This window comes from Rhamphochromis longiceps, linkage group LG10 (genome assembly GCF_057381845.1).
Source record: "Rhamphochromis longiceps isolate RC_006_pf linkage group LG10, R_longiceps_female_GT1.1, whole genome shotgun sequence".
Lineage (NCBI taxonomy): Eukaryota > Metazoa > Chordata > Actinopteri > Cichliformes > Cichlidae > Rhamphochromis > Rhamphochromis longiceps.
The window spans coordinates 16869895-17003929 of record NC_140566.1 but is presented as its reverse complement, the minus strand read 5'-3'; the positions used below and the strand labels follow the sequence as shown (position 1 = coordinate 17003929).

General features: G+C 40.5%; 14 protein-coding genes and 2 pseudogenes across 30 annotated transcripts in view; 10 read left to right on the top strand and 6 right to left on the bottom strand.

Moving 5' to 3' along the window:
- The window catches only part of LOC146660622 (uncharacterized), an 11351-nt pseudogene extending 9328 nt beyond the window's left edge, over positions 1-2023 (top strand). Inside the window, exons 16-21 of the transcript XR_014913544.1 lie at positions 80-384; positions 482-590; positions 759-897; positions 1000-1165; positions 1317-1396; positions 1629-2023. The product of XR_014913544.1 is annotated as an uncharacterized LOC146660622 (transcript). The remainder of the gene's footprint in view (positions 1-79; positions 385-481; positions 591-758; positions 898-999; positions 1166-1316; positions 1397-1628) is intronic.
- Positions 2024-2208: 185 nt separating this feature from the next.
- On the top strand, positions 2209-4325 carry LOC146660621 (U11/U12 small nuclear ribonucleoprotein 35 kDa protein-like). Its single transcript, XM_085421650.1, has 3 exons — positions 2209-2269; positions 2769-3323; positions 3367-4325. Exons 1-2 carry the CDS (start codon positions 2209-2211, stop codon positions 3302-3304), a joined length of 597 nt encoding a protein of 198 aa, XP_085277776.1. The 3' UTR covers positions 3305-3323; positions 3367-4325.
- An 8096-nt stretch (positions 4326-12421) lies between these two features.
- Positions 12422-16261, bottom strand: LOC146660620 (U11/U12 small nuclear ribonucleoprotein 35 kDa protein-like). Its single transcript, XM_085420586.1, has 2 exons — positions 15770-16261; positions 12422-13594 (listed from the first exon to the last, which is right to left on the bottom strand). Exons 1-2 carry the CDS (start codon positions 16098-16100, stop codon positions 13206-13208), a joined length of 720 nt encoding a protein of 239 aa, XP_085276712.1. The 5' UTR covers positions 16101-16261; the 3' UTR covers positions 12422-13205.
- Positions 16262-17198: 937 nt separating this feature from the next.
- LOC146660619 (rho GTPase-activating protein 42-like) lies at positions 17199-27806 on the bottom strand. Of its 3 annotated transcripts, XM_085420582.1 has the most exons (8): positions 27211-27806; positions 24522-24617; positions 24366-24427; positions 20100-20171; positions 18350-18463; positions 18066-18247; positions 17833-17914; positions 17199-17600 (listed from the first exon to the last, which is right to left on the bottom strand). In XM_085420582.1, the coding sequence occupies exons 1-5, from the start codon at positions 27362-27364 to the stop codon at positions 18401-18403; spliced, it is 447 nt and encodes a 148-aa protein (XP_085276708.1). In that variant the 5' UTR covers positions 27365-27806; the 3' UTR covers positions 17199-17600; positions 17833-17914; positions 18066-18247; positions 18350-18400. The 3 variants fall into 3 exon arrangements, with proteins under 3 accessions (XP_085276708.1, XP_085276707.1, XP_085276709.1); XM_085420581.1 differs by having other exon boundaries at positions 18066-18463; XM_085420583.1 differs by lacking the exon at positions 18350-18463.
- Positions 27807-29559: 1753 nt separating this feature from the next.
- LOC146660618 (uncharacterized) lies at positions 29560-42550 on the top strand. 3 transcript variants are annotated; one of them, XM_085420566.1, is made up of 21 exons: positions 29560-30802; positions 31193-31227; positions 32001-32226; positions 32812-33018; positions 33121-33231; positions 33466-33565; positions 34546-34613; positions 34713-34783; positions 34875-34957; positions 35444-35555; positions 35672-35812; positions 36027-36127; positions 36311-36476; positions 38911-38995; positions 39086-40231; positions 40428-40732; positions 40831-40939; positions 41108-41246; positions 41349-41514; positions 41666-41745; positions 41977-42550. In XM_085420566.1, exons 3-21 carry the CDS (start codon positions 32010-32012, stop codon positions 42098-42100), a joined length of 3531 nt encoding a protein of 1176 aa, XP_085276692.1. In that variant the 5' UTR covers positions 29560-30802; positions 31193-31227; positions 32001-32009; the 3' UTR covers positions 42101-42550. The 3 variants fall into 3 exon arrangements, with proteins under 3 accessions (XP_085276692.1, XP_085276693.1, XP_085276691.1); XM_085420565.1 differs by lacking the exon at positions 29560-30802 and having other exon boundaries at positions 31197-32226; XM_085420567.1 differs by lacking the exon at positions 29560-30802 and having other exon boundaries at positions 31195-32226; positions 41349-41745; positions 41977-42045.
- A 761-nt stretch (positions 42551-43311) lies between these two features.
- LOC146660617 (U11/U12 small nuclear ribonucleoprotein 35 kDa protein-like) lies at positions 43312-44941 on the top strand. Its single transcript, XM_085420573.1, has one exon. It carries the CDS (start codon positions 43468-43470, stop codon positions 44155-44157), a length of 690 nt encoding a protein of 229 aa, XP_085276699.1. The 5' UTR covers positions 43312-43467; the 3' UTR covers positions 44158-44941.
- Positions 44942-47659: 2718 nt separating this feature from the next.
- Positions 47660-64232, bottom strand: LOC146660615 (uncharacterized). Of its 4 annotated transcripts, none has more exons than XM_085420572.1 (19): positions 63838-64232; positions 63046-63252; positions 62833-62943; positions 62499-62598; positions 61451-61518; positions 61281-61351; positions 61107-61189; positions 60537-60648; positions 60280-60420; positions 59965-60065; positions 59616-59781; positions 57106-57190; positions 55987-57015; positions 55486-55790; positions 55283-55391; positions 54976-55114; positions 54477-54558; positions 54203-54244; positions 47660-47675 (listed from the first exon to the last, which is right to left on the bottom strand). In XM_085420572.1, the coding sequence occupies exons 1-17, from the start codon at positions 64001-64003 to the stop codon at positions 54543-54545; spliced, it is 3009 nt and encodes a 1002-aa protein (XP_085276698.1). In that variant the 5' UTR covers positions 64004-64232; the 3' UTR covers positions 47660-47675; positions 54203-54244; positions 54477-54542. The 4 variants fall into 4 exon arrangements, with proteins under 4 accessions (XP_085276698.1, XP_085276694.1, XP_085276697.1 ...); XM_085420568.1 differs by lacking the exon at positions 47660-47675 and adding an exon at positions 54708-54873 and having other exon boundaries at positions 53564-54244; positions 54477-54556; positions 63838-64231; XM_085420571.1 differs by lacking the exon at positions 47660-47675 and having other exon boundaries at positions 54107-54244.
- Positions 51356-53662, bottom strand: LOC146660616 (U11/U12 small nuclear ribonucleoprotein 35 kDa protein-like). Its single transcript, XM_085421649.1, has 3 exons — positions 53597-53662; positions 52535-53102; positions 51356-52491 (listed from the first exon to the last, which is right to left on the bottom strand). Exons 1-2 carry the CDS (start codon positions 53660-53662, stop codon positions 52554-52556), a joined length of 615 nt encoding a protein of 204 aa, XP_085277775.1. The 3' UTR covers positions 51356-52491; positions 52535-52553.
- A 3986-nt stretch (positions 64233-68218) lies between the features above and the next one.
- LOC146660614 (rho GTPase-activating protein 42-like) lies at positions 68219-78795 on the top strand. 3 transcript variants are annotated; one of them, XM_085420579.1, is made up of 8 exons: positions 68219-68786; positions 71378-71473; positions 71568-71629; positions 75823-75894; positions 77531-77644; positions 77747-77928; positions 78080-78161; positions 78394-78795. In XM_085420579.1, the coding sequence occupies exons 1-5, from the start codon at positions 68633-68635 to the stop codon at positions 77591-77593; spliced, it is 447 nt and encodes a 148-aa protein (XP_085276705.1). In that variant the 5' UTR covers positions 68219-68632; the 3' UTR covers positions 77594-77644; positions 77747-77928; positions 78080-78161; positions 78394-78795. The 3 variants fall into 3 exon arrangements, with proteins under 3 accessions (XP_085276705.1, XP_085276706.1, XP_085276704.1); XM_085420580.1 differs by lacking the exon at positions 77531-77644; XM_085420578.1 differs by having other exon boundaries at positions 77531-77928.
- Positions 78796-79732: 937 nt separating this feature from the next.
- LOC146660613 (U11/U12 small nuclear ribonucleoprotein 35 kDa protein-like) lies at positions 79733-83564 on the top strand. Its single transcript, XM_085420585.1, has 2 exons — positions 79733-80220; positions 82396-83564. Exons 1-2 carry the CDS (start codon positions 79890-79892, stop codon positions 82782-82784), a joined length of 720 nt encoding a protein of 239 aa, XP_085276711.1. The 5' UTR covers positions 79733-79889; the 3' UTR covers positions 82785-83564.
- A 3411-nt stretch (positions 83565-86975) lies between these two features.
- On the top strand, positions 86976-97129 carry LOC146660612 (uncharacterized). The gene is made up of 18 exons (XM_085420564.1): positions 86976-87406; positions 87992-88198; positions 88301-88411; positions 88646-88745; positions 89726-89793; positions 89893-89963; positions 90055-90137; positions 90620-90731; positions 90848-90988; positions 91203-91303; positions 91487-91652; positions 94078-94162; positions 94253-95320; positions 95517-95821; positions 95914-96022; positions 96191-96329; positions 96432-96828; positions 97061-97129. The coding sequence occupies exons 1-17, from the start codon at positions 87190-87192 to the stop codon at positions 96601-96603; spliced, it is 3255 nt and encodes a 1084-aa protein (XP_085276690.1). The 5' UTR covers positions 86976-87189; the 3' UTR covers positions 96604-96828; positions 97061-97129.
- A 511-nt stretch (positions 97130-97640) lies between these two features.
- On the top strand, positions 97641-99082 carry LOC146660611 (U11/U12 small nuclear ribonucleoprotein 35 kDa protein-like). The gene is made up of 3 exons (XM_085421648.1): positions 97641-97706; positions 98201-98771; positions 98815-99082. The coding sequence occupies exons 1-2, from the start codon at positions 97641-97643 to the stop codon at positions 98750-98752; spliced, it is 618 nt and encodes a 205-aa protein (XP_085277774.1). The 3' UTR covers positions 98753-98771; positions 98815-99082.
- Positions 99083-101238: 2156 nt separating this feature from the next.
- On the bottom strand, positions 101239-107643 carry LOC146660610 (uncharacterized). Of its 4 annotated transcripts, none has more exons than XM_085420562.1 (5): positions 107029-107643; positions 102893-103015; positions 101985-102195; positions 101837-101896; positions 101239-101363 (listed from the first exon to the last, which is right to left on the bottom strand). In XM_085420562.1, exons 1-5 carry the CDS (start codon positions 107180-107182, stop codon positions 101339-101341), a joined length of 573 nt encoding a protein of 190 aa, XP_085276688.1. In that variant the 5' UTR covers positions 107183-107643; the 3' UTR covers positions 101239-101338. The 4 variants fall into 4 exon arrangements, with proteins under 4 accessions (XP_085276688.1, XP_085276686.1, XP_085276687.1 ...); XM_085420560.1 differs by having other exon boundaries at positions 101279-101418; XM_085420561.1 differs by having other exon boundaries at positions 101279-101418; positions 102920-103015; positions 107029-107642.
- Positions 107644-111511: 3868 nt separating this feature from the next.
- LOC146660609 (uncharacterized) lies at positions 111512-124256 on the top strand. The gene is made up of 20 exons (XM_085420559.1): positions 111512-112405; positions 112776-112810; positions 113579-113804; positions 114390-114596; positions 114699-114809; positions 115044-115143; positions 116124-116191; positions 116291-116361; positions 116453-116535; positions 116621-116732; positions 116849-116989; positions 117204-117304; positions 117488-117653; positions 121201-121285; positions 121376-122443; positions 122640-122944; positions 123041-123149; positions 123318-123456; positions 123559-123955; positions 124188-124256. Exons 3-19 carry the CDS (start codon positions 113588-113590, stop codon positions 123728-123730), a joined length of 3255 nt encoding a protein of 1084 aa, XP_085276685.1. The 5' UTR covers positions 111512-112405; positions 112776-112810; positions 113579-113587; the 3' UTR covers positions 123731-123955; positions 124188-124256.
- Positions 124257-124767: 511 nt separating this feature from the next.
- Positions 124768-126177, top strand: LOC146660608 (U11/U12 small nuclear ribonucleoprotein 35 kDa protein-like; annotated as a pseudogene).
- Positions 126178-128311: 2134 nt separating this feature from the next.
- The window catches only part of LOC146660607 (uncharacterized), a 6475-nt gene continuing 751 nt past the window's right edge, over positions 128312-134035 (bottom strand). The window contains exons 2-5 of one of the 4 annotated variants that reach the window (XM_085420554.1): positions 129976-130098; positions 129068-129278; positions 128920-128979; positions 128312-128446 (exon numbers count right to left, since the gene is read on the bottom strand). In XM_085420554.1, coding sequence (XP_085276680.1) covers positions 128422-128446; positions 128920-128979; positions 129068-129278; positions 129976-130098 — 419 coding nt within the window. In that variant the 3' untranslated portion in view covers positions 128312-128421. Of the gene's footprint in view, positions 128502-128919; positions 128980-129067; positions 129279-129975; positions 130099-134035 lie in introns of all 4 variants that reach the window. The other 3 variants (XM_085420551.1, XM_085420552.1, XM_085420555.1) reach the window with 3 other exon arrangements.

The following is a 134035-nucleotide window of genomic DNA, read 5'->3' as shown; positions in this document are numbered from 1 at the left end:
GATCTAATAATAAATCTTTAATTTTTGTTCAAAAGGCATTACAAAATGAAAATTAACAAATTAACTGTGTCTTTGTCAGATTCAGCCTCCAACAAAAGCAAGCTCAGCTCATCCTTGTTAAGTAAAAAACGCTCACCGGATCCTCATCGGTCAGCGGTGGCTAAGAAGGGTCAGAATAGACATGATTCAGACTCGGATCCGTCTCCCCCGAGGAAAAGGCCCCTGAAGGGAAACGCCTCAGACTCCGACCAATCTCCCCCAAGGAGGCCCTCAAAAACTAAACGGGGCTCAGACTCTGACCAGTCTCCACCCAGGGGGCAGCCACCGAGTGGAAGGGACTCGGATGGAGATTTGTCACCACCTCGTAGGCCAGGCCAGTCACAGGTAAGCAGACTGTGTTGGAACAAAGATTAATGTCAAATCTGATTTCACTCAAATGTTATATTTTTCAATTGTCTTTTTTTTTTTTTTTTATAACCAGGGCCAAAGGATGCTATCTGGTGGAAAGGCAGGCCTGGTTTCTGTGGACATTCTAAGGAAAGAGCAAAAGGAGAACAGACGCAGAGAAAAACACAATCAGCCACTTGAAGGTTTCATCAACTTTTCTCTCTTAAGATTTTTTTACACCCATTGATTGAAGAGCTTCATACAGCTTTGCATCTCATTTCAGCTTATCATCTATATTGTCGTATTTTATTTAGTCCTAAAATTAAATAATGAAGTTTCTACATACTTACCCATTCATCCCCTTTGACCAGATGAATCGCGTAACGCTCAGACGATTTTCAGAGACAAAAGTGGCAAAAGCAGGGATCTGGATTCAGAGAGAAATGAACAGAAAAAGAAAGCTGGTGAAAAAGCGGCAACAGACAAGAAATACGCTCAGTGGGGAAAAAGGTAAATGTGCATGATCATTTCAAATATCACAGTTTATGTGATTATATCCACATAAAAAATTATAAAAGTGGTTCAATGGTTTATGTTAAAATGTATGTATAGGTTGGCACAGATCCAGATGCATCACCAGAAACTTAAGGAAGCGCTGCGCGAAGCCCTTAAGCCACTTGAGGATCTTGACCGCATGTTGAGAGAACAGGAAAGAGAAGGCGATCCTATGGCTGCAATGCTCAGGCGTAAAAAGGACCGTGGCACAAAAACACAAGATGTTTAACATTACATATGTTTTATTTTATTTATGACTTTATTTTATTTCACCAGGTCAATCCTTGTAAGAAGCTTTTAAATAGCAGCAGTTTTGTTTTTGCTACTGTTTGTATTTTTATTTATTTGTATGTTTGTTTTGATTTTTTGTAGAGAAACCTCGATATAAAGGCCCTGCTCCACCTCCAAACCGGTTCAATATTCCACCGGGGTACCGCTGGGACGGAGTTGACAGGTAGAGTTTGTGCATCGGTGACAGAGGAAAACTGTTGAGGACAGAACTGTAGTTTAATATTGAATGTTTTTAATACACACATCAGTTTGTCATTTTGCACATTAATGGTAAAGAAATTGTGATCATTTTTTTCCACGTCTATATTAAATTTGCGCCTAATTGAATGGATTGTCTTTGGCCTTTTAGCTTGTCGTATCATAATTAATAGGGTTATTTTATTTGTGTCTTGCAGGTCAAATGGTTTTGAACAGAAACGCTACCAGAGGATAAAAAGGCTGTGCAGGAAGCGGCCTATAAATGGAGTGTGGCGGATATGTAAAGGCTTTCAGAAAATGATGAATCTGGAGCAGAGCTAAAGAGCACACCTGCTCAACCTTTATGTATAATTTTTATGCTGTTAGAACAACAAGACTAGATGCATCTACGCAGCAAAAGTTCTTTTTTAAATAAACTACATAGAAGAATTTGTTTCACCTTTCCAAACCCTTTTGATACTGTACCATGTGTATCAGATGGAACTGTACAGAAAAATGAAGTGAAGCATGTTCACAATTTTTGTAAGAAGTTATTCACCGTGGAGCAGAAGCTGTTGTGGTTTCAGTGTTTTATTAAAGAATGTTTTTGTAATGCATTGTCCCAAGAGTGTTCAGGCACCTGTAACTTGGATAGCATTTGACATTCAGTCTTTTTAGATAATTTTATACACTTACCACCCATTTTATTAGGCAACAGTAACTCAAATAACCGCTTGTTACAACCAACATATTTTGGTCCTGGACATAGAAATAGAGACATGTCCCTCATGACTCCAAATGAAACGTAGTGCACAGCAACCAAATGCTGAAAGAGAGTGTCCACAGCTGACTGTCGATGGTATGGTATAGCTGTGAGGGTTTTGTGTACAAGATAAATGCACATTTGAGAGTTCTGTGGTGTAGCTAAAAAGACTGGCCTACAGAGATGTGAAAAAAGCGGCATTCAAATAAGTCATTCCTTGCCATATTAATCAGGGAGTGCATACACTGACAGGATGCTGTGACTCTCACAGTGAGGGAATCAGGTTGGGCTCTAATATTTTTTCTAGCAATGTCCGATTCAGTCTAACATCTGTAAAAGTTTTAAGGCACTTTCCACCAGCACTGTCAAAAAGAATTATGGAAGAATGATTTGTAGAATCAAGGAATCGGTGTCCTGGTTGCACATGCTAGACCAATGGCTTAATAACACAACAATGCTATTGCCTTTAATCTGTCACTATCTATGCTATTGATTATGGTGTAATTATATAAAATTATTATTTTTTTTTAAAAAGTGACAGTATTGTGCAATGAATAAAAAGTTTTATTTATAAACTTTTTATTTTTATAAAAAGTATTATTTATTATTATAATAAACCTTACTTCATATAAACTACACAAAGTGTTCTCTAAGTACGGAGACATCCAGCGGCTCCGGCTGGTCCGGGACATTGTCACGGGTTTCTCCAAAAGATATGCCTTCATTGAGTACAAAGAGGAGCGATCTGTGGTCGGGACAGCTAACAAGCTGGTGGTCGACCAGCATGAAGTGTTCGTGGATTTTGAGCAAGAGAGGACTCTTAAAGGATGGGTGCCGCGGCGGCTCGGCGGCGGGCTTGGAGGGAAAAAGGAATCCGGACAGCTGCGGTTCGGCGGCAGGGACAGGCCTTTCCGTAAACCCATCAATCTCGGGGTAGACCCGGTGCAGGAACGAGGTGGTGGTGGTGGAGGGAGGGAGTGGGACAGACCAAGCGGGAGAGCCAGAGAGGATCGGGACCGACACAGAACAGAAGAGTGGGGCAACAGAGGAAGGAGAGATGACCGGGACAGAGGCCGAGAGTGGGATGACCGCAGGCACGGAGACAGGAGCAGGCACCGGGACCGGAGATGAAGCATGTGGCTGCACTTCAGCGGTACTGCAAGACTGACGGATGGTTCAAAGCACAGCTGAAGGCTTTCAAAGGAGGACAGTGAATGAGTGTGTGACTTGGATAACTGTTTGTGTGAAAGGTTACTTTTTTGTATGCTGATATTCTTCAGATTGTACTGTATGGTAATCAGGACTCTGCCTGTGGCTGTCATATTCAGTTCTTCTCAGGGAAGTCTCAGGAATGACAAAGTAGGGTTGTTGTGTTTTGTTGGGGTTTTTTTTTTTTTACAACTCTTTATTCTAGCGAAAAAATTACAATACGGGTGGTGTCCAGCCAAATGAGACTTACATCCATCATGTCAAACATGAGCGCCAGCAGCCAGAATCACTGCTTAAGAGTCCAATTGGATTGCTTTGGGAAATCGGAACTGTATTTTTATACAGTTATCATAAATATTATTACCCCACATATACAATTCAAATTTTATTTCTTGCAATTTAAGTCCCAACAGACTTTTTTCCCCATTTACTACAGAATGTTGTTTATCATGTAGATAAACTGAGACAAACAAAACTGCATTTCTTTTTCTGATATTAAGATATTCCAGGGATTAAATGTGTAGTTAAACTTCTTTTCACTGACAGAAAGGGAAGTTTCGCTGGTCCGGCCCACTCAATGTCAAAGGCTATATGTGACTCACAATGTAAAATGAGTTTGCAGTTTTGTTTTGTTTTTAAAAAAGCATAAGTTTAAGAGCACATTGTCAGTCCCATTTCTTTTTAAAAAATGTAAATCAGATTATATCATAAACAATAAAATTCGTCATTGTTTTGAAATCTAAGGTGTTACTGTTTGTCAAAGTGTTGCAACATGTTTAAGATTTCCCAAGTTGGGTAGTTTTCCAGTGTAGCCTCATGTGACCCCTGTTTTCAGAGTTGGTAATGATGTGTTGTGCAAGATTTATACTTGAGGGAAGAAAACTCAGTATTCAAACACATTTACTCCTTTTTCCATATACATGCAACTCAGGAATTTGAATCAAATGCTTACTCAAATCAAATCAAAATCAAATCAAATCACTTTTCTTGTCACATCACATGTGCAGGCACACTGGCACAGCACATGCGAGTGAAATTCTTGTGTGCGAGCCCCACAAGCAACAGAGATGTGCAAACACAACAACACAAACGAGCAAAATACAAGAATGGCCAACCTGAAACTAATAAATATATGTACAATATATAATAGTGTATGCATTTCTGGATGTGTATACTAAATATTTTCCTACGTGTGTGTGTGTGTGTGTGTGTGTGTGTGTGTGTGTGTGTGTGTGTGTGTGTGTATACACATTTTTACAAATTAAATAGTAAAAAAAAAAAAAAAAAAAAAAAAAAAAATAATAATAATAATAAAATATATAAAATATACAGAGTTGAATATGTGCAAAACAAGTGGCATTTATATACAGTGTGGAGTGCATAATGTTGAAGTTCCAGTAGTGAAGCTGAGGTGTCTATGACGTGTTCAGCAGTCTGATGGCCTGGTGGAAGAAGCTGTCTCTCAGTCTGCTGGTACGGGACCGGATGCTGCAGAACCTCCTTCCTGATGGAAGCAGTCTGAACAGTTTATGGCTGGGGTGACTGGAGTCCTTGATGATCCTCCCCGCTTTCCTCAGGCAGCGCTTCCTGTAGATGTCTTGGAGGGAGGGAAGCTCACCTCCAATTATCCGTTCAGAGCACTGCACTACTCGCTGGAGAGCTTTGCAGTTGTAGGCGGTGCTGTTGCCATACCAGGTGGTGATGCATCCAGTGAGGATGCTCTCAATGGCACAGTGATAGAAGGTCCTGAGGATGCGGGGGCTCATGCCGAATCTTTTCAGTCTCCTGAGAAAGAAGAGGCGCTGCTGCGCCTTCTTCACTGTTTTGTTTGTGTGTACTGACCACGTAAGATCCTCAGCCAGGTGTACTCCAAGGAACCAGAAGCTGCTCACTCTCTCCACAGCAGCGCCGTTGATGGTGATGGGGGTGTGTACTTCTCTGCACCTCCGGAAGTCCACTATCAACTCCTTTGTCTTTGCGACGTTGAGGGTGAGATGGTTGTCTTGACACCAGTGGGTCAGGGCGCTGACCTCCTCCCTGTAAGCCGTCTCATCACCGTTGGTGATAAGACCCACCACTGTAGTGTCGTCCGCAAACTTCACAATGATGTTGGAGCTGTTAGTGGCTGTGCAGTCGTAGGTGTAGAGTGAGTACAGGAGAGGGCTCAGTACACACCCCTGTGGAGCACCAGTGTTCAGTGTGATGGGGGATGAGGTGATGCTGCCCAGTCTGACCACCTGGCGTCTGTCAGACAGGAAGCTAAGGATCCAGCTGCAGAGGGAGCTGCTCAGTCCTAGATCCTGCAGTTTCCTGTCCAGCTTCGAGGGAACGATGGTATTGAATGCTGAGCTGTAATCTACAAACAGCATCCTCACATACGTGTCTCTCTTCTCCAGGTGTGACAGGGCAGTGTGTAGTGTCAGGGCTATGGCATCATCAGTGGACCTGTTGTGGCGGTATGCAAACTGTAGAGGGTCCAGTGAGTCGGGTAGTGCAGAGCAGATGAAGTCCCTGACCAGCTACTCAGCTCTTACTCAGCCATCTGATCCTCGGTCCTGCCCAGTGAGGTCAATCAGCTTTCGGTTATGGGTCACTGGGTGGATTCTTAAACTGTGCACAAGTATTTCTGAAGTCATCAATATGAAAGATGACGGGAAATGAATCTCTTATTTCATTAAAAGGTAATTCTCTAATGTACCAGAAAAAAACGAGAGGTAGAACCAACTTTTATTTCCAAGTATGTTCTGAGTAGTAAGCTGTCAATTGTAGTGTTATTTATACGAAGAGACAATGAAGTTAGTGCAAACACATATACGTCAAACACACTGAAAACTGAGGCTTTTTTCCACTGGTTTGTGTTTATTACTGTATGATTATTGGGAATACATGCTGGGACAAGACAAATTTCAAGCATTTGTTAAATATGACTTTGACATTTAATATTAATCATGCATGTATGCAAACATGCAAGATGATTTCCACTGCCACTTAGAAGTCATGCTTAGCTGGTCTTTGCCTTCCACCGTACCCGACATTCACGATGGGCCAGCCTGGGTAAGTCTCTCTTTGGACCGTGCTGAAGTTGATCCTGTGAATCAGAAGAATCAGAGCACGCAGACACAGAGTAGCTGCTCCCTACATGAAGGACACTGTGATGATGATAAACCTGCTCTCACCTGAACGCAGGGTTAATGCCAATGTTGTCAGGCTGCGGGAAAGCAGGTGTCCGCCTCCTGTGGCAGGAGGATGGGGGAGGGAAGTCTTTCTGATACTGAGACTGCATCTGGGCTGTTTCCTGTTCGTTTTTTGCTGCTGCTGACATGTGATCACGGTTGCCTTCTTGCTCATTCCCTCTCACTTCTCTGTCCTCGCGTCTGTTTCCTCTTCCTGTTTATCATGAGGATGCAGGAGGAGAATGGTGAGATTCCTGTTGTGTGTTACAGCCTGCTGAAGGGTAATCAGAACTTTGCTAAAGGCAGAATTTCATCAACAGTAATCACACTTTCCATAAATAAACTTTCTTACTTTCTTGATCATACTACATGTATTACACTATTTGCTTTTTTCATTTTAATCTTGAGAGAATAATACTTTATACATAAATGAGATGAAATGTTCTTATGAATATAAATCATTTGCTTTGGATGTCGCAGAGCTGTGTGAAGGACACGGGAACACATACACAAATAATTACTGCTGAGGGCAATCCAATCCTGTGTCTGTGAGTAAGAGTGGCAGGAATTTCACTGCACAGCAGAGAAAACAATATCACTCCTCCAGATGCTCTGTGTCTATAACAGCATTTTCACATTTAACCTTATATGGTCTTTCTTATGTTCTATTTGAGGTATTAAATACTTTATTACAGTGTTTTTCAGTTTAATGGCAGTGTAGGGTTTTTTTTTAATCTAAGCTTTAATCACAAAATCACCTTTATAATCTCTACCATCTCTGCCTTCTCACTCATAGCACACTGCCCAAACCATTTCCAAGACACACACATGCACTGAACAGAAAGCCACAGCCTTGCGTGCCATCATAAATGAGTCTTATCTTTATACAGACATGATGAGTTTACTCTCTAGGGTGAGCCAAGTCTGTTGACCTTTGCCTGGATCTTGGTCTGGGATAGGCCTGAAGCAGAAAGCCTCACGTGATGTGGTCTCCATCTTAGCAGGTGTGTCCGGGTAGAGGAGGAATCCTAAAAAGGGTGAAACGTAGACTGTTGACTCTTGTTCCCCTTTTTTAACCCACTACTTTGGAGTGATTCCAGTTAAATCAAATCAAATCAAATCACTTTTATTGTCACATCACATGTGCAGGTACATTGGTACAGCACATGTGAGTGAAATTCTTGTGTGCGAGCTTCACAAGCAACAGAGTTGTGCAAAATACAATAATGTAAACAAGCAAAACACAAGAATGGCTACATCTGAAACTAATAAATATATGTACAATATATAATAGTATATGCATTTCTGGATGTGTATACTAAATATTTTCCTACGTGTGTGTGTGTGTGTGTGTGTGTGTGTACACATATTTTACAAGTTTCACAGTTTCTGAAATCTTTCCAGTTAGGTCTCTTTTTCACAGCTTGTTTACTTTGCATATAAATTCTATAAAATATGCTTAATGACAGTGACAATTAATCATTCACACAGACCTGATTTTTGTGACAACAAAACAAAGTTTTATTTCTGTCTGTTTATTTAGTGATGTGCACCGAGATTAAAGCGAGATCAGAAATAATGACGGTAATTTTGAATCCTTTTGTTATTTCTTGACTAGGACATTGTTTCTATTTCTGTTTTACTCTTTTCAGTGTTTGAACTTTCTTTCTTTTTTTCCTTTGCCACTGAGCTTTTTTTACAAACACTAATTTAGATGATTAAAGCTGACAGTGGAGGATTTGAGAGCATAAGTAACTTTATCTGTTGCTGGTATGAAGGAGCAGCAGGACTTTACCTGCCACTGTTGGTGGTTCGCCCCTGTAGGGTCTACTGCGCAGAAAGAATTCGTGGTGGCGACGTGGTTGCTGCAGGCTGGCATTTTCAAAGAACATTTTGTCTGCTGGTTCCTGGATCACTGGCATCACCCGATGTTCTAAATCTTTGGTGTCTGCTCCTAAAAAAGTTTTAGAAAAGATGCATTAAAAAGTAAGACAAAAAAACTATCAGAATTTAATTTTAAAAAAAAAACTACCAAATCCAAGAATAATAACTATGAAATTTAAAATGGAGGGCATTGTGACTGTAATGCTTACCTTCCTTTAAAAAAACACATAAGCTTTCTGCCGTGTTACCCTCTACTTCCTATATTTCTCTGCACTGTGAGTGTTTGTGTGCCCGCTTATACAAAGAGCTTCTTAAAGCTTGTTTACTGCAGTAGTCATGGTGTTCTGTTGTTCACCGGTGGCTGGCAGATAGAGCAGTAACCAGCTGGGACAATAAAGCAGATGAAGTACCAGAATGCTGAAACTTTGGTCCGTGAGTTCAGTCAGACAGGTTTAAAAGGGAATATGCTCCAAAATGAGAATTTTTATAAGTAATATTATTAAAATAAAGGCTGGATGACCATTTTTTAAAAACTGATTCAACTAGGTAATAAGTAAACTAGAAAGTTGGCCAGAGACTCCATTCTCCACTAAAGCCAACGATCTGTTTTTGAATTTAAAATAAAAGTGATCTGGATTCGCTTCACCTGTCCACCAAGCTTGACTTGGTAGTTTGTCTTGCTGACAGACAGGCATAAAATATCACCACCCGTAAGCTAGAAGTGCCGAGCTAAGCCTTGTTTCCAAAGTTAATGCGTTTAAATGTCTTGCAAGGGTGGCTGCACAGTACCAAGTGTGATGATGGCAAAATAAATTTGACCACAGCAGTGTTAAGTGACACACCAAGCCAAGAAAGGAATGGGAAAAAAGAAGGGGGGAAGAGAAAATGACAAGTTTCCCATTCAGTAGTTACCCTGGGGCATTTGGCTAGAACTCAGCAATGTTCCCTGCGTCTTTGACATGAATCCAGCATTACTTTTTTCACATTAGAGGGCTTGTTTGAGCCTGCACTTTTCAGCAGGTAGTCTTATATTTATGGAAAAACTCTTAAGTGATGCAATCCTTTTTAAGGTATTTTTTTGTTTATTGTAAATTCCTCACAAGCTTGCAAATCACTTACTATAATATATGACAACAATAATCTGAGGTGTTGGCGGAAGATGTCATTTTAAACCCTATTTGTCTGAGACTTTTACCACTATGTTGTGCATTTTCAGTATGTGAGTGTTATTTTTTTTATCCTTTTTATCCAATTTCCCCCAATTTTTATCCGTTGTTCTCCTAACCCACATACTGAGTATGTCTCGGTACAAGGTCTACCGAACCTCTGAATCTCGTGGTGCTTCTTTTTGTTTTTCGAATGTTTTTTTTTTTTTTAAAGGGAGAGAGCGGCATGACAAAACTAATTTCTAAAAACAAAAACCCTCTGCATCTGGTGAAGAAAGTTAAAATTACAGAGTGAATCTTAGGCTTCACAAATGGGAACGAAGATGAAAATGAAAGCTGGGAAATGTTCTCAAGTCTTTCCAGGGTTAACATGGAGGTATCAGTCAGCAAAGCTCTGTTCCCACCACTGCACTCATCACCCCCCACACCACCCTCCCTCCCTCCCCTTGCACAAATAACTCCATTAGTTTCACGGCTCCCAGTGGGATCAAAGAAAGAAATACAGTAAAACATTGCATCGTTTTTTTCAAAAATGAAAGAAAGTTCAAACACTGAAAAGAGTAAAACAGAAATAGAAACAATGTCCTAGTCAAGAAATAACAAAAGGATTCAAAATTACCGTCATTATTTCTGATCTCGCTTTAATCTCGGTGCACATCACTAAATAAACAGACAGAAATAAAACTTTGTTTTGTTGTCACAAAAATCAGGTCTGTGTGAATGATTAATTGTCACTGCCATTACGCATATTTTATAGAATTTATATGCAAAGTAAACAAGCTGTGAAAAAGAGACCTAACTGGAAAGATTTCAGAAACTGTGAACAGCGTTGGGCTACATGTTCTGTGCTAACTGGAATCACTCCAAAGTAGTGGGTTTAAAAAAGGGGAACAAGAGTCAACAGTCTACATTTCACCCTTTTTAGGATTCCTCCTCTACCCGGACACACCTGCTAAGATGGAGACCACATCACGTGAGGCTTTCTGCTTCAGGCCTATCCCAGACCAAGATCCAGGCAAAGGTCAACAGACTTGGCTCACCCTAGAGAGTAAACTCATCATGTCTGTATAAAGATAAGACTCATTTATGATGGCACGCAAGGCTGTGGCTTTCTGTTCAGTGCATGTGTGTGTCTTGGAAATGGTTTGGGCAGTGTGCTATGAGTGAGAAGGCAGAGATGGTAGAGATTATAAAGGTGATTTTGTGATTAAAGCTTAGATTAAAAAAAACCCTACACTGCCATTAAACTGAAAAACACTGTAATAAAGTATTTAATACCTCAAATAGAACATAAGAAAGACCATATAAGGTTAAATGTGAAAATGCTGTTATAGACACAGAGCATCTGGAGGAGTGATATTGTTTTCTCTGCTGTGCAGTGAAATTCCTGCCACTCTTACTCACAGACACAGGATTGGATTGCCCTCAGCAGTAATTATTTGTGTATGTGTTCCCGTGTCCTTCACACAGCTCTGCGACATCCAAAGCAAATGATTTATATTCATAAGAACATTTCATCTCATTTATGTATAAAGTATTATTCTCTCAAGATTAAAATGAAAAAAGCAAATAGTGTAATACATGTAGTATGATCAAGAAAGTAAGAAAGTTTATTTATGGAAAGTGTGATTACTGTTGATGAAATTCTGCCTTTAGCAAAGTTCTGATTACCCTTCAGCAGGCTGTAACACACAACAGGAATCTCACCATTCTCCTCCTGCATCCTCATGATAAACAGGAAGAGGAAACAGACGCGAGGACAGAGAAGTGAGAGGGAATGAGCAAGAAGGCAACCGTGATCACATGTCAGCAGCAGCAAAAAACGAACAGGAAACAGCCCAGATGCAGTCTCAGTATCAGAAAGACTTCCCTCCCCCATCCTCCTGCCACAGGAGGCGGACACCTGCTTTCCCGCAGCCTGACAACATTGGCATTAACCCTGCGTTCAGGTGAGAGCAGGTTTATCATCATCACAGTGTCCTTCATGTAGGGAGCAGCTACTCTGTGTCTGCGTGCTCTGATTCTTCTGATTCACAGGATCAACTTCAGCACGGTCCAAAGAGAGACTTACCCAGGCTGGCCCATCGTGAATGTCGGGTACGGTGGAAGGCAAAGACCAGCTAAGCATGACTTCTAAGCGGCAGTGGAAATCATCTTGCATGTTTGCATACATGCATGATTAATATTAAATGTCAAAGTCATATTTAACAAATGCTTGAAATTTGTCTTGTCCCAGCATGTATTCCCAATAATCATACAGTAATAAACACAAACCAGTGGAAAAAAGCCTCAGTTTTCAGTGTGTTTGACGTATATGTGTTTGCACTAACTTCATTGTCTCTTCGTATAAATAACACTACAATTGACAGCTTACTACTCAGAACATACTTGGAAATAAAAGTCAGTTCTACCTCTTGTTTTTTTCTGGTACATTAGAGAATTACCTTTTAATGAAATAAGAGATTCATTTCCCGTCATCTTTCATATTGATGACTTCAGAAATACTTGTGCACAGTTTAAGAATCCACCCAGTGACCCATAACCGAAAGCTGATTGACCTCACTGGGCAGGACCGAGGATCAGATGGCTGAGTAAGAGCTGAGTAAGCATTTGATTCAAATTCCTGAGTTGCATGTATATGGAAAAAGGAGTAAATGTGTTTGAATACTGAGTTTTCTTCCCTCAAGTATAAATCTTGCACAACACATCATTACCAACTCTGAAAACAGGGGTCACATGAGGCTACACTGGAAAACTACCCAACTTGGGAAATCTTAAACATGTTGCAACACTTTGACAAACAGTAACACCTTAGATTTCAAAACAATGACGAATTTTATTGTTTATGATATAATCTGATTTACATTTTTTAAAAAGAAATGGGGCTGACAATGTGCTCTTAAACTTATGCTTTTTTAAAAACAAAACAAAACTGCAAACTCATTTTACATTGCGAGTCACATATAGCCTTTGACATTGAGTGGGCCGGACCAGCGAAACTTCCCTTTCTGTCAGTGAAAAGAAGTTTAACTATGCATTTAATCCCTGGAATATCTTAATATCAGAAAAAGAAATGCAGTTTTGTTTGTCTCAGTTTATCTACATGATAAACAACATTCTGTAGTAAATGGGGAAAAAAGTCTGTTGGGACTTAAATTGCAAGAAATAAAATTTGAATTGTATATGTGGGGTAATAATATTTATGATAACTGTATAAAAATACAGTTCCGATTTCCCAAAGCAATCCAATTGGACTCTTAAGCAGTGATTCTGGCTGCTGGCGCTCATGTTTGACATGATGGATGTAAGTCTCATTTGGCTGGACACCACCCGTATTGTAATTTTTTCGCTAGAATAAAGAGTTGTAAAAAAAAAAAAAAACCCCCAACAAAACACAACAACCCTACTTTGTCATTCCTGAGACTTCCCTGAGAAGAACTGAATATGACAGCCACAGGCAGAGTCCTGATTACCATACAGTACAATCTGAAGAATATCAGCATACAAAAAAGTAACCTTTCACACAAACAGTTATCCAAGTCACACACTCATTCACTGTCCTCCTTTGAAAGCTGAAGTGCTGAAGTGCAGCCACATGCTTCATCTCCGGTCCCGGTGCCTGCTCCTGTCTCCGTGCCTGCGGTCATCCCACTCTCGGCCTCTGTCCCGGTCATCTCTCCTTCCTCTGTTGCCCCACTCTGCTGTTCTGTGTCGGTCCCGATCGTCTCTGGCTCTCCCGCTTGGTCTGTCCCACTCCCTCCCTCCACCACCACCACCTCGTTCCTGCACCGGGTCTACCCCGAGATTGATGGGTTTACGGAAAGGCCTGTCCCTGCCGCCGAACCGCAGCTGTCCGGATTCCTTTTTCCCTCCAAGCCCGCCGCCGAGCCGCCGCGGCACCCATCCTTTAAGAGTCCTCTCTTGCTCAAAATCCACGAACACTTCATGCTGGTCGACCACCAGCTTGTTGGCGTCCCGGTGTTCCAGATCTACTGGCGTTTAGATCAACTGGCGTTGGTCGAACAGATGTGTGGCAGTCTTGCGTTTCAGTAGCTCCTACCGACAAACCAGCAAAAAAAGCCAAATGTGTCATCTGTGACACTTGTGAGGTTATCTCAAACACACTCCGTCAGTCTTGATGCTGTTGAACAACAAAATGTTTAAAAATGTGGCGAGTTTACCTGGTGATATCCTCGTGCGCGACGCGATCGCGAAAACAGCAAACAAGTAACACCACGCCGTTGTTGTTCACGGGACAGCAAGAGTAAACGATCGGGAGACTCTTGTCGTCGTTATCGTCCCCCTCGCACGGTTTATTTCTCCGAATTCAGCGTTTTTGCTTCACAACTACAGCGTGCAGTTTACTTTGTGCACTAACATGGACTCGAGTCAACCAGCGCCACCTCTGGCCAAGTGCCACAGCCTACAGCCAGATCAACCTGTGACACACATCTGCACCACGTTTGAATTCGTGTCATGCACATTTGTACCTTTCAATTGTGTCTGTTTGTGCGTCATGCAAATAAACCTTTGGAAAGAATGAAATGATATCATATATTCCTTATTGGCCTACATTTGTACAAAATTCCAAATTATATACACAAAGTCATAGAAATCACTGCTCCAATTGGTCATCATGATTTTAATATTCTCTTTTTCCATAACAATGAAATACACCTTGGACAAATATGACACATCAATATTTCATTAGTGTTGTCACATCACATCCTGTAAGCATCGTCTGTCTGTGTCTTTTCCCTGAAAATGAATATTTCCAGCCAATATAGGCAATTCATCAACATGGCTGGAGTTATATACAGTCTGTATAAGTGTGGTTAATCTAATGAAGATTTGTAAGGAGATGGCAGTTACTGTGAATTCACAGCAGTTACACAGTGATTAGTAATAAACAGCCAGTGAGAGTGAGTGGATATGACTGTTCCCACCACTAACACATGACCATAGGCCACTACTAGATAAACTTGTGACACATCTGCACCTGCTGCTATGATCACATTGAGTAGAGGCTGAGTGGCTGCACTTACCCCTGGTACATCCAAATCTACCCACAAACATGTTGAAAGATGCAATGCCAGCAATGTGGATTGTCAACACTGAAAACAATCAGTAAGCAAAGACAACAGGGATCATTTGTTTCTGTTTATTTAGCACCCACAACATTTGTAGTCGCCTTCTGCACAGGGGAAGTCCACACACACCGTGTGGTATCACTTTCCACAGAAGGTGCAATCTGCAAGATTGAATGAGATTGTCAGGGTCATTGTCTGACTGTTTATTACTAATCACTGTGTAACTGCTGTACATTCACAGTAACTGCCATCTCCTTATAAATGTTTATTAGATTGACCACACTTATGCAGACTGTATATCACAACCAACTCTAACATGTTTGTTTGCAGAGGGAAGACACAGACAGACTACGCTAACGACATGTGATGTTACAACACTGGTGAAATATTAGTGTGTTCACGACATTTTTCGTATGGGCAAAAGTATTGATATCAGGATGGTGATTCTTATGTGTATGTCATTTGGCATTTTGTACAAATGTAGGCTGATAATAAATACATGATATCATTTCATTCATTTCAAAGGTTTATTTGCATGACGCACAAACAGACACAATTGAAAGGTACAAATGTGCATGACACGAATTCAAACGTGGTGCAGATGTGTGTCACAGGTTGATCTGGCTGTAGGCTGTGGCACTTGGCCAGAGGTGGCGCTGGTTGACTCGAGTCCATGTTAGTGCACAAAGTAAACTGCACGCTGTAGTTGTGAAGCAAAAACGCTGAATTCGGAGAAATAAACCGTGCGAGGGGAACGATAACGACGACAAGAGTCTCCCGATCGTTTACTCTTGCTGTCCTGTGAACAACAACGGCGTGGTGTTACTTGTTTGCTGTTTTCGCGATCGCGTCACGCATGAGGATATCACCAGGTAAACTCGCCACATTTTTAAACATTTTGTTGTTCAACAGCATCAAGACTGACGGAGTGTGTTTGAGATAACCTCACAAGTGTCACAGGTGACACATTTGGCGTTTTTTTGCTGGTTTGTCGGTAGCAGCTCCTGAAACGCAAGTCTGCCACACATCTGTTCGACCAACGCCAGTTGATCTAAACGCCAGTAGATCTGGAACACCGGCGGGCCCGGACCACAGATCGCTCCTCTTTGTACTCAATGAAGGCATATCCTTTGGAGAAACCCGTGACAATGTCCCGGACCAGCCGGAGCCGCTGGATGCCTCCGTACTTAGAGAACACTTTGTGTAGTTTATCTTCGGTGGTCTGTGGGTTCAAGCGGGACACAAAAAGCGTGAGCAGTGGGTCTCCAACGACGCCTTTGTTGGGCTTGTACCGGGCACCCATGGCCCTCCAGACCGCTCGATCATGGGGTTCCACGTCTGTGCCGTCGATGCTACCAGCTTTCAGCGGGTCGTACACCTTCGCTATCGGACTCCAGTCAGCCATTTTAAACTAGAACGATGGCACAGGAGACTGGCGGGCTTTACAAACAGTTTTCAGGGCTAATATTTCTCTGCATTAGTCGCCAATTACGCGTTAAACCACACCAGTACCGCTGAATCTATTCACTCTTCCAAGTGCATCAACAAAAACATTCCGTAATGAAACGGGGTCCAGTGTGTCACATTTTAAAGTCCCCCTACTCGCCCGACTAAGGATACTAGAGTTCCGCTGTGCTAAGATACTTAGACCAACTTAAAACTTAAATTAAAAATAGATAACGTAGATTAATTATAGCATCAGTCGACAAATTTGCAAGTATGAAGTAAGGTTAATTATTATTAATAATAAATAATACTTTTTATAAAAATAAAAAGTTTATAAATAAAACTTTTTATTCATTGCACAATACTGTCACTTTTTTAAAAAAAATAATAATTTTATATAATTACACCATAATCAATAGCATAGATAGTGACAGATTAAAGGCAATAGCATTGTTGTGTTATTAAGCCATTGGTCTAGCATGTGCAACCAGGACACCGATTCCTTGATTCTACAAATCATTCTTCCATAATTCTTTTTGACAGTGCTGGTGGAAAGTGCCTTAAAACTTTTACAGATGTTAGACTGAATCGGACATTGCTAGAAAAAATATTAGAGCCCAACCTGATTCCCTCACTGTGAGAGTCACAGCATCCTGTCAGTGTATGTACTCCCTGATTAATATGGCAAGGAATGGCTTATTTGAATGCCGCTTTTTTCACATCTCTGTAGGTCAGTCTTTTTTAGCTACACCACAGAACTCTCAAATGTGCATTTATCTTGTACACAAAACCCTCACAGCTATACCATACCATCGACAGTCAGCTGTGGACACTCTCTTTCAGCATTTGGTTGCTGTGCACTACGTTTCATTTTGGAGTCATGAGGGACATGTCTCTATTTCTATGTCCAGGACCAAAATATGTTGGTTGTAACAAGCGGTTATTTGAGTTACTGTTGCCTAATAAAATGGGTGGTAAGTGTATAAAATTATCTAAAAAGACTGAATGTCAAATGCTATCCAAGTTACAGGTGCCTGAACACTCTTGGGACAATGCATTACAAAAACATTCTTTAATAAAACACTGAAACCACAACAGCTTCTGCTCCACGGTGAATAACTTCTTACAAAAATTGTGAACATGCTTCACTTCATTTTTCTGTACAGTTCCATCTGATACACATGGTACAGTATCAAAAGGGTTTGGAAAGGTGAAACAAATTCTTCTATGTAGTTTATTTAAAAAAGAACTTTTGCTGCGTAGATGCATCTAGTCTTGTTGTTCTAACAGCATAAAAATTATACATAAAGGTTGAGCAGGTGTGCTCTTTAGCTCTGCTCCAGATTCATCATTTTCTGAAAGCCTTTACATATCCTCCACACTCCATTTATAGGCCGCTTCCTGCACAGCCTTTTTATCTGCCATCCTCTGGTAGCGTTTCTGTTCAAAACCATTTGACCTGCAAGACACAAATAAAATAACCCTATTAATTATGATACGACAAGCTAAAAGGCCAAAGACAATCCATTCAATTAGGCGCAAATTTAATATAGACGTGGAAAAAAATGATCACAATTTCTTTACCATTAATGTGCAAAATGACAAACTGATGTGTGTATTAAAAACATTCAATATTAAACTACAGTTCTGTCCTCAACGGTTTTCCTCTGTCACCGATGCACAAACTCTACCTGTCAACTCCATCCCAGCGGTACCCCGGTGGAATATTGAACCGGTTTGGAGGTGGAGCAGGGCCTTTATATCGAGGTTTCTCTACAAAAAATCAAAACAAACATACAAATAAATAAAAATACAAACAGTAGCAAAAACAAAACTGCTGCTATTTAAAAGCTTCTTACAAGGATTGACCTGGTGAAATAAAATAAAGTCATAAATAAAATAAAACATATATAATGTTAAATACCTTGTGTTTTTGTGCCACGGTCCTTTTTACGCCTGAGCATTGCAGCCATAGGATCGCCTTCTCTTTCCTGTTCTCTCAACATGCGGTCAAGATCCTCATCGTCATGGTGACGTGCCAGTGGCTTCTGGGCTTCGTGCAGCGCGTCCTCAAGTTTCTGCTGATGCATCTGGCTCTGTGCCAACCTATACATACATTTTAACATAAACCATTGAACCACTTTTATAATTTTTTATGTGGATATAATCACATAAACTGTGATATTTGAAATGATCATGCACATTTACCCTTTTCCCCACTGAGCGTATTTCTCGTCTCTTGCCGCTTTTTCACCAGACTTAAGTGTTGTTCAGACTTAAGTGGGTTTTATACTTTCCACATCTGCGAATCTTCTTGGGTGTCTGTGAATTTCAATTACAATGCACCAACTACATATGCGCGTAGGCAGTGCAGTTTAAAGAAGTATAACTGGAATGATTACTCAGTCGTTGGGTCTCCAGTGGTCCGTGTATAATCGAGGCTTTAAAATATCTCATCATCTACATCTCTCCATGCTACCCTGTCGCACCTGGAGCACCAGGGGAGCTACACACGCCTCCTCTTTATTGACTTTAGCTCTGCCTTTAACACCATCTTTCCTCACAGCTGGTGTGCAAGCTGTTAACCCTAGGAGTCCCATATTCCACCTGTCTATGGATTAAGGACTTTCTGACAAACCGTACACAAAGGGTTACGGTGGGCCCCCACATCTCCTTTTTTTAAAAATCAGTCTTTTGTAATTATATTTAAACTTTTTCTCTTGACACCACAGGCTAAAACTTTATCATACAAAGTAGAAGCTATATATGAACATATTCCAGAAACACCACCATCTTCTCTGGGCTAACGCTTATTTGAAATGGACTGAGGCAAAGCAGAAAACTGCTCTGTGGTCAGACTAAAGCGGAGACACACCTTTATCTGGTTTGTTATCAGTGCTCAGCTCAAAAGTTTGAATCTCCTGGGGTGCGTCAGTGCCTGTGAAATTAACAGCTTACACATCTTAAAAGGGGCCGTCAATGCTGAAGGTTTTACAGCAACTTGTGCTCCCAGATTGTCTTTTCAGTGAAGGCCTTGGATATTTCAGCAAGACAATGCCAACTACTCAACCAGTATGGCTTCACAGTAGAAAAGTCTTGCAGTCCAGACCTTTCAGCAGCTGAAAACATTTGGACATTATGAAATAAAAAAATATGGGGCTGTTGAGCAGCTTTAACTGGTTATATTTGCAAATCACTGCGTTCCATTTTTTGTTTCAATTTCTCACATCGTCCTAACTTCTTATGTAATTTGTTTTATTCTACAGATAAAAGTTAGGCAGTCACTAAAGTTTTGAGTTTATCCTGCTGGAACTGTGAGTTTCAGTAGCACATTTTTTGGAAGAGACACACTAAAAATAGTTACGATAACATCTCTTTTACAAAAACAGCTGTAGCTCTCAATGCCACACGTGTATCTCTATTCTCTGAGAAGTGACTACTGGCATTTCTCACGCAAACACCTGCAACATTTCAGGCTGAGGAGTTACTTCCAGTAATACAAAGAAGTGAGCTTTGATTTCATTTTCAGGACTAGTAATCGACCACGTGATGCTGCTATCTACATCCTTATTTTTCACTGAAAAAGAAAAGAGGAAACCAAAAAATAGATAAAACTGGATTATACAACTCGAGACAGCTGCTGAAACCAGACACCAAACTCATTTTTTGTTTACACTGTCTGTCTGAGTTCAACCATCCCTCTGTCTGTGACGTGCTCCTTTTCTTGCCCTCCCAGCGTCCGTTCCCATGACCTTGTTGCTGACACTGGACTGTGATCCATCATTTATCTCGACAAATTGGATTCTCTGATCGCTGACTAACAACCCGAGCGGGACCAGAAAGAAGCAGAGTGATCTGTCTGATCACCACCCAGAGTGCTGCATACCAAATGAAAGCAACATCCATGTTCATAATCTACTCAGCAGTGACCCTTCGACTATAAGAAGAGGAGGTATACCTTTACAGCTCCAATCTGTTCCTTCCGAAACTTCTCGAGTGGTGAGATCAAAACATCATCAGCATTTTGGATCTAAGAGATGAAAACAGAAAATGCAGTCAGCTCAGTGTGTCATATCGAGTAAATATCGAGACAAGCAACATAAATAAAGCAACAGCTCCCATGAGGGCTTTAGCGTCTCACTCAAAATAGCTTTTATCAACTGGTCAGCAGAGGCTTGCCTTTTATTATTCTGAGAGTTTTACCTTAAAACAGGAAAATTTAATTCAAAATATTTCAAATCAATATGCTAACAAGACAATCTATCGAAAACTTCACCAAATTGTTGTATAAAAGCAAATTTCTGGTTGAGATTTACTCTATTTACCTTGTCAATTGTAAACTATTTAAATGGAAATTATTGAGAACAGAGGTAGCAAGGTATGTATATTTGAGCAAAGCAAATGATCTGAATAATCAAACACCTTTTAATGCCTACACTTTACCTGCTGCTGACATAACAAAAAAAAAACAAAGCTTAAGCTTCATCACCTTGAAGAGCTGTTCAAACATCACAGTAACACCCAGCACAAACATTTAGTTATGATTTCGTCATGCTTGGCACATACAGTACTCTGCCAAAGCCTCAAGCCATCTCACATTCCTTTATATTGTGCCAAAGCCAGACTTTCTGAAGGTCTTTTAAAGCTTTTCTTTTGACATCGGCTCCTTTTTCACACATTTGCTATCCAGTCTTTGTATCTGACCATTTGCAAAATGACAATTATCCCAAACAAACTGCATACCTGGATAGAAAACACACAATGAAACACTATTAGTCATGGATTGGCCTCCCCACAATAATGTTGAACCTGGACTTCAACATCAACAACAACAGTGTGAGATTAGAATGGAACAAAAGGCAGCCAACATCCAAAGGATAAAAAGAAAAAATCTGATTGTCCTTCGAGAAGCCTGTAGAATTGTTCCTGAAGACTACTTGAAGAAAGAAAGCTTGCCAAAGAGAGTTCAGGTCTTGTTGAAGAATAAAGTTGCTCGGTGGTGATATCCAATTTTGACTATAAGGTTTGTCAGAAATGCCCTTTTTTTTTTTTTTGCTTTATACAATGTATTCCTGTTGTCCTAGAAAAAGATAAAGACATGAGGGGTGGCTCAAGACTTTTGCACATCACTCTATTTAAAAACACTAGACATAAAACTGTTTTTTTGCCAGTAGTCATTGAAATACTGCAAACCAAAGAGCTCTGATGCAAAGTATTTCACAAAATATTGGCCAACACTGGCCTGTTTCATCAGAAAAATTACAGTAAAACTGCTGTAACATTTCTGCTGGTTGAGTTGCTGCAGTATGTATGAGAAACTTGTGAGTGAGAGGCTGTGGTACAGAGGGGTTATCAGAACTGAGGACTCTGGTGTTTACATTAGGTCTCTGCCCTCTTTAGTCAGGAGTCTATATATTGCAAATGTCGGTCAAATCTTACTTTGTTCTGTCTCAGTTGATTTAAGCATCAGACTATAAATATACCCCCACTCCCACATCATGACTCCACTTTCACTTTGACTTTCGTGCTGCCCTAATACCCCAAAAGAGATCTGGTTTCTTATTACATTCAGCTGGATGAAAGTGAAATCTAAGAGACTGAAGTCCATTGTCAGGTCACAATAATGGTCTTTTCAGGTTGGACGGGTAGGTATTTCAGAGGAACTCATTTGCTGGAATTTCCCTTAAACATAATAATGATAATAATGATGTTGTTAGAAGGGTTGGAGTAGTGCCACATTAAGTGGAAAAGCATGCAATCGAAATGCGTGCACACACATACACACTCACAAAGAGAAATGGGCAGTCAAACACACACACACAGGACCCTTATATGGACTTTCCCAGGCACTGGGGCTGTGCTCACGCTCACAGGGGAATTGGCAGAATAGGTTCCACATGGTGCCTCTGTAACCAGACTGTGCTCACAACCACAAAGACACACACATGAGGTTGCATACTATGCACATACATTGCACATGCGCACAGGTTTGCCTTCACACAGACTGTGCCAGACTCGAGTCACCCTGAAACAAAGACCTCTGACTGATGGAGGTTCTCTGAGTCAAAGACATTTCCCAAATTGCCATGGTGCACAAAGTGCTGTCGGTAAAACGTATTCACTAAAAAAAAGAAGAAGGTGTGAATCAGACTTGTGGGAACTGGACTGAAGTAGGAGCTCGAGGAAGTGACAGTGGCTAAGAATGAGTTCAGCTTTTAAACAGAAATCCTGTACATAGTAACTAATAGGGCTGCTCAATTAATCGAATTTTAATCACGATTACGATCTGGGCTTTCAACGATCATTAAAAATGACTGAGCCGATTATTAGCCCCTCCCTCATTTATCCGCGACACCTTAAAGGCCGGTCCGTAAAAAGTATTGTCGGGCATAAACTGGTCCGTGGCGCAAAAAAGGTTGGAGACCGCTGATTAAGAGGACCCGAGGGAAGCTCGGAAAGCTAAGCAGAAGTTATTTGGAGAGGAGAGTGACTGCCGTTGGTTGAAAAGAGAGGTTAAAAAAAACTTCAGTGGTGTTGCACACTATTTTATATTATTTTTTAAAGTCATTGTTAACCCTTTAAATCCGGTCAGAGCAGCACGCTCCCTTTTGTGTAACGATTTTTAAATCCCTGTAGAACCTGAACCGTGTAAGCTAGCGCAATAATTTGTTTTGTATATGAAACCGGAGGAGTTGTACTTACATCTTATGCCATCAGCTTGTCCTCGGTCACGGTTTCCTTCCACATATAGCTTTGCAAAAATTGCATAAAAAGCGCTTGCAGGAACAAAAACATAATATTCCAGAAACATGCTTTGCCGATCCGATCAGCTGTTAGTAACACTTCCCACAGTGAAACAGACATCAGCGCGAACTATCGCATGTCCGCCATTTCCTGGCTGAAACTGGAAGTGACGTCATTTTCGCGGAAATGTAGTTTTTTACTTGTAGGCCTTAAAAACCTATACTGGTCATGTTTGACTTTTCTGAATAGTTTCTGAGATGCTTAGAACTCAAATTGCACTGCTGGAAATAGTTTATTTTGATGCACCTGCTGTTTTCTTTGCAAATTTGCATCATAGGATTGTTTTTTTGTTTTTTCTGCAGTGTATATAAAAATTGGTGTATCTCAAAAATAAAACTATGAAGACACTCAAAATAAATTTCCTGTTGTTGTAAACTATTTTTTGCAACTTTTTTGTATTTAAAGTTTTAAGGGATAAACCTCTTAAATTTCTCCAAGTAGAAATATATGTAAAAAACAAAACAAAAACTATTTTCAATTTTTTTGTAGTTTATTGCACTTTTTTGCAATTAATGTAGTTACTATGGACTTAATGCATACATATTATTAAAATATGGGCCATATCAGTTGTATAGCAACTTGAAATGCTCCCACAAATGGCACTACAACATGTAAAAAAATAATATAAGCTCTGGCGGACTTAGTTCTATGGTAGGTCTTAAAGGGTTAAATAAATATCGTCAAATAATCGAGATCTCAATTTCAGTGAAAATAATCGTGATTATCATTTTTGCCATAATCGAGCAGCCCTAGTAACTAATGACTTAAATCTTAATCAGTAATGGTGAATAAACATGTTTTTTTTTTGTCCACTTGGGCTGGTGAAAAAGTTGTGAACACATTTACAGTCACATATTGGGTTGATCATTAGCATTCATTTGAAATTGCTTTCTAGCCTCCTGGTGATCCTATTTTTAATATTTACTCCTTTTTTGGTCAGTGTATAGTAGTTAGTAAGGTAATGTACAGTGAGATGGTTTCAGCTCGGCCAAAATGACACTGAGAAAGAACTGAGAGGGAACCAAAACAGGCTAGTTTCAGTTCTCTCGTGATAAAGTTCTGCAGACCTGAAGGAAGCCTCAGATTCAAGTGGTATTTTTTCCCTTTCATGCTGCCACAGTATTTTCAAATTCTTACTATTAAAAAAAAAATTACAGGTGCTTAAAGATGGGATGCACTTGCTGCTTTCTGCTGCTCAACAGGAGACATAGAGTGCGAACACATTTCTGGTTGGTTTAGACTTTGGTGATAGCAGTTTGGTTAATTTTTTTAAGAGATGAGCATAGTCAGCCAGAGAAAGATGACAGGTATAAATATCTACAAGAACAAACATCCTACAGTTAGTTATCAATGTATCAAACTGCTACCAAGTCTGTATTTCTACGCACCCACACTCAAATACAATCACACATTTTCTTACCAGACGTTTTCTCTCCTCTTCCATGGTGCTTAAGAGCTGAGAGAACTCCTTTAAAGACTGGGCTGCAAAATAAATAACACATCCCACTGCTGTAACAGGCTTTGCATATCTTAAATATTGTGCAAGCTTGTGTAAAAAGTGGCATTTCTGTCTCACCTATATTGACCTCATCATCAGTCTCTGCATCTCCAATGCATTCAAACTGAAACTCCTGCAGAGACTGTGAGAATCGCTGTACAGCAAGAGAAAGACCTGAGGAAGACAGGTAGAAGTTCATTACGTCAACTAAAGCATTGTTAACAGCTGGATTACGGGTAACATCTTTAACTTAGCCTGTTTAGCTTTTTGCACAAGTTGCCATCAGCGGCCACCTGAAATGCTCCCTTTGTTCTACAGGTTGCAGGGAAAAATCACTTATTCCATCCTGTAATAAACCATTAATATATTTTCCTACAAGTCTCTTCAAGTGTGATGTAAATGAAGTGCCACACCCTGCAACAATCTCCTGTGTGTTTACGTGTCCAAACAACACTCCAATAATAGAGTTTAATACCACAGTTTATTCTCTAAGGCACACAAAATACTTGGCTGCATTCTGTCATTAACACACCCTGAGATTGTTGTGCAGGGCAGCCGCTGAGAAAACATCTTAATCATACCACTCCACTGCAAACTGGTAATAAAACCATTAAACTGTCATTTATATTTCTATCAGTGTACACCAGATTACTGCAAAAACTTTGTTCAGGTTGAATGTATGAAAACAACAAAACAACCACTTCATTCTGCACTCGATTTGGTGTCCAGGACTGTTTATGTCCTAGACTGCATTCGTGCAGAAAAATGTGCTTAATGTGCTTATTGTGATGAGGGTTTGTTTGGTGTCAAATAACTTGCTTTTGACTGGTTTTCAGGTTATTTCACATCTGTGTGGTCACAGAGCAGTCAAACACCTTGTGTGTTTAAGGTGACCCCCTCGTGTTCCCTCAATCTTACAATTCAACACTGTTAGGCACACACTTTTTCCAAAGTATGGCTTTTTACTTAGAGGCTGCACCAAAAGACATCATTTCATCAAGGTTCTCCTGAAGTTAACATGTGGAAATCACCACAATAACACAAACATTGGAGACTTTTGTGAAGTATAAACACAATAAAATATACAACTACAATAAAGACTCGAAAACCCTTAATAACTGTGTAAAACTAGTGGTAGGTGATTCTCAAGAGGTTTTTTTTTTCAGCTCAAAATGAGATGTGCCATTTCATGGATGAACTAAAACCTAGATTATTATCAGAGAAATCATCCTCTGAACAGTTAACAACAGTTTTAAAGGCTGCTGGGATTTTTTTTTTTAAGAGAGAGAGGATGCATGAGAGTAAGACATCTAATGCGAAAAAGTACACATATTTACTTAGCAAGAGATTTGGAAAACATTCAAATAAAATATATCTCTCTTTCACTGATTTACTCTCAGCATTGGTAATATGTCCCACATTGTCCCTCACAAGCATACTTCTTGTCCTATATTTACTGTTTTTGAAGTCTGGTCATGCTTCTTTTAACAGAGGTTAAAACTCCAGCAACACTTGTGGTATTATTGCTTCACCCTGGTGAAAGCTGCAAGCTGAAATGTGGTGATCAAACAATAAAATTGAAGCTTCAGCCTCTTTAGACTTCATGTTCTTCTTCATCCAGTTCGGAAGTAGGTAAGGTTTTCTGACAAACCTCTGCCTTGTTTTGACCTTGTGTGTATACAGCTGGCAGCGGCAGGTGATGACCTCAGCCAACAGGTGAGCCAAAAACCCCACCCCCCCCCACCTTAATCAAACACTACAAACAACAAGGAGGTATATGCTGTTTGAAAGCTGTCATCAGGACAAGAATATGGCACCCAGTCAGTAACCCAGCCATGTGCCTTTATACTGTCAAATGAAGGTGTCAAAATTAATAAACACACAGTCATTAACACGATCTTTGGGGGCTGACCTGTACTATGTAAGGTTATTTGATGGTGAATGCCATGAGACTGAGCAACCTTCTTTAAGACTTTCTTTGCATAGCATTTGCGTGTTCCAGTTATTTCCAACCATTTAATAAATACAAGGTATTCTGGGGCTGGCGTTTAAAAAAAATTGTATTCAGGAAAAACCCCAAATGTGATAATAATAAAGATTCATATGTGCAAAAATGTGAATATTTCCAGTTTTCCTCTGTTTTAAAGAAATTGAGAGTTTAGTGCCTTTAGGTTTAGTACTAATACCCAAGCAAAACAAGCTAAATTAACATTCTTCTGCCACTTTTAAAAAAAATACCCACTGTTTATAGAAAAAAAAAATCAAAAACATCACTGATATAGTTAATGTGGACATGGTCTTTTTATATATTTTCAGTAATCTAGCCGAAATCAGGTAACACCCAATAGTAGCTTGGTGGGTGGAGGTTAGGCGGTGGTCCTGCTGTTTTGGGCCCTCAAGGCAGTTGTCAGCTGTTTGCTGCTTTCTGCTAGTTAAAACCTGTATGTAACAGCAGACTACAATATTGTAAAGGTGACCTACATCAACAAATTAAGGTGAACAAATATTATTAATTATTAACTCGCGCAATAGCTGCTGTGTATATCACAGACCTACACTGTGCATAACACTGTAACTACCTTCCAAACTGTCCTGCTCATACTACACACACAAATGAAAAATGAGACACTCAAGGTTCAAGTCCCTACAGTGGTTCTGTTTGGAATGATACCCAGAGGACTTCCCTTTGGATCAGGTTGCATAAATCACTGCAAACTGTAAAGCACATTCGCTCCCAAGAATCAGCTATTAATCAGCGCGTACTTACTTTTAAGGGCAGATATGAGCATGTTTCCATCTTTGATGAGGTCTTTTATGAACCTGTTGGTTCGCTCCAACTCTATTTCATGGCACTGCAGCCGCTCTCTGAAATCCGGGCTGTCCAGGAAAGAATCACTGAACTCCAGCGTCGGCAGACCCATCGCTAGATTAATACACGCCGCTAATTACGAGAGAACAACAGCACGACGCCTTCTCTGCCTCCTCGGCGAGACACCAAACGGTGTTTCAGTGTGCTCCGAGCAAATTTCTCAGAAATTTCCTCCAGCTACTCTTTTTCATGCCTTTCTTACTTTTTTCCCAGCAGAACTTCCGGACACAAGAACACAACAGAGTCTCTGATAGAGAAGGTTTGGCTAAGCTATACAACGAGCTCCATGCAGCTTCTCTCCAGCCTTCTTACTGTCGCTACTTTCATATAAGGCGTCGCGCTGACTTCTTATTTACTTATTAGGTGAAGCAAAGCGGACGTACGGCCGTGCAGAGTAACTAACAGGGCTTAATGTTGGTCGCACCAAAGAAAGAAGTCGGCAAAGACTGGCTAACTTTGTCTACGGACGGATCCTAGTCTTGTTACTATGGGAACGGGAGACTCCTGCTGGCGCGTGCTGAAATTGGTGGAAAACTTGGCAAAGAATACAAATGGGCCGATAACTCTGTGATCCACAGGTTTTTAACAATATGAACACCAGCGGCAGCAACAACAACAATAATTTTAATAATAGAAAATACTCGAGCAAATTTTTAAATAAATTATTTTCCTATGAATAAATACTTAAATAACACAACAGCTCAAATTAAAGTCCTGAAAATCTGTTTCATTTCAGCGCGAATTGTCAGTATATTCCGGGTGAAGTGAAAGCGTTACAAGGAACTGAGTATGTCAGCTGATGTGTTAAAGGATTAAAAAGTACCCTGCCGTTTTTCCCTTTTTTTCTCTTTTTTTTAAACCCCGTTTTCCTCACAGACAACTAGAGACGCCTAGATGTACTGTACATCGATGAGCCACCTCATTAACTACATAACTACAGGGTAACTAACACTGATTGCCTGTTACAATGCAGTGTTCATCTGGGATACTTTGGGTGCTGGCACTGGGTGGTGTTTTGACACTTACCAACCCACCTGGACATTGTTGCAGACCAGTCATGCATCCCATCGCAGTTACACTCCCCAGTAACAGCAGCCTCTACAAGTGGATGAAAACCAGACCACAAAAACTGCTCAACAAAGGTATTAAGCTACTTTCCCCAACAAAACAAGCCCACTGAGAATCCAGAGCACACCTGATCTATGGAGGTCCCAGGCAGCCAACAGGACCTAGAAACCAATCCACTGTTAACATCCCAGTGGTAGACTCCAGGAGAACACGTCCTACTGTATTTCAGTACCCCCAATGCATGACAACTAATGTGACCAGATCCAAATAAACGTAGGACCAAATAAATGTGGGACAAAGTGCAGTGACTATAAGGGAGAATGACATGGACATGTTACTCGTACTGAGCAATGGGTTAAAAATGTGCTATATCTGACTCAAACACACACACAATATGTAAGCTAAAGCTTGAGAATCAACCACTCCGTATCGCCATATAACCCCAACAGACCACTTCAGTCTCAGAGTGCTGGCTTACTCATGGTTCCTTGGGCATTTGAAAGTAGAAAGGGAGGCAGAGTCTTTGGCTTTCAAGCCTCTCTTCTATGGAACCAGCTCCCAGTTTGGATTCGGGAGATTTTGTTACCCTGCAATAGGTTTATGGTTCTGGGGGCTTTCCATGATACACAGAGTGTTCCTTCTTCACTCATCTTTTTTCGCTCTCCTTGTATTTGTACACTACTCTGCATCATTAAATATTAATACTTTCTGTCTCTCTCCCACAGCCTGTCTTTGTCCTGTCTCCCTCCAGTCATTCACACACACACACAGGGTCAGTTCAAGTGGCTGCCCCTCCGTGAACTTGGTTCTGCTGGAGGTTTCTTCCTGTAAAAGGAGAGCTTTTCCTTCCCACTGTCGCCAAGTGCTAATTGTTGGGGTTTTCTATGTGTTATTGTAGGGTTCTTACCTTACAGTATAAAGCACCTTGAGGAGGTTGTTCTTGTGATCTGGCGGTATATCAATAAAATTGAATTGACTGTGAAGCACAAATATGCTGTATTTATTTAAATTTCTTTCTCTCTCTTTTTTTTTTAGTATACACACTTCTGTAGTCCCCCTTAATCTGGACATAACTGTTGAAAGTGTCATCTATTTCACATGCTATCCGATGGTTAAGTGATGACGTGACAAATCCTACTTCCGGGCCTAAAGTAGTCTGCGTTTAATATGGCTTTTGTGTTGTTAACATGTTTAATGTTTTGTATTTTCTTCTATTTAATCTCAAAAAGCTCCTAAAACAGTCAGTGATCACTGTTGACCTCCCTCGGCTTTTATTACCGCTAATCATTTATTTAAGCTCAGTTTTTAAAACCTTAGAATGTAACTGCAGCCCAGCCCATGCAGCAGTATATGAATGACTAACCTCGTATTGTGGATGGATTATCTCAGTTGTTCTCCTGGCTGAAGTTTGGTCCTTTTACAGCATCCTGCCATGCGATTACATTTGTTCCTGACCACCGAGAACACTCACGTTAACTTTTATCGAGTGGGGAAAAAAGTTAGCTTGTTTATATTATGCTAACATAGCTGTGTTGCTAGCGGTCACGTAGCACATCATTATATACCAGCTAGCCCAACTTCAGTAACCCTACAAACGTCACTGCTGTTTAGCTTTCTGTCTTCATTTATGTTGGAAGTGATAGCAGAGCTGTACGTTTTCATTTGTTTCCAAAACCCGGCAGTCAGGACATGCTATATTGTATTTAGATAGAAGCTAGCGAGCTAACTCCCTGCTAACTTCTAACTCCGTTAAATGTCATAAATTCCGTTTTCATGGATGCCTGGATGTTAAACTCAATTGTTACACCTGGTAGAGCAGAACGCTGATCATTTTATTAAAGATGAAAGACTTTAGACAGTTTTTCAACGCTTAGTAATGCCATAGTTATCGTTTGATATATGGACCTGCAGCAGAGTTTAGGTCCAGACACGGCTAGTGACATCAGACTGAACAAGGAGACGACTAAGCTCCAGTTACATCAGTGCAAGTAAACAAACAATATATATAAGAAGAGTAAGAAAATAAATATACACTTTAGGACTAGGGATAAAGGGATCAATAACAATTTAAAATTTACAGTTTGATGATTTAAAGTCTCACACACAACCGAAAGGGGAGGAGGGGGCGGCTGCTTCCAAATAGAGCGCATTTCATTCATAATGATGTAAATCCAAGCCCATTATGTATTCATGATTTGAATCCTGGGTTGTGTGAAATCTCAGAAATGCACCCTAGACAAAGTGAATCTTTGAAAGGTGTGTTAGATCATGTTGTGGTGATCCTTGGGTTGAGGGATGGGTGTTCATACTGCAGTGCAAAATTAAAACCAATGGAAGATGGACAAGAAAAGTTCAAAGCCATCAGGTCCTCAGTTTAGAAAAAAGAGAAAAGAAGAGGAGGAGAAACGAGCAAAAGATACAGGTAAGCAGATGTGTCATTGGATAATGGCAGGTCATCCTGAAACAATCAGAATCAAAATACTTTATTAATCCCTAAGGAAATTATGTGGATTACAGTTGCTCCAAGAAGAAATGGTAAAAATAGTAACAGTAACGGACTAAACTCCAAACAATACATTATATTACAGATTTTAATATTAATTAGTCATTGTCAATTGTTGATTTGTTCTGTTCTCATTGTATGACGAATTATGATGGCTGTTTGGTAGCCGTTTGCATACTATGCATACTCTCTCTCTCTCTTCATATGTGTGTGTGTGTGTGTGTGTGTGTGTGTGTGTGTGTACAACAGCTTTATGTTAATGTACAAATATGTTTATGTGGTTTCCATGGTTTTTGCATCTTCTTTAAGTGCGCGTCATTCCATCTCGGATTTGGACAAGACTGGTAAGCTCTCAACTTGCTCTCCGTCTGATATGATCAGGGTTTTTTGTGTGTTTTCTTGAGGTTTTGCGACGCTGCGTGTTAAAGGCCTAGCAGCCGTCATTTAGCCAATGTGAGCCACTCTGTAAGAGCAGGTGGGAGGGAACAGCTGCTTCTGTTGTAAACGTGCTTCCGACTTGGAAATTTCCTCGGTCGAGTGGGTTATCTGGCATTTCCCCTCTTGAGTTTTCTAAACACTAATTTTTGTCGATATTTTAAGTTTGTTAGTTGGACAGAGTTAAATTAGATGTCGAAAGTTACTCTTGTCTACTGGTGTTTGTTATTTAAAAGGAATCTGACAAGATGATTCAAATAAAAACAAACGGTCAAAAACTAATATTTGGCTCTCACTTATGCTAGTCTGTTTTTGAATGTAAACAAATCATCCAATCTAACACAATTTCTGATACTTGTTTGCTGAAAGTTTAGGCGATGGTATGAGGGCAGTGTTTAATATAGCGTTATTTAACTATAAGCTATAAGAGACTTAGAGCTTTTTATTGTCATTGTGCAGTTTTTTGCACAGCGAAATTGGGTATAATCTGTTAATGTGGCTTTTGTATTTAGTTGTTGTTGTCCAAACTCACTGTACTGCTACCTAACCAGTGTAGGATTGATGTAGTATTTAAGTTTTCTTTCCCTTTCCCTTTTTCCAAAATAACAATGAGTTGTTGTTGTTTTTTTTGTTTTGTTTTGTTTTCAGTTCATAAACGTATGTGTCTATGTTCCTAATGCAGCTATGAACAATGACCATAGTTGACAGATCTTCAGAAAAGTCTGACCACGAGTCAGCCGGACTCGGACCTGGAGCTGCTGTGTACAACAGTACACCCTCCTCTGAGGACCAGCCCAAGGACCAAGGGGCTGGTCCTCAGAGTACACCCTCCTCTGAGGACCAGCCCAAGGACCAAGGGGCTGGTCCTCAGAGTACACCCTCCTCTGAGGACCAGCCCAAGGACCAAGGTCAGAGCAAAGCCTGGCTTTTTTTCAAAATGTCTTTTTAAGCTGTTTGAAGATTTTTATTGTCAGACAGAATAGTTTTCCAACCAGTTTTAGCAAATATGGAACCACACTTTTTAGCCATTATTTACCCATATTTGTCAGAATTGGTTTTAGTAACGTACAGCTAATCTTTTTGCTTCTGCTTTCACACAAGTTTGACAACTGCTTTTGTGGGTGTTGTGTTGCTGCTTCCCTTCTCCGTTCATTCATCCAGTTATGTAATGCATCCAGCTTTGCATGATCAGTCACTTCAGCTCGTGATGCAATTGCTGTTTTTATATAAAGACCGGCAGCCCAACTTGTTTAGCAGAAACAAAGGAGAAGGCAAATTGTCCTATCTTTCTTCCTGAGGCTGTTTAGGAGTTTTTCACAGTGGCCAGAATCACATTATATAACTGTTAATAGTTGTAGCTATTACTGTGATGTCCTGACATGACTTTGCCATGTGCCAGTGTGTGGTTGTATAAGTAAGGTGGCATTAAATTATCTCCTTTTTAAAATGTATTGAAACAGATTTTTAGTAATAATTGTGGCTCTGTGTGTCAGTGATCAGCAGTGGCGATGGAATTGACTTGCCCCAGAAGGTGCTGTTCTCACCAGATCGGCTCAGCCTAAATTGGGCCCAGGTTCACCTCATTGGTGCAGGCCTCCAGAACATGGGGAACACCTGCTTCCTCAACTCAGCCCTGCAGTGTCTCAGCTACACCCCTCCTTTAGCAAACTACATGCTGACGCGGGAGCACTCCAAAACATGTAAGTTTATTTCACCAACAGTGGTGTTACGCAGTCCTGCGCTGATTCTCACATTGTATCACTCCTTACTCACTCAGTATTTTGTCTCTGTCTCTGCTGCAGGTCATGAGCCAGGGTTCTGTATGATGTGTACCATGCAAAACCACATCATTCAGGTTTTTACCAACTCTGGGAATGTCATTAAGCCCATTGGTGTACTCAATGAGCTTGGGTGTAAGTGGATGACTGTTGTTGCTGTGCTCTGTGCAAAGTGTTTACCTATATTTTAATGATAGGAGGCGCTGTGTGACTGTTTACCTTTTGTAATTTTGGAGGGAAATAATCTGGAGGGATTTTGAATTCTGTTTTTAAATAAGTGTAAACTTGCATTTAACTGTGGTATCCTTTACAATAATTCACCTCCTGCTTTGTTTTTTGGTTCTGTTTTTCCTCGTTCCCCTCACACAGGGATTGCAAACCACTTCTGCTATGGAAGCCAGGAAGATGCTCATGAATTCCTGCGGTGCACAGTGGATGCTATGCAAAGGTCCTGCTTACCTGGAACCAAGTGAGTGTCATTTTACATTGCATGCATTCTAAACAAGTTAAACACACAAAAATATTTTTACTTGGGCTTGACAGTGTTTGCACTTTATTATGTAGTAAGATCCATAATTAGCTACGTAGAGGTAACACCGTGACAGTAGGAGAATATGAAATAAATCCTTTATCCTGTTTTTCAGGAAGTGCAGTTTATACTAGTTCCTTTTAACTATTAATGCTTCAATTGCTGAGAGTATTTTTCAGAAATGCAGATTCCTCAGTCTCTTGCCTGACTGACACCTCAGTTTACATACTAGGCAAGCCACTTGATATAATACCTCATTATTATATCAAGTTTTTTAATGAACTTGACTGCTCCAACACAGAAAGTATTCTTACACTGGGTGTGGTAGCTTGTTTTGGTAACAGGGCTTGAAAAGATCAGAAGCGGCTTAAACGTGTAGTAAAACAGGTGTCTGGGATTATGGCAGAGAGCTGCCAGACTTAGTGTCTAGTATAGATTTCTTCTGAGGCAACAGGGTAAGCAGTGTGAGCAGGAGCACTCAACCCCTCAGGTCATCTCTTATTCACCCTAATGGCATTAGTGCTATTATTGCAGCAGCAAAATTCAGAAAATCCAGGTTTTTCTATGTGTTACTATAGAGCTTCGAAGTCTATGTGCACATTTAACCAAAACTACACGTTTAACAGATGCACTGGGCTGAGTGTTGTGCTTCTTGTTAGACTCCTAAAAATAATTTATTAATTCATTTATTTTTTTAAGAACCTAAAGTGTCAATTCTCATCAAATCAATTCTTCCCGTGTAGCAGCAGATGGCCTCTTAAGTAATTAATCGTGCTCCAATTCCTCCTATTGTCTTTTCTGCTACTTGAATACTGTAAAGTGATTGTCTGGTTCCAAAATGCTAAAAAATAAATGGTCAGTCAGTTAATTGTTGCACTGTCCTTATTAGTTAACTTTTGTGCTTTATCTTTTTATTATAGATTGGACAGGCAAACGCAGGCAACCTCTTTCATCCATCAAGTGTTTGGCGGGTACCTAAGATCCAGAGGTAAGTCACTGTTTTTTAAGGTTTGATTTATTTTTCTTTTATTTGTCTTTTTATGTCTTACAGCTTGTGTGATACTCATAGCACTGATTTCTGTTTCAGTTAAATGTTTAAACTGCAAAGCTGTCTCAGATACATTTGACCCTTTTCTGGATATCACTCTGGAAATTAAGGTAATTGGACAACATTCAAAGTGACGTTGCTACTATGTATTCTCTGCATTATGGAGTGTGAGGTTTTTCCTCTCTCTCTCTGTTCATATAGACTGCTCCAAATGTCTCCAAAGCTCTGGAGCAGTTTGTCAAGCCAGAACAGCTGGGTGGCGAAAATGCTTATAAATGCACCAAGTAAGTCAAATCAAATCAAATCAAATCACTTTTTATTGTCACATCACATGTGCAGGCACACTGGCACAGCACATGCGAGTGAAATTCTTGTGTGCGAGCCCCACAAGCAACAGAGATGTGCAAACACAACAACACAAACGAGCAAAATACAAGAATGGCCAACCTGAAACTAATAAATATATGTACAATATATAATAGTGTATGCATTTCTGGATGTGTATACTAAATATTTTCCTACGTGTGTGTGTGTGTGTGTGTGTGTGTGTGTGTGTGTGTGTGTGTGTGTGTGTGTGTGTGTGTGTGTGTGTACACATTTTTACAAATTAAATAGTAAAAAAATAAAATAAAATAATAATAATAATAATAATAATAATAAAATATATAAAATATACAGAGTTGAATATGTGCAAAGAGATGCCAAACCATGATGAGTTTTAGTGTTTAGGTGTGATTTTTGTCAACAAGCTGAATGTTTGTTTCCTTCAGGTGCAACAAAATGGTAACGGCCTCAAAAAGATTTACAATCCATCGCAGCGCCAATGTGCTCACCATCTCACTCAAACGCTTTGCAGACTTCAGTGGAGGCAAAATCACAAAGGCAAATGGCCAATAGTGTCTGCTTAAGTCATAAAGATACATGACAGATGCTTTGTTTTAATATAAAACAGGATATTTGCATGTAATGTTTGAATTTTTTTGTTTGGTGGTCATCAGGATGTGAAGTATTTGGAGCATCTGGATCTGCGGCCCTTCATGTCGCAGTCCCACGGGGAGCCCCAGCTCTACAGGCTGTATGCTGTGCTGGTTCACTCTGGATTGAGTTGTCATACTGGACACTATTTCTGCTATATTAAGGTACTGGCTGTGCCCGAATCTGTTTGAATGCTGCTGTTGCGTAGTACAAACAAACAAACACCATAAACAACACATTTCAGCAGAAAACTACTTTGTATGCATTGAAAGAAAGAAAAAAAAGACCCCTATATAACCATAAGATTCTTCTTTTTAGCTCAAATTCAATTCAGAAACTGAATCTGCTGTGTCACATCTCTCTCATTCTGTCTCACAGGCCAGCAATGAGCAGTGGTTTCAGATGAATGACTCGTCCGTGTCAGTCAGTGACATTAGCACTGTTCTCAACCAGCAGGCCTATGTCCTCTTCTACATCAAGTGAGTAAACATCGGTATTTTTAAACATTCTAGGCTTATTCCTTCAGTAGAACTTTTCCCATCATTATTTAATAATGTAGACATGTTTATTCTCACTTTTCTTGTAGAAAATGTATTATTATAACCTAATGTTATAATGTTGATGCTTTGTCATGGTTAATATTCTTTTTTCCATGTCATCAGGTGCACAGATGTGGGAAAAACTGGGGACTACAGCCACTTGAACCATAACGCTGGCATATCTGGTCAGGCATCTCCCCAGCCAGTGGTGAGCCCAGGCACCATCGCCACCATGCCTCACAACAGTGTTGGCTTCATAGGTCCCCAGCTGCCACCACACATGAACAAGGTACTTCCTCACCTGAGGGTACTGATAATGTTGTTGTTTTTGTTAAACCCAGTGTTTCATGCAAAATACATTTGTACCTTTCAATTGTGTCTGTTTGAAAAGAATGAAATGATATCATATATTCCTTATTGGCCTACATTTGTACAAAATTCCAAATTATATACACAAAGTCATAGAAATCACTGCTCCAATTGGTCATCATGATTTTAATATTCTCTTTTTCCATAACAATGAAATACGCCTTGGACAAATATGACACATCAATATTTCATTAGTGTTGTCACATCACATCCTGTAAGCATCGTCTGTCTGTGTCCTTTCTCTGGAAATTAATATTTCCAGCCAATATAGGCAATCCATCAACATGGCTGGAGAGTTGGTAGTTATATACAGTCTGTATAAGTGTGGTTAATCCAATGAAGATTTGTAAGGAGATGGCAGTTACTGTGAATTTACAGCAGTTACACAGTGATTAGTAATAAACAGAGCCAGTGAGAGTGAGTGGATATAAGAAAGTCAGTGACTCAGGTGTGTCGATTGGTTCTGTTTGTGAGACTGGAGGAGACGTAGAAATCTTTTGTTTTAAATCTTAGTTAGGAAGATTCCTGTTTGAAAACAAGCACTTTTTGTGAGAAATACAAGAAGTACATCTGCAGAAAGCACACAGTTACATTCTGTCCATCATGTGGACAAAATCGAAAATGTTGAGCATTGAAAAACTGAGAACGTTGGGCAAGTTCAAAATACGTGTTTGTAAGAACGAAAAACCAAATTGTTCCTAAAATAGTTATGGAAAGTCACTGTTGTATGTCTGTGTTCTACATGTTTATCTGATGGAAAATAAAGGTGCTATTGTTTTATTGCAGTTTCTTGACAATTCTGAGTGGATTTACACAGTATGGGTCAAAATGACCCGCAACAAAATCAATGTCACTTTTTTGTTTTTCAACATAATACAAGGGTTAATTTCCAAAACTTCCATATGATCTTCAATTTGTAGCAGATCCACTATCACACAGCAGCTGGAGCAGTTTCAAATGGAGGTCAGTCCACTGCTGCCACCTGTGGCCAAGTACCAAGCCTACCATAGCCTACTACTAGATTAACTTGCTATGATGACATTGAGTAGAGGCTGAGTGGCTGCACTTACCCCTGGTACATCCAAATCTACCCACAAACATGTTGAAAGATGCAATGGCAGCAATGTGGATTGTCAACACTGAAAACAATCAGTAAGCAAAGACAACAGGGATCACTTTTTTCTGTTTATTTAACATGCACAACATTTGTAGTCGCCTTCTGCACAGGGGAAGTCCACACACACTGTGTGGTACCACTTTCCACAGAAGGTGCATTCAATCTACAAGACTGAATGAGAAAGTCAGGGTCATTGTCTGACTGTTTATTACTAATCACTGTGTAACTGCTGTACATTCACAGTAACTGCCATCTCCTTACAAATGTTTATTAGATTAACCACACTTATACAGACTGTATATAACAACCAACTCTAAAATGTTTGTTCGCAGAGAAAAGACACAGACTACGGTAACGACATGTGATGTTACAAAACTAGTGAAATATTAGTGTCATTTCATTCATTTCAAAGGTTTATTTGCATGACGCACAAACAGACACAATTGAAAGGTACAAATGTATTGTGCATGAAACGAATTCAGACGTGCTGCAGATGTGTGTCACAAGTTGATCTGGCTGTAGGCTGTGGCACTTGGCCAGTGGTGGCACTGGTTGACTCGAGTCCATGTTAGTGCACACAAAGTAAATTGCTCGCTTTAGTTGTGAAGCAAAAACGCTGAATTCGGAGAAACAAACCGTGTGAGGGGAACGATAACGACAACAAGAGTCTCCCGATCGTTTACTCTTGTTGTCCTGTGAACAACATTGGCATGGTGTTAATTGTTTGCTGTTTTCGCGATCGCGTCGCGCATGAGGATAACCCTAGGTAAACTCGCCACATTTTTAAACATTTTGTTGTTCAACAGCATCAAGACTGACGGAGTGTGTTTGAGATAACCTCACAAGTGTCACAGATGACACATTTGGCGTTTTTTTGCTAGTCTGTAGGTAGCAGCTCCTGAAACGGAAGTCTGCCACACATCTGTTCGACTAACGCCAGTTGATCTAAACGCCAGTAGATCTGGAACACCGGCAGCCTCGCCTCTGTCAGTGCGCCTCAGGGCGGCTGTGGCTACAATTTAGCTTGCCATCACCAGTGTGTGTGAATGGGTGGATGACTGAACGTGTAAAGTGCTTTGGGGTCCTTAGGGACTAAGTAAAGCGCTATACAAATACAGGCCATTTACTTAATGCTGAAATCTAATCTATTGTATTAAATGGGTATGCTTGTAGTTTGGGTAATTTTGTTATGTCAACAAGTTCTGTTTTAAAACTTAATCTCTTGTTAACTGTTCAGATTGCTGAGGTGATTGATGATCGACCTGAGGAAGTGAAACAGATGGAAGTTTTTAGGACCAGCAACAGATGGAAAGCAATTGGAGGTAAATAAGAAGTCACAGAAGTAGGAGGGGATTTGTGCAATATTAAGTTAAGACTGTTGTTTACTATAGTTTTACTTCCTCTCCTAAAAGTGGATCAAAATGATGACACAGAGGAAGGAAATGGAAAAGAACATCAAAATACAGAGGCTGGCTCATTAAGCAGAGGTCGACATGACTCACCCGAGTTGTCTTCAAAGAGAAGAGGACAGGATTCTCCTGTCAAAAAGACCCGGCATGACTCTCCAGACATCTCTCCAACAAAGAGAAGTCGGAAGTACTCTCCGGATGTCTCTCCTCACAGGACAAGACGTCACGACTCTCCTGATGTCTCTCCTCCCAGGACTAGACCTCACGACTCTCCAGATGTCTCTCCTCCCAGGAGAAGACGTCATGACTCTCCAGATGTCTCTCCTCCCAGGACAAGACGTCACGACTCTCCAGATGTCTCTCCTCCCAGGACAAGACGTCATGACTCTCCAGATGTCTCTCCTCCCAGGACTAGACCTCATGACTCTCCAGATGTCTCTCCTCCCAGGAGAAGACGTCATGACTCTCCAGATGTCTCTCCTCCCAGGACTAGACCTCACGACTCTCCAGATGTCTCTCCTCCAAAGAGAAGACGCCACGACTCTCCAGATGTCTCTCCTCCCAGGAGAAGACGTCATGACTCTCCAGATGTCTCTCCTCCCAGGACAAGACGTCACGACTCTCCTGATGTCTCTCCTCCCAGGACTAGACCTCATGACTCTCCAGATGTCTCTCCTCCCAAGAGAAGACGTCACGACTCTCCTGTTGTCTCTCCTCCCAAGAGAAGACGTCATGACTCTCCAGATGTCTCTCCTCACAGGACTAGACCTCACGACTCTCCAGATGTCTCTCCTCCCAGGAGAAGACGTCACGACTCTCCTGATGTCTCTCCTCACAGGACTAGACCTCACGACTCTCCAGATGTCTCTCCTCCCAGGAGAAGACGTCATGACTCTCCAGATGTCTCTCCTCCCAGGACTAGACATCACAACTCTCCAGATGTCTCTCCTCCCAAGAGAAGACGTCACGACTCTCCTGATGTCTCTCCTCCCAGGAGAAGACGTCATGACTCTCCAGATGTCTCTCCTCCCAAGAGAAGACGTCACGACTCTCCAGATGTCTCTCCTCCCAGGAGAAGACGCCATGACTCCCCAGACTTGTCACCACCAAGACAGTGTTCAGGAAAGTCAGAAAAAATGCAAAGTAAAGGTGAGTGATCCATTTAAATTGTAAAGTGGAATCTGGTGTGGCATATGAATAAAAGTAAAAAGCAGAGACCCATTTAACATGAGTTTTGAATTGAAATTTATTTTAAAGACATAGCTTGATCTAATAATAAATCTTTAATTTTTGTTCAAAAGGCATTACAAAATGAAAATTAACAAATTAACTGTGTCTTTGTCAGATTCAGCCTCCAACAAAAGCAAGCTCAGCTCATCCTTGTTAAGTAAAAAACGCTCACCGGATCCTCATCGGTCAGCGGTGGCTAAGAAGGGTCAGAATAGACATGATTCAGACTCGGATCCGTCTCCCCCGAGGAAAAGGCCCCTGAAGGGAAACGCCTCAGACTCCGACCAATCTCCCCCAAGGAGGCCCTCAAAAACTAAACGGGGCTCAGACTCTGACCAGTCTCCACCCAGGGGGCAGCCACCGAGTGGAAGGGACTCGGATGGAGATTTGTCACCACCTCGTAGGCCAGGCCAGTCACAGGTAAGCAGACTGTGTTGGAACAAAGATTAATGTCAAATCTGATTTCACTCAAATGTTATATTTTTCAATTGTCCTTTTTTTTTTTTTTTTATAACCAGGGCCAAAGGATGCTATCTGGTGGAAAGGCAGGCCTGGTTTCTGTGGACATTCTAAGGAAAGAGCAAAAGGAGAACAGACGCAGAGAAAAACACAATCAGCCACTTGAAGGTTTCATCAACTTTTCTCTCTTAAGATTTTTTTACACCCATTGATTGAAGAGCTTCATACAGCTTTGCATCTCATTTCAGCTTATCATCTATATTGTCGTATTTTATTTAGTCCTAAAATTAAATAATGAAGTTTCTACATACTTACCCATTCATCCCCTTTGACCAGATGAATCGCGTAACGCTCAGACGATTTTCAGAGACAAAAGTGGCAAAAGCAGGGATCTGGATTCAGAGAGAAATGAACAGAAAAAGAAAGCTGGTGAAAAAGCGGCAACAGACAAGAAATACGCTCAGTGGGGAAAAAGGTAAATGTGCATGATCATTTCAAATATCACAGTTTATGTGATTATATCCACATAAAAAATTATAAAAGTGGTTCAATGGTTTATGTTAAAATGTATGTATAGGTTGGCACAGATCCAGATGCATCACCAGAAACTTAAGGAAGCGCTGCGCGAAGCCCTTAAGCCACTTGAGGATCTTGACCGCATGTTGAGAGAACAGGAAAGAGAAGGCGATCCTATGGCTGCAATGCTCAGGCGTAAAAAGGACCGTGGCACAAAAACACAAGATGTTTAACATTACATATGTTTTATTTTATTTATGACTTTATTTTATTTCACCAGGTCAATCCTTGTAAGAAGCTTTTAAATAGCAGCAGTTTTGTTTTTGCTACTGTTTGTATTTTTATTTATTTGTATGTTTGTTTTGATTTTTTGTAGAGAAACCTCGATATAAAGGCCCTGCTCCACCTCCAAACCGGTTCAATATTCCACCGGGGTACCGCTGGGACGGAGTTGACAGGTAGAGTTTGTGCATCGGTGACAGAGGAAAACTGTTGAGGACAGAACTGTAGTTTAATATTGAATGTTTTTAATACACACATCAGTTTGTCATTTTGCACATTAATGGTAAAGAAATTGTGATCTTTTTTTCCACGTCTATATTAAATTTGCGCCTAATTGAATGGATTGTCTTTGGCCTTTTAGCTTGTCGTATCATAATTAATAGGGTTATTTTATTTGTGTCTTGCAGGTCAAATGGTTTTGAACAGAAACGCTACCAGAGGATAAAAAGGCTGTGCAGGAAGCGGCCTATAAATGGAGTGTGGAGGATATGTAAAGGCTTTCAGAAAATGATGAATCTGGAGCAGAGCTAAAGAGCACACCTGCTCAACCTTTATGTATAATTTTTATGCTGTTAGAACAACAAGACTAGATGCATCTACGCAGCAAAAGTTCTTTTTTTAAATAAACTACATAGAAGAATTTGTTTCACCTTTCCAAACCCTTTTGATACTGTACCATGTGTATCAGATGGAACTGTACAGAAAAATGAAGTGAAGCATGTTCACAATTTTTGTAAGAAGTTATTCACCGTGGAGCAGAAGCTGTTGTGGTTTCAGTGTTTTATTAAAGAATGTTTTTGTAATGCATTGTCCCAAGAGTGTTCAGGCACCTGTAACTTGGATAGCATTTGACATTCAGTCTTTTTAGATAATTTTATACACTTACCACCCATTTTATTAGGCAACAGTAACTCAAATAACCGCTTGTTACAACCAACATATTTTGGTCCTGGACATAGAAATAGAGACATGTCCCTTATGACTCCAAAATGAAACGTAGTGCACAGCAACCAAATGCTGAAAAAGAGTGTCCACAGCTGACTGTCGATGGTATGGTATAGCTGTGAGGGTTTTGTGTACAAGATAAATGCACATTTGAGAGTTCTGTGGTGTAGCTAAAAAAGACTGACCTACAGAGATGTGAAAAAAGCGGCATTCAAATAAGCCATTCCTTGCCATATTAATCAGGGAGTACATACACTGACAGGATGCTGTGACTCTCACAGTGAGGGAATCAGGTTGGGCTCTAATATTTTTTCTAGCAATGTCCGATTCAGTCTAACATCTGTAAAAGTTTTAAGGCACTTTCCACCAGCACTGTCAAAAAGAATTATGGAAGAATGATTTGTAGAATCAAGGAATCGGTGTCCTGGTTGCACATGCTAGACCAATGGCTTAATAACACAACAATGCTATTGCCTTTAATCTGTCACTATCTATGCTATTGATTATGGTGTAATTATATTAAAAAAATTTTTTTTTTAAAGTGACAGTATTGTGCAATGAATAAAAAGTTTTATTTATAAACTTTTTATTTTTATAAAAAGTATTATTTATTATTAATAATAATTAACCTTACTTCATACTTGCAAATTTGTCGACCGATGCTATAATTAATCTACGTTATCTATTTTTAATTTAAGTTTTAAGTTGGTCTAAGTATCTTAGCACAGCGGAACTCTAGTATCCTTAGTCGGGCGAGTAGGGGGACTTTAAAATGTGACACACTGGACCCCGTTTCATTACGGAATGTTTTTGTTGATGCACTTGGAAGAGTGAATAGATTCAGCGGTACTGGTGTGGTTTAACGCGTAATTGGCGACTAATGCAGAGAAATATTAGCCCTGAAAACTGTTTGTAAAGCCCGCCAGTCTCCTGTGCCATCGTTCTAGTTTAAAATGGCTGACTGGAGTCCGATAGCGAAGGTGTACGACCCGCTGAAAGCTGGTAGCATCGACGGCACAGACGTGGAACCCCATGATCGAGCGGTCTGGAGGGCCATGGGTGCCCGGTACAAGCCCAACAAAGGCGTCGTTGGAGACCCACTGCTCACGCTTTTTGTGTCCCGCTTGAACCCACAGACCACCGAAGATAAACTACACAAAGTGTTCTCTAAGTACGGAGACATCCAGCGGCTCCGGCTGGTCCGGGACATTGTCACGGGTTTCTCCAAAGGATATGCCTTCATTGAGTACAAAGAGGAGCGATCTGTGGTCCGGGCCCGCCGGGACGCCAACAAGCTGGTGGTCGACCAGCATGAAGTGTTCGTGGATTTTGAGCAAGAGAGGACTCTTAAAGGATGGGTGCCGCGGCGGCTCGGCGGCGGGCTTGGAGGGAAAAAGGAATCCGGACAGCTGCGGTTCGGCGGCAGGGACAGGCCTTTCCGTAAACCCATCAATCTCGGGGTAGACCCGGTGCAGGAACGAGGTGGTGGTGGTGGTGGAGGGAGGGAGTGGGACAGACCAAGCGGGAGAGCCAGAGACGATCGGGACCGACACAGAACAGCAGAGTGGGGCAACAGAGGAAGGAGAGATGACCGGGACAGAGGCCGAGAGTGGGATGACCGCAGGCACCGGGACCGGAGATGAAGCATGTGGCTGCACTTCAGCACTTCAGCTTTCAAAGGAGGACAGTGAATGAGTGTGTGACTTGGATAACTGTTTGTGTGAAAGGTTACTTTTTTGTATGCTGATATTCTTCAGATTGTACTGTATGGTAATCAGGACTCTGCCTGTGGCTGTCATATTCAGTTCTTCTCAGGGAAGTCTCAGGAATGACAAAGTAGGGTTGTTGTGTTTTGTTGGGGGTTTTTTTTTTACAACTCTTTATTCTAGCGAAAAAATTACAATACGGGTGGTGTCCAGCCAAATGAGACTTACATCCATCATGTCAAACATGAGCGCCAGCAGCCAGAATCACTGCTTAAGAGTCCAATTGGATTGCTTTGGGAAATCGGAACTGTATTTTTATACAGTTATCATAAATATTATTACCCCACATATACAATTCAAATTTTATTTCTTGCAATTTAAGTCCCAACAGACTTTTTTCCCCATTTACTACAGAATGTTGTTTATCATGTAGATAAACTGAGACAAACAAAACTGCATTTCTTTTTCTGATATTAAGATATTCCAGGGATTAAATGCATAGTTAAACTTCTTTTCACTGACAGAAAGGGAAGTTTCGCTGGTCCGGCCCACTCAAGGTCAAAGGCTATATGTGACTCACAATGTAAAATGAGTTTGCAGTTTTGTTTTGTTTTTAAAAAAGCACAAGTTTAAGAGCACATTGTCAGCCCCATTTCTTTTTAAAAAATGTAAATCAGATTATATCATAAACAATAAAATTCGTCATTGTTTTGAAATCTAAGGTGTTACTGTTTGTCAAAGTGTTGCAACATGTTTAAGATTTCCCAAGTTGGGTAGTTTTCCAGTGTAGCCTCATGTGACCCCTGTTTTCAGAGTTGGTAATGATGTGTTGTGCAAGATTTATACTTGAGGGAAGAAAACTCAGTATTCAAACACATTTACTCCTTTTTCCATATACATGCAACTCAGGAATTTGAATCAAATGCTTACTCAGCTCTTACTCAGCCATCTGATCCTCGGTCCTGCCCAGTGAGGTCAATCAGCTTTCGGTTATGGGTCACTGGGTGGATTCTTAAACTGTGCACAAGTATTTCTGAAGTCATCAATATGAAAGATGACGGGAAATGAATCTCTTATTTCATTAAAAGGTAATTCTCTAATGTACCAGAAAAAAACAAGAGGTAGAACTGACTTTTATTTCCAAGTATGTTCTGAGTAGTAAGCTGTCAATTGTAGTGTTATTTATACGAAGAGACAATGAAGTTAGTGCAAACACATATACGTCAAACACACTGAAAACTGAGGCTTTTTTCCACTGGTTTGTGTTTATTACTGTATGATTATTGGGAATACATGCTGGGACAAGACAAATTTCAAGCATTTGTTAAATATGACTTTGACATTTAATATTAATCATGCATGTATGCAAACATGCAAGATGATTTCCACTGCCGCTTAGAAGTCATGCTTAGCTGGTCTTTGCCTTCCACCGTACCCGACATTCACGATGGGCCAGCCTGGGTAAGTCTCTCTTTGGACCGTGCTGAAGTTGATCCTGTGAATCAGAAGAATCAGAGCACGCAGACACAGAGTAGCTGCTCCCTACATGAAGGACACTGTGATGATGATAAACCTGCTCTCACCTGAACGCAGGGTTAATGCCAATGTTGTCAGGCTGCGGGAAAGCAGGTGTCCGCCTCCTGTGGCAGGAGGATGGGGGAGGGAAGTCTTTCTGATACTGAGACTGCATCTGGGCTGTTTCCTGTTCGTTTTTTGCTGCTGCTGACATGTGATCACGGTTGCCTTCTTGCTCATTCCCTCTCACTTCTCTGTCCTCGCGTCTGTTTCCTCTTCCTGTTTATCATGAGGATGCAGGAGGAGAATGGTGAGATTCCTGTTGTGTGTTACAGCCTGCTGAAGGGTAATCAGAACTTTGCTAAAGGCAGAATTTCATCAACAGTAATCACACTTTCCATAAATAAACTTTCTTACTTTCTTGATCATACTACATGTATTACACTATTTGCTTTTTTCATTTTAATCTTGAGAGAATAATACTTTATACATAAATGAGATGAAATGTTCTTATGAATATAAATCATTTGCTTTGGATGTCGCAGAGCTGTGTGAAGGACACGGGAACACATACACAAATAATTACTGCTGAGGGCAATCCAATCCTGTGTCTGTGAGTAAGAGTGGCAGGAATTTCACTGCACAGCAGAGAAAACAATATCACTCCTCCAGATGCTCTGTGTCTATAACAGCATTTTCACATTTAACCTTATATGGTCTTTCTTATGTTCTATTTGAGGTATTAAATACTTTATTACAGTGTTTTTCAGTTTAATGGCAGTGTAGGGTTTTTTTTTTAATCTAAGCTTTAATCACAAAATCACCTTTATAATCTCTACCATCTCTGCCTTCTCACTCATAGCACACTGCCCAAACCATTTCCAAGACACACATGCACTGAACAGAAAGCCACAGCCTTGCGTGCACTGTGCCATCATAAATGAGTCTTATCTTTATACAGACATGATGAGTTTACTCTCTAGGGTGAGCCAAGTCTGTTGACCTTTGCCTGGATCTTGGTCTGGGATAGGCCTGAAGCAGAAAGCCTCACGTGATGTGGTCTCCATCTTAGCAGGTGTGTCCGGGTAGAGGAGGAATCCTAAAAAGGGTGAAACGTAGACTGTTGACTCTTGTTCCCCTTTTTTAACCCACTACTTTGGAGTGATTCCAGTTAAATCAAATCAAATCAAATCAAATCACTTTTATTGTCACATCACATGTGCAGGTACATTGGTACAGCACATGTGAGTGAAATTCTTGTGTGCGAGCTTCACAAGCAACAGAGTTGTGCAAAATACAATAATGTAAACAAGCAAAACACAAGAATGGCTACATCTGAAACTAATAAATATATGTACAATATATAATAGTATATGCATTTCTGGATGTGTATACTAAATATTTTCCTACGTGTGTGTGTGTGTGTGTGTGTGTGTGTGTGTGTGTGTGTGTGTGTGTGTGTGTGTGTGTGTGTGTGTGTGTGTACACATATTTTACAAGTTTCACAGTTTCTGAAATCTTTCCAGTTAGGTCTCTTTTTCACAGCTTGTTTACTTTGCATATAAATTCTATAAAATATGCTTAATGACAGTGACAATTAATCATTCACACAGACCTGATTTTTGTGACAACAAAACAAAGTTTTATTTCTGTCTGTTTATTTAGTGATGTGCACCGAGATTAAAGCGAGATCAGAAATAATGACGGTAATTTTGAATCCTTTTGTTATTTCTTGACTAGGACATTGTTTCTATTTCTGTTTTACTCTTTTCAGTGTTTGAACTTTCTTTCTTTTTTTCCTTTGCCACTGAGCTTTTTTTACAAACACTAATTTAGATGATTAAAGCTGACAGTGGAGGATTTGAGAGCATAAGTAACTTTATCTGTTGCTGGTATGAAGGAGCAGCAGGACTTTACCTGCCACTGTTGGTGGTTCGCCCCTGTAGGGCCTACTGCGCAGAAAGAATTCGTGGTGGCGACGTGGTTGCTGCAGGCTGGCATTTTCAAAGAACATTTTGTCTGCTGGTTCCTGGATCACTGGCATCACCCGATGTTCTAAATCTTTGGTGTCTGCTCCTAAAAAAGTTTTAGAAAAGATGCATTAAAAAGTAAGACAAAAAAACTATCAGAATTTAATTTAAAAAAAAAAACTACCAAATCCAAGAATAATAACTATGAAATTTAAAATGGAGGGCATTGTGACTGTAATGCTTACCTTCCTTTAAAAAAACACATAAGCTTTCTGCCGTGTTACCCTCTACTTCCTATATTTCTCTGCACTGTGAGTGTTTGTGTGCCCGCTTATACAAAGAGCTTCTTAAAGCTTGTTTACTGCAGTAGTCATGGTGTTCTGTTGTTCACCGGTGGCTGGCAGATAGAGCAGTAACCAGCTGGGACAATAAAGCAGATGAAGTACCAGAATGCTGAAACTTTGGTCCGTGAGTTCAGTCAGACAGGTTTAAAAGGGAATATGCTCCAAAATGAGAATTTTTATAAGTAATATTATTAAAATAAAGGCTGGATGACCATTTTTTAAAAACTGATTCAACTAGGTAATAAGTAAACTAGAAAGTTGGCCAGAGACTCCATTCTCCACTAAAGCCAACGATCTGTTTTTGAATTTAAAATAAAAGTGATCTGGATTCGCTTCACCTGTCCACCAAGCTTGACTTGGTAGTTTGTCTTGCTGACAGACAGGCATAAAATATCACCACCCGTAAGCTAGAAGTGCCGAGCTAAGCCTTGTTTCCAAAGTTAATGCGTTTAAATGTCTTGCAAGGGTGGCTGCACAGTACCAAGTGTGATGATGGCAAAATAAATTTGACCACAGCAGTGTTAAGTGACACACCAAGCCAAGAAAGGAATGGGAAAAAAGAAGGGGGGAAGAGAAAATGACAAGTTTCCCATTCAGTAGTTACCCTGGGGCATTTGGCTAGAACTCAGCAATGTTCCCTGCGTCTTTGACATGAATCCAGCATTACTTTTTTCACATTAGAGGGCTTGTTTGAGCCTGCACTTTTCAGCAGGTAGTCTTATATTTATGGAAAAACTCTTAAGTGATGCAATCCTTTTTAAGGTATTTTTTTGTTTATTGTAAATTCCTCACAAGCTTGCAAATCACTTACTATAATATATGACAACAATAATCTGAGGTGTTGGCGGAAGATGTCATTTTAAACCCTATTTGTCTGAGACTTTTACCACTATGTTGTGCATTTTCAGTATGTGAGTGTTATTTTTTTTATCCTTTTTATCCAATTTCCCCCAATTTTTATCCGTTGTTCTCCTAACCCACATACTGAGTATGTCTCGGTACAAGGTCTACCGAACCTCTGAATCTCGTGGTGCTTCTTTTTGTTTTTCGAATGTTTTTTTTTTTTTTAAAGGGAGAGAGCGGCATGACAAAACTAATTTCTAAAAACAAAAACCCTCTGCATCTGGTGAAGAAAGTTAAAATTACAGAGTGAATCTTAGGCTTCACAAATGGGAACGAAGATGAAAATGAAAGCTGGGAAATGTTCTCAAGTCTTTCCAGGGTTAACATGGAGGTATCAGTCAGCAAAGCTCTGTTCCCACCACTGCACTCATCACCCCCCACACCACCCTCCCTCCCTCCCTCCCCTTGCACAAATAACTCCATTAGTTTCACGGCTCACAGTGGGATCAAAGAAAGAAATACAGTAAAACATTGCATCGTTTTTTTCAAAAATGAAAGAAAGTTCAAACACTGAAAAGAGTAAAACAGAAATAGAAACAATGTCCTAGTCAAGAAATAACAAAAGGATTCAAAATTACCGTCATTATTTCTGATCTCACTTTAATCTCGGTGCACATCACTAAATAAACAGACAGAAATAAAACTTTGTTTTGTTGTCACAAAAATCAGGTCTGTGTGAATGATTTATTGTCACTGCCATTACGCATATTTTATAGAATTTATATGCAAAGTAAACAAGCTGTGAAAAAGAGACCTAACTGGAAAGATTTCAGAAACTGTGAACAGCGTTGGGCTACATGTTCTGTGCTAACTGGAATCACTCCAAAGTAGTGGGTTTAAAAAAGGGGAACAAGAGTCAACAGTCTACATTTCACCCTTTTTAGGATTCCTCCTCTACCCGGACACACCTGCTAAGATGGAGACCACATCACGTGAGGCTTTCTGCTTCAGGCCTATCCCAGACCAAGATCCAGGCAAAGGTCAACAGACTTGGCTCACCCTAGAGAGTAAACTCATCATGTCTGTATAAAGATAAGACTCATTTATGATGGCACAGTGCACGCAAGGCTGTGGCTTTCTGTTCAGTGCATGTGTGTGTCTTGGAAATGGTTTGGGCAGTGTGCTATGAGTGAGAAGGCAGAGATGGTAGAGATTATAAAGGTGATTTTGTGATTAAAGCTTAGATTAAAAAAAAAACCCTACACTGCCATTAAACTGAAAAACACTGTAATAAAGTATTTAATACCTCAAATAGAACATAAGAAAGACCATATAAGGTTAAATGTGAAAATGCTGTTATAGACACAGAGCATCTGGAGGAGTGATATTGTTTTCTCTGCTGTGCAGTGAAATTCCTGCCACTCTTACTCACAGACACAGGATTGGATTGCCCTCAGCAGTAATTATTTGTGTATGTGTTCCCGTGTCCTTCACACAGCTCTGCGACATCCAAAGCAAATGATTTATATTCATAAGAACATTTCATCTCATTTATGTATAAAGTATTATTCTCTCAAGATTAAAATGAAAAAAGCAAATAGTGTAATACATGTAGTATGATCAAGAAAGTAAGAAAGTTTATTTATGGAAAGTGTGATTACTGTTGATGAAATTCTGCCTTTAGCAAAGTTCTGATTACCCTTCAGCAGGCTGTAACACACAACAGGAATCTCACCATTCTCCTCCTGCATCCTCATGATAAACAGGAAGAGGAAACAGACGCGAGGACAGAGAAGTGAGAGGGAATGAGCAAGAAGGCAACCGTGATCACATGTCAGCAGCAGCAAAAAACGAACAGGAAACAGCCCAGATGCAGTCTCAGTATCAGAAAGACTTCCCTCCCCCATCCTCCTGCCACAGGAGGCGGACACCTGCTTTCCCGCAGCCTGACAACATTGGCATTAACCCTGCGTTCAGGTGAGAGCAGGTTTATCATCATCACAGTGTCCTTCATGTAGGGAGCAGCTACTCTGTGTCTGCGTGCTCTGATTCTTCTGATTCACAGGATCAACTTCAGCACGGTCCAAAGAGAGACTTACCCAGGCTGGCCCATCGTGAATGTCGGGTACGGTGGAAGGCAAAGACCAGCTAAGCATGACTTCTAAGCGGCAGTGGAAATCATCTTGCATGTTTGCATACATGCATGATTAATATTAAATGTCAAAGTCATATTTAACAAATGCTTGAAATTTGTCTTGTCCCAGCATGTATTCCCAATAATCATACAGTAATAAACACAAACCAGTGGAAAAAAGCCTCAGTTTTCAGTGTGTTTGACGTATATGTGTTTGCACTAACTTCATTGTCTCTTCGTATAAATAACACTACAATTGACAGCTTACTACTCAGAACATACTTGGAAATAAAAGTCAGTTCTACCTCTTGTTTTTTTCTGGTACATTAGAGAATTACCTTTTAATGAAATAAGAGATTCATTTCCCGTCATCTTTCATATTGATGACTTCAGAAATACTTGTGCACAGTTTAAGAATCCACCCAGTGACCCATAACCGAAAGCTGATTGACCTCACTGGGCAGGACCGAGGATCAGATGGCTGAGTAAGAGCTGAGTAAGCATTTGATTCAAATTCCTGAGTTGCATGTATATGGAAAAAGGAGTAAATGTGTTTGAATACTGAGTTTTCTTCCCTCAAGTATAAATCTTGCACAACACATCATTACCAACTCTGAAAACAGGGGTCACATGAGGCTACACTGGAAAACTACCCAACTTGGGAAATCTTAAACATGTTGCAACACTTTGACAAACAGTAACACCTTAGATTTCAAAACAATGACGAATTTTATTGTTTATGATATAATCTGATTTACATTTTTTAAAAAGAAATGGGGCTGACAATGTGCTCTTAAACTTGTGCTTTTTTAAAAACAAAACAAAACTGCAAACTCATTTTACATTGCGAGTCACATATAGCCTTTGACCTTGAGTGGGCCGGACCAGCGAAACTTCCCTTTCTGTCAGTGAAAAGAAGTTTAACTATGCATTTAATCCCTGGAATATCTTAATATCAGAAAAAGAAATGCAGTTTTGTTTGTCTCAGTTTATCTACATGATAAACAACATTCTGTAGTAAATGGGGAAAAAAGTCTGTTGGGACTTAAATTGCAAGAAATAAAATTTGAATTGTATATGTGGGGTAATAATATTTATGATAACTGTATAAAAATACAGTTCCGATTTCCCAAAGCAATCCAATTGGACTCTTAAGCAGTGATTCTGGCTGCTGGCGCTCATGTTTGACATCCGGGATGTAAGCCTCATTTGGCTGGACACCACCCGTATTGTAATTTTTTCGCTAGAATAAAGACTTGTAAAAAAAAAAAAAACCCCAACAAAACACAACAACCCTACTTTGTCATTCCTGAGACTTCCCTGAGAAGAACTGAATATGACAGCCACAGGCAGAGTCCTGATTACCATACAGTACAATCTGAAGAATATCAGCATACAAAAAAGTAACCTTTCACACAAACAGTTATCCAAGTCACACACTCATTCACTGTCCTCCTTTGAAAGCCTTCAGCTGTGCTTTGAACCATCCGTCAGTCTTGCAGTAGCGCTGAAGTGCAGCCACATGCTTCATCTCCGGTCCCGGTGCCTGCTCCTTTCTCCGTGCCTGCGGTCATCCCACTCTCGGCCTCTGTCCCGGTCATCTCTCCTTCCTCTGTTGCCCCACTCTTCTGTTCTGTATCGGTCCCGATCCTCTCTGGCTCTCCCACTTGGTCTGCCCCACTCCCTCCCTCCACCACCACCACCACCACCTCGTTCCTGCACCGGGTCTACCCCGAGATTGATGGGTTTACGGAAAGGCCTGTCCCTGCCGCCGAACCGCAGCTGTCCGGATTCCTTTTTCCCTCCAAGCCCGCCGCCGAGCCGCCGCGGCACCCATCCTTTAAGAGTCCTCTCTTGCTCAAAATCCACGAACACTTCATGCTGGTCGACCACCAGCTTGTTAGCTGTCCCGACCACAGATCGCTCCTCTTTGTACTCAATGAAGGCATATCTTTTGGAGAAACCCGTGACAATGTCCCGGACCAGCCGGAGCCGCTGGATGTCTCCGTACTTAGAGAACACTTTGTGTAGTTTATATGAAGTAAGGTTTATTATTATTATTAATAATAAATAATACTTTTTATAAAAATAAAAAGTTTATAAATAAAACTTTTTATTCATTGCACAATACTGTCACTTTTTAAAAAAAAAATAATAATTTTATATAATTACACCATAATCAATAGCATAGATAGTGACAGATTAAAGGCAATAGCATTGTTGTGTTATTAAGCCATTGGTCTAGCATGTGCAACCAGGACACCGATTCCTTGATTCTACAAATCATTCTTCCATAATTCTTTTTGATAGTGCTGGTGGAAAGTGCCTTAAAACTTTTACAGATGTTAGACTGAATCGGACATTGCTAGAAAAAATATTAGAGCCCAACCTGATTCCCTCACTGTGAGTCACATCATCCTGTCAGTGTATGTACTCCCTGATTAATATGGCAAGGAATGACTTATTTGAATGCCGCTTTTTTCACATCTCTGTAGGCCAGTCTTTTTTAGCTACACCACAGAACTCTCAAATGTGCATTTATCTTGTACACAAACGCCTCACAGCTATACCATTCCATCGACAGTCAGCTGTGGACACTCTCTTTCAGCATTTGGTTGCTGTGCACTACGTTTCATTTTGGAGTCATAAGGGACATGTCTCTATTTCTATGTCCAGGACCAAAATATGTTGGTTGTAACAAGCGGTTATTTGAGTTACTGTTGCCTAATAAAATGGGTGGTAAGTGTATAAAATTATCTAAAAAGACTGAATGTCAAATGCTATCCAAGTTACAGGTGCCTGAACACTCTTGGGACAATGCATTACAAAAACATTCTTTAATAAAACACTGAAACCACAACAGCTTCTGCTCCACGGTGAATAACTTCTTACAAAAATTGTGAACATGCTTCACTTCATTTTTCTGTACAGTTCCATCTGATACACATGGTACAGTATCAAAAGGGTTTGGAAAGGTGAAACAAATTCTTCTATGTAGTTTATTTAAAAAAAGAACTTTTGCTGCGTAGATGCATCTAGTCTTGTTGTTCTAACAGCATAAAAATTATACATAAAGGTTGAGCAGGTGTGCTCTTTAGCTCTGCTCCAGATTCATCATTTTCTGAAAGCCTTTACATATCCTCCACACTCCATTTATAGGCCGCTTCCTGCACAGCCTTTTTATCCTCTGGTAGCGTTTCTGTTCAAAACCATTTGACCTGCAAGACACAAATAAAATAACCCTATTAATTATGATACGACAAGCTAAAAGGCCAAAGACAATCCATTCAATTAGGCGCAAATTTAATATAGACGTGGAAAAAAATGATCACAATTTCTTTACCATTAATGTGCAAAATGACAAACTGATGTGTGTATTAAAAACATTCAATATTAAACTACAGTTCTGTCCTCAACGGTTTTCCTCTGTCACCGATGCACAAACTCTACCTGTCAACTCCGTCCCAGCGGTACCCCGGTGGAATATTGAACCGGTTTGGAGGTGGAGCAGGGCCTTTATATCGAGGTTTCTCTACAAAAAATCAAAACAAACATACAAATAAATAAAAATACAAACAGTAGCAAAAACAAAACTGCTGCTATTTAAAAGCTTCTTACAAGGATTGACCTGGTGAAATAAAATAAAGTCATAAATAAAATAAAACATATGTAATGTTAAACATCTTGTGTTTTTGTGCCACGGTCCTTTTTACGCCTGAGCATTGCAGCCATAGGATCGCCTTCTCTTTCCTGTTCTCTCAACATGCGGTCAAGATCCTCAAGTGGCTTAAGGGCTTCGCGCAGCGCTTCCTTAAGTTTCTGGTGATGCATCTGGATCTGTGCCAACCTATACATACATTTTAACATAAACCATTGAACCACTTTTATAATTTTTTATGTGGATATAATCACATAAACTGTGATATTTGAAATGATCATGCACATTTACCTTTTTCCCCACTGAGCGTATTTCTCGTCTGTTGCCGCTTTTTCACCAGCTTTCTTTTTCTGTTCATTTCTCTCTGAATCCAGATCCCTGCTTTTGCCACTTTTGTCTCTGAAAATCGTCTGAGCGTTACGCGATTCATCTGGTCAAAGGGGATGAATGGGTAAGTATGTAGAAACTTCATTATTTAATTTTAGGACTAAATAAAATACGACAATATAGATGATAAGCTGAAATGAGATGCAAAGCTGTATGAAGCTCTTCAATCAATGGGTGTAAAAAAATCTTAAGAGAGAAAAGTTGATGAAACCTTCAAGTGGCTGATTGTGTTTTTCTCTGCGTCTGTTCTCCTTTTGCTCTTTCCTTAGAATGTCCACAGAAACCAGGCCTGCCTTTCCACCAGATAGCATCCTTTGGCCCTGGTTATAAAAAAAAAAAAAGACAATTGAAAAATATAACATTTGAGTGAAATCAGATTTGACATTAATCTTTGTTCCAACACAGTCTGCTTACCTGTGACTGGCCTGGCCTACGAGGTGGTGACAAATCTCCATCCGAGTCCCTTCCACTCGGTGGCTGCCCCCTGGGTGGAGACTGGTCAGAGTCTGAGCCCCGTTTAGTTTTTGAGGGCCTCCTTGGGGGAGATTGGTCGGAGTCTGAGGCGTTTCCCTTCAGGGGCCTTTTCCTCGGGGGAGACGGATCCGAGTCTGAATCATGTCTATTCTGACCCTTCTTAGCCACCGCTGACCGATGAGGATCCGGTGAGCGTTTTTTACTTAACAAGGATGAGCTGAGCTTGCTTTTGTTGGAGGCTGAATCTGACAAAGACACAGTTAATTTGTTAATTTTCATTTTGTAATGCCTTTTGAACAAAAATTAAAGATTTATTATTAGATCAAGCTATGTCTTTAAAATAAATTTCAATTCAAAACTCATGTTAAATGGGTCTCTGCTTTTTACTTTTATTCATATGCCACACCAGATTCCACTTTACAATTTAAATGGATCACTCACCTTTACTTTGCATTTTTTCTGACTTTCCTGAACACTGTCTTGGTGGTGACAAGTCTGGGGAGTCATGGCGTCTTCTCCTGGGAGGAGAGACATCTGGAGAGTCGTGACGTCTTCTCTTGGGAGGAGAGACATCTGGAGAGTCATGACGTCTTCTCCTGGGAGGAGAGACATCAGGAGAGTTGTGACGTCTTCTCTTGGGAGGAGAGACATCTGGAGAGTTGTGATGTCTAGTCCTGGGAGGAGAGACATCTGGAGAGTCATGACGTCTTCTCCTGGGAGGAGAGACATCTGGAGAGTCGTGAGGTCTAGTCCTGTGAGGAGAGACATCAGGAGAGTCGTGATGTCTTCTCCTGGGAGGAGAGACATCTGGAGAGTCGTGAGGTCTAGTCCTGTGAGGAGAGACATCTGGAGAGTCATGACGTCTTCTCTTGGGAGGAGAGACATCTGGAGAGTCATGAGGTCTAGTCCTGGGAGGAGAGACATCTGGAGAGTCATGACGTCTGCTCCTGGGAGGAGAGACATCTGGAGAGTCGTGAGGTCTAGTCCTGGGAGGAGAGACATCTGGAGAGTCATGACGTCTTCTCCTGGGAGGAGAGACATCTGGAGAGTCGTGAGGTCTAGTCCTGGGAGGAGAGACATCTGGAGAGTCGTGGCGTCTTCTCTTGGGAGGAGAGACATCTGGAGAGTCGTGAGGTCTAGTCCTGGGAGGAGAGACATCTGGAGAGTCATGACGTCTTCTCCTGGGAGGAGAGACATCTGGAGAGTCGTGAGGTCTAGTCCTGGGAGGAGAGACATCAGGAGAGTCGTGACGTCTTGTCCTGTGAGGAGAGACATCCGGAGAGTACTTCCGACTTCTCTTTGGTGGAGAGATGTCTGGAGAGTCATGCCGGGTCTTTTTGACAGGAGAATCCTGTCCTCTTCTCTTTGAAGACAACTCGGGTGAGTCATGTCGACCTCTGCTTAATGAGCCAGCCTCTGTATTTTGATGTTCTTTTCCATTTCCTTCCTCTGTGTCATCATTTTGATCCACTTTTAGGAGAGGAAGTAAAACTATAGTAAACAACAGTCTTAACTTAATATTGCACAAATCCCCTCCTACTTCTGTGACTTCTTATTTACCTCCAATTGCTTTCCATCTGTTGCTGGTCCTAAAAACTTCCATCTGTTTCACTTCCTCAGGTCGATCATCAATCACCTCAGCAATCTGAACAGTTAACAAGAGATTAAGTTTTAAAACAGAACTTGTTGACATAACAAAATTACCCAAACTACAAGCATACCCATTTAATACAATAGATTAGATTTCAGCATTAAGTAAATGGCCTGTATTTGTATAGCGCTTTACTTAGTCCCTAAGGACCCCAAAGCACTTTACACGTTCAGTCATCCACCCATTCACACACACTGGTGATGGCAAGCTAAATTGTAGCCACAGCCGCCCTGAGGCGCACTGACAGAGGCGAGGCTGCCGGTGTTCCAGATCTACTGGCGTTTAGATCAACTGGCGTTAGTCGAACAGATGTGTGGCAGACTTCCGTTTCAGGAGCTGCTACCTACAGACTAGCAAAAAAACGCCAAATGTGTCATCTGTGACACTTGTGAGGTTATCTCAAACACACTCCGTCAGTCTTGATGCTGTTGAACAACAAAATGTTTAAAAATGTGGCGAGTTTACCTAGGGTTATCCTCATGCGCGACGCGATCGCGAAAACAGCAAACAATTAACACCATGCCAATGTTGTTCACAGGACAACAAGAGTAAACGATCGGGAGACTCTTGTTGTCGTTATCGTTCCCCTCACACGGTTTGTTTCTCCGAATTCAGCGTTTTTGCTTCACAACTAAAGCGAGCAGTTTACTTTGTGTGCACTAACATGGACTCGAGTCAACCAGTGCCACCACTGGCCAAGTGCCACAGCCTACAGCCAGATCAACTTGTGACACACATCTGCAGCACGTCTGAATTCGTTTCATGCACAATACATTTGTACCTTTCAATTGTGTCTGTTTGTGCGTCATGCAAATAAACCTTTGAAATGAATGAAATGACACTAATATTTCACTAGTTTTGTAACATCACATGTCGTTACCGTAGTCTGTGTCTTTTCTCTGCGAACAAACATTTTAGAGTTGGTTGTTATATACAGTCTGTATAAGTGTGGTTAATCTAATAAACATTTGTAAGGAGATGGCAGTTACTGTGAATGTACAGCAGTTACACAGTGATTAGTAATAAACAGTCAGACAATGACCCTGACTTTCTCATTCAGTCTTGTAGATTGAATGCACCTTCTGTGGAAAGTGGTACCACACAGTGTGTGTGGACTTCCCCTGTGCAGAAGGCGACTACAAATGTTGTGCAAGTTAAATAAACAGAAAAAAGTGATCCCTGTTGTCTTTGCTTACTGATTGTTTTCAGTGTTGACAAGCCACATTGCTGCCATTGCATCTTTCAACATGTTTGTGGGTAGATTTGGATGTACCAGGGGTAAGTGCAGCCACTCAGCCTCTACTCAATGTCATCATAGCAAGTTAATCTAGTAGTAGGCTATGGTATTTGGCCACAGGTGGCAGCAGTGGACTGACCTCCATTTGAAACTGCTCCAGCTGCTGTGTGATAGTGGATCTGCTACAAATTGAAGATCATATGGAAGTTTTGGAAATTAACCCTTGTATTATGTTGAAAAACAAAAAAGTGACATTGATTTTGTTGCGGGTCATTTTGACCCATACTGTGTAAATCCACTCAGAATTGTCAAGAAACTGCAATAAAACAATAGCACCTTTATTTTCCATCAGATAAACATGTAGAACACAGACATACAACAGTGACTTTCCATAACTATTTTAGGAACAATTTGGTTTTTCGTTCTTACAAACACGTATTTTGAACTTGCCCAACGTTCTCAGTTTTTCAATGCTCAACATTTTCGATTTTGTCCACATGATGGACAGAATGTAACTGTGTGCTTTCTGCAGATGTACTTCTTGTATTTCTCACAAAAAGTGCTTGTTTTCAAACAGGAATCTTCCTAACTAAGATTTAAAACAAAAGATTTCTACGTCTCCTCCAGTCTCACAAACAGAACCAATCGACACACCTGAGTCACTGACTTTCTTATATCCACTCACTCTCACTGGCTCTGTTTATTACTAATCACTGTGTAACTGCTGTAAATTCACAGTAACTGCCATCTCCTTACAAATCTTCATTGGATTAACCACACTTATACAGACTGTATATAACTACCAACTCTCCAGCCATGTTGATGGATTGCCTATATTGGCTGGAAATATTAATTTCCAGAGAAAGGACACAGACAGACGATGCTTACAGGATGTGATGTGACAACACTAATGAAATATTGACGTGTCATATTTGTCCAAGGCGTATTTCATTGTTATGGAAAAAGAGAATATTAAAATCATTATGACCAATTGGAGCAGTGATTTCTATGACTTTGTGTATATAATTTGGAATTTTGTACAAATGTAGGCCAATAAGGAATATATGATATCATTTCATTCTTTTCAAACAGACACAATTGAAAGGTACAAATGTATTTTGCATGAAACACTGGGTTTAACAAAAACAACAACATTATCAGTACCCTCAGGTGAGGAAGTACCTTGTTCATGTGTGGTGGCAGCTGGGGACCTATGAAGCCAACACTGTTGTGAGGCATGGTGGCGATGGTGCCTGGGCTCACCACCGGCTGGGGAGATGCCTGACCAGATATGCCAGCGTTATGGTTCAAGTGGCTGTAGTCCCCAGTTTTTCCCACATCTGTGCACCTGATGACATGGAAAAAAGAATATTAACCATGACAAAGCATCAACATTATAACATTAGGTTATAATAATACATTTTCTACAAGAAAAGTGAGAATAAACATGTCTACATTATTAAATAATGATGGGAAAAGTTCTACTGAAGGAATAAGCCTAGAATGTTTAAAAATACCGATGTTTACTCACTTGATGTAGAAGAGGACATAGGCCTGCTGGTTGAGAACAGTGCTAATGTCACTGACTGACACGGACGAGTCATTCATCTGAAACCACTGCTCATTGCTGGCCTGTGAGACAGAATGAGAGAGATGTGACACAGCAGATTCAGTTTCTGAATTGAATTTGAGCTAAAAAGAAGAATCTTATGGTTATATAGGGGTCTTTTTTTTCTTTCTTTCAATGCATACAAAGTAGTTTTCTGCTGAAATGTGTTGTTTATGGTGTTTGTTTGTTTGTACTACGCAACAGCAGCATTCAAACAGATTCGGGCACAGCCAGTACCTTAATATAGCAGAAATAGTGTCCAGTATGACAACTCAATCCAGAGTGAACCAGCACAGCATACAGCCTGTAGAGCTGGGGCTCCCCGTGGGACTGCGACATGAAGGGCCGCAGATCCAGATGCTCCAAATACTTCACATCCTGATGACCACCAAACAAAAAAATTCAAACATTACATGCAAATATCCTGTTTTATATTAAAACAAAGCATCTGTCATGTATCTTTATGACTTAAGCAGACACTATTGGCCATTTGCCTTTGTGATTTTGCCTCCACTGAAGTCTGCAAAGCGTTTGAGTGAGATGGTGAGCACATTGGCGCTGCGATGGATTGTAAATCTTTTTGAGGCCGTTACCATTTTGTTGCACCTGAAGGAAACAAACATTCAGCTTGTTGACAAAAATCACACCTAAACACTAAAACTCATCATGGTTTGGCATCTCTTTGCACATATTCAACTCTGTATATTTTATATATTTTATTATTATTATTATTATTATTATTATTTTATTTTATTTTTTTACTATTTAATTTGTAAAAATGTGTATACACACACACACACACACACACACACACACGTAGGAAAATATTTAGTATACACATCCAGAAATGCATACACTATTATATATTGTACATATATTTATTAGTTTCAGGTTGGCCATTCTTGTATTTTGCTCGTTTGTGTTGTTGTGTTTGCACATCTCTGTTGCTTGTGGGGCTCGCACACAAGAATTTCACTCGCATGTGCTGTGCCAGTGTGCCTGCACATGTGATGTGACAATAAAAAGTGATTTGATTTGATTTGATTTGATTTGATTTGACTTACTTGGTGCATTTATAAGCATTTTCGCCACCCAGCTGTTCTGGCTTGACAAACTGCTCCAGAGCTTTGGAGACATTTGGAGCAGTCTATATGAACAGAGAGAGAGAGGAAAAACCTCACACTCCATAATGCAGAGAATACATAGTAGCAACGTCACTTTGAATGTTGTCCAATTACCTTAATTTCCAGAGTGATATCCAGAAAAGGGTCAAATGTATCTGAGACAGCTTTGCAGTTTAAACATTTAACTGAAACAGAAATCAGTGCTATGAGTATCACACAAGCTGTAAGACATAAAAAGACAAATAAAAGAAAAATAAATCAAACCTTAAAAAACAGTGACTTACCTCTGGATCTTAGGTACCCGCCAAACACTTGATGGATGAAAGAGGTTGCCTGCGTTTGCCTGTCCAATCTATAATAAAAAGATAAAGCACAAAAGTTAACTAATAAGGACAGTGCAACAATTAACTGACTGACCATTTATTTTTTAGCATTTTGGAACCAGACAATCACTTTACAGTATTCAAGTAGCAGAAAAGACAATAGGAGGAATTGGAGCACGATTAATTACTTAAGAGGCCATCTGCTGCTACACGGGAAGAATTGATTTGATGAGAATTGACACTTTAGGTTCTTAAAAAAATAAATGAATTAATAAATTATTTTTAGGAGTCTAACAAGAAGCACAACACTCAGCCCAGTGCATCTGTTAAACGTGTAGTTTTGGTTAAATGTGCACATAGACTTCGAAGCTCTATAGTAACACATAGAAAAACCTGGATTTTCTGAATTTTGCTGCTGCAATAATAGCACTAATGCCATTAGGGTGAATAAGAGATGACCTGAGGGGTTGAGTGCTCCTGCTCACACTGCTTACCCTGTTGCCTCAGAAGAAATCTATACTAGACACTAAGTCTGGCAGCTCTCTGCCATAATCCCAGACACCTGTTTTACTACACGTTTAAGCCGCTTCTGATCTTTTCAAGCCCTGTTACCAAAACAAGCTACCACACCCAGTGTAAGAATACTTTCTGTGTTGGAGCAGTCAAGTTCATTAAAAAACTTGATATAATAATGAGGTATTATATCAAGTGGCTTGCCTAGTATGTAAACTGAGGTGTCAGTCAGGCAAGAGACTGAGGAATCTGCATTTCTGAAAAATACTCTCAGCAATTGAAGCATTAATAGTTAAAAGGAACTAGTATAAACTGCACTTCCTGAAAAACAGGATAAAGGATTTATTTCATATTCTCCTACTGTCACGGTGTTACCTCTACGTAGCTAATTATGGATCTTACTACATAATAAAGTGCAAACACTGTCAAGCCCAAGTAAAAATATTTTTGTGTGTTTAACTTGTTTAGAATGCATGCAATGTAAAATGACACTCACTTGGTTCCAGGTAAGCAGGACCTTTGCATAGCATCCACTGTGCACCGCAGGAATTCATGAGCATCTTCCTGGCTTCCATAGCAGAAGTGGTTTGCAATCCCTGTGTGAGGGGAACGAGGAAAAACAGAACCAAAAAACAAAGCAGGAGGTGAATTATTGTAAAGGATACCACAGTTAAATGCAAGTTTACACTTATTTAAAAACAGAATTCAAAATCCCTCCAGATTATTTCCCTCCAAAATTACAAAAGGTAAACAGTCACACAGCGCCTCCTATCATTAAAATATAGGTAAACACTTTGCACAGAGCACAGCAACAACAGTCATCCACTTACACCCAAGCTCATTGAGTACACCAATGGGCTTAATGACATTCCCAGAGTTGGTAAAAACCTGAATGATGTGGTTTTGCATGGTACACATCATACAGAACCCTGGCTCATGACCTGCAGCAGAGACAGAGACAAAATACTGAGTGAGTAAGGAGTGATACAATGTGAGAATCAGCGCAGGACTGCGTAACACCACTGTTGGTGAAATAAACTTACATGTTTTGGAGTGCTCCCGCGTCAGCATGTAGTTTGCTAAAGGAGGGGTGTAGCTGAGACACTGCAGGGCTGAGTTGAGGAAGCAGGTGTTCCCCATGTTCTGGAGGCCTGCACCAATGAGGTGAACCTGGGCCCAATTTAGGCTGAGCCGATCTGGTGAGAACAGCACCTTCTGGGGCAAGTCAATTCCATCGCCACTGCTGATCACTGACACACAGAGCCACAATTATTACTAAAAATCTGTTTCAATACATTTTAAAAAGGAGATAATTTAATGCCACCTTACTTATACAACCACACACTGGCACATGGCAAAGTCATGTCAGGACATCACAGTAATAGCTACAACTATTAACAGTTATATAATGTGATTCTGGCCACTGTGAAAAACTCCTAAACAGCCTCAGGAAGAAAGATAGGACAATTTGCCTTCTCCTTTGTTTCTGCTAAACAAGTTGGGCTGCCGGTCTTTATATAAAAACAGCAATTGCATCACGAGCTGAAGTGACTGATCATGCAAAGCTGGATGCATTACATAACTGGATGAATGAACGGAGAAGGGAAGCAGCAACACAACACCCACAAAAGCAGTTGTCAAACTTGTGTGAAAGCAGAAGCAAAAAGATTAGCTGTACGTTACTAAAACCAATTCTGACAAATATGGGTAAATAATGGCTAAAAAGTGTGGTTCCATATTTGCTAAAACTGGTTGGAAAACTATTCTGTCTGACAATAAAAATCTTCAAACAGCTTAAAAAGACATTTTGAAAAAAAGCCAGGCTTTGCTCTGACCTTGGTCCTTGGGCTGGTCCTCAGAGGAGGGTGTACTCTGAGGACCAGCCCCTTGGTCCTTGGGCTGGTCCTCAGAGGAGGGTGTACTGTTGTACACAGCAGCTCCAGGTCCGAGTCCGGCTGACTCGTGGTCAGACTTTTCTGAAGATCTGTCAACTATGGTCATTGTTCATAGCTGCATTAGGAACATAGACACATACGTTTATGAACTGAAAACAAAACAAAACAAAAAAAACAACAACAACTCATTGTTATTTTGGAAAAAGGGAAAGGGAAAGAAAACTTAAATACTACATCAATCCTACACTGGTTAGGTAGCAGTACAGTGAGTTTGGACAACAACAACTAAATACAAAAGCCACATTAACAGATTATACCCAATTTCGCTGTGCAAAAAACTGCACAATGACAATAAAAAGCTCCAAGTCTCTTATAGCTTATAGTTAAATAACGCTATATTAAACACTGCCCTCATACCATCGCCTAAACTTTCAGCAAACAAGTATCAGAAATTGTGTTAGATTGGATGATTTGTTTACATTCAAAATCAGACTAGCATAAGTGAGAGCCAAATATTAGTTTTTGACCGTTTGTTTTTATTTGAATCATCTTGTCAGATTCCTTTTAAATAACAAACACCAGTAGACAAGAGTAACTTTCGACATCTAATTTAACTCTGTCCAACTAACAAACTTAAAATATCGACAAAAATTAGTGTTTAGAAAACTCAAGAGGGGAAATGCCAGATAACCCACTCGACCGAGGAAATTTCCAAGTCGGAAGCACGTTTACAACAGAAGCAGCTGTTCCCTCCCACCTGCTCTTACAGAGTGGCTCACATTGGCTAAATGACGGCTGCTAGGCCTTTAACACGCAGCGTCGCAAAACCTCAAGAAAACACACAAAAAACCCTGATCATATCAGACGGAGAGCAAGTTGAGAGCTTACCAGTCTTGTCGAATTCCGAGATGGACTGACGCGCACTTAAAGAAGATGCAAAAACCATGGAAACCACATAAACATATTTGTACATTAACATAAAGCTGTTGTACACACACACACACACACACATATGAAGAGAGAGAGAGAGTATGCATAGTATGCAAACGGCTATCAAACAGCCATCATAATTCGTCATACAATGAGAACAGAACAAATCAACAATTGACAATGACTAATTAATATTAAAATCTGTAATATAATGTATTGTTTGGAGTTTAGTCCGTTACTGTTACTATTTTTACCATTTCTTCTTGGAGCAACTGTAATCCACATAATTTCCTTAGGGATTAATAAAGTATTTTGATTCTGATTGTTTCAGGATGACCTGCCATTATCCAATGACACATCTGCTTACCTGTATCTTTTGCTCGTTTCTCCTCCTCTTCTTTTCTCTTTTTTCTAAACTGAGGACCTGATGGCTTTGAACTTTTCTTGTCCATCTTCCATTGGTTTTAATTTTGCACTGCAGTATGAACACCCATCCCTCAACCCAAGGATCACCACAACATGATCTAACACACCTTTCACAGATTCACTTTGTCTAGGGTGCATTTCTGAGATTTCACACAACCCAGGATTCAAATCATGAATACATAATGGGCTTGGATTTACAACATTATGAATGAAATGCGCTCTATTTGGAAGCAGCCGCCCCCTCCTCCCCCTTTCGGTTGTGTGTGAGACTTTAAATCATCAAACTGTAAATTTTAAATTGTTATTGATCCCTTTATCCCTAGTCCTAAAGTGTATATTTATTTTCTTACTCTTCTTATATATATTGTTTGTTTACTTGCACTGATGTAACTGGAGCTTAGTCGTCTCCTTGTTCAGTCTGACGTCACTAGCCGTGTCTGGACCTAAACTCTGCTGCAGGTCCATATATCAAACGATAACTATGGCATTACTAAGCGTTGAAAAACTGTCTAAAGTCTTTCATCTTTAATAAAATGATCAGCGTTCTGCTCTACCAGGTGTAACAATTGAGTTTAACATCCAGGCATCCATGAAAACGGAATTTATGACATTTAACGGAGTTAGAAGTTAGCAGGGAGTTAGCTCGCTAGCTTCTATCTAAATACAATATAGCATGTCCTGACTGCCGGGTTTTGGAAACAAATGAAAATGTACAGCTCTGCTATCACTTCCAACATAAATGAAGACAGAAAGCTAAACAGCAGTGACGTTTGTAGGGTTACTGAAGTTGGGCTAGCTGGTATATAATGATGTGCTACGTGACCGCTAGCAACACAGCTATGTTAGCATAATATAAACAAGCTAACTTTTTTCCCACTCGATAAAAGTTAACGTGAGTTTTCTCGGTGGTCAGGAACAAATGTAATGGCATGGCAGGATGCTGTAAAAGGACCAAACTTCAGCCAGGAGAACAACTGAGATAATCCATCCACAATACGAGGTTAGTCATTCATATACTGCTGCATGGGCTGGGCTGCAGTTACATTCTAAGGTTTTAAAAACTGAGCTTAAATAAATGATTAGCGGTAATAAAAGCCGAGGGAGGTCAACAGTGATCACTGACTGTTTAGGAGCTTTTTGAGATTAAATAGAAGAAAATACAAAACATTAAACATGTTAACAAAACAAAAGCCATATTAAACGCAGACTACTTTAGGCCCGGAAGTAGGATTTGTCACGTCATCACTTAACCATCGGATAGCATGTGAAATAGATGACACTTTCAACAGTTATGTCCAGATTAAGGGGGACTACAGAAGTGTGTATACTAAAAAAAAAGAGAGAGAAAGAAATTTAAATAAATACAGCATATTTGTGCTTCACAGTCAATTCAATTTTATTGATATACCGCCAGATCACAAGAACAACCTCCTCAAGGTGCTTTATACTGTAAGGTAAGAACCCTACAATAACACATAGAAAACCCCAACAATTAGCACTTGGCGACAGTGGGAAGGAAAAGCTCTCCTTTTACAGGAAGAAACCTCCAGCAGAACCAAGTTCACGGAGGGGCAGCCACTTGAACTGACCCTGTGTGTGTGTGTGTGAATGACTGGAGGGAGACAGGACAAAGACAGGCTGTGGGAGAGAGACAGAAAGTATTAATATTTAATGATGCAGAGTAGTGTACAAATACAAGGAGAGCGAAAAAAGATGAGTGAAGAAGAAACACTCTGTGTATCATGGAAAGCCCCCAGAACCATAAACCTATTGCAGGGTAACAAAATCTCCCGAATCCAAACTGGGAGCTGGTTCCATAGAAGAGAGGCTTGAAAGCCAAAGACTCTGCCTCCCTTTCTACTTTCAAATGCCCAAGGAACCATGAGTAAGCCAGCATTCTGAGACTGAAGTGGTCTGTTGGGGTTATATGGCGATACGGAGTGGTTGATTCTCAAGCTTTAGCTTACATATTGTGTGTGTGTTTGAGTCAGATATAGCACATTTTTAACCCATTGCTCAGTACGAGTAACATGTCCATGTCATTCTCCCTTATAGTCACTGCACTTTGTCCCACATTTATTTGGTCCTACATTTATTTGGATCTGGTCACATTAGTTGTCATGCATTGGGGGTACTGAAATACAGTAGGACGTGTTCTCCTGGAGTCTACCACTGGGATGTTAACAGTGGATTGGTTTCTAGGTCCTGTTGGCTGCCTGGGACCTCCATAGATCAGGTGTGCTCTGGATTCTCAGTGGGCTTGTTTTGTTGGGGAAAGTAGCTTAATACCTTTGTTGAGCAGTTTTTGTGGTCTGGTTTTCATCCACTTGTAGAGGCTGCTGTTACTGGGGAGTGTAACTGCGATGGGATGCATGACTGGTCTGCAACAATGTCCAGGTGGGTTGGTAAGTGTCAAAACACCACCCAGTGCCAGCACCCAAAGTATCCCAGATGAACACTGCATTGTAACAGGCAATCAGTGTTAGTTACCCTGTAGTTATGTAGTTAATGAGGTGGCTCATCGATGTACAGTACATCTAGGCGTCTCTAGTTGTCTGTGAGGAAAACGGGGTTTAAAAAAAAGAGAAAAAAAGGGAAAAACGGCAGGGTACTTTTTAATCCTTTAACACATCAGCTGACATACTCAGTTCCTTGTAACGCTTTCACTTCACCCGGAATATACTGACAATTAGCGCTGAAATGAAACAGATTTTCAGGACTTTAATTTGAGCTGTTGTGTTATTTAAGTATTTATTCATAGGAAAATAATTTATTTAAAAATTTGCTCGAGTATTTTCTATTATTAAAATTATTGTTGTTGTTGCTGCCGCTGGTGTTCATATTGTTAAAAACCTGTGGATCACAGAGTTATCGGCCCATTTGTATTCTTTGCCAAGTTTTCCACCAATTTCAGCACGCGCCAGCAGGAGTCTCCCGTTCCCATAGTAACAAGACTAAGATCCGTCCGTAGACAAAGTTAGCCAGTCTTTGCCGACTTCTTTCTTTGGTGCGACCAACATTAAGCCCTGTTAGTTACTCTGCACGGCCGTACGTCCGCTTTGCTTCACCTAATAAGTAAATAAGAAGTCAGCGCGACGCCTTATATGAAAGTAGCGACAGTAAGAAGGCTGGAGAGAAGCTGCATGGAGCTCGTTGTATAGCTTAGCCAAGCCTTCTCTATCAGAGACTCTGTTGTGTTCTTGTGTCCGGAAGTTCTGCTGGGAAAAAAGTAAGAAAGGCATGAAAAAGAGTAGCTGGAGGAAATTTCTGAGAAATTTGCTCGGAGCACACTGAAACACCGTTTGGTGTCTCGCCGAGGAGGCAGAGAAGGCGTCGTGCTGTTGTTCTCTCGTAATTAGCGGCGTGTATTAATCTAGCGATGGGTCTGCCGACGCTGGAGTTCAGTGATTCTTTCCTGGACAGCCCGGATTTCAGAGAGCGGCTGCAGTGCCATGAAATAGAGTTGGAGCGAACCAACAGGTTCATAAAAGACCTCATCAAAGATGGAAACATGCTCATATCTGCCCTTAAAAGTAAGTACGCGCTGATTAATAGCTGATTCTTGGGAGCGAATGTGCTTTACAGTTTGCAGTGATTTATGCAACCTGATCCAAAGGGAAGTCCTCTGGGTATCATTCCAAACAGAACCACTGTAGGGACTTGAACCTTGAGTGTCTCATTTTTCATTTGTGTGTGTAGTATGAGCAGGACAGTTTGGAAGGTAGTTACAGTGTTATGCACAGTGTAGGTCTGTGATATACACAGCAGCTATTGCGCGAGTTAATAATTAATAATATTTGTTCACCTTAATTTGTTGATGTAGGTCACCTTTACAATATTGTAGTCTGCTGTTACATACAGGTTTTAACTAGCAGAAAGCAGCAAACAGCTGACAACTGCCTTGAGGGCCCAAAACAGCAGGACCACCGCCTAACCTCCACCCACCAAGCTACTATTGGGTGTTACCTGATTTCGGCTAGATTACTGAAAATATATAAAAAGACCATGTCCACATTAACTATATCAGTGATGTTTTTGATTTGTTTTTCTATAAACAGTGGGTATTTTTTTTAAAAGTGGCAGAAGAATGTTAATTTAGCTTGTTTTGCTTGGGTATTAGTACTAAACCTAAAGGCACTAAACTCTCAATTTCTTTAAAACAGAGGAAAACTGGAAATATTCACATTTTTGCACATATGAATCTTTATTATTATCACATTTGGGGTTTTTCCTGAATACAATTTTTTTTAAATGCCAGCCCCAGAATACCTTGTATTTATTAAATGGTTGGAAATAACTGGAACACGCAAATACTATGCAAAGAAAGTCTTAAAGAAGGTTGCTCAGTCTCATGGCATTCACCATCAAATAACCTTACATAGTACAGGTCAGCCCCCAAAGATCGCGTTAATGACTGTGTGTTTATTAATTTTGACACCTTCATTTGACAGTATAAAGGCACATGGCTGGGTTACTGACTGGGTGCCATATTCTTGTCCTGATGACAGCTTTCAAACAGCATATACCTCCTTGTTGTTTGTAGTGTTTGATTAAGGTGGGGGGGTGGGGTTTTTGGCTCACCTGTTGGCTGAGGTCATCACCTGCCGCTGCCAGCTGTATACACACAAGGTCAAAACAAGGCAGAGGTTTGTCAGAAAACCTTACCTACTTCCGAACTGGATGAAGAAGAACATGAAGTCTAAAGAGGCTGAAGCTTCAATTTTATTGTTTGATCACCACATTTCAGCTTGCAGCTTTCACCAGGGTGAAGCAATAATACCACAAGTGTTGCTGGAGTTTTAACCTCTGTTAAAAGAAGCATGACCAGACTTCAAAAACAGTAAATATAGGACAAGAAGTATGCTTGTGAGGGACAATGTGGGACATATTACCAATGCTGAGAGTAAATCAGTGAAAGAGAGATATATTTTATTTGAATGTTTTCCAAATCTCTTGCTAAGTAAATATGTGTACTTTTTCGCATTAGATGTCTTACTCTCATGCATCCTCTCTCTCTTAAAAAAAAAAATCCCAGCAGCCTTTAAAACTGTTGTTAACTGTTCAGAGGATGATTTCTCTGATAATAATCTAGGTTTTAGTTCATCCATGAAATGGCACATCTCATTTTGAGCTGAAAAAAAAAAACCTCTTGAGAATCACCTACCACTAGTTTTACACAGTTATTAAGGGTTTTCAAGTCTTTATTGTAGTTGTATATTTTATTGTGTTTATACTTCACAAAAGTCTCCAATGTTTGTGTTATTGTGGTGATTTCCACATGTTAACTTCAGGAGAACCTTGATGAAATGATGTCTTTTGGTGCAGCCTCTAAGTAAAAAGCCATACTTTGGAAAAAGTGTGTGCCTAACAGTGTTGAATTGTAAGATTGAGGGAACACGAGGGGGTCACCTTAAACACACAAGGTGTTTGACTGCTCTGTGACCACACAGATGTGAAATAACCTGAAAACCAGTCAAAAGCAAGTTATTTGACACCAAACAAACCCTCATCAGAATAAGCACATTAAGCACATTTTTCTGCACGAATGCAGTCTAGGACATAAACAGTCCTGGACACCAAATCGAGTGCAGAATGAAGTGGTTGTTTTGTTGTTTTCATACATTCAACCTGAACAAAGTTTTTGCAGTAATCTGGTGTACACTGATAGAAATATAAATGACAGTTTAATGGTTTTATTACCAGTTTGCAGTGGAGTGGTATGATTAAGATGTTTTCTCAGCGGCTGCCCTGCACAACAATCTCAGGGTGTGTTAATGACAGAATGCAGCCAAGTATTTTGTGTGCCTTAGAGAATAAACTGTGGTATTAAACTCTATTATTGGAGTGTTGTTTGGACACGTAAACACACAGGAGATTGTTGCAGGGTGTGGCACTTCATTTACATCACACTTGAAGAGACTTGTAGGAAAATATATTAATGGTTTATTACAGGATGGAATAAGTGATTTTTCCCTGCAACCTGTAGAACAAAGGGAGCATTTCAGGTGGCCGCTGATGGCAACTTGTGCAAAAAGCTAAACAGGCTAAGTTAAAGATGTTACCCGTAATCCAGCTGTTAACAATGCTTTAGTTGACGTAATGAACTTCTACCTGTCTTCCTCAGGTCTTTCTCTTGCTGTACAGCGATTCTCACAGTCTCTGCAGGAGTTTCAGTTTGAATGCATTGGAGATGCAGAGACTGATGATGAGGTCAATATAGGTGAGACAGAAATGCCACTTTTTACACAAGCTTGCACAATATTTAAGATATGCAAAGCCTTTTACAGCAGTGGGATGTGTTATTTATTTTGCAGCCCAGTCTTTAAAGGAGTTCTCTCAGCTCTTAAGCACCATGGAAGAGGAGAGAAAACGTCTGGTAAGAAAATGTGTGATTGTATTTGAGTGTGGGTGCGTAGAAATACAGACTTGGTAGCAGTTTGATACATTGATAACTAACTGTAGGATGTTTGTTCTTGTAGATATTTATACCTGTCATCTTTCTCTGGCTGACTATGCTCATCTCTTAAAAAAATTAACCAAACTGCTATCACCAAAGTCTAAACCAACCAGAAATGTGTTCGCACTCTATGTCTCCTGTTGAGCAGCAGAAAGCAGCAAGTGCATCCCATCTTTAAGCACCTGTAATTTTTTTTTTAATAGTAAGAATTTGAAAATACTGTGGCAGCATGAAAGGGAAAAAATACCACTTGAATCTGAGGCTTCCTTCAGGTCTGCAGAACTTTATCACGAGAGAACTGAAACTAGCCTGTTTTGGTTCCCTCTCAGTTCTTTCTCAGTGTCATTTTGGCCGAGCTGAAACCATCTCACTGTACATTACCTTACTAACTACTATACACTGACCAAAAAAGGAGTAAATATTAAAAACAGGATCACCAGGAGGCTAGAAAGCAATTTCAAATGAATGCTAATGATCAACCCAATATGTGACTGTAAATGTGTTCACAACTTTTTCACCAGCCCAAGTGGACAAAAAAAAAACATGTTTATTCACCATTACTGGTTAAGATTTAAGTCATTAGTTACTAGGGCTGCTCGATTATGGCAAAAATGATAATCACGATTATTTTCACTGAAATTGAGATCTCGATTATTTGACGATATTTATTTAACCCTTTAAGACCTACCATAGAACTAAGTCCGCCAGAGCTTATATTATTTTTTTACATGTTGTAGTGCCATTTGTGGGAGCATTTCAAGTTGCTATACAACTGATATGGCCCATATTTTAATAATATGTATGCATTAAGTCCATAGTAACTACATTAATTGCAAAAAAGTGCAATAAACTACAAAAAAATTGAAAATAGTTTTTGTTTTGTTTTTTACATATATTTCTACTTGGAGAAATTTAAGAGGTTTATCCCTTAAAACTTTAAATACAAAAAAGTTGCAAAAAATAGTTTACAACAACAGGAAATTTATTTTGAGTGTCTTCATAGTTTTATTTTTGAGATACACCAATTTTTATATACACTGCAGAAAAAACAAAAAAACAATCCTATGATGCAAATTTGCAAAGAAAACAGCAGGTGCATCAAAATAAACTATTTCCAGCAGTGCAATTTGAGTTCTAAGCATCTCAGAAACTATTCAGAAAAGTCAAACATGACCAGTATAGGTTTTTAAGGCCTACAAGTAAAAAACTACATTTCTGCGAAAATGACGTCACTTCCGGTTTCGGCCAGGAAATGGCGGACATGCGATAGTTCGCGCTGATGTCTGTTTCACTGTGGGAAGTGTTACTAACAGCTGATCGGATCGGCAAAGCATGTTTCTGGAATATTATGTTTTTGTTCCTGCAAGCGCTTTTTATGCAATTTTTGCAAAGCTATATGTGGAAGGAAACCGTGACCGAGGACAAGCTGATGGCATCAGATGTAAGTACAACTCCTCCGGTTTCATATACAAAACAAATTATTGCGCTAGCTTACACGGTTCAGGTTCTACAGGGATTTAAAAATCGTTACACAAAACGGAGCGTGCTGCTCTGACCGGATTTAAAGGGTTAACAATGACTTTAAAAAATAATATAAAATAGTGTGCAACACCACTGAAGTTTTTTTTAACCTCTCTTTTCAACCAACGGCAGTCACTCTCCTCTCCAAATAACTTCTGCTTAGCTTTCCGAGCTTCCCTCGGGTCCTCTTAATCAGCGGTCTCCAACCTTTTTTGCGCCACGGACCAGTTTATGCCCGACAATACTTTTTACGGACCGGCCTTTAAGGTGTCGCGGATAAATGAGGGAGGGGCTAATAATCGGCTCAGTCATTTTTAATGATCGTTGAAAGCCCAGATCGTAATCGTGATTAAAATTCGATTAATTGAGCAGCCCTATTAGTTACTATGTACAGGATTTCTGTTTAAAAGCTGAACTCATTCTTAGCCACTGTCACTTCCTCGAGCTCCTACTTCAGTCCAGTTCCCACAAGTCTGATTCACACCTTCTTTTTTTTTAGTGAATACGTTTTACCGACAGCACTTTGTGCACCATGGCAATTTGGGAAATGTCTTTGACTCAGAGAACCTCCATCAGTCAGAGGTCTTTGTTTCAGGGTGACTCGAGTCTGGCACAGTCTGTGTGAAGGCAAACCTGTGCGCATGTGCAATGTATGTGCATAGTATGCAACCTCATGTGTGTGTCTTTGTGGTTGTGAGCACGGTCTGGTTACAGAGGCACCATGTGGAACCTATTCTGCCAATTCCCCTGTGAGCGTGAGCACAGCCCCAGTGCCTGGGAAAGTCCATATAAGGGTCCTGTGTGTGTGTGTTTGACTGCCCATTTCTCTTTGTGAGTGTGTATGTGTGTGCACGCATTTCGATTGCATGCTTTTCCACTTAATGTGGCACTACTCCAACCCTTCTAACAACATCATTATTATCATTATTATGTTTAAGGGAAATTCCAGCAAATGAGTTCCTCTGAAATACCTACCCGTCCAACCTGAAAAGACCATTATTGTGACCTGACAATGGACTTCAGTCTCTTAGATTTCACTTTCATCCAGCTGAATGTAATAAGAAACCAGATCTCTTTTGGGGTATTAGGGCAGCACGAAAGTCAAAGTGAAAGTGGAGTCATGATGTGGGAGTGGGGGTATATTTATAGTCTGATGCTTAAATCAACTGAGACAGAACAAAGTAAGATTTGACCGACATTTGCAATATATAGACTCCTGACTAAAGAGGGCAGAGACCTAATGTAAACACCAGAGTCCTCAGTTCTGATAACCCCTCTGTACCACAGCCTCTCACTCACAAGTTTCTCATACATACTGCAGCAACTCAACCAGCAGAAATGTTACAGCAGTTTTACTGTAATTTTTCTGATGAAACAGGCCAGTGTTGGCCAATATTTTGTGAAATACTTTGCATCAGAGCTCTTTGGTTTGCAGTATTTCAATGACTACTGGCAAAAAAACAGTTTTATGTCTAGTGTTTTTAAATAGAGTGATGTGCAAAAGTCTTGAGCCACCCCTCATGTCTTTATCTTTTTCTAGGACAACAGGAATACATTGTATAAAGCAAAAAAAAAAAAAAAGGGCATTTCTGACAAACCTTATAGTCAAAATTGGATATCACCACCGAGCAACTTTATTCTTCAACAAGACCTGAACTCTCTTTGGCAAGCTTTCTTTCTTCAAGTAGTCTTCAGGAACAATTCTACAGGCTTCTCGAAGGACAATCAGATTTTTTCTTTTTATCCTTTGGATGTTGGCTGCCTTTTGTTCCATTCTAATCTCACACTGTTGTTGTTGATGTTGAAGTCCAGGTTCAACATTATTGTGGGGAGGCCAATCCATGACTAATAGTGTTTCATTGTGTGTTTTCTATCCAGGTATGCAGTTTGTTTGGGATAATTGTCATTTTGCAAATGGTCAGATACAAAGACTGGATAGCAAATGTGTGAAAAAGGAGCCGATGTCAAAAGAAAAGCTTTAAAAGACCTTCAGAAAGTCTGGCTTTGGCACAATATAAAGGAATGTGAGATGGCTTGAGGCTTTGGCAGAGTACTGTATGTGCCAAGCATGACGAAATCATAACTAAATGTTTGTGCTGGGTGTTACTGTGATGTTTGAACAGCTCTTCAAGGTGATGAAGCTTAAGCTTTGTTTTTTTTTTGTTATGTCAGCAGCAGGTAAAGTGTAGGCATTAAAAGGTGTTTGATTATTCAGATCATTTGCTTTGCTCAAATATACATACCTTGCTACCTCTGTTCTCAATAATTTCCATTTAAATAGTTTACAATTGACAAGGTAAATAGAGTAAATCTCAACCAGAAATTTGCTTTTATACAACAATTTGGTGAAGTTTTCGATAGATTGTCTTGTTAGCATATTGATTTGAAATATTTTGAATTAAATTTTCCTGTTTTAAGGTAAAACTCTCAGAATAATAAAAGGCAAGCCTCTGCTGACCAGTTGATAAAAGCTATTTTGAGTGAGACGCTAAAGCCCTCATGGGAGCTGTTGCTTTATTTATGTTGCTTGTCTCGATATTTACTCGATATGACACACTGAGCTGACTGCATTTTCTGTTTTCATCTCTTAGATCCAAAATGCTGATGATGTTTTGATCTCACCACTCGAGAAGTTTCGGAAGGAACAGATTGGAGCTGTAAAGGTATACCTCCTCTTCTTATAGTCGAAGGGTCACTGCTGAGTAGATTATGAACATGGATGTTGCTTTCATTTGGTATGCAGCACTCTGGGTGGTGATCAGACAGATCACTCTGCTTCTTTCTGGTCCCGCTCGGGTTGTTAGTCAGCGATCAGAGAATCCAATTTGTCGAGATAAATGATGGATCACAGTCCAGTGTCAGCAACAAGGTCATGGGAACGGACGCTGGGAGGGCAAGAAAAGGAGCACGTCACAGACAGAGGGATGGTTGAACTCAGACAGACAGTGTAAACAAAAAATGAGTTTGGTGTCTGGTTTCAGCAGCTGTCTCGAGTTGTATAATCCAGTTTTATCTATTTTTTGGTTTCCTCTTTTCTTTTTCAGTGAAAAATAAGGATGTAGATAGCAGCATCACGTGGTCGATTACTAGTCCTGAAAATGAAATCAAAGCTCACTTCTTTGTATTACTGGAAGTAACTCCTCAGCCTGAAATGTTGCAGGTGTTTGCGTGAGAAATGCCAGTAGTCACTTCTCAGAGAATAGAGATACACGTGTGGCATTGAGAGCTACAGCTGTTTTTGTAAAAGAGATGTTATCGTAACTATTTTTAGTGTGTCTCTTCCAAAAAATGTGCTACTGAAACTCACAGTTCCAGCAGGATAAACTCAAAACTTTAGTGACTGCCTAACTTTTATCTGTAGAATAAAACAAATTACATAAGAAGTTAGGACGATGTGAGAAATTGAAACAAAAAATGGAACGCAGTGATTTGCAAATATAACCAGTTAAAGCTGCTCAACAGCCCCATATTTTTTTATTTCATAATGTCCAAATGTTTTCAGCTGCTGAAAGGTCTGGACTGCAAGACTTTTCTACTGTGAAGCCATACTGGTTGAGTAGTTGGCATTGTCTTGCTGAAATATCCAAGGCCTTCACTGAAAAGACAATCTGGGAGCACAAGTTGCTGTAAAACCTTCAGCATTGACGGCCCCTTTTAAGATGTGTAAGCTGTTAATTTCACAGGCACTGACGCACCCCAGGAGATTCAAACTTTTGAGCTGAGCACTGATAACAAACCAGATAAAGGTGTGTCTCCGCTTTAGTCTGACCACAGAGCAGTTTTCTGCTTTGCCTCAGTCCATTTCAAATAAGCGTTAGCCCAGAGAAGATGGTGGTGTTTCTGGAATATGTTCATATATAGCTTCTACTTTGTATGATAAAGTTTTAGCCTGTGGTGTCAAGAGAAAAAGTTTAAATATAATTACAAAAGACTGATTTTTAAAAAAAGGAGATGTGGGGGCCCACCGTAACCCTTTGTGTACGGTTTGTCAGAAAGTCCTTAATCCATAGACAGGTGGAATATGGGACTCCTAGGGTTAACAGCTTGCACACCAGCTGTGAGGAAGGATGGTGTTAAAGGCAGAGCTAAAGTCAATAAAGAGGAGGCGTGTGTAGCTCCCCTGGTGCTCCAGGTGCGACAGGGTAGCATGGAGAGATGTAGATGATGAGATATTTTAAAGCCTCGATTATACACGGACCACTGGAGACCCAACGACTGAGTAATCATTCCAGTTATACTTCTTTAAACTGCACTGCCTACGCGCATATGTAGTTGGTGCATTGTAATTGAAATTCACAGACACCCAAGAAGATTCGCAGATGTGGAAAGTATAAAACCCACTTAAGTCTGAACAACACTTAAGTCTGGTGAAAAAGCGGCAAGAGACGAGAAATACGCTCAGTGGGGAAAAGGGTAAATGTGCATGATCATTTCAAATATCACAGTTTATGTGATTATATCCACATAAAAAATTATAAAAGTGGTTCAATGGTTTATGTTAAAATGTATGTATAGGTTGGCACAGAGCCAGATGCATCAGCAGAAACTTGAGGACGCGCTGCACGAAGCCCAGAAGCCACTGGCACGTCACCGTGACGATGAGGATCTTGACCGCATGTTGAGAGAACAGGAAAGAGAAGGCGATCCTATGGCTGCAATGCTCAGGCGTAAAAAGGACCGTGGCACAAAAACACAAGGTGTTTAACATTATATATGTTTTATTTTATTTATGACTTTATTTTATTTCACCAGGTCAATCCTTGTAAGAAGCTTTTAAATAGCAGCAGTTTTGTTTTTGCTACTGTTTGTATTTTTATTTATTTGTATGTTTGTTTTGATTTTTTGTAGAGAAACCTCGATATAAAGGCCCTGCTCCACCTCCAAACCGGTTCAATATTCCACCGGGGTACCGCTGGGACGGAGTTGACAGGTAGAGTTTGTGCATCGGTGACAGAGGAAAACTGTTGAGGACAGAACTGTAGTTTAATATTGAATGTTTTTAATACACACATCAGTTTGTCATTTTGCACATTAATGGTAAAGAAATTGTGATCATTTTTTTCCACGTCTATATTAAATTTGCGCCTAATTGAATGGATTGTCTTTGGCCTTTTAGCTTGTCGTATCATAATTAATAGGGTTATTTTATTTGTGTCTTGCAGGTCAAATGGTTTTGAACAGAAACGCTACCAGAGGATGGCAGATAAAAAGGCTGTGCAGGAAGCGGCCTATAAATGGAGTGTGGAGGATATGTAAAGGCTTTCAGAAAATGATGAATCTGGAGCAGAGCTAAAGAGCACACCTGCTCAACCTTTATGTATAATTTTTATGCTGTTAGAACAACAAGACTAGATGCATCTACGCAGCAAAAGTTCTTTTTTAAATAAACTACATAGAAGAATTTGTTTCACCTTTCCAAACCCTTTTGATACTGTACCATGTGTATCAGATGGAACTGTACAGAAAAATGAAGTGAAGCATGTTCACAATTTTTGTAAGAAGTTATTCACCGTGGAGCAGAAGCTGTTGTGGTTTCAGTGTTTTATTAAAGAATGTTTTTGTAATGCATTGTCCCAAGAGTGTTCAGGCACCTGGATCTTGGATAGCATTTGACATTCAGTCTTTTTAGATAATTTTATACACTTACCACCCATTTTATTAGGCAACAGTAACTCAAATAACCGCTTGTTACAACCAACATATTTTGGTCCTGGACATAGAAATAGAGACATGTCCCTCATGACTCCAAAATGAAACGTAGTGCACAGCAACCAAATGCTGAAAGAGAGTGTCCACAGCTGACTGTCGATGGTATGGTATAGCTGTGAGGGTTTTGTGTACAAGATAAATGCACATTTGAGAGTTCTGTGGTGTAGCTAAAAAAGACTGACCTACAGAGATGTGAAAAAAGCGGCATTCAAATAAGCCATTCCTTGCCATATTAATCAGGGAGTACATACACTGACAGGATGCTGTGACTCTCACAGTGAGGGAATCAGGTTGGGCTCTAATATTTTTTCTAGCAATGTCCGATTCAGTCTAACATCTGTAAAAGTTTTAAGGCACTTTCCACCAGCACTATCAAAAAGAATTATGGAAGAATGATTTGTAGAATCAAGGAATCAGTGTCCTGGTTGCACATGCTAGACCAATGGCTTAATAACACAACAATGCTATTGCCTTTAATCTGTCACTATCTATGCTATTGATTATGGTGTAATTATATAAAAAAAATTTTTTTTTAAAGTGACAGTATTGTGCAATGAATAAAAAGTTTTATTTATAAACTTTTTATTTTTATAAAAAGTATTATTTATTATTAATAATAATTAACCTTACTTCATACTTGCAAATTTGTCGACTGATGCTATAATTAATCTACGTTATCTATTTTTAATTTAAGTTTTAAGTTGGTCTAAGTATCTTAGCACAGCGGAACTCTAGTATCCTTAGTCGGGCGAGTAGGGGGACTTTAAAATGTGACACACTGGACCCCGTTTCATTACGGAATGTTTTTGTTGATGCACTTGGAAGAGTGAATAGATTCAGCGGTACTGGTGTGGTTTAACGCGTAATTGGCGACTAATGCAGAGAAATATTAGCCCTGAAAACTGTTTGTAAAGCCCGCCAGTCTCCTGTGCCATCGTTCTAGTTTAAAATGGCTGACTGGAGTCCGATAGCGAAGGTGTACGACCCGCTGAAAGCTGGTAGCATCGACGGCACAGACGTGGAACCCCATGATCGAGCGGTCTGGAGGGCCATGGGTGCCCGGTACAAGCCCAACAAAGGCGTCGTTGGAGACCCACTGCTCACGCTTTTTGTGTCCCGCTTGAACCCACAGACCACCGAAGATAAACTACACAAAGTGTTCTCTAAGTACGGAGGCATCCAGCGGCTCCGGCTGGTCCGGGACATTGTCACGGGTTTCTCCAAAGGATATGCCTTCATTGAGTACAAAGAGGAGCGATCTGTGGTCCGGGCCCGCCGGTGTTCCAGATCTACTGGCGTTTAGATCAACTGGCGTTGGTCGAACAGATGTGTGGCAGACTTGCGTTTCAGGAGCTGCTACCGACAAACCAGCAAAAAAACGCCAAATGTGTCACCTGTGACACTTGTGAGGTTATCTCAAACACACTCCGTCAGTCTTGATGCTGTTGAACAACAAAATGTTTAAAAATGTGGCGAGTTTACCTGGTGATATCCTCATGCGTGACGCGATCGCGAAAACAGCAAACAAGTAACACCACGCCGTTGTTGTTCACAGGACAGCAAGAGTAAACGATCGGGAGACTCTTGTCGTCGTTATCGTTCCCCTCGCACGGTTTATTTCTCCGAATTCAGCGTTTTTGCTTCACAACTACAGCGTGCAGTTTACTTTGTGCACTAACATGGACTCGAGTCAACCAGCGCCACCTCTGGCCAAGTGCCACAGCCTACAGCCAGATCAACCTGTGACACACATCTGCACCACGTTTGAATTCGTGTCATGCACATTTGTACCTTTCAATTGTGTCTGTTTGTGCGTCATGCAAATAAACCTTTGAAATGAATGAAATGATATCATGTATTTATTATCAGCCTCCATTTGTACAAAATGCCAAATGACATACACATAAGAATCACCATCCTGATATCAATACTTTTGCCCATACGAAAAATGTCGTGAACACACTAATATTTCACCAGTGTTGTAACATCACATGTCGTTAGCGTAGTCTGTCTGTGTCTTCCCTCTGCAAACAAACATGTTAGAGTTGGTTGTGATATACAGTCTGCATAAGTGTGGTCAATCTAATAAACATTTATAAGGAGATGGCAGTTACTGTGAATGTACAGCAGTTACACAGTGATTAGTAATAAACAGTCAGACAATGACCCTGACAATCTCATTCAATCTTGCAGATTGCACCTTCTGTGGAAAGTGATACCACACGGTGTGTGTGGACTTCCCCTGTGCAGAAGGCGACTACAAATGTTGTGGGTGCTAAATAAACAGAAACAAATGATCCCTGTTGTCTTTGCTTACTGATTGTTTTCAGTGTTGACAATCCACATTGCTGGCATTGCATCTTTCAACATGTTTGTGGGTAGATTTGGATGTACCAGGGGTAAGTGCAGCCACTCAGCCTCTACTCAATGTGATCATAGCAGCAGGTGCAGATGTGTCACAAGTTAATCTAGTAGTGGCCTATGGTCATGTGTTAGTGGTGGGAACAGTCATATCCACTCACTCTCACTGGCTGTTTATTACTAATCACTGTGTAACTGCTGTGAATTCACAGTAACTGCCGTCTCCTTACAAATCTTCATTAGATTAACCACACTTATACAGACTGTATATAACTCCAGCCATGTTGATGAATTGCCTATATTGGCTGGAAATATTCATTTTCAGGGAAAAGACACAGACAGACGATGCTTACAGGATGTGATGTGACAACACTAATGAAATATTGATGTGTCATATTTGTCCAAGGTGTATTTCATTGTTATGGAAAAAGAGAATATTAAAATCATGATGACCAATTGGAGTGGTGATTTCTATGACTTTGTGTATATAATTTGGAATTTTGTACAAATGTAGGCCAATAAGGAATATATGATATCATTTCATTCTTTCCAAAGGTTTATTTGCATGACGCACAAACAGACACAATTGAAAGGTACAAATGTGCATGACACGAATTCAAACGTGGTGCAGATGTGTGTCACAGGTTGATCTGGCTGTAGGCTGTGGCACTTGGCCAGAGGTGGCGCTGGTTGACTCGACTCCATGTTAGTGCACAAAGTAAACTGCACGCTGTAGTTGTGAAGCAAAAACGCTGAATTCGGAGAAATAAACCGTGCGAGGGGGACGATAACGACGACAAGAGTCTCCCGATCGTTTACTCTTGGTGTCCCGTGAATAACAACGGCGTGGTGTTACTTGTTTGCTGTTTTCGCGATCGCGTGGCGCACGAGGATATCACCAGGTAAACTCGCCACATTTTTAAACATTTTGTTGTTCAACAGCATCAAGACTGACGGAGTGTGTTTGAGATAACCTCACAAGTGTCACAGATGACACATTTGGCTTTTTTTGCTGGTTTGTCGGTAGGAGCTACTGAAACGCAAGACTGCCACACATCTGTTCGACCAACGCCAGTTGATCTAAACGCCAGTAGATCTGGAACACCGGGACGCCAACAAGCTGGTGGTCGACCAGCATGAAGTGTTCGTGGATTTTGAGCAAGAGAGGACTCTTAAAGGATGGGTGCCGCGGCGGCTCGGCGGCGGGCTTGGAGGGAAAAAGGAATCCGGACAGCTGCGGTTCGGCGGCAGGGACAGGCCTTTCCGTAAACCCATCAATCTCGGGGTAGACCCGGTGCAGGAACGAGGTGGTGGTGGTGGAGGGAGGGAGTGGGACAGACCAAGCGGGAGAGCCAGAGACGATCGGGACCGACACAGAACAGCAGAGTGGGGCAACAGAGGAAGGAGAGATGACCGGGACAGAGGCCGAGAGTGGGATGACCGCAGGCACGGAGACAGGAGCAGGCACCGGGACCGGAGATGAAGCATGTGGCTGCACTTCAGCACTTCAGCTTTCAAAGGAGGACAGTGAATGAGTGTGTGACTTGGATAACTGTTTGTGTGAAAGGTTACTTTTTTGTATGCTGATATTCTTCAGATTGTACTGTATGGTAATCAGGACTCTGCCTGTGGCTGTCATATTCAGTTCTTCTCAGGGAAGTTTCAGGAATGACAAAGTAGGGTTGTTGTGTTTTGTTGGGGTTTTTTTTTTTTTACAACTCTTTATTCTAGCGAAAAAATTACAATACGGGTGGTGTCCAGCCAAATGAGACTTACATCCATCATGTCAAACATGAGCGCCAGCAGCCAGAATCACTGCTTAAGAGTCCAATTGGATTGCTTTGGGAAATCGGAACTGTACTTTTATACAGTTATCATAAATATTATTACCCCACATATACAATTCAAATTTTATTTCTTGCAATTTAAGTCCCAACAGACTTTTTTCCCCATTTACTACAGAATGTTGTTTATCATGTAGATAAACTGAGACAAACAAAACTGCATTTCTTTTTCTGATATTAAGATATTCCAGGGATTAAATGCATAGTTAAACTTCTTTTCACTGACAGAAAGGGAAGTTTCGCTGGTCCGGCCCACTCAAGGTCAAAGGCTATATGTGACTCGCAATGTAAAATGAGTTTGCAGTTTTGTTTTGTTTTTAAAAAAGCATAAGTTTAAGAGCACATTGTCAGCCCCATTTCTTTTTAAAAAATGTAAATCAGATTATATCATAAACAATAAAATTCGTCATTGTTTTGAAATCTAAGGTGTTACTGTTTGTCAAAGTGTTGCAACATGTTTAAGATTTCCCAAGTTGGGTAGTTTTCCAGTGTAGCCTCATGTGACCCCTGTTTTCAGAGTTGGTAATGATGTGTTGTGCAAGATTTATACTTGAGGGAAGAAAACTCAGTATTCAAACACATTTACTCCTTTTTCCATATACATGCAACTCAGGAATTTGAATCAAATGCTTACTCAGCTCTTACTCAGCCATCTGATCCTCGGTCCTGCCCAGTGAGGTCAATCAGCTTTCGGTTATGGGTCACTGGGTGGATTCTTAAACTGTGCACAAGTATTTCTGAAGTCATCAATATGAAAGATGACGGGAAATGAATCTCTTATTTCATTAAAAGGTAATTCTCTAATGTACCAGAAAAAAACAAGAGGCAGAACTGACTTTTATTTCCAAGTATGTTCTGAGTAGTAAGCTGTCAATTGTAGTGTTATTTATACGAAGAGACAATGAAGTTAGTGCAAACACATATACGTCAAACACACTGAAAACTGAGGCTTTTTTCCACTGGTTTGTGTTTATTACTGTATGATTATTGGGAATACATGCTGGGACAAGACAAATTTCAAGCATTTGTTAAATATGACTTTGACATTTAATATTAATCATGCATGTATGCAAACATGCAAGATGATTTCCACTGCCGCTTAGAAGTCATGCTTAGCTGGTCTTTGCCTTCCAGCGTACCCGACATTCACGATGGGCCAGCCTGGGTAAGTCTCTCTTTGGACCGTGCTGAAGTTGATCCTGTGAATCAGAAGAATCAGAGCACGCAGACACAGAGTAGCTGCTCCCTACATGAAGGACACTGTGATGATGATAAACCTGCTCTCACCTGAACGCAGGGTTAATGCCAATGTTGTCAGGCTGCGGGAAAGCAGGTGTCCGCCTCCTGTGGCAGGAGGATGGGGGAGGGAAGTCTTTCTGATACTGAGACTGCATCTGGGCTGTTTCCTGTTCGTTTTTTGCTGCTGCTGACATGTGATCACGGTTGCCTTCTTGCTCATTCCCTCTCACTTCTCTGTCCTCGCGTCTGTTTCCTCTTCCTGTTTATCATGAGGATGCAGGAGGAGAATGGTGAGATTCCTGTTGTGTGTTACAGCCTGCTGAAGGGTAATCAGAACTTTGCTAAAGGCAGAATTTCATCAACAGTAATCACACTTTCCATAAATAAACTTTCTTACTTTCTTGATCATACTACATGTATTACACTATTTGCTTTTTTCATTTTAATCTTGAGAGAATAATACTTTATACATAAATGAGATGAAATGTTCTTATGAATATAAATCATTTGCTTTGGATGTCGCAGAGCTGTGTGAAGGACACGGGAACACATACACAAATAATTACTGCTGAGGGCAATCCAATCCTGTGTCTGTGAGTAAGAGTGGCAGGAATTTCACTGCACAGCAGAGAAAACAATATCACTCCTCCAGATGCTCTGTGTCTATAACAGCATTTTCACATTTAACCTTATATGGTCTTTCTTATGTTCTATTTGAGGTATTAAATACTTTATTACAGTGTTTTTCAGTTTAATGGCAGTGTAGGGTTTTTTTTTAATCTAAGCTTTAATCACAAAATCACCTTTATAATCTCTACCATCTCTGCCTTCTCACTCATAGCACACTGCCCAAACCATTTCCAAGACACACACATGCACTGAACAGAAAGCCACAGCCTTGCGTGCCATCATAAATGAGTCTTATCTTTATACAGACATGATGAGTTTACTCTCTAGGGTGAGCCAAGTCTGTTGACCTTTGCCTGGATCTTGGTCTGGGATAGGCCTGAAGCAGAAAGCCTCACGTGATGTGGTCTCCATCTTAGCAGGTGTGTCCGGGTAGAGGAGGAATCCTAAAAAGGGTGAAACGTAGACTGTTGACTCTTGTTCCCCTTTTTTAACCCACTACTTTGGAGTGATTCCAGTTAAATCAAATCAAATCACTTTTATTGTCACATCACATGTGCAGGTACATTGGTACAGCACATGTGAGTGAAATTCTTGTGTGCGAGCTCCACAAGCAACAGAGTTGTGCAAAATACAATAATGTAAACAAGCAAAACACAAGAATGGCTACATCTGAAACTAATAAATATATGTACAATATATAATAGTATATGCATTTCTGGATGTGTATACTAAATATTTTCCTACGTGTGTGTGTGTGTTTGTGTGTGTGTGTGTGTGTGTGTGTGTGTGTGTGTGTGTGTGTGTGTGTGTGTGTGTGTGTGTGTGTGTGTGTGTGTGTGTGTGTACACATATTTTACAAGTTTCACAGTTTCTGAAATCTTTCCAGTTAGGTCTCTTTTTCACAGCTTGTTTACTTTGCATATAAATTCTATAAAATATGCTTAATGACAGTGACAATTAATCATTCACACAGACCTGATTTTTGTGACAACAAAACAAAGTTTTATTTCTGTCTGTTTATTTAGTGATGTGCACCGAGATTAAAGCGAGATCAGAAATAATGACGGTAATTTTGAATCCTTTTGTTATTTCTTGACTAGGACATTGTTTCTATTTCTGTTTTACTCTTTTCAGTGTTTATAACTTTTCAGTGTTTATAACAGTGTTTATAACAATTGTTGATTTGTTCTGTTCTCATTGTATGACGAATTATGATGGCTGTTTGGTAGCCGTTTGCATACTATGCATACTCTCTCTCTCTCTTCATATGTGTGTGTGTGTGTGTGTGTGTACAACAGCTTTATGTTAATGTACAAATATGTTTATGTGGTTTCCATGGTTTTTGCATCTTCTTTAAGTGCGCGTCATTCCATCTCGGATTTGGACAAGACTGGTAAGCTCTCAACTTGCTCTCCGTCTGATATGATCAGGGTTTTTTGTGTGTTTTCTTGAGGTTTTGCGACGCTGCGTGTTAAAGGCCTAGCAGCCGTCATTTAGCCAATGTGAGCCACTCTGTAAGAGCAGGTGGGAGGGAACAGCTGCTTCTGTTGTAAACGTGCTTCCGACTTGGAAATTTCCTCGGTCGAGTGGGTTATCTGGCATTTCCCCTCTTGAGTTTTCTAAACACTAATTTTTGTCGATATTTTAAGTTTGTTAGTTGGACAGAGTTAAATTAGATGTCGAAAGTTACTCTTGTCTACTGGTGTTTGTTATTTAAAAGGAATCTGACAAGATGATTCAAATAAAAACAAACGGTCAAAAACTAATATTTGGCTCTCACTTATGCTAGTCTGTTTTTGAATGTAAACAAATCATCCAATCTAACACAATTTCTGATACTTGTTTGCTGGAAGTTTAGGCGATGGTATGAGGGCAGTGTTTAATATAGCGTTATTTAACTATAAGCTATAAGAGACTTGGAGCTTTTTATTGTCATTGTGCAGTTTTTTGCACAGCGAAATTGGGTATAATCTGTTAATGTGGCTTTTGTATTTAGTTGTTGTTGTCCAAACTCACTGTACTGCTACCTAACCAGTGTAGGATTGATGTAGTATTTAAGTTTTCTTTCCCTTTCCCTTTTTCCAAAATAACAATGAGTTGTTGTTGTTTTTTTTGTTTTGTTTTGTTTTCAGTTCATAAACGTATGTGTCTATGTTCCTAATGCAGCTATGAACAATGACCATAGTTGACAGATCTTCAGAAAAGTCTGACCACGAGTCAGCCGGACTCGGACCTGGAGCTGCTGTGTACAACAGTACACCCTCCTCTGAGGACCAGCCCAAGGACCAAGGGGCTGGTCCTCAGAGTACACCCTCCTCTGAGGACCAGCCCAAGGACCAAGGGGCTGGTCCTCAGAGTACACCCTCCTCTGAGGACCAGCCCAAGGACCAAGGTCAGAGCAAAGCCTGGCTTTTTTTCAAAATGTCTTTTTAAGCTGTTTGAAGATTTTTATTGTCAGACAGAATAGTTTTCCAACCAGTTTTAGCAAATATGGAACCACACATTTTAGCCATTATTTACCCATATTTGTCAGAATTGGTTTTAGTAACGTACAGCTAATCTTTTTGCTTCTGCTTTCACACAAGTTTGACAACTGCTTTTGTGGGTGTTGTGTTGCTGCTTCCCTTCTCCGTTCATTCATCCAGTTATGTAATGCATCCAGCTTTGCATGATCAGTCACTTCAGCTCGTGATGCAATTGCTGTTTTTATATAAAGACCGGCAGCCCAACTTGTTTAGCAGAAACAAAGGAGAAGGCAAATTGTCCTATCTTTCTTCCTGAGGCTGTTTAGGAGTTTTTCACAGTGGCCAGAATCACATTATATAACTGTTAATAGTTGTAGCTATTACTGTGATGTCCTGACATGACTTTGCCATGTGCCAGTGTGTGGTTGTATAAGTAAGGTGGCATTAAATTATCTCCTTTTTAAAATGTATTGAAACAGATTTTTAGTAATAATTGTGGCTCTGTGTGTCAGTGATCAGCAGTGGCGATGGAATTGACTTGCCCCAGAAGGTGCTGTTCTCACCAGATCGGCTCAGCCTAAATTGGGCCCAGGTTCACCTCATTGGTGCAGGCCTCCAGAACATGGGGAACACCTGCTTCCTCAACTCAGCCCTGCAGTGTCTCAGCTACACCCCTCCTTTAGCAAACTACATGCTGACGCGGGAGCACTCCAAAACATGTAAGTTTATTTCACCAACAGTGGTGTTACGCAGTCCTGCGCTGATTCTCACATTGTATCACTCCTTACTCACTCAGTATTTTGTCTCTGTCTCTGCTGCAGGTCATGAGCCAGGGTTCTGTATGATGTGTACCATGCAAAACCACATCATTCAGGTTTTTACCAACTCTGGGAATGTCATTAAGCCCATTGGTGTACTCAATGAGCTTGGGTGTAAGTGGATGACTGTTGTTGCTGTGCTCTGTGCAAAGTGTTTACCTATATTTTAATGATAGGAGGCGCTGTGTGACTGTTTACCTTTTGTAATTTTGGAGGGAAATAATCTGGAGGGATTTTGAATTCTGTTTTTAAATAAGTGTAAACTTGCATTTAACTGTGGTATCCTTTACAATAATTCACCTCCTGCTTTGTTTTTTGGTTCTGTTTTTCCTCGTTCCCCTCACACAGGGATTGCAAACCACTTCTGCTATGGAAGCCAGGAAGATGCTCATGAATTCCTGCGGTGCACAGTGGATGCTATGCAAAGGTCCTGCTTACCTGGAACCAAGTGAGTGTCATTTTACATTGCATGCATTCTAAACAAGTTAAACACACAAAAATATTTTTACTTGGGCTTGACAGTGTTTGCACTTTATTATGTAGTAAGATCCATAATTAGCTACGTAGAGGTAACACCGTGACAGTAGGAGAATATGAAATAAATCCTTTATCCTGTTTTTCAGGAAGTGCAGTTTATACTAGTTCCTTTTAACTATTAATGCTTCAATTGCTGAGAGTATTTTTCAGAAATGCAGATTCCTCAGTCTCTTGCCTGACTGACACCTCAGTTTACATACTAGGCAAGCCACTTGATATAATACCTCATTATTATATCAAGTTTTTTAATGAACTTGACTGCTCCAACACAGAAAGTATTCTTACACTGGGTGTGGTAGCTTGTTTTGGTAACAGGGCTTGAAAAGATCAGAAGCGGCTTAAACGTGTAGTAAAACAGGTGTCTGGGATTATGGCAGAGAGCTGCCAGACTTAGTGTCTAGTATAGATTTCTTCTGAGGCAACAGGGTAAGCAGTGTGAGCAGGAGCACTCAACCCCTCAGGTCATCTCTTATTCACCCTAATGGCATTAGTGCTATTATTGCAGCAGCAAAATTCAGAAAATCCAGGTTTTTCTATGTGTTACTATAGAGCTTCGAAGTCTATGTGCACATTTAACCAAAACTACACGTTTAACAGATGCACTGGGCTGAGTGTTGTGCTTCTTGTTAGACTCCTAAAAATAATTTATTAATTCATTTATTTTTTTAAGAACCTAAAGTGTCAATTCTCATCAAATCAATTCTTCCCGTGTAGCAGCAGATGGCCTCTTAAGTAATTAATCGTGCTCCAATTCCTCCTATTGTCTTTTCTGCTACTTGAATACTGTAAAGTGATTGTCTGGTTCCAAAATGCTAAAAAATAAATGGTCAGTCAGTTAATTGTTGCACTGTCCTTATTAGTTAACTTTTGTGCTTTATCTTTTTATTATAGATTGGACAGGCAAACGCAGGCAACCTCTTTCATCCATCAAGTGTTTGGCGGGTACCTAAGATCCAGAGGTAAGTCACTGTTTTTTAAGGTTTGATTTATTTTTCTTTTATTTGTCTTTTTATGTCTTACAGCTTGTGTGATACTCATAGCACTGATTTCTGTTTCAGTTAAATGTTTAAACTGCAAAGCTGTCTCAGATACATTTGACCCTTTTCTGGATATCACTCTGGAAATTAAGGTAATTGGACAACATTCAAAGTGACGTTGCTACTATGTATTCTCTGCATTATGGAGTGTGAGGTTTTTCCTCTCTCTCTCTGTTCATATAGACTGCTCCAAATGTCTCCAAAGCTCTGGAGCAGTTTGTCAAGCCAGAACAGCTGGGTGGCGAAAATGCTTATAAATGCACCAAGTAAGTCAAATCAAATCAAATCAAATCAAATCAAATCACTTTTTATTGTCACATCACATGTGCAGGCACACTGGCACAGCACATGCGAGTGAAATTCTTGTGTGCGAGCCCCACAAGCAACAGAGATGTGCAAACACAACAACACAAACGAGCAAAATACAAGAATGGCCAACCTGAAACTAATAAATATATGTACAATATATAATAGTGTATGCATTTCTGGATGTGTATACTAAATATTTTCCTACGTGTGTGTGTGTGTGTGTGTGTGTGTGTGTGTGTGTGTGTGTGTGTGTGTGTGTATACACATTTTTACAAATTAAATAGTAAAAAAATAAAATAAAATAATAATAATAATAATAATAATAATAAAATATATAAAATATACAGAGTTGAATATGTGCAAAGAGATGCCAAACCATGATGAGTTTTAGTGTTTAGGTGTGATTTTTGTCAACAAGCTGAATGTTTGTTTCCTTCAGGTGCAACAAAATGGTAACGGCCTCAAAAAGATTTACAATCCATCGCAGCGCCAATGTGCTCACCATCTCACTCAAACGCTTTGCAGACTTCAGTGGAGGCAAAATCACAAAGGCAAATGGCCAATAGTGTCTGCTTAAGTCATAAAGATACATGACAGATGCTTTGTTTTATTATAAAACAGGATATTTGCATGTAATGTTTGAATTTTTTTGTTTGGTGGTCATCAGGATGTGAAGTATTTGGAGCATCTGGATCTGCGGCCCTTCATGTCGCAGTCCCACGGGGAGCCCCAGCTCTACAGGCTGTATGCTGTGCTGGTTCACTCTGGATTGAGTTGTCATACTGGACACTATTTCTGCTATATTAAGGTACTGGCTGTGCCCGAATCTGTTTGAATGCTGCTGTTGCGTAGTACAAACAAACAAACACCATAAACAACACATTTCAGCAGAAAACTACTTTGTATGCATTGAAAGAAAGAAAAAAAAGACCCCTATATAACCATAAGATTCTTCTTTTTAGCTCAAATTCAATTCAGAAACTGAATCTGCTGTGTCACATCTCTCTCATTCTGTCTCACAGGCCAGCAATGAGCAGTGGTTTCAGATGAATGACTCGTCCGTGTCAGTCAGTGACATTAGCACTGTTCTCAACCAGCAGGCCTATGTCCTCTTCTACATCAAGTGAGTAAACATCGGTATTTTTAAACATTCTAGGCTTATTCCTTCAGTAGAACTTTTCCCATCATTATTTAATAATGTAGACATGTTTATTCTCACTTTTCTTGTAGAAAATGTATTATTATAACCTAATGTTATAATGTTGATGCTTTGTCATGGTTAATATTCTTTTTTCCATGTCATCAGGTGCACAGATGTGGGAAAAACTGGGGACTACAGCCACTTGAACCATAACGCTGGCATATCTGGTCAGGCATCTCCCCAGCCGGTGGTGAGCCCAGGCACCATCGCCACCATGCCTCACAACAGTGTTGGCTTCATAGGTCCCCAGCTGCCACCACACATGAACAAGGTACTTCCTCACCTGAGGGTACTGATAATGTTGTTGTTTTTGTTAAACCCAGTGTTTCATGCAAAATACATTTGTACCTTTCAATTGTGTCTGTTTGAAAAGAATGAAATGATATCATATATTCCTTATTGGCCTACATTTGTACAAAATTCCAAATTATATACACAAAGTCATAGAAATCACTGCTCCAATTGGTCATAATGATTTTAATATTCTCTTTTTCCATAACAATGAAATACGCCTTGGACAAATATGACACGTCAATATTTCATTAGTGTTGTCACATCACATCCTGTAAGCATCGTCTGTCTGTGTCCTTTCTCTGGAAATTAATATTTCCAGCCAATATAGGCAATCCATCAACATGGCTGGAGAGTTGGTAGTTATATACAGTCTGTATAAGTGTGGTTAATCCAATGAAGATTTGTAAGGAGATGGCAGTTACTGTGAATTTACAGCAGTTACACAGTGATTAGTAATAAACAGAGCCAGTGAGAGTGAGTGGATATAAGAAAGTCAGTGACTCAGGTGTGTCGATTGGTTCTGTTTGTGAGACTGGAGGAGACGTAGAAATCTTTTGTTTTAAATCTTAGTTAGGAAGATTCCTGTTTGAAAACAAGCACTTTTTGTGAGAAATACAAGAAGTACATCTGCAGAAAGCACACAGTTACATTCTGTCCATCATGTGGACAAAATCGAAAATGTTGAGCATTGAAAAACTGAGAACGTTGGGCAAGTTCAAAATACGTGTTTGTAAGAACGAAAAACCAAATTGTTCCTAAAATAGTTATGGAAAGTCACTGTTGTATGTCTGTGTTCTACATGTTTATCTGATGGAAAATAAAGGTGCTATTGTTTTATTGCAGTTTCTTGACAATTCTGAGTGGATTTACACAGTATGGGTCAAAATGACCCGCAACAAAATCAATGTCACTTTTTTGTTTTTCAACATAATACAAGGGTTAATTTCCAAAACTTCCATATGATCTTCAATTTGTAGCAGATCCACTATCACACAGCAGCTGGAGCAGTTTCAAATGGAGGTCAGTCCACTGCTGCCACCTGTGGCCAAATACCATAGCCTACTACTAGATTAACTTGCTACGATGACATTGAGTAGAGGCTGAGTGGCTGCACTTACCCCTGGTACATCCAAATCTACCCACAAACATGTTGAAAGATGCAATGGCAGCAATGTGGCTTGTCAACACTGAAAACAATCAGTAAGCAAAGACAACAGGGATCACTTTTTTCTGTTTATTTAACATGCACAACATTTGTAGTCGCCTTCTGCACAGGGGAAGTCCACACACACTGTGTGGTACCACTTTCCACAGAAGGTGCATTCAATCTACAAGACTGAATGAGAAAGTCAGGGTCATTGTCTGACTGTTTATTACTAATCACTGTGTAACTGCTGTACATTCACAGTAACTGCCATCTCCTTACAAATGTTTATTAGATTAACCACACTTATACAGACTGTATATAACAACCAACTCTAAAATGTTTGTTCGCAGAGAAAAGACACAGACTACGGTAACGACATGTGATGTTACAAAACTAGTGAAATATTAGTGTCATTTCATTCATTTCAAAGGTTTATTTGCATGACGCACAAACAGACACAATTGAAAGGTACAAATGTATTGTGCATGAAACGAATTCAGACGTGCTGCAGATGTGTGTCACAAGTTGATCTGGCTGTAGGCTGTGGCACTTGGCCAGTGGTGGCACTGGTTGACTCGAGTCCATGTTAGTGCACACAAAGTAAACTGCTCGCTTTAGTTGTGAAGCAAAAACGCTGAATTCGGAGAAACAAACCGTGTGAGGGGAACGATAACGACAACAAGAGTCTCCCGATCGTTTACTCTTGTTGTCCTGTGAACAACATCGGCATGGTGTTAATTGTTTGCTGTTTTCGCGATCGCGTCGCGCATGAGGATAACCCTAGGTAAACTCGCCACATTTTTAAACATTTTGTTGTTCAACAGCATCAAGACTGACGGAGTGTGTTTGAGATAACCTCACAAGTGTCACAGATGACACATTTGGCGTTTTTTTGCTAGTCTGTAGGTAGCAGCTCCTGAAACGGAAGTCTGCCACACATCTGTTCGACTAACGCCAGTTGATCTAAATGCCAGTAGATCTGGAACACCGGCAGCCTCGCCTCTGTCAGTGCGCCTCAGGGCGGCTGTGGCTACAATTTAGCTTGCCATCACCAGTGTGTGTGAATGGGTGGATGACTGAACGTGTAAAGTGCTTTGGGGTCCTTAGGGACTAAGTAAAGCGCTATACAAATACAGGCCATTTACTTAATGCTGAAATCTAATCTATTGTATTAAATGGGTATGCTTGTAGTTTGGGTAATTTTGTTATGTCAACAAGTTCTGTTTTAAAACTTAATCTCTTGTTAACTGTTCAGATTGCTGAGGTGATTGATGATCGACCTGAGGAAGTGAAACAGATGGAAGTTTTTAGGACCAGCAACAGATGGAAAGCAATTGGAGGTAAATAAGAAGTCACAGAAGTAGGAGGGGATTTGTGCAATATTAAGTTAAGACTGTTGTTTACTATAGTTTTACTTCCTCTCCTAAAAGTGGATCAAAATGATGACACAGAGGAAGGAAATGGAAAAGAACATCAAAATACAGAGGCTGGCTCATTAAGCAGAGGTCGACATGACTCACCCGAGTTGTCTTCAAAGAGAAGAGGACAGGATTCTCCTGTCAAAAAGACCCGGCATGACTCTCCAGACATCTCTCCACCAAAGAGAAGTCGGAAGTACTCTCCGGATGTCTCTCCTCACAGGACAAGACGTCACGACTCTCCTGATGTCTCTCCTCCCAGGACTAGACCTCACGACTCTCCAGATGTCTCTCCTCCCAGGAGAAGACGTCATGACTCTCCAGATGTCTCTCCTCCCAGGACTAGACCTCACGACTCTCCAGATGTCTCTCCTCCCAAGAGAAGACGCCACGACTCTCCAGATGTCTCTCCTCCCAGGACTAGACCTCACGACTCTCCAGATGTCTCTCCTCCCAGGAGAAGACGTCATGACTCTCCAGATGTCTCTCCTCCCAGGACTAGACCTCACGACTCTCCAGATGTCTCTCCTCCCAGGAGAAGACGTCATGACTCTCCAGATGTCTCTCCTCCCAGGACTAGACCTCATGACTCTCCAGATGTCTCTCCTCCCAAGAGAAGACGTCACGACTCTCCTGTTGTCTCTCCTCCCAAGAGAAGACGTCATGACTCTCCAGATGTCTCTCCTCACAGGACTAGACCTCACGACTCTCCAGATGTCTCTCCTCCCAGGAGAAGACGTCACGACTCTCCTGATGTCTCTCCTCACAGGACTAGACCTCACGACTCTCCAGATGTCTCTCCTCCCAGGAGAAGACGTCATGACTCTCCAGATGTCTCTCCTCCCAGGACTAGACATCACAACTCTCCAGATGTCTCTCCTCCCAAGAGAAGACGTCACGACTCTCCTGATGTCTCTCCTCCCAGGAGAAGACGTCATGACTCTCCAGATGTCTCTCCTCCCAAGAGAAGACGTCACGACTCTCCAGATGTCTCTCCTCCCAGGAGAAGACGCCATGACTCCCCAGACTTGTCACCACCAAGACAGTGTTCAGGAAAGTCAGAAAAAATGCAAAGTAAAGGTGAGTGATCCATTTAAATTGTAAAGTGGAATCTGGTGTGGCATATGAATAAAAGTAAAAAGCAGAGACCCATTTAACATGAGTTTTGAATTGAAATTTATTTTAAAGACATAGCTTGATCTAATAATAAATCTTTAATTTTTGTTCAAAAGGCATTACAAAATGAAAATTAACAAATTAACTGTGTCTTTGTCAGATTCAGCCTCCAACAAAAGCAAGCTCAGCTCATCCTTGTTAAGTAAAAAACGCTCACCGGATCCTCATCGGTCAGCGGTGGCTAAGAAGGGTCAGAATAGACATGATTCAGACTCGGATCCGTCTCCCCCGAGGAAAAGGCCCCTGAAGGGAAACGCCTCAGACTCCGACCAATCTCCCCCAAGGAGGCCCTCAAAAACTAAACGGGGCTCAGACTCTGACCAGTCTCCACCCAGGGGGCAGCCACCGAGTGGAAGGGACTCGGATGGAGATTTGTCACCACCTCGTAGGCCAGGCCAGTCACAGGTAAGCAGACTGTGTTGGAACAAAGATTAATGTCAAATCTGATTTCACTCAAATGTTATATTTTTCAATTGTCTTTTTTTTTTTATAACCAGGGCCAAAGGATGCTATCTGGTGGAAAGGCAGGCCTGGTTTCTGTGGACATTCTAAGGAAAGAGCAAAAGGAGAACAGACGCAGAGAAAAACACAATCAGCCACTTGAAGGTTTCATCAACTTTTCTCTCTTAAGATTTTTTTACACCCATTGATTGAAGAGCTTCATACAGCTTTGCATCTCATTTCAGCTTATCATCTATATTGTCGTATTTTATTTAGTCCTAAAATTAAATAATGAAGTTTCTACATACTTACCCATTCATCCCCTTTGACCAGATGAATCGCGTAACGCTCAGACGATTTTCAGAGACAAAAGTGGCAAAAGCAGGGATCTGGATTCAGAGAGAAATGAACAGAAAAAGAAAGCTGGTGAAAAAGCGGCAACAGACAAGAAATACGCTCAGTGGGGAAAAGGGTAAATGTGCATGATCATTTCAAATATCACAGTTTATGTGATTATATCCACATAAAAAATTATAAAAGTGGTTCAATGGTTTATGTTAAAATGTATGTATAGGTTGGCACAGATCCAGATGCATCACCAGAAACTTAAGGAAGCGCTGCGCGAAGCCCTTAAGCCACTTGAGGATCTTGACCGCATGTTGAGAGAACAGGAAAGAGAAGGCGATCCTATGGCTGCAATGCTCAGGCGTAAAAAGGACCGTGGCACAAAAACACAAGATGTTTAACATTACATATGTTTTATTTTATTTATGACTTTATTTTATTTCACCAGGTCAATCCTTGTAAGAAGCTTTTAAATAGCAGCAGTTTTGTTTTTGCTACTGTTTGTATTTTTATTTATTTGTATGTTTGTTTTGATTTTTTGTAGAGAAACCTCGATATAAAGGCCCTGCTCCACCTCCAAACCGGTTCAATATTCCACCGGGGTACCGCTGGGACGGAGTTGACAGGTAGAGTTTGTGCATCGGTGACAGAGGAAAACTGTTGAGGACAGAACTGTAGTTTAATATTGAATGTTTTTAATACACACATCAGTTTGTCATTTTGCACATTAATGGTAAAGAAATTGTGATCATTTTTTTCCACGTCTATATTAAATTTGCGCCTAATTGAATGGATTGTCTTTGGCCTTTTAGCTTGTTGTATCATAATTAATAGGGTTATTTTATTTGTGTCTTGCAGGTCAAATGGTTTTGAACAGAAACGCTACCAGAGGATAAAAAGGCTGTGCAGGAAGCGGCCTATAAATGGAGTGTGGAGGATATGTAAAGGCTTTCAGAAAATGATGAATCTGGAGCAGAGCTAAAGAGCACACCTTCTCAACCTTTATGTATAATTGTTATGCTGTTAGAACAACAAGACTAGATGCATCTACGCAGCAAAAGTTCTTTTTTAAATAAACTACATAGAAGAATTTGTTTCACCTTTCCAAACCCTTTTGATACTGTACCATGTGTATCAGATGGAACTGTACAGAAAAATGAAGTGAAGCATGTTCACAATTTTTGTAAGAAGTTATTCACCGTGGAGCAGAAGCTGTTGTGGTTTCAGTGTTTTATTAAAGAATGTTTTTGTAATGCATTGTCCCAAGAGTGTTCAGGCACCTGTAACTTGGATAGCATTTGACATTCAGTCTTTTTAGATAATTTTATACACTTACCACCCATTTTATTAGGCAACAGTAACTCAAATAACCGCTTGTTACAACCAACATATTTTGGTCCTGGACATAGAAATAGAGACATGTCCCTCATGACTCCAAATGAAACGTAGTGCACAGCAACCAAATGCTGAAAGAGAGTGTCCACAGCTGACTGTCGATGGTATGGTATAGCTGTGAGGCGTTTGTGTACAAGATAAATGCACATTTGAGAGTTCTGTGGTGTAGCTAAAAAGACTGGCCTACAGAGATGTGAAAAAAGCGGCATTCAAATAAGTCATTCCTTGCCATATTAATCAGGGAGTACATACACTGACAGGATGCTGTGACTCTCACAGTGAGGGAATCAGGTTGGGCTCTAATATTTTTTCTAGCAATGTCCGATTCAGTCTAACATCTGTAAAAGTTTTAAGGCACTTTCCACCAGCACTATCAAAAAGAATTATGGAAGAATGATTTGTAGAATCAAGGAATCGGTGTCCTGGTTGCACATGCTAGACCAATGGCTTAATAACACAACAATGCTATTGCCTTTAATCTGTCACTATCTATGCTATTGATTATGGTGTAATTATATAAAATTATTTTTTTTTTTTAAAAAGTGACAGTATTGTGCAATGAATAAAAAGTTTTATTTATAAACTTTTTATTTTTATAAAAAGTATTATTTATTATTAATAATAATAATAAACCTTACTTCATATAAACTACACAAAGTGTTCTCTAAGTACGGAGACATCCAGCGGCTCCGGCTGGTCCGGGACATTGTCACGGGTTTCTCCAAAAGATATGCCTTCATTGAGTACAAAGAGGAGCGATCTGTGGTCGGGACAGCTAACAAGCTGGTGGTCGACCAGCATGAAGTGTTCGTGGATTTTGAGCAAGAGAGGACTCTTAAAGGATGGGTGCCGCGGCGGCTCGGCGGCGGGCTTGGAGGGAAAAAGGAATCCGGACAGCTGCGGTTCGGCGGCAGGGACAGGCCTTTCCGTAAACCCATCAATCTCGGGGTAGACCCGGTGCAGGAACGAGGTGGTGGTGGTGGTGGTGGTGGAGGGAGGGAGTGGGGCAGACCAAGCGGGAGAGCCAGAGAGGATCGGGACCGACACAGAACAGAAGAGTGGGGCAACAGAGGAAGGAGAGATGACCGGGACAGAGGCCGAGAGTGGGATGACCGCAGGCACGGAGACAGGAGCAGGCACCGGGACCGGAGATGAAGCATGTGGCTGCACTTCAGCGCTACTGCAAGACTGACGGATGGTTCAAAGCACAGCTGAAGGCTTTCAAAGGAGGACAGTGAATGAGTGTGTGACTTGGATAACTGTTTGTGTGAAAGGTTACTTTTTTGTATGCTGATATTCTTCAGATTGTACTGTATGGTAATCAGGACTCTGCCTGTGGCTGTCATATTCAGTTCTTCTCAGGGAAGTCTCAGGAATGACAAAGTAGGGTTGTTGTGTTTTGTTGGGGTTTTTTTTTTTTTTACAAGTCTTTATTCTAGCGAAAAAATTACAATACGGGTGGTGTCCAGCCAAATGAGACTTACATCCATCATGTCAAACATGAGCGCCAGCAGCCAGAATCACTGCTTAAGAGTCCAATTGGATTGCTTTGGGAAATCGGAACTGTATTTTTATACAGTTATCATAAATATTATTACCCCACATATACAATTCAAATTTTATTTCTTGCAATTTAAGTCCCAACAGACTTTTTTCCCCATTTACTACAGAATGTTGTTTATCATGTAGATAAACTGAGACAAACAAAACTGCATTTCTTTTTCTGATATTAAGATATTCCAGGGATTAAATGCATAGTTAAACTTCTTTTCACTGACAGAAAGGGAAGTTTCGCTGGTCCGGCCCACTCAAGGTCAAAGGCTATATGTGACTCGCAATGTAAAATGAGTTTGCAGTTTTGTTTTGTTTTTAAAAAAGCATAAGTTTAAGAGCACATTGTCAGCCCCATTTCTTTTTAAAAAATGTAAATCAGATTATATCATAAACAATAAAATTCGTCATTGTTTTGAAATCCAAGGTGTTACTGTTTGTCAAAGTGTTGCAACATGTTTAAGATTTCCCAAGTTGGGTAGTTTTCCAGTGTAGCCTCATGTGACCCCTGTTTTCAGAGTTGGTAATGATGTGTTGTGCAAGATTTATACTTGAGGGAAGAAAACTCAGTATTCAAACACATTTACTCCTTTTTCCATATACATGCAACTCAGGAATTTGAATCAAATGCTTACTCAAATCAAATCAAAATCAAATCAAATCACTTTTATTGTCACATCACATGTGCAGGCACACTGGCACAGCACATGCGAGTGAAATTCTTGTGTGCGAGCCCCACAAGCAACAGAGATGTGCAAACACAACAACACAAACGAGCAAAATACAAGAATGGCCAACCTGAAACTAATAAATATATGTACAATATATAATAGTGTATGCATTTCTGGATGTGTATACTAAATATTTTCCTACGTGTGTGTGTGTGTGTGTGTGTGTGTGTGTGTGTGTGTATACACATTTTTACAAATTAAATAGTAAAAAAAAAAAAAAATAAATAATAATAATAATAATAAAATATATAAAATATACAGAGTTGAATATGTGCAAAACAAGTGGCATTTATATACAGTGTGGAGTGCATAATGTTGAAGTTCCAGTAGTGAAGCTGAGGTGTCTATGACGTGTTCAGCAGTCTGATGGCCTGGTGGAAGAAGCTGTCTCTCAGTCTGCTGGTACGGGACCGGATGCTGCAGAGCCTCCTTCCTGATGGAAGCAGTCTGAACAGTTTATGGCTGGGGTGACTGGAGTCCTTGATGATCCTCCCCGCTTTCCTCAGGCAGCGCTTCCTGTAGATGTCTTGGAGGGAGGGAAGCTCACCTCCAATTATCCGTTCAGAGCACCGCACTACTCGTTGGAGAGCTTTGCAGTTGTAGGCGGTGCTGTTGCCATACCAGGTGGTGATGCATCCAGTGAGGATGCTCTCAATGGCACAGTGATAGAAGGTCCTGAGGATCCGGGGGCTCATGCCGAATCTTTTCAGTCTCCTGAGAAAGAAGAGGCGCTGCTGCGCCTTCTTCACTGTTTTGTTTGTGTGTACTGACCACGTAAGATCCTCAGCCAGATGTACTCCAAGGAACCGGAAGCTGCTCACTCTCTCCACAGCAGCGCCGTTGATGGTGATGGGGGTGTGTACTTCTCTGCACCTCCGGAAGTCCACTATCAACTCCTTTGTCTTTGCGACGTTGAGGGTGAGATGGTTGTCTTGACACCAGTGGGTCAGGGCGCTGACCTCCTCCCTGTAAGCCGTCTCATCACCGTTGGTGATAAGACCCACCACTGTAGTGTCGTCCGCAAACTTCACAATGATGTTGGAGCTGTTAGTGGCTGTGCAGTCGTAGGTGTAGAGTGAGTACAGGAGAGGGCTCAGTACACACCCCTGTGGAGCACCAGTGTTCAGTGTGATGGGGGATGAGGTGATGCTGCCCAGTCTGACCACCTGGCGTCTGTCAGACAGGAAGCTAAGGATCCAGCTGCAGAGGGAGCTGCTCAGTCCTAGATCCTGCAGTTTCCTGTCCAGCTTCGAGGGAACGATGGTATTGAATGCTGAGCTGTAATCTACAAACAGCATCCTCACATACGTGTCTCTCTTCTCCAGGTGTGACAGGGCAGTGTGTAGTGTCAGGGCTATGGCATCATCAGTGGACCTGTTGTGGCGGTATGCAAACTGTAGAGGGTCCAGTGAGTCGGGTAGTGCAGAGCAGATGAAGTCCCTGACCAGCTACTCAGCTCTTACTCAGCCATCTGATCCTCGGTCCTGCCCAGTGAGGTCAATCAGCTTTCGGTTATGGGTCACTGGGTGGATTCTTAAACTGTGCACAAGTATTTCTGAAGTCATCAATATGAAAGATGACGGGAAATGAATCTCTTATTTCATTAAAAGGTAATTCTCTAATGTACCAGAAAAAAACAAGAGGTAGAACTGACTTTTATTTCCAAGTATGTTCTGAGTAGTAAGCTGTCAATTGTAGTGTTATTTATACGAAGAGACAATGAAGTTAGTGCAAACACATATACGTCAAACACACTGAAAACTGAGGCTTTTTTCCACTGGTTTGTGTTTATTACTGTATGATTATTGGGAATACATGCTGGGACAAGACAAATTTCAAGCATTTGTTAAATATGACTTTGACATTTAATATTAATCATGCATGTATGCAAACATGCAAGATGATTTCCACTGCCGCTTAGAAGTCATGCTTAGCTGGTCTTTGCCTTCCACCGTACCCGACATTCACGATGGGCCAGCCTGGGTAAGTCTCTCTTTGGACCGTGCTGAAGTTGATCCTGTGAATCAGAAGAATCAGAGCACGCAGATACAGAGTAGCTGCTCCCTACATGAAGGACACTGTGATGATGATAAACCTGCTCTCACCTGAACGCAGGGTTAATGCCAATGTTGTCAGGCTGCGGGAAAGCAGGTGTCCGCCTCCTGTGGCAGGAGGATGGGGGAGGGAAGTCTTTCTGATACTGAGACTGCATCTGGGCTGTTTCCTGTTCGTTTTTTGCTGCTGCTGACATGTGATCACGGTTGCCTTCTTGCTCATTCCCTCTCACTTCTCTGTCCTCGCGTCTGTTTCCTCTTCCTGTTTATCATGAGGATGCAGGAGGAGAATGGTGAGATTCCTGTTGTGTGTTACAGCCTGCTGAAGGGTAATCAGAACTTTGCTAAAGGCAGAATTTCATCAACAGTAATCACACTTTCCATAAATAAACTTTCTTACTTTCTTGATCATACTACATGTATTACACTATTTGCTTTTTTCATTTTAATCTTGAGAGAATAATACTTTATACATAAATGAGATGAAATGTTCTTATGAATATAAATCATTTGCTTTGGATGTCGCAGAGCTGTGTGAAGGACACGGGAACACATACACAAATAATTACTGCTGAGGGCAATCCAATCCTGTGTCTGTGAGTAAGAGTGGCAGGAATTTCACTGCACAGCAGAGAAAACAATATCACTCCTCCAGATGCTCTGTGTCTATAACAGCATTTTCACATTTAACCTTATATGGTCTTTCTTATGTTCTATTTGAGGTATTAAATACTTTATTACAGTGTTTTTCAGTTTAATGGCAGTGTAGGGTTTTTTTTAATCTAAGCTTTAATCACAAAATCACCTTTATAATCTCTACCATCTCTGCCTTCTCACTCATAGCACACTGCCCAAACCATTTCCAAGACACACACATGCACTGAACAGAAAGCCACAGCCTTGCGTGCACTGTGCCATCATAAATGAGTCTTATCTTTATACAGACATGATGAGTTTACTCTCTAGGGTGAGCCAAGTCTGTTGACCTTTGCCTGGATCTTGGTCTGGGATAGGCCTGAAGCAGAAAGCCTCACGTGATGTGGTCTCCATCTTAGCAGGTGTGTCCGGGTAGAGGAGGAATCCTAAAAAGGGTGAAACGTAGACTGTTGACTCTTGTTCCCCTTTTTTAAACCCACTACTTTGGAGTGATTCCAGTTAGCACAGAACATGTAGCCCAACGCTGTTCACAGTTTCTGAAATCTTTCCAGTTAGGTCTCTTTTTCACAGCTTGTTTACTTTGCATATAAATTCTATAAAATATGCGTAATGGCAGTGACAATTAATCATTCACACAGACCTGATTTTTGTGACAACAAAACAAAGTTTTATTTCTGTCTGTTTATTTAGTGATGTGCACCGAGATTAAAGCGAGATCAGAAATAATGACGGTAATTTTGAATCCTTTTGTTATTTCTTGACTAGGACATTGTTTCTATTTCTGTTTTACTCTTTTCAGTGTTTGAACTTTCTTTCATTTTTGAAAAAAACGATGCAATGTTTTACTGTATTTCTTTCTTTGATCCCACTGGGAGCCGTGAAACTAATGGAGTTATTTGTGCAAGGGGAGGGAGGGAGGGTGGTGTGGGGGGTGATGAGTGCAGTGGTGGGAACAGAGCTTTGCTGACTGATACCTCCATGTTAACCCTGGAAAGACTTGAGAACATTTCCCAGCTTTCATTTTCATCTTCGTTCCCATTTGTGAAGCCTAAGATTCACTCTGTAATTTTAACTTTCTTCACCAGATGCAGAGGGTTTTTGTTTTTTGAAATTAGTTTTGTCATGCCGCTCTCTCCCTTTAAAAAAAAAAAACCATTCGAAAAACAAAAAGAAGCACCACGAGATTCAGAGGTTCGGTAGACCTTGTACCGAGACATACTCAGTATGTGGGTTAGGAGAACAACGGATAAAAATTGGGGGAAATTGGATAAAAAGGATAAAAAAAATAACACTCACATACTGAAAATGCACAACATAGTGGTAAAAGTCTCAGACAAATAGGGTTTAAAATGACATCTTCCGCCAACACCTCAGATTATTGTTGTCATATATTATAGTAAGTGATTTGCAAGCTTGTGAGGAATTTACAATAAACAAAAAAATACCTTAAAAAGGATTGCATCACTTAAGAGTTTTTCCATAAATATAAGACTACCTGCTGAAAAGTGCAGGCTCAAACAAGCCCTCTAATGTGAAAAAAGTAATGCTGGATTCATGTCAAAGACGCAGGGAACATTGCTGAGTTCTAGCCAAATGCCCCAGGGTAACTACTGAATGGGAAACTTGTCATTTTCTCTTCCCCCCTTCTTTTTTCCCATTCCTTTCTTGGCTTGGTGTGTCACTTAACACTGCTGTGGTCAAATTTATTTTGCCATCATCACACTTGGTACTGTGCAGCCACCCTTGCAAGACATTTAAACGCATTAACTTTGGAAACAAGGCTTAGCTCGGCACTTCTAGCTTACGGGTGGTGATATTTTATGCCTGTCTGTCAGCAAGACAAACTACCAAGTCAAGCTTGGTGGACAGGTGAAGCGAATCCAGATCACTTTTATTTTAAATTCAAAAACAGATCGTTGGCTTTAGTGGAGAATGGAGTCTCTGGCCAACTTTCTAGTTTACTTATTACCTAGTTGAATCAGTTTTTAAAAAATGGTCATCCAGCCTTTATTTTAATAATATTACTTATAAAAATTCTCATTTTGGAGCATATTCCCTTTTAAACCTGTCTGACTGAACTCACGGACCAAAGTTTCAGCATTCTGGTACTTCATCTGCTTTATTGTCCCAGCTGGTTACTGCTCTATCTGCCAGCCACCGGTGAACAACAGAACACCATGACTACTGCAGTAAACAAGCTTTAAGAAGCTCTTTGTATAAGCGGGCACACAAACACTCACAGTGCAGAGAAATATAGGAAGTAGAGGGTAACACGGCAGAAAGCTTATGTGTTTTTTTAAAGGAAGGTAAGCATTACAGTCACAATGCCCTCCATTTTAAATTTCATAGTTATTATTCTTGGATTTGGTAGTTTTTTTTTAAATTCAATTCTGATAGTTTTTTTGTCTTACTTTTTAATGCATCTTTTCTAAAACTTTTTTAGGAGCAGACACCAAAGATTTAGAACATCGGGTGATGCCAGTGATCCAGGAACCAGCAGACAAAATGTTCTTTGAAAATGCCAGCCTGCAGCAACCACGTCGCCACCACGAATTCTTTCTGCGCAGTAGACCCTACAGGGGCGAACCACCAACAGTGGCAGGTAAAGTCCTGCTGCTCCTTCATACCAGCAACAGATAAAGTTACTTATGCTCTCAAATCCTCCACTGTCAGCTTTAATCATCTAAATTAGTGTTTGTAAAAAAAGCTCAGTGGCAAAGGAAAAAAAGAAAGAAAGTTCAAACACTGAAAAGAGTAAAACAGAAATAGAAACAATGTCCTAGTCAAGAAATAACAAAAGGATTCAAAATTACCGTCATTATTTCTGATCTCGCTTTAATCTCGGTGCACATCACTAAATAAACAGACAGAAATAAAACTTTGTTTTGTTGTCACAAAAATCAGGTCTGTGTGAATGATTAATTGTCACTGTCATTAAGCATATTTTATATAATTTATATGCAAAGTAAACAAGCTGTGAAAAAGAGACCTAACTGGAAAGATTTCAGAAACTGTGAAACTTGTAAAATATGTGTACACACACACACACACACACACACACACACACACACGTAGGAAAATATTTAGTATACACATCCAGAAATGCATATACTATTATATATTGTACATATATTTATTAGTTTCAGATGTAGCCATTCTTGTGTTTTGCTTGTTTACATTATTGTATTTTGCACAACTCTGTTGCTTGTGAAGCTCGCACACAAGAATTTCACTCACATGTGCTGTGATGTGACAATAAAAGTGATTTGATTTGATTTGATTTGATTTAACTGGAATCACTCCAAAGTAGTGGGTTAAAAAAGGGGAACAAGAGTCAACAGTCTACATTTCACCCTTTTTAGGATTCCTCCTCTACCTCAGCCAACAGGTGAGCCAAAAACCCCACCCCCCCACCTTAATCAAACACTACAAACAACAAGGAGGTATATGCTGTTTGAAAGCTGTCATCAGGACAAGAATATGGCACCCAGTCAGTAACCCAGCCATGTGCCTTTATACTGTCAAATGAAGGTGTCAAAATTAATAAACACACAGTCATTAACACGATCTTTGGGGGCTGACCTGTACTATGTAAGGTTATTTGATGGTGAATGCCATGAGACTGAGCAACCTTCTTTAAGACTTTCTTTGCATAGCATTTGCGTGTTCCAGTTATTTCCAACCATTTAATAAATACAAGGTATTCTGGGGCTGGCGTTTAAAAAAAATTGTATTCAGGAAAAACCCCAAATGTGATAATAATAAAGATTCATATGTGCAAAAATGTGAATATTTCCAGTTTTCCTCTGTTTTAAAGAAATTGAGAGTTTAGTGCCTTTAGGTTTAGTACTAATACCCAAGCAAAACAAGCTAAATGAACATTCTTCTGCCACTTTTAAAAAAAATACCCACTGTTTATAGAAAAAAAAAAATCAAAAACATCACTGATATAGTTAATGTGGACATGGTCTTTTTATATATTTTCAGTAATCTAGCCGAAATCAGGTAACACCCAATAGTAGCTTGGTGGGTGGAGGTTAGGCGGTGGTCCTGCTGTTTTGGGCCCTCAAGGCAGTTGTCAGCTGTTTGCTGCTTTCTGCTAGTTAAAACCTGTATGTAACAGCAGACTACAATATTGTAAAGGTGACCTACATCAACAAATTAAGGTGAACAAATATTATTAATTATTAACTCGCGCAATAGCTGCTGTGTATATCACAGACCTACACTGTGCATAACACTGTAACTACCTTCCAAACTGTCCTGCTCATACTACACACACAAATGAAAAATGAGACACTCAAGGTTCAAGTCCCTACAGTGGTTCTGTTTGGAATGATACCCAGAGGACTTCCCTTTGGATCAGGTTGCATAAATCACTGCAAACTGTAAAGCACATTCGCTCCCAAGAATCAGCTATTAATCAGCGCGTACTTACTTTTAAGGGCAGATATGAGCATGTTTCCATCTTTGATGAGGTCTTTTATGAACCTGTTGGTTCGCTCCAACTCTATTTCATGGCACTGCAGCCGCTCTCTGAAATCCGGGCTGTCCAGGAAAGAATCACTGAACTCCAGCGTCGGCAGACCCATCGCTAGATTAATACACGCCGCTAATTACGAGAGAACAACAGCACCACGCCTTCTCTGCCTCCTCGGCGAGACACCAAACGGTGTTTCAGTGTGCTCCGAGCAAATTTCTCAGAAATTTCCTCCAGCTACTCTTTTTCATGCCTTTCTTACTTTTTTCCCAGCAGAACTTCCGGACACAAGAACACAACAGAGTCTCTGATAGAGAAGGCTTGGCTAAGCTATACAACGAGCTCCATGCAGCTTCTCTCCAGCCTTCTTACTGTCGCTACTTTCATATAAGGCGTCGCGCTGACTTCTTATTTACTTATTAGGTGAAGCAAAGCGGACGTACGGCCGTGCAGAGTAACTAACAGGGCTTAATGTTGGTCGCACCAAAGAAAGAAGTCGGCAAAGACTGGCTAACTTTGTCTACGGACGGATCCTAGTCTTGTTACTATGGGAACGGGAGACTCCTGCTGGCGCGTGCTGAAATTGGTGGAAAACTTGGCAAAGAATACAAATGGGCCGATAACTCTGTGATCCACAGGTTTTTAACAATATGAACACCAGCGGCAGCAACAACAACAATAATTTTAATAATAGAAAATACTCGAGCAAATTTTTAAATAAATTATTTTCCTATGAATAAATACTTAAATAACACAACAGCTCAAATTAAAGTCCTGAAAATCTGTTTCATTTCAGCGCTAATTGTCAGTATATTCCGGGTGAAGTGAAAGCGTTACAAGGAACTGAGTATGTCAGCTGATGTGTTAAAGGATTAAAAAGTACCCTGCCGTTTTTCCCTTTTTTTCTCTTTTTTTTAAACCCCGTTTTCCTCACAGACAACTAGAGACGCCTAGATGTACTGTACATCGATGAGCCACCTCATTAACTACATAACTACAGGGTAACTAACACTGATTGCCTGTTACAATGCAGTGTTCATCTGGGATACTTTGGGTGCTGGCACTGGGTGGTGTTTTGACACTTACCAACCCACCTGGACATTGTTGCAGACCAGTCATGCATCCCATCGCAGTTACACTCCCCAGTAACAGCAGCCTCTACAAGTGGATGAAAACCAGACCACAAAAACTGCTCAACAAAGGTATTAAGCTACTTTCCCCAACAAAACAAGCCCACTGAGAATCCAGAGCACACCTGATCTATGGAGGTCCCAGGCAGCCAACAGGACCTAGAAACCAATCCACTGTTAACATCCCAGTGGTAGACTCCAGGAGAACACGTCCTACTGTATTTCAGTACCCCCAATGCATGACAACTAATGTGACCAGATCCAAATAAACGTAGGACCAAATAAATGTGGGACAAAGTGCAGTGACTATAAGGGAGAATGACATGGACATGTTACTCGTACTGAGCAATGGGTTAAAAATGTGCTATATCTGACTCAAACACACACACAATATGTAAGCTAAAGCTTGAGAATCAACCACTCCGTATCGCCATATAACCCCAACAGACCACTTCAGTCTCAGAGTGCTGGCTTACTCATGGTTCCTTGGGCATTTGAAAGTAGAAAGGGAGGCAGAGTCTTTGGCTTTCAAGCCTCTCTTCTATGGAACCAGCTCCCAGTTTGGATTCGGGAGATTTTGTTACCCTGCAATAGGTTTATGGTTCTGGGGGCTTTCCATGATACACAGAGTGTTTCTTCTTCACTCATCTTTTTTCGCTCTCCTTGTATTTGTACACTACTCTGCATCATTAAATATTAATACTTTCTGTCTCTCTCCCACAGCCTGTCTTTGTCCTGTCTCCCTCCAGTCATTCACACACACACACACAGGGTCAGTTCAAGTGGCTGCCCCTCCGTGAACTTGGTTCTGCTGGAGGTTTCTTCCTGTAAAAGGAGAGCTTTTCCTTCCCACTGTCGCCAAGTGCTAATTGTTGGGGTTTTCTATGTGTTATTGTAGGGTTCTTACCTTACAGTATAAAGCACCTTGAGGAGGTTGTTCTTGTGATCTGGCGGTATATCAATAAAATTGAATTGACTGTGAAGCACAAATATGCTGTATTTATTTAAATTTCTTTCTCTCTCTTTTTTTTTAGTATACACACTTCTGTAGTCCCCCTTAATCTGGACATAACTGTTGAAAGTGTCATCTATTTCACATGCTATCCGATGGTTAAGTGATGACGTGACAAATCCTACTTCCGGGCCTAAAGTAGTCTGCGTTTAGGGTTGCCAACCGTCCCTTAAAATACGGAATCGTCCCGTATTTCGAAACAAAAGTACACGTCCCGTATTGAGCTAATAAGGGACGCACTTTGTCCCGTAATACAGTGAGAATCAAAAGTAGTCTATAAATGTTTATGGAATTAACACTTTGTTTGAAAACATAATTCCCAGCCCCTCTCCTGCTTTGTGACCAATGAGCTGACAGCACACTTATGACAATTCGAGTATGACAATTCAGATTACCGCTCATCTCATTGGTCGAGGAAAGGTCGCTTGCGGAGAAAATACCGGAAGACAACAGATGACCACAACAAGAAGCATGGCCAACAGGGGAACAAACGCCGACTCTGCGGTGCAAGTCTCGGATGACAGTACACCTAAAGCTGGGCAAACACTGTGCGATTTTTTTCAGTCACGTTATTCAGCTCCTGCTCAAACTGCACGATTGACTCGCAGGGGTTAGAAGTTCGTATGTCACGATGTACTCTCACACTATACGGCCCGATGCTCTGATGGGACCTGAGTGCTCACACTGTGCCTCCATAACATGAAGGTTATAACAGAAAATCTGTCGCTCGCTCTCTCTGTCTTTCACTCACACAGACACACCACTACCATCAACTTTGCTAAATTGCTAATGAAAAACATTGATCAGGCAGCTGTGATTGAGCAGCAGTGTAAATCCAACTATTTTCACGGTTGTTGTGGTTGTGATAATTTTGTGATGCCACATCGAAAAGGCTCGGATGAGCTTTCCAAAGTTCTACAAGTTGTGCCTCCATCGCTTGTGTCCAGATCACACGCTGCACAGCCGTGCTGCGCCGTCTTTTTCACCAACGTTTACGTTTGCGCGCGAGCAGTGTGAGCGGCTGTGGTGAGAACCTCACGAGCGATTGATGATCGGGAGCTGGTCGTGAGGTGTTAATCACTTCTCGTTACCCCACGTATACTACACGACGCACGATGAAGGCCAAAATCGGTCCGATCACTCAAAAATCGGCTCAAAATGGGCCAAAAATCGCACAGTGTGAGCCCAGCATTAGAGCAGCAATGTTTGTTCCCCTCAGAGAAAGGGAAGAATGGGAAAAGGAAAACACCTGGCTGGAAAAAGTTAATATGGGCATGTGCAGTGAATATCAGCGCTATGTGGCCAGAAGTGTGATAATATAATTTATTTTGTGTAATAAACAACTGCAAGGATAGATGATTACAACAAATTGATGACTAATACATAAAAGTAATACATAGATGAATAATGATGATGAGTTAAGATGCGTAATCATGGGAACAAGCGGGTTTACAAACAGGAGCAGCTGATTAGCATTAGAAAAGCTGAAATAATACCTCAACTGAAGCCAATTGTACTAAATGCACTAAATGTGCACTGTTACAAGAATATTTTTCTTTCTATTGTTTTCTATTATTTTAAGTTAAGCAGGACAGAGTGCTTTTAAAGAAAGATTTACTTATATTCTCAAAAGTTAAGCATGACAGGCTTCTGTTTAAGAAAGAGACCTGTTTTACTGTGTTAATGTTGTCATTTTGAGCTAAAAATAAATGGCTAAATGATCATTTGTTTCACATGTGTTCATATCACAAAGAATAGAATATGCATCTACTTAAATCAACTTCAAGTCAAATGGTTAAAAAAATAATTTCACACACAAAAAAAGAGCTAGAAAATTCACCACACTGGGAAGGGTGAAGACAACTGGGTCGCCCGGCCCTGGCCACGAGGTGTCCCTTATTTATTTTTCAGGGAGTTGACAACCCTATCTGCGTTTAATATGGCTTTTGTGTTGTTAACATGTTTAATGTTTTGTATTTTCTTCTATTTAATCTCAAAAAGCTCCTAAAACAGTCAGTGATCACTGTTGACCTCCCTCGGCTTTTATTACCGCTAATCATTTATTTAAGCTCAGTTTTTAAAACCTTAGAATGTAACTGCAGCCCAGCCCATGCAGCAGTATATGAATGACTAACCTCGTATTGTGGATGGATTATCTCAGTTGTTCTCCTGGCTGAAGTTTGGTCCTTTTACAGCATCCTGCCATGCCATTACATTTGTTCCTGACCACCGAGAACACTCACGTTAACTTTTATCGAGTGGGAAAAAAGTTAGCTTGTTTATATTATGCTAACATAGCTGTGTTGCTAGCGGTCACATAGCACATCATTATATACCAGCTAGCCCAACTTCAGTAACCCTACAAACGTCACTGCTGTTTAGCTTTCTGTCTTCATTTATGTTGGAAGTGATAGCAGAGCTGTACGTTTTCATTTGTTTCCAAAACCCGGCAGTCAGGACATGCTATATTGTATTTAGATAGAAGCTAGCGAGCTAACTCCCTGCTAACTTCTAACTCCGTTAAATGTCATAAATTCCGTTTTCATGGATGCCTGGATGTTAAACTCAATTGTTACACCTGGTAGAGCAGAACGCTGATCATTTTATTAAAGATGAAAGACTTTAGACAGTTTTTCAACGCTTAGTAATGCCATAGTTATCGTTTGATATATGGACCTGCAGCGGAGTTTAGGTCCAGACACGGCTAGTGACGTCAGACTGAACAAGGAGACGACTAAGCTCCAGTTACATCAGTGCAAGTAAACAAACAATATATATAAGAAGAGTAAGAAAATAAATATACACTTTAGGACTAGGGATAAAGGGATCAATAACAATTTAAAATTTACAGTTTGATGATTTAAAGTCTCACACACAACCGAAAGGGGAGGAGGGGGCGGCTGCTTCCAAATAGAGCGCATTTCATTCATAATGATGTAAATCCAAGCCCATTATGTATTCATGATTTGAATCCTGGGTTGTGTGAAATCTCAGAAATGCACCCTAGACAAAGTGAATCTGTGAAAGGTGTGTTAGATCATGTTGTGGTGATCCTTGGGTTGAGGGATGGGTGTTCATACTGCAGTGCAAAATTAAAACCAATGGAAGATGGACAAGAAAAGTTCAAAGCCATCAGGTCCTCAGTTTAGAAAAAAGAGAAAAGAAGAGGAGGAGAAACGAGCAAAAGATACAGGTAAGCAGATGTGTCATTGGATAATGGCAGGTCATCCTGAAACAATCAGAATCAAAATACTTTATTAATCCCTAAGGAAATTATGTGGATTACAGTTGCTCCAAGAAGAAATGGTAAAAATAGTAACAGTAACGGACTAAACTCCAAACAATACATTATATTACAGATTTTAATATTAATTAGTCATTGTCAATTGTTGATTTGTTCTGTTCTCATTGTATGACGAATTATGATGGCTGTTTGGTAGCCGTTTGCATACTATGCATACTCTCTCTCTCTCTTCATATGTGTGTGTGTGTGTGTACAACAGCTTTATGTTAATGTACAAATATGTTTATGTGGTTTCCATGGTTTTTGCATCTTCTTTAAGTGCGCGTCATTCCATCTCGGATTTGGACAAGACTGGTAAGCTCTCAACTTGCTCTCCGTCTGATATGATCAGGGTTTTTTGTGTGTTTTCTTGAGGTTTTGCGACGCTGCGTGTTAAAGGCCTAGCAGCCGTCATTTAGCCAATGTGAGCCACTCTGTAAGAGCAGGTGGGAGGGAACAGCTGCTTCTGTTGTAAACGTGCTTCCGACTTGGAAATTTCCTCGGTCGAGTGGGTTATCTGGCATTTCCCCTCTTAAGTTTTCTAAACACTAATTTTTGTCGATATTTTAAGTTTGTTAGTTGGACAGAGTTAAATTAGATGTCGAAAGTTACTCTTGTCTACTGGTGTTTGTTATTTAAAAGGAATCTGACAAGATGATTCAAATAAAAACAAACGGTCAAAAACTAATATTTGGCTCTCACTTATGCTAGTCTGTTTTTGAATGTAAACAAATCATCCAATCTAACACAATTTCTGATACTTGTTTGCTGAAAGTTTAGGCGATGGTATGAGGGCAGTGTTTAATATAGCGTTATTTAACTATAAGCTATAAGAGACTTAGAGCTTTTTATTGTCATTGTGCAGTTTTTTGCACAGCGAAATTGGGTATAATCTGTTAATGTGGCTTTTGTATTTAGTTGTTGTTGTCCAAACTCACTGTACTGCTACCTAACCAGTGTAGGATTGATGTAGTATTTAAGTTTTCTTTCCCTTTCCCTTTTTCCAAAATAACAATGAGTTGTTGTTGTTTTTTTTGTTTTGTTTTCAGTTCATAAACGTATGTGTCTATGTTCCTAATGCAGCTATGAACAATGACCATAGTTGACAGATCTTCAGAAAAGTCTGACCACGAGTCAGCCGGACTCGGACCTGGAGCTGCTGTGTACAACAGTACACCCTCCTCTGAGGACCAGCCCAAGGACCAAGGGGCTGGTCCTCAGAGTACACCCTCCTCTGAGGACCAGCCCAAGGACCAAGGGGCTGGTCCTCAGAGTACACCCTCCTCTGAGGACCAGCCCAAGGACCAAGGTCAGAGCAAAGCCTGGCTTTTTTTCAAAATGTCTTTTTAAGCTGTTTGAAGATTTTTATTGTCAGACAGAATAGTTTTCCAACCAGTTTTAGTAAATATGGAACCACACTTTTTAGCCATTATTTACCCATATTTGTCAGAATTGGTTTTAGTAACGTACAGCTAATCTTTTTGCTTCTGCTTTCACACAAGTTTGACAACTGCTTTTGTGGGTGTTGTGTTGCTGCTTCCCTTCTCCGTTCATTCATCCAGTTATGTAATGCATCCAGCTTTGCATGATCAGTCACTTCAGCTCGTGATGCAATTGCTGTTTTTATATAAAGACCGGCAGCCCAACTTGTTTAGCAGAAACAAAGGAGAAGGCAAATTGTCCTATCTTTCTTCCTGAGGCTGTTTAGGAGTTTTTCACAGTGGCCAGAATCACATTATATAACTGTTAATAGTTGTAGCTATTACTGTGATGTCCTGACATGACTTTGCCATGTGCCAGTGTGTGGTTGTATAAGTAAGGTGGCATTAAATTATCTCCTTTTTAAAATGTATTGAAACAGATTTTTAGTAATAATTGTGGCTCTGTGTGTCAGTGATCAGCAGTGGCGATGGAATTGACTTGCCCCAGAAGGTGCTGTTCTCACCAGATCGGCTCAGCCTAAATTGGGCCCAGGTTCACCTCATTGGTGCAGGCCTCCAGAACATGGGGAACACCTGCTTCCTCAACTCAGCCCTGCAGTGTCTCAGCTACACCCCTCCTTTAGCAAACTACATGCTGACGCGGGAGCACTCCAAAACATGTAAGTTTATTTCACCAACAGTGGTGTTACGCAGTCCTGCGCTGATTCTCACATTGTATCACTCCTTACTCACTCAGTATTTTGTCTCTGTCTCTGCTGCAGGTCATGAGCCAGGGTTCTGTATGATGTGTACCATGCAAAACCACATCATTCAGGTTTTTACCAACTCTGGGAATGTCATTAAGCCCATTGGTGTACTCAATGAGCTTGGGTGTAAGTGGATGACTGTTGTTGCTGTGCTCTGTGCAAAGTGTTTACCTATATTTTAATGATAGGAGGCGCTGTGTGACTGTTTACCTTTTGTAATTTTGGAGGGAAATAATCTGGAGGGATTTTGAATTCTGTTTTTAAATAAGTGTAAACTTGCATTTAACTGTGGTATCCTTTACAATAATTCACCTCCTGCTTTGTTTTTTGGTTCTGTTTTTCCTCGTTCCCCTCACACAGGGATTGCAAACCACTTCCGCTATGGAAGCCAGGAAGATGCTCATGAATTCCTGCGGTGCACAGTGGATGCTATGCAAAGGTCCTGCTTACCTGGAACCAAGTGAGTGTCATTTTACATTGCATGCATTCTAAACAAGTTAAACACACAAAAATATTTTTACTTGGGCTTGACAGTGTTTGCACTTTATTATGTAGTAAGATCCATAATTAGCTACGTAGAGGTAACACCGTGACAGTAGGAGAATATGAAATAAATCCTTTATCCTGTTTTTCAGGAAGTGCAGTTTATACTAGTTCCTTTTAACTATTAATGCTTCAATTGCTGAGAGTATTTTTCAGAAATGCAGATTCCTCAGTCTCTTGCCTGACTGACACCTCAGTTTACATACTAGGCAAGCCACTTGATATAATACCTCATTATTATATCAAGTTTTTTAATGAACTTGACTGCTCCAACACAGAAAGTATTCTTACACTGGGTGTGGTAGCTTGTTTTGGTAACAGGGCTTGAAAAGATCAGAAGCGGCTTAAACGTGTAGTAAAACAGGTGTCTGGGATTATGGCAGAGAGCTGCCAGACTTAGTGTCTAGTATAGATTTCTTCTGAGGCAACAGGGTAAGCAGTGTGAGCAGGAGCACTCAACCCCTCAGGTCATCTCTTATTCACCCTAATGGCATTAGTGCTATTATTGCAGCAGCAAAATTCAGAAAATCCAGGTTTTTCTATGTGTTACTATAGAGCTTCGAAGTCTATGTGCACATTTAACCAAAACTACACGTTTAACAGATGCACTGGGCTGAGTGTTGTGCTTCTTGTTAGACTCCTAAAAATAATTTATTAATTCATTTATTTTTTTAAGAACCTAAAGTGTCAATTCTCATCAAATCAATTCTTCCCGTGTAGCAGCAGATGGCCTCTTAAGTAATTAATCGTGCTCCAATTCCTCCTATTGTCTTTTCTGCTACTTGAATACTGTAAAGTGATTGTCTGGTTCCAAAATGCTAAAAAATAAATGGTCAGTCAGTTAATTGTTGCACTGTCCTTATTAGTTAACTTTTGTGCTTTATCTTTTTATTATAGATTGGACAGGCAAACGCAGGCAACCTCTTTCATCCATCAAGTGTTTGGCGGGTACCTAAGATCCAGAGGTAAGTCACTGTTTTTTAAGGTTTGATTTATTTTTCTTTTATTTGTCTTTTTATGTCTTACAGCTTGTGTGATACTCATAGCACTGATTTCTGTTTCAGTTAAATGTTTAAACTGCAAAGCTGTCTCAGATACATTTGACCCTTTTCTGGATATCACTCTGGAAATTAAGGTAATTGGACAACATTCAAAGTGACGTTGCTACTATGTATTCTCTGCATTATGGAGTGTGAGGTTTTTCCTCTCTCTCTCTGTTCATATAGACTGCTCCAAATGTCTCCAAAGCTCTGGAGCAGTTTGTCAAGCCAGAACAGCTGGGTGGTGAAAATGCTTATAAATGCACCAAGTAAGTCAAAGAGATGCCAAACCATGATGAGTTTTAGTGTTTAGGTGTGATTTTTGTCAACAAGCTGAATGTTTGTTTCCTTCAGGTGCAACAAAATGGTAACGGCCTCAAAAAGATTTACAATCCATCGCAGCGCCAATGTGCTCACCATCTCACTCAAACGCTTTGCAGACTTCAGTGGAGGCAAAATCACAAAGGCAAATGGCCAATAGTGTCTGCTTAAGTCATAAAGATACATGACAGATGCTTTGTTTTATTATAAAACAGGATATTTGCATGTAATGTTTGAATTTTTTTGTTTGGTGGTCATCAGGATGTGAAGTATTTGGAGCATCTGGATCTGCGGCCCTTCATGTCTCAGTCCCACGGGGAGCCCCAGCTCTACAGGCTGTATGCTGTGCTGGTTCACTCTGGATTGAGTTGTCATACTGGACACTATTTCTGCTATATTAAGGTACTGGCTGTGCCCGAATCTGTTTGAATGCTGCTGTTGCGTAGTACAAACAAACAAACACCATAAACAACACATTTCAGCAGAAAACTACTTTGTATGCATTGAAAGAAAGAAAAAAAAGACCCCTATATAACCATAAGATTCTTCTTTTTAGCTCAAATTCAATTCAGAAACTGAATCTGCTGTGTCACATCTCTCTCATTCTGTCTCACAGGCCAGCAATGAGCAGTGGTTTCAGATGAATGACTCGTCCGTGTCAGTCAGTGACATTAGCACTGTTCTCAACCAGCAGGCCTATGTCCTCTTCTACATCAAGTGAGTAAACATCGGTATTTTTAAACATTCTAGGCTTATTCCTTCAGTAGAACTTTTCCCATCATTATTTAATAATGTAGACATGTTTATTCTCACTTTTCTTGTAGAAAATGTATTATTATAACCTAATGTTATAATGTTGATGCTTTGTCATGGTTAATATTCTTTTTTCCATGTCATCAGGTGCACAGATGTGGGAAAAACTGGGGACTACAGCCACTTGAACCATAACGCTGGCATATCTGGTCAGGCATCTCCCCAGCCGGTGGTGAGCCCAGGCACCATCGCCACCATGCCTCACAACAGTGTTGGCTTCATAGGTCCCCAGCTGCCACCACACATGAACAAGGTACTTCCTCACCTGAGGGTACTGATAATGTTGTTGTTTTTGTTAAACCCAGTGTTTCATGCAAAATACATTTGTACCTTTCAATTGTGTCTGTTTGAAAAGAATGAAATGATATCATATATTCCTTATTGGCCTACATTTGTACAAAATTCCAAATTATATACACAAAGTCATAGAAATCACTGCTCCAATTGGTCATCATGATTTTAATATTCTCTTTTTCCATAACAATGAAATACGCCTTGGACAAATATGACACGTCAATATTTCATTAGTGTTGTCACATCACATCCTGTAAGCATCGTCTGTCTGTGTCCTTTCTCTGGAAATTAATATTTCCAGCCAATATAGGCAATCCATCAACATGGCTGGAGAGTTGGTAGTTATATACAGTCTGTATAAGTGTGGTTAATCCAATGAAGATTTGTAAGGAGATGGCAGTTACTGTGAATTTACAGCAGTTACACAGTGATTAGTAATAAACAGAGCCAGTGAGAGTGAGTGGATATAAGAAAGTCAGTGACTCAGGTGTGTCGATTGGTTCTGTTTGTGAGACTGGAGGAGACGTAGAAATCTTTTGTTTTAAATCTTAGTTAGGAAGATTCCTGTTTGAAAACAAGCACTTTTTGTGAGAAATACAAGAAGTACATCTGCAGAAAGCACACAGTTACATTCTGTCCATCATGTGGACAAAATCGAAAATGTTGAGCATTGAAAAACTGAGAACGTTGGGCAAGTTCAAAATACGTGTTTGTAAGAACGAAAAACCAAATTGTTCCTAAAATAGTTATGGAAAGTCACTGTTGTATGTCTGTGTTCTACATGTTTATCTGATGGAAAATAAAGGTGCTATTGTTTTATTGCAGTTTCTTGACAATTCTGAGTGGATTTACACAGTATGGGTCAAAATGACCCGCAACAAAATCAATGTCACTTTTTTGTTTTTCAACATAATACAAGGGTTAATTTCCAAAACTTCCATATGATCTTCAATTTGTAGCAGATCCACTATCACACAGCAGCTGGAGCAGTTTCAAATGGAGGTCAGTCCACTGCTGCCACCTGTGGCCAAATACCATAGCCCACTACTAGATTAACTTGCTATGATGACATTGAGTAGAGGCTGAGTGGCTGCACTTACCCCTGGTACATCCAAATCTACCCACAAACATGTTGAAAGATGCAATGGCAGCAATGTGGCTTGTCAACACTGAAAACAATCAGTAAGCAAAGACAACAGGGATCACTTTTTTCTGTTTATTTAGCACCCACAACATTTGTAGTCGCCTTCTGCACAGGGGAAGTCCACACACACTGTGTGGTACCACTTTCCACAGAAGGTGCATTCAATCTACAAGACTGAATGAGAAAGTCAGGGTCATTGTCTGACTGTTTGACTGGGGCGATCGTGGCTCAAGAGTTGGGAGTTCGCCTTGTAATCGGAAGGTTGCTGGTTCGAGCCCCGGCTTGGACAGTCTCGGTCGTTGTGTCCTTGGGCAAGACACCTCACCCGTTGCCTATTGGTGGTGGTCAGAGGGCCCGGTGGCGCCAGTGTCCGGCAGCCTCGCCTCTGTCAGTGTGCCCCAGGGTGGCTGTGGCTACAATGTAGCTTGCCATCACCAGTGTGTGAATGTGTGCGTGAATGGGTGGATGACTGGATATGTAAAGCGCTTTGGGGTCCTTAGGGACTAGTAAAGCGCTATATAAATACAGGCCATTTACCATTTACTGTTTATTACTAATCACTGTGTAACTGCTGTACATTCACAGTAACTGCCATCTCCTTACAAATGTTTATTAGATTAACCACACTTATACAGACTGTATATAACAACCAACTTGTTGGGTAGATAGCTTGTACTGGAAGGACTGTAAGGTGCTAGTTCAGGTTTGCAGCTACCACTCCCCGGAGTGTCGGCCAGAACACTGCTCAAGGCCCGGATGAATGTTCAGAAGGGAGACAATGAAGACACCGAGGATAGTGCAGACTCTTGTATTGACTTCACACAGTTGAAGGTAACAGAGGTTGTCAGAGGAGCAGGTATTGCATACAGGTTTAGGTGCGTGGGCATGGATGTGTGTGTGTGTGTGGTCTCTGAACGGAACAGAAAGAAAATGCTACATTACTAAAGTGTTCACAACAATATCTCCAGAGTACATCAACATAAACACAGGCAGGAAATAAACCAACATCCCCTTTAATACCATAGGCCATATATTACCCACGACTCACACGTAGACCCCCTGAGAGAGCTAACCAGGTACACAGCTATACCCAACCACACGGCAGGAAAGTTAGCTTAGCTTAGCTTAGCACCCGCTAGCGGCACAGACAGAAACATAATCATTTCCCCCCTAACCTTGGTTACAGTCCCAAACACATCTTATTATCACATCCTCACACATCACCAACTTACGTTGCTCATTAACGCACACTTCTCACGGGATAACCAATTCTCTGCCAGTAATCTGGAGCAGAAAAGCTCAGGTGCTTTGCCCACGTTTCTCCCTGGACATAGTCTCTCATACAAAGCGGTGGGGTGACCTCTACTGGCCACTCTAAAAACTACAGGTGAACTAACAACTGAACAGAATAAACCCATAACTACGGGCCTTTTGTACACAACTCTAAAATGTTTGTTCGCAGAGAAAAGACACAGACTACGGTAACGACATGTGATGTTACAAAACTAGTGAAATATTAGTGTCATTTCATTCATTTCAAAGGTTTATTTGCATGACGCACAAACAGACACAATTGAAAGGTACAAATGTGCATGAAACGAATTCAGACGTGCTGCAGATGTGTGTCACAAGTTGATCTGGCTGTAGGCTGTGGCACTTGGCCAGTGGTGGCACTGGTTGACTCGAGTCCATGTTAGTGCACACAAAGTAAACTGCTCGCTTTAGTTGTGAAGCAAAAACGCTGAATTCGGAGAAACAAACCGTGTGAGGGGAACGATAACGACAACAAGAGTCTCCCGATCGTTTACTCTTGTTGTCCTGTGAACAACATCGGCATGGTGTTAATTGTTTGCTGTTTTCGCGATCGCGTCGCGCATGAGGATAACCCTAGGTAAACTCGCCACATTTTTAAACATTTTGTTGTTCAACAGCATCAAGACTGACGGAGTGTGTTTGAGATAACCTCACAAGTGTCACAGATGACACATTTGGCGTTTTTTTGCTAGTCTGTAGGTAGCAGCTCCTGAAACGGAAGTCTGCCACACATCTGTTCGACTAACGCCAGTTGATCTAAACGCCAGTAGATCTGGAACACCGGCAGCCTCGCCTCTGTCAGTGCGCCTCAGGGCGGCTGTGGCTACAATTTAGCTTGCCATCACCAGTGTGTGTGAATGGGTGGATGACTGAACGTGTAAAGTGCTTTGGGGTCCTTAGGGACTAAGTAAAGCGCTATACAAATACAGGCCATTTACTTAATGCTGAAATCTAATCTATTGTATTAAATGGGTATGCTTGTAGTTTGGGTAATTTTGTTATGTCAACAAGTTCTGTTTTAAAACTTAATCTCTTGTTAACTGTTCAGATTGCTGAGGTGATTGATGATCGACCTGAGGAAGTGAAACAGATGGAAGTTTTTAGGACCAGCAACAGATGGAAAGCAATTGGAGGTAAATAAGAAGTCACAGAAGTAGGGGGGGATTTGTGCAATATTAAGTTAAGACTGTTGTTTACTATAGTTTTACTTCCTCTCCTAAAAGTGGATCAAAATGATGACACAGAGGAAGGAAATGGAAAAGAACATCAAAATACAGAGGCTGGCTCATTAAGCAGAGGTCGACATGACTCACCCGAGTTGTCTTCAAAGAGAAGAGGACAGGATTCTCCTGTCAAAAAGACCCGGCATGACTCTCCAGACATCTCTCCACCAAAGAGAAGTCGGAAGTACTCTCCGGATGTCTCTCCTCACAGGACAAGACGTCACGACTCTCCTGATGTCTCTCCTCCCAGGATTAGACCTCACGACTCTCCAGATGTCTCTCCTCCCAGGAGAAGACGTCATGACTCTCCAGATGTCTCTCCTCCCAGGACTAGACCTCACGACTCTCCAGATGTCTCTCCTCCCAAGAGAAGACGCCACGACTCTCCAGATGTCTCTCCTCCCAGGACTAGACCTCACGACTCTCCAGATGTCTCTCCTCCCAGGAGAAGACGTCATGACTCTCCAGATGTCTCTCCTCCCAGGACTAGACCTCACGACTCTCCAGATGTCTCTCCTCCCAGGAGAAGACGTCATGACTCTCCAGATGTCTCTCCTCCCAGGACTAGACCTCATGACTCTCCAGATGTCTCTCCTCCCAAGAGAAGACGTCACGACTCTCCTGTTGTCTCTCCTCCCAAGAGAAGACGTCATGACTCTCCAGATGTCTCTCCTCACAGGACTAGACCTCACGACTCTCCAGATGTCTCTCCTCCCAGGAGAAGACGTCATGACTCTCCAGATGTCTCTCCTCCCAGGACTAGACATCACAACTCTCCAGATGTCTCTCCTCCCAGGAGAAGACGTCATGACTCTCCAGATGTCTCTCCTCCCAGGACTAGACATCACAACTCTCCAGATGTCTCTCCTCCCAAGAGAAGACGTCACGACTCTCCTGATGTCTCTCCTCCCAGGAGAAGACGTCATGACTCTCCAGATGTCTCTCCTCCCAAGAGAAGACGTCACGACTCTCCAGATGTCTCTCCTCCCAGGAGAAGACGCCATGACTCCCCAGACTTGTCACCACCAAGACAGTGTTCAGGAAAGTCAGAAAAAATGCAAAGTAAAGGTGAGTGATCCATTTAAATTGTAAAGTGGAATCTGGTGTGGCATATGAATAAAAGTAAAAAGCAGAGACCCATTTAACATGAGTTTTGAATTGAAATTTATTTTAAAGACATAGCTTGATCTAATAATAAATATTTAATTTTTGTTCAAAAGGCATTACAAAATGAAAATTAACAAATTAACTGTGTCTTTGTCAGATTCAGCCTCCAACAAAAGCAAGCTCAGCTCATCCTTGTTAAGTAAAAAACGCTCACCGGATCCTCATCGGTCAGCGGTGGCTAAGAAGGGTCAGAATAGACATGATTCAGACTCGGATCCGTCTCCCCCGAGGAAAAGGCCCCTGAAGGGAAACGCCTCAGACTCCGACCAATCTCCCCCAAGGAGGCCCTCAAAAACTAAACGGGGCTCAGACTCTGACCAGTCTCCACCCAGGGGGCAGCCACCGAGTGGAAGGGACTCGGATGGAGATTTGTCACCACCTCGTAGGCCAGGCCAGTCACAGGTAAGCAGACTGTGTTGGAACAAAGATTAATGTCAAATCTGATTTCACTCAAATGTTATTATATTTTTCAATTGTCTTTTTTTTTTTTATAACCAGGGCCAAAGGATGCTATCTGGTGGAAAGGCAGGCCTGGTTTCTGTGGACATTCTAAGGAAAGAGCAAAAGGAGAACAGACGCAGAGAAAAACACAATCAGCCACTTGAAGGTTTCATCAACTTTTCTCTCTTAAGATTTTTTTACACCCATTGATTGAAGAGCTTCATACAGCTTTGCATCTCATTTCAGCTTATCATCTATATTGTCGTATTTTATTTAGTCCTAAAATTAAATAATGAAGTTTCTACATACTTACCCATTCATCCCCTTTGACCAGATGAATCGCGTAACGCTCAGACGATTTTCAGAGACAAAAGTGGCAAAAGGAGGGATCTGGATTCAGAGAGAAATGAACAGAAAAAGAAAGCTGGTGAAAAAGCGGCAACAGACAAGAAATACGCTCAGTGGGGAAAAGGGTAAATGTGCATGATCATTTCAAATATCACAGTTTATGTGATTATATCCACATAAAAAATTATAAAAGTGGTTCAATGGTTTATGTTAAAATGTATGTATAGGTTGGCACAGATCCAGATGCATCACCAGAAACTTAAGGAAGCGCTGCGCGAAGCCCTTAAGCCACTTGAGGATCTTGACCGCATGTTGAGAGAACAGGAAAGAGAAGGCGATCCTATGGCTGCAATGCTCAGGCGTAAAAAGGACCGTGGCACAAAAACACAAGATGTTTAACATTACATATGTTTTATTTTATTTATGACTTTATTTTATTTCACCAGGTCAATCCTTGTAAGAAGCTTTTAAATAGCAGCAGTTTTGCTTTTGCTACTGTTTGTATTTTTATTTATTTGTATGTTTGTTTTGATTTTTTGTAGAGAAACCTCGATATAAAGGCCCTGCTCCACCTCCAAACCGGTTCAATATTCCACCGGGGTACCGCTGGGACGGAGTTGACAGGTAGAGTTTGTGCATCGGTGACAGAGGAAAACTGTTGAGGACAGAACTGTAGTTTAATATTGAATGTTTTTAATACACACATCAGTTTGTCATTTTGCACATTAATGGTAAAGAAATTGTGATCATTTTTTTCCACGTCTATATTAAATTTGCGCCTAATTGAATGGATTGTCTTTGGCCTTTTAGCTTGTCGTATCATAATTAATAGGGTTATTTTATTTGTGTCTTGCAGGTCAAATGGTTTTGAACAGAAACGCTACCAGAGGATAAAAAGGCTGTGCAGGAAGCGGCCTATAAATGGAGTGTGGAGGATATGTAAAGGCTTTCAGAAAATGATGACTCTGGAGCAGAGCTAAAGAGCACACCTTCTCAACCTTTATGTATAATTGTTATGCTGTTAGAACAACAAGACTAGATGCATCTACGCAGCAAAAGTTCTTTTTTAAATAAACTACATAGAAGAATTTGTTTCACCTTTCCAAACCCTTTTGATACTGTACCATGTGTATCAGATGGAACTGTACAGAAAAATGAAGTGAAGCATGTTCACAATTTTTGTAAGAAGTTATTCACCGTGGAGCAGAAGCTGTTGTGGTTTCAGTGTTTTATTAAAGAATGTTTTTGTAATGCATTGTCCCAAGAGTGTTCAGGCACCTGTAACTTGGATAGCATTTGACATTCAGTCTTTTTAGATAATTTTATACACTTACCACCCATTTTATTAGGCAACAGTAACTCAAATAACCGCTTGTTACAACCAACATATTTTGGTCCTGGACATAGAAATAGAGACATGTCCCTCATGACTCCAAATGAAACGTAGTGCACAGCAACCAAATGCTGAAAGAGAGTGTCCACAGCTGACTGTCGATGGTATGGTATAGCTGTGAGGCGTTTGTGTACAAGATAAATGCACATTTGAGAGTTCTGTGGTGTAGCTAAAAAAGACTGACCTACAGAGATGTGAAAAAAGCGGCATTCAAATAAGTCATTCCTTGCCATATTAATCAGGGAGTACATACACTGACAGGATGATGTGACTCACAGTGAGGGAATCAGGTTGGGCTCTAATATTTTTTCTAGCAATGTCCGATTCAGTCTAACATCTGTAAAAGTTTTAAGGCACTTTCCACCAGCACTATCAAAAAGAATTATGGAAGAATGATTTGTAGAATCAAGGAATCGGTGTCCTGGTTGCACATGCTAGACCAATGGCTTAATAACACAACAATGCTATTGCCTTTAATCTGTCACTATCTATGCTATTGATTATGGTGTAATTATATAAAATTATTATTTTTTTAAAAAAAGTGACAGTATTGTGCAATGAATAAAAAGTTTTATTTATAAACTTTTTATTTTTATAAAAAGTATTATTTATTATTATAATAAACCTTACTTCATATAAACTACACAAAGTGTTCTCTAAAACATCCAGCGGCTCCGGCTGGTCCGGGACATTGTCACGGGTTTCTCCAAAAGATATGCCTTCATTGAGTACAAAGAGGAGCGATCTGTGGTCGGGACAGCTAACAAGCTGGTGGTCGACCAGCATGAAGTGTTCGTGGATTTTGAGCAAGAGAGGACTCTTAAAGGATGGGTGCCGCGGCGGCTCGGCGGCGGGCTTGGAGGGAAAAAGGAATCCGGACAGCTGCGGTTCGGCGGCAGGGACAGGCCTTTCCGTAAACCCATCAATCTCGGGGTAGACCCGGTGCAGGAACGAGGTGGTGGTGGTGGAGGGAGGGAGTGGGGCAGACCAAGCGGGAGAGCCAGAGAGGATCGGGACCGACACAGAACAGAAGAGTGGGGCAACAGAGGAAGGAGAGATGACCGGGACAGAGGCCGAGAGTGGGATGACCGCAGGCACGGAGACAGGAGCAGGCATGAAGCATGTGGCTGCACTTCAGCGCTACTGCAAGACTGACGGATGGTTCAAAGCACAGCTGAAGGCTTTCAAAGGAGGACAGTGAATGAGTGTGTGACTTGGATAACTGTTTGTGTGAAAGGTTACTTTTTTGTATGCTGATATTCTTCAGATTGTACTGTATGGTAATCAGGACTCTGCCTGTGGCTGTCATATTCAGTTCTTCTCAGGGAAGTCTCAGGAATGACAAAGTAGGGTTGTTGTGTTTTGTTGGGTTTTTTTTTTTTTTTTTTTTACAAGTCTTTATTCTAGCGAAAAAATTACAATACGGGTGGTGTCCAGCCAAATGAGGCTTACATCCATCATGTCAAACATGAGCGCCAGCAGCCAGAATCACTGCTTAAGAGTCCAATTGGATTGCTTTGGGAAATCGGAACTGTATTTTTATACAGTTATCATAAATATTATTACCCCACATATACAATTCAAATTTTATTTCTTGCAATTTAAGTCCCAACAGACTTTTTTCCCCATTTACTACAGAATGTTGTTTATCATGTAGATAAACTGAGACAAACAAAACTGCATTTCTTTTTCTGATATTAAGATATTCAAGGGATTAAATGCATAGTTAAACTTCTTTTCACTGACAGAAAGGGAAGTTTCGCTGGTCCGGCCCACTCAAGGTCAAAGGCTATATGTGACTCGCAATGTAAAATGAGTTTGCAGTTTTGTTTTGTTTTTAAAAAAGCATAAGTTTAAGAGCACATTGTCAGCTCCATTTCTTTAAAAAAAAAAAAAAGTAAATCAGATTATATCATAAACAATAAAATTCGTCATTGTTTTGAAATCTAAGGTGTTACTGTTTGTCAAAGTGTTGCAACATGTTTAAGATTTCCCAAGTTGGGTAGTTTTCCAGTGTAGCCTCATGTGACCCCTGTTTTCAGAGTTGGTAATGATGTGTTGTGCAAGATTTATACTTGAGGGAAGAAAACTCAGTATTCAAACACATTTACTCCTTTTTCCATATACATGCAACTCAGGAATTTGAATCAAATGCTTACTCAAATCAAATCAAAATCAAATCAAATCACTTTTATTGTCACATCACATGTGCAGGCACACTGGCACAGCACATGCGAGGGAAATTCTTGTGTGCGAGCCCCACAAGCAACAGAGATGTGCAAACACAACAACACAAACGAGCAAAATACAAGAATGGCCAACCTGAAACTAATAAATATATGTACAATATATAATAGTGTATGCATTTCTGGATGTGTATACTAAATATTTTCCTACGTGTGTGTGTGTGTGTGTGTGTGTGTGTATACACATTTTTACAAATTAAATAGTAAAAAAAAATAATAATAATAATAATAATAAAATATATAAAATATACAGAGTTGAATATGTGCAAAACAAGTGGCATTTATATACAGTGTGGAGTGCATAATGTTGAAGTTCCAGTAGTGAAGCTGAGGTGTCTATGACGTGTTCAGCAGTCTGATGGCCTGGTGGAAGAAGCTGTCTCTCAGTCTGCTGGTACGGGACCGGATGCTGCAGAACCTCCTTCCTGATGGAAGCAGTCTGAACAGTTTATGGCTGGGGTGACTGGAGTCCTTGATGATCCTCCCCGCTTTCCTCAGGCAGCGCTTCCTGTAGATGTCTTGGAGGGAGGGAAGCTCACCTCCAATTATCCGTTCAGAGCACCGCACTACTCGCTGGAGAGCTTTGCAGTTGTAGGCGGTGCTGTTGCCATACCAGGTGGTGATGCATCCAGTGAGGATGCTCTCAATGGCACAGTGATAGAAGGTCCTGAGGATCCGGGGGCTCATGCCGAATCTTTTCAGTCTCCTGAGAAAGAAGAGGCGCTGCTGCGCCTTCTTCACTGTTTTGTTTGTGTGTACTGACCACGTAAGATCCTCAGCCAGATGTACTCCAAGGAACCGGAAGCTGCTCACTCTCTCCACAGCAGCGCCGTTGATGGTGATGGGGGTGTGTACTTCTCTGCACCTCCGGAAGTCCACTATCAACTCCTTTGTCTTTGCGACGTTGAGGGTGAGATGGTTGTCTTGACACCAGTGGGTCAGGGCGCTGACCTCCTCCCTGTAAGCCGTCTCATCACCGTTGGTGATAAGACCCACCACTGTAGTGTCGTCCGCAAACTTCACAATGATGTTGGAGCTGTTAGTGGCTGTGCAGTCGTAGGTGTAGAGTGAGTACAGGAGAGGGCTCAGTACACACCCCTGTGGAGCACCAGTGTTCAGTGTGATGGGGGATGAGGTGATGCTGCCCAGTCTGACCACCTGGCGTCTGTCAGACAGGAAGCTAAGGATCCAGCTGCAGAGGGAGCTGCTCAGTCCTAGATCCTGCAGTTTCCTGTCCAGCTTCGAGGGAACGATGGTATTGAATGCTGAGCTGTACTCTACAAACAGCATCCTCACATACGTGTCTCTCTTCTCCAGGTGTGACAGGGCAGTGTGTAGTGTCAGGGCTATGGCATCATCAGTGGACCTGTTGTGGCGGTATGCAAACTGTAGAGGGTCCAGTGAGTCGGGTAGTGCAGAGCAGATGAAGTCCCTGACCAGCTACTCAGCTCTTACTCAGCCATCTGATCCTCGGTCCTGCCCAGTGAGGTCAATCAGCTTTCGGTTATGGGTCACTGGGTGGATTCTTAAACTGTGCACAAGTATTTCTGAAGTCATCAATATGAAAGATGACGGGAAATGAATCTCTTATTTCATTAAAAGGTAATTCTCTAATGTACCAGAAAAAAACAAGAGGTAGAACTGACTTTTATTTCCAAGTATGTTCTGAGTAGTAAGCTGTCAATTGTAGTGTTATTTATACGAAGAGACAATGAAGTTAGTGCAAACACATATACGTCAAACACACTGAAAACTGAGGCTTTTTTCCACTGGTTTGTGTTTATTACTGTATGATTATTGGGAATACATGCTGGGACAAGACAAATTTCAAGCATTTGTTAAATATGACTTTGACATTTAATATTAATCATGCATGTATGCAAACATGCAAGATGATTTCCACTGCCACTTAGAAGTCATGCTTAGCTGGTCTTTGCCTTCCACCGTACCCGACATTCACGATGGGCCAGCCTGGGTAAGTCTCTCTTTGGACCGTGCTGAAGTTGATCCTGTGAATCAGAAGAATCAGAGCACGCAGACACAGAGTAGCTGCTCCCTACATGAAGGACACTGTGATGATGATAAACCTGCTCTCACCTGAACGCAGGGTTAATGCCAATGTTGTCAGGCTGCGGGAAAGCAGGTGTCCGCCTCCTGTGGCAGGAGGATGGGGGAGGGAAGTCTTTCTGATACTGAGACTGCATCTGGGCTGTTTCCTGTTCGTTTTTTGCTGCTGCTGACATGTGATCACGGTTGCCTTCTTGCTCATTCCCTCTCACTTCTCTGTCCTCGCGTCTGTTTCCTCTTCCTGTTTATCATGAGGATGCAGGAGGAGAATGGTGAGATTCCTGTTGTGTGTTACAGCCTGCTGAAGGGTAATCAGAACTTTGCTAAAGGCAGAATTTCATCAACAGTAATCACACTTTCCATAAATAAACTTTCTTACTTTCTTGATCATACTACATGTATTACACTATTTGCTTTTTTCATTTTAATCTTGAGAGAATAATACTTTATACATAAATGAGATGAAATGTTCTTATGAATATAAATCATTTGCTTTGGATGTCGCAGAGCTGTGTGAAGGACACGGGAACACATACACAAATAATTACTGCTGAGGGCAATCCAATCCTGTGTCTGTGAGTAAGAGTGGCAGGAATTTCACTGCACAGCAGAGAAAACAATATCACTCCTCCAGATGCTCTGTGTCTATAACAGCATTTTCACATTTAACCTTATATGGTCTTTCTTATGTTCTATTTGAGGTATTAAATACTTTATTACAGTGTTTTTCAGTTTAATGGCAGTGTAGGGTTTTTTTTAATCTAAGCTTTAATCACAAAATCACCTTTATAATCTCTACCATCTCTGCCTTCTCACTCATAGCACACTGCCCAAACCATTTCCAAGACACACACATGCACTGAACAGAAAGCCACAGCCTTGCGTGCACTGTGCCATCATAAATGAGTCTTATCTTTATACAGACATGATGAGTTTACTCTCTAGGGTGAGCCAAGTCTGTTGACCTTTGCCTGGATCTTGGTCTGGGATAGGCCTGAAGCAGAAAGCCTCACGTGATGTGGTCTCCATCTTAGCAGGTGTGTCCGGGTAGAGGAGGAATCCTAAAAAGGGTGAAACGTAGACTGTTGACTCTTGTTCCCCTTTTTTAAACCCACTACTTTGGAGTGATTCCAGTTAGCACAGAACATGTAGCCCAACGCTGTTCACAGTTTCTGAAATCTTTCCAGTTAGGTCTCTTTTTCACAGCTTGTTTACTTTGCATATAAATTCTATAAAATATGCGTAATGGCAGTGACAATTAATCATTCACACAGACCTGATTTTTGTGACAACAAAACAAAGTTTTATTTCTGTCTGTTTATTTAGTGATGTGCACCGAGATTAAAGCGAGATCAGAAATAATGACGGTAATTTTGAATCCTTTTGTTATTTCTTGACTAGGACATTGTTTCTATTTCTGTTTTACTCTTTTCAGTGTTTGAACTTTCTTTCATTTTTGAAAAAAACGATGCAATGTTTTACTGTATTTCTTTCTTTGATCCCACTGGGAGCCGTGAAACTAATGGAGTTATTTGTGCAAGGGGAGGGAGGGAGGGTGGTGTGGGGGGTGATGAGTGCAGTGGTGGGAACAGAGCTTTGCTGACTGATACCTCCATGTTAACCCTGGAAAGACTTGAGAACATTTCCCAGCTTTCATTTTCATCTTCGTTCCCATTTGTGAAGCCTAAGATTCACTCTGTAATTTTAACTTTCTTCACCAGATGCAGAGGGTTTTTGTTTTTTGAAATTAGTTTTGTCATGCCGCTCTCTCCCTTTAAAAAAAAAAAAACATTCGAAAAACAAAAAGAAGCACCACGAGATTCAGAGGTTCGGTAGACCTTGTACCGAGACATACTCAGTATGTGGGTTAGGAGAACAACGGATAAAAATTGGGGGAAATTGGATAAAAAGGATAAAAAAAATAACACTCACATACTGAAAATGCACAACATAGTGGTAAAAGTCTCAGACAAATAGGGTTTAAAATGACATCTTCCGCCAACACCTCAGATTATTGTTGTCATATATTATAGTAAGTGATTTGCAAGCTTGTGAGGAATTTACAATAAACAAAAAAATACCTTAAAAAGGATTGCATCACTTAAGAGTTTTTCCATAAATATAAGACTACCTGCTGAAAAGTGCAGGCTCAAACAAGCCCTCTAATGTGAAAAAAGTAATGCTGGATTCATGTCAAAGACGCAGGGAACATTGCTGAGTTCTAGCCAAATGCCCCAGGGTAACTACTGAATGGGAAACTTGTCATTTTCTCTTCCCCCCTTCTTTTTTCCCATTCCTTTCTTGGCTTGGTGTGTCACTTAACACTGCTGTGGTCAAATTTATTTTGCCATCATCACACTTGGTACTGTGCAGCCACCCTTGCAAGACATTTAAACGCATTAACTTTGGAAACAAGGCTTAGCTCGGCACTTCTAGCTTACGGGTGGTGATATTTTATGCCTGTCTGTCAGCAAGACAAACTACCAAGTCAAGCTTGGTGGACAGGTGAAGCGAATCCAGATCACTTTTATTTTAAATTCAAAAACAGATCGTTGGCTTTAGTGGAGAATGGAGTCTCTGGCCAACTTTCTAGTTTACTTATTACCTAGTTGAATCAGTTTTTAAAAAATGGTCATCCAGCCTTTATTTTAATAATATTACTTATAAAAATTCTCATTTTGGAGCATATTCCCTTTTAAACCTGTCTGACTGAACTCACGGACCAAAGTTTCAGCATTCTGGTACTTCATCTGCTTTATTGTCCCAGCTGGTTACTGCTCTATCTGCCAGCCACCGGTGAACAACAGAACACCATGACTACTGCAGTAAACAAGCTTTAAGAAGCTCTTTGTATAAGCGGGCACACAAACACTCACAGTGCAGAGAAATATAGGAAGTAGAGGGTAACACGGCAGAAAGCTTATGTGTTTTTTTAAAGGAAGGTAAGCATTACAGTCACAATGCCCTCCATTTTAAATTTCATAGTTATTATTCTTGGATTTGGTAGTTTTTTTTTAAATTAAATTCTGATAGTTTTTTTGTCTTACTTTTTAATGCATCTTTTCTAAAACTTTTTTAGGAGCAGACACCAAAGATTTAGAACATCGGGTGATGCCAGTGATCCAGGAACCAGCAGACAAAATGTTCTTTGAAAATGCCAGCCTGCAGCAACCACGTCGCCACCACGAATTCTTTCTGCGCAGTAGACCCTACAGGGGCGAACCACCAACAGTGGCAGGTAAAGTCCTGCTGCTCCTTCATACCAGCAACAGATAAAGTTACTTATGCTCTCAAATCCTCCACTGTCAGCTTTAATCATCTAAATTAGTGTTTGTAAAAAAAGCTCAGTGGCAAAGGAAAAAAAGAAAGAAAGTTCAAACACTGAAAAGAGTAAAACAGAAATAGAAACAATGTCCTAGTCAAGAAATAACAAAAGGATTCAAAATTACCGTCATTATTTCTGATCTCGCTTTAATCTCGGTGCACATCACTAAATAAACAGACAGAAATAAAACTTTGTTTTGTTGTCACAAAAATCAGGTCTGTGTGAATGATTAATTGTCACTGTCATTAAGCATATTTTATATAATTTATATGCAAAGTAAACAAGCTGTGAAAAAGAGACCTAACTGGAAAGATTTCAGAAACTGTGAAACTTGTAAAATATGTGTACACACACACACACACACACACACACACACACACACACACACACACACACACACACACACACACACACACACACACGTAGGAAAATATTTAGTATACACATCCAGAAATGCATATACTATTATATATTGTACATATATTTATTAGTTTCAGATGTAGCCATTCTTGTGTTTTGCTTGTTTACATTATTGTATTTTGCACAACTCTGTTGCTTGTGAAGCTCGCACACAAGAATTTCACTCACATGTGCTGTACCAATGTACCTGCACATGTGATGTGACAATAAAAGTGATTTGATTTGATTTGATTTGATTTAACTGGAATCACTCCAAAGTAGTGGGTTAAAAAAGGGGAACAAGAGTCAACAGTCTACATTTCACCCTTTTTAGGATTCCTCCTCTACCTCAGCCAACAGGTGAGCCAAAAACCCCACCCCCCCACCTTAATCAAACACTACAAACAACAAGGAGGTATATGCTGTTTGAAAGCTGTCATCAGGACAAGAATATGGCACCCAGTCAGTAACCCAGCCATGTGCCTTTATACTGTCAAATGAAGGTGTCAAAATTAATAAACACACAGTCATTAACACGATCTTTGGGGGCTGACCTGTACTATGTAAGGTTATTTGATGGTGAATGCCATGAGACTGAGCAACCTTCTTTAAGACTTTCTTTGCATAGCATTTGCGTGTTCCAGTTATTTCCAACCATTTAATAAATACAAGGTATTCTGGGGCTGGCGTTTAAAAAAAATTGTATTCAGGAAAAACCCCAAATGTGATAATAATAAAGATTCATATGTGCAAAAATGTGAATATTTCCAGTTTTCCTCTGTTTTAAAGAAATTGAGAGTTTAGTGCCTTTAGGTTTAGTACTAATACCCAAGCAAAACAAGCTAAATTAACATTCTTCTGCCACTTTTAAAAAAAATACCCACTGTTTATAGAAAAAAAAATATCAAAAACATCACTGATATAGTTAATGTGGACATGGTCTTTTTATATATTTTCAGTAATCTAGCCGAAATCAGGTAACACCCAATAGTAGCTTGGTGGGTGGAGGTTAGGCGGTGGTCCTGCTGTTTTGGGCCCTCAAGGCAGTTGTCAGCTGTTTGCTGCTTTCTGCTAGTTAAAACCTGTATGTAACAGCAGACTACAATATTGTAAAGGTGACCTACATCAACAAATTAAGGTGAACAAATATTATTAATTATTAACTCGCGCAATAGCTGCTGTGTATATCACAGACCTACACTGTGCATAACACTGTAACTACCTTCCAAACTGTCCTGCTCATACTACACACACAAATGAAAAATGAGACACTC

Coding starts and splice junctions, on each gene's coding strand:
- LOC146660621 (XM_085421650.1), top strand. CDS start 2,209: ATGAAACGTAGTGCACAGCAACCAAATGCTGAAAGAGAGTGTCCACAG. Junction 2,270..2,768: donor TCCACAGCTGACTGTCGATG/GTATGGTATAGC, acceptor TTTTATAAAAAG/TATTATTTATTATTATAATA.
- LOC146660620 (XM_085420586.1), bottom strand. CDS start 16,100: ATGGCTGACTGGAGTCCGATAGCGAAGGTGTACGACCCGCTGAAAGCT. Junction 13,595..15,769: donor TGTGGTCCGGGCCCGCCGGT/GTTCCAGATCTA, acceptor AAACGCCAGTAG/ATCTGGAACACCGGGACGCC.
- LOC146660619 (XM_085420581.1), bottom strand. CDS start 27,364: ATGGGTCTGCCGACGCTGGAGTTCAGTGATTCTTTCCTGGACAGCCCG. Junction 24,618..27,210: donor GCTCATATCTGCCCTTAAAA/GTAAGTACGCGC, acceptor TGTCTTCCTCAG/GTCTTTCTCTTGCTGTACAG. Junction 24,428..24,521: donor TGATGATGAGGTCAATATAG/GTGAGACAGAAA, acceptor TTTATTTTGCAG/CCCAGTCTTTAAAGGAGTTC.
- LOC146660618 (XM_085420566.1), top strand. CDS start 32,010: ATGACCATAGTTGACAGATCTTCAGAAAAGTCTGACCACGAGTCAGCC. Junction 34,614..34,712: donor CGGGTACCTAAGATCCAGAG/GTAAGTCACTGT, acceptor TTTCTGTTTCAG/TTAAATGTTTAAACTGCAAA. Junction 41,746..41,976: donor CGCTGGGACGGAGTTGACAG/GTAGAGTTTGTG, acceptor TGTGTCTTGCAG/GTCAAATGGTTTTGAACAGA.
- LOC146660617 (XM_085420573.1), top strand. CDS start 43,468: ATGGCTGACTGGAGTCCGATAGCGAAGGTGTACGACCCGCTGAAAGCT.
- LOC146660616 (XM_085421649.1), bottom strand. CDS start 53,662: ATGAAACGTAGTGCACAGCAACCAAATGCTGAAAGAGAGTGTCCACAG. Junction 53,103..53,596: donor AGCTGACTGTCGATGGAATG/GTATAGCTGTGA, acceptor TTTTATAAAAAG/TATTATTTATTATTAATAAT.
- LOC146660615 (XM_085420568.1), bottom strand. CDS start 64,003: ATGACCATAGTTGACAGATCTTCAGAAAAGTCTGACCACGAGTCAGCC. Junction 57,191..59,615: donor TGCCACCACACATGAACAAG/GTACTTCCTCAC, acceptor TTAACTGTTCAG/ATTGCTGAGGTGATTGATGA. Junction 54,874..54,975: donor TACGCTCAGTGGGGAAAAAG/GTAAATGTGCAT, acceptor ATGTATGTATAG/GTTGGCACAGATCCAGATGC.
- LOC146660614 (XM_085420579.1), top strand. CDS start 68,633: ATGGGTCTGCCGACGCTGGAGTTCAGTGATTCTTTCCTGGACAGCCCG. Junction 68,787..71,377: donor GCTCATATCTGCCCTTAAAA/GTAAGTACGCGC, acceptor TGTCTTCCTCAG/GTCTTTCTCTTGCTGTACAG. Junction 71,474..71,567: donor TGATGATGAGGTCAATATAG/GTGAGACAGAAA, acceptor TTTATTTTGCAG/CCCAGTCTTTAAAGGAGTTC.
- LOC146660613 (XM_085420585.1), top strand. CDS start 79,890: ATGGCTGACTGGAGTCCGATAGCGAAGGTGTACGACCCGCTGAAAGCT. Junction 80,221..82,395: donor TGTGGTCCGGGCCCGCCGGT/GTTCCAGATCTA, acceptor AAACGCCAGTAG/ATCTGGAACACCGGGACGCC.
- LOC146660612 (XM_085420564.1), top strand. CDS start 87,190: ATGACCATAGTTGACAGATCTTCAGAAAAGTCTGACCACGAGTCAGCC. Junction 89,964..90,054: donor ATATCACTCTGGAAATTAAG/GTAATTGGACAA, acceptor CTGTTCATATAG/ACTGCTCCAAATGTCTCCAA. Junction 90,989..91,202: donor ACTATTTCTGCTATATTAAG/GTACTGGCTGTG, acceptor TCTGTCTCACAG/GCCAGCAATGAGCAGTGGTT.
- LOC146660611 (XM_085421648.1), top strand. CDS start 97,641: ATGAAACGTAGTGCACAGCAACCAAATGCTGAAAGAGAGTGTCCACAG. Junction 97,707..98,200: donor AGCTGACTGTCGATGGTATG/GTATAGCTGTGA, acceptor TTTTATAAAAAG/TATTATTTATTATTAATAAT.
- LOC146660610 (XM_085420560.1), bottom strand. CDS start 107,182: ATGGGTCTGCCGACGCTGGAGTTCAGTGATTCTTTCCTGGACAGCCCG. Junction 101,897..101,984: donor GGCATTAACCCTGCGTTCAG/GTGAGAGCAGGT, acceptor TCTGATTCACAG/GATCAACTTCAGCACGGTCC. Junction 101,419..101,836: donor TGGCCCATCGTGAATGTCGG/GTACGGTGGAAG, acceptor ACTTGTGCACAG/TTTAAGAATCCACCCAGTGA.
- LOC146660609 (XM_085420559.1), top strand. CDS start 113,588: ATGACCATAGTTGACAGATCTTCAGAAAAGTCTGACCACGAGTCAGCC. Junction 113,805..114,389: donor GGACCAGCCCAAGGACCAAG/GTCAGAGCAAAG, acceptor TCTGTGTGTCAG/TGATCAGCAGTGGCGATGGA. Junction 117,305..117,487: donor TATGTCCTCTTCTACATCAA/GTGAGTAAACAT, acceptor CCATGTCATCAG/GTGCACAGATGTGGGAAAAA.